Genomic DNA, 144,179 nt, shown 5'->3' with positions numbered 1-144,179 from the left:
CACGATATAAATACAACTAGAAATCTGTTTTGCCTTGGTAGTAAGAACACGTCCAAGCTACTGTGAAATACTAATTTCGTGATGGTTTAAATATTAGAAAATAATTAATATGCAATTTTCAAACGTCAAAATGGAAAATTACGACCCACTCATGATATATTTCGCCTCCAAAAAGCAATACTTATACAGTATTTTTGTGATCTGATTTTATGCGTATAAGTACGTGTACAAGGGATTTAAAATCTTAGTTCCCAAGGTTCATAGCGCATTGGTGATTTGAGGAATGATTAATACTTCTGAAAATAGTGACCATAAACCATCAGATGGTTATCTAAAATTATGATTATAAAGTATACTTCTTAAGAATAAATATTTTTCATCCCCATACATCGTATTTACGAAGATGACCGACGGCAAAGAGACGGTATATAACATAGAGCTGCTTTTACCAAATTATCAAAACGATTTTCTTATAAGTATATTCTTTTCAAAAGAAACAAAAATTAATAAGCTTACTCTGATAAACTAAAAACGATGAGGTTACATCTGCTCTGTATGATTCCATAAAACCAAAAGCTTAGTCGTAAATGACTTATTTATTTTCTGTCCCCAGTCGTACTTCTACAAACTCTTGCTCTCCTTAGAAACATCAGTGAAACTTATCAGTTTATATTATGATATAATACAATATGATTGTTTCCAAAGCTTGTTGTTACATAATATTTATTCTGAAGTAATAACCGACCTTTCGCATTAACAGAAGTGATGTAATTATATGCAAAAATATTGTTAAGTATGTCAAAACTTATGTGACAATCCGTAATAATGTCACAATTCCAGACAAATGCTAGCCTTATTTATATTACAATAAAAAAAAATACATGTAACACTTTTATATAAAATTAATTTAAGATGAAAACATAGATAACCGATACTTAATATTAACAAACGCCATCTATCGGCAGGCGCGATCAAAACTACCCAAGAAGCGGCGACGTGTGCTACCAGTTGAACAACCTCGTAGGAAACGCGACGCTAGCGCCTCCAACCGGAGAGTGAACGCAGTTAAACATCCCGTGGTTCTAAAGGAGTTACCCGGGAACAATAAGTTCGGTGAGTTTTCGTAGAGGTTTCTTTCAGTACCGACAGATGGCGCTATTAATGACATTGTTATCCGCTACAATGTAGGTTAATTTCGAAAACTATCATCAAATTTAGTTATGACTGTCATTCCAAAAATAAAGCTGTTTGAATAATAAATAACTTAGGAGTATAAACTGATGAGTACCTATATAATATTTTGCATTAATTCATTTATATATTTTTTTAGGTGTGAACGGTATGAACATGATAAGCCTAGCACTACAGGGCCCGTCAAACATGCTTCGTCCACCAGCCACCGCTCAACCTCTTCAAGCAAGAGCACCAATAGGTAAAACGCCTAACCAACCCGTGATCGTCATTTACGCTTCTCCTAAGCACAAACCCTTATTAGAGCCCACCCAGAGGCAAATAAATTTTTAATACTAACAATTAAATCACCTTCAAGTTATATTTATTTTTATGATGCAGAAGTAAAATATATATACATAAAAAAATGCATTATATATTTGTTTCAAATTTGCATTGTTAATAAAAACAAGTAAGATGCTAAAATTTCCTTACTTTTTTCCAGTCGAGAGCCCGATAATCAACACGCAGTGCGGTGCTATTTCATTGGCGTCTCTGCAACCACCTTTGATGACCGCCCCACCCCTGCAACCGAGACCTGCAACCACCGGTTCCTTAGATTTGATGTTACCTTTACAACCAAAATTGTTACCTGGTTACAATTTACAATCATCATTTTTATCCAGCACGCTATCAACTGTTCGTCCGCCAGATTTACCTAAAAATGACAAAAACGATTTTTACAGACCTAGTGTAGATGTTATAGTTGAAAAAAGAGAATCTATTACAGATTCAATAAGAGACAATATTATTAATTCTGGTGATAGTTGTGAAAATTTAGATAGGGATGTCATTGTAAATAATATAGAAGAAAATGATAATCATATTATTAATGAGGATTCAAATGAAGATAACATTACTGTAGATGCAAAAGATGAAATTAATTCTAATGTTATAGAAATGAATATGATTGATACAAGTTTGAATTGTAGTTCGAATGATAACAGTCCTAATAATAATTCCTATTAAATCAATTTCATTGTAAATAGTTTTATTGTGATTATATAATGTCTCAAATTAGATTAGACTTAAATTCAGAATAATAATTTATTTAAAATATAACATTAAAATTAAAAAAAAAAAAACGAATAAACATTAGTATCATATTGTTCAAAATTTTAAACATTAAATTGCAATTGAAGAAAATATTGAAAAACGGTAAAAATAAATTTTATTTTTACTTAAAAATATTAAAAAAATTTACTAAAATCAATTTTCATCTTGACCAAAATAATGTAGTTATTGTTAGTTTATAAAATTTTGTATATTTTGTAAAAATGAAAGACAGAACAGTGATCAAATTGTACAATGATGAACTTTTAAATAAATAAGTCATAATTCTCAAACTTAATATAGCTATAGAATTTGTGTCAAATTTTATTACTGTAATAAATTATTCTGGATATTAAAAAAAACCCTAGTTATGAGTTCTTCAAATTATAAATACAATGTAGAACATTAAGAATTATCAAATACATGTGATAAATCTATACGATTTGTTGATCATGAAATGACAATTTCAATTCATGTAATATTTTTAAATCTCAGTAATTAAGGTAAACGACCGAAAATTTAGAGGCAATATTCAGAAATCTGAAAGCTAAGGAAGTGCTCATACAAATTGTATTTGCTGCAATGCTAGTATTAAATTTCATCATAGCTTGTACTTTTTTTATAGTAATTAGAAAAAACCAAATTGATATGATATTTGGTATCAAAATCTTTAAATCATTAATTAATTCAAAATGTGTTCTGAGATCTGATTTTAGTAACATAAAGATAGCTTGTGTGCTCGTCACTTACATATTATAGCATACCTAAATCTCTTGACTTTGATAGATCATTTAATCTTCAGTCATATTTTATCTTTTAATTTGTATAAAAATCTTATTCACAACGCAAAATATTTTATTCAACAGTTCGTTATTGTTCTGAAATACGCTTTCTTTTTAGTATAAGCAATTCCTTAGCTGTAAGGAATATGCCCCTCGGGCATGGAAGCGAGAGAAATTGAATTTTCTTTACTTATAAAAAAATGTTTAAATATAAACAACCAAGAAAATGTGCCAAATTAAAGGTAAAAGTCTAGTCAGTATAACCTAAAGGATATAGAAAATCATGGCTGTTCATACGTTCGGCTGGGGAAATAAGTTGGACGTTGAATGTCATAAAATTATGACATTTATGTAGAGAAAATATATATAAATGTAAATAAGTATAAAGAAGGGACATACAAAACACGTAAAAAAATAAATATTACACTGTTGTATTGTAAAATTTTCTGTCTTTTCCTTAACAATTCTATTTGCAAATTGTAGAATAATTCTTTTGTTTAAGTTTTGGGAACGATGTTGTATCTACACAAAATCCTCTGGCGTACAATTAAATTTAATTTCACTAACATTTTCATCGAAATTTATTATATATGACTCTATGGCCTCATCAGAAATGATATTTCAGTTTATTATTATTCCATTTGGAAACCAAATAAGTAATTGACAAATCCACTCGCAATCGCAATCGTATAAAATTTTACAGATATCGATCGTAGTTTTTTTTTATGATATATGTAAGCGGACGGGCAAATTGAACACCTGACGATAAAAAGTCACCGCCACCCAAGGACATTGGCGCTGCAAGAAATATTAACCATTCCTTACACCGCCATTGCGCCACCAACCTTGGAAACCAAGATGTTATATCCCTTAATCGTGTTTGTAGTAGGTTCTCAGACAGGTTTGTCAAACCTACAACCAAGTAATTATTGACAATTAGTGACATTATCAAAAAAATATTTGTTGATGACGATTTCATCTGTCAGGACAAATACGATTATCGAGTTATTTTGGTAACATCAATTACCATTTGACATTGAAACGTTGTTGAGTCTCTTGTTACTGGTAATTTATATATCAATAGAAAAACGACGGATCAAAACATAATTTAGGTCAAGTCAATCAATAAGTCAAACAATCAATGCGTTATTGATAGCTTTTGTTTTGTAAACTGTAGTTTTCCCAGGTTTTTTGTAATTATCTCCCTCGTAATAAGTGTGTTGTTTTTTAGAATTCAGAAATATTTTTCTAATGTTATATTTATGTTTATAGTAACCGTCTCGAATTTGGGTCTTGGCGTCATAGCAAATATTTGTATTGAGATCGTATTACAATTCGACACGGTTTTAATTGCTGTTTTTACTGTAAAAAATGTTTTATTATTTAAATAAATCGAAAATTTTAAATGAATCTTGTCTTTCATTTTTATTTAAGTTTGCTAACAATTTAATAGATGATGACAGATTGTCTGTAGTTCTATTTTGAACAAGTAATTCTTCTTATACCGCGTTTGAATTATAATCCTGACAAATTGAGAATATTGATCAAATTGAATAAATTTTGTGAACAGAAACCACTTTAACTTGAAGAACAAGTCGGACTGGTAAAACATTAGAATACCCCGAACTGTTAAAATATCAAAAGACGACGATGAACTAACTTCACCCTTAATTGCTATTGTTTTTAAACACACGCGGTGTTCCCAGGCGGTCACCCAACCAAGTACTGAACGCGCCCGATGTTACTTAACTTTAGTGATCGGACGAGCACCGGTGTATTCAATATGATATGGACGTTATTACACGTTATCCTAAAAGTAGAAATACTAGAATACCCTTAACTGTTAAAAATATCAAAATACGACGACCAACTAATTGCACGAAAATAAGTTCGTACCTAGCTAACCGGACTTGCACAAAGCCCTACTACCAAGTGAAAGTTAAAGTGCCTAACACTCAGATGGCGTCATATTCTGCTGTTCTCCTTCTCGTCTCCTTGTCATCTCTTCCAGATTCTCGCCTGAGAGTTTCGATTTATGTCCATTGCTCATTTGTTGAAAATAATTTTTGCCCACCTAATCATTCCGAATCGGTTCTTTAACTCCACCTGGAAGCTTTTGCAATCGGCTTCGAACTGGTGCAGCGTCAGTTTAAGAGTTGGCTTCATTAACCGCGAAGGTACGATTTTAATGCGATGTGATGATATTCAGGGTGCCTCTTACGGTGATCACTTCCAGCGTTTATCCTATTGATCACGGAGATATCCCCGAATATTTAGCGCTTATTAGATAAAATGTAGTATTGTATGAATTTTTGTCATAAGTGTGTATTTACCTTAGTCACCACGCTAGGCCGGCGGGTTGGTGACCGCAGAAGCTAAATCTTTCGCTGATAACGCTGCTGTCCCCTACTAGGATTAGCATTTTTGGATTCCAGCATGTGTATGGTTATACCGCCAAGATTTCGATCGCCAGAGCTTCGTTCGTCTGGCTAGGTAGTACCCACTCATCCGATATTCTGCCGCCAAATAGCACTACTTAGTATTGTTGTGTTCCGGTTTGAAAGGTGAGTGAGCCAGTGTAACTACAGGCATAAGGGACATAACATCCTAGCTCCCAAGTTTGGTGGCGAATTGGTGTGATGTCATAAGTGGTTATTATTTCTTGCAGCGTCAATGTCTACGAGCAGTGACCACTAACCATTAGGCGGACCATTTGCCCGTCCCTATACCTATTACATAATATATATACATATATATTAAATAAGCAAAAGTAAAAGCTTATTTTAAGTTTTTGCAGCTTGATTGTTAACGTCGAGGTAATCAACACTTTAAAGCGACTCTAAATATTTATGCGCAACAATGAAATAGTATAGCATTGATATAATTATGAACTCATCCTTGATTTCCCCTGACAAAATTAGTGCTTTTGAGTGTTTGTGATAATTACGCCACACTGTTCTAATGCAACTAGTCGATAAACCTTCTGGTATATCCTCATTATAGCATAATTCATCCTTGTTAATGTATTAGTGTTGTAACTAACCTTTAAGGCTCTTTCGATTGTCTTCGATAAATAGCGTAAATAGCAAATGCCATTCTAAGATGGGACTTTGATATTAGTTAAGCGATAACGTTGACTTAAGAAGTGCTGTGTTAGGTATTGTGTGTTTATTAACTTGTATCGATCTCTTTGTAGTAAACGATTCAAAGTACAAAGCGGCCTCTGTGGCGCGTAATTAAATTTCAGAGGACAGGGTCTAATCAATCGCCTACTAGGGAGTAATGTAGACATAAGGCAAACAATAACAGAGATTTTATGAAAAGAGATCTGAAACATATGTTTTTGAAACAAAGTTATTTTACGCGGCCTTATAGTAGAGTGGATCGGCAGAAATTTATAACAATCGCCTTTTTTTTCTGTTTCTTTTGTAATTATCATTTAGTCATACTCAAATATTGTTATTTTGTTTTATTATTTCTTATATTTAATACATAATGTCAGAAACTTCGTTCTAACCGGTTGACCCACAACATTTCTCGTGTTTTTTTTTTTTTTTAAATTGGTGACATTCATTTTGGATTAATAACTACATATTTATTATTTATACCAGAAAAATAAATAAATATATATACAAAATATGTCAAAGAGAATTAAGTATTTAAGGCAAGCTTATCCCTTAAAGATATTTTTTCCATTTAACCAAAAAAAGGAAGAATAATTTCATAGATAGATAATTTAAGCACGTTCAGTATTAAAAAGATCTAAATAGCTATGAACTGCTATGATTGAATATATAGTCCAATATATACATTACACATAATAACACAAATACTATACAAAAATAATACCTACGGCTTAGTGAAATCTGAAACGTTAAACAACGTTAAACATATGGTAGATCCTTATGTCTGCATAAGGTCTGTCCGCTGCATATGTCTCCCTTTAAAGCAGAACACAGATGTTCATGGTTTGAAGTTTTTCGGTAGAATTTTTAATGTGTGGTAGGTGACCAGAAGAGAATGCTCATAACTGGACCATTACATAACTGGTCTTAGTTAAATAATATTTATAATTAACAGGTTTTTAAATTGACTAATTCTCAATTTTATTCATACTCATTTTAGTATCAACATTACAACTTTTTAAGAAGGTATCTCTGAGATCTAATAACTTGTTGAAATACAATGATACCTTATAAACTGATTCAAGATAAAATCTGTTTCATAAGTTTTTCATTTCCAAATTATAAAAGGTATATGTTACCTTCAACAAAGTACCTGAAATATTTCGAACTTTTGTATCATGAAGTACTCGTTTATACGTGCACTTTATAAAATTTGACTGACATACAACGGTTCGTTTCAGTGTAATATTTCCGACGGGATATCTCATCGTGTACACGGCTAGTTTCAAATACTTAGATAATTTAGGTTCACAGTAAGAATTCTTTTTGGCTGGGATGACGTCATCGTATTAGACAAGAGGACATGCTCTGTTGTTATACTATCTAATGAACATGCGGTATCTAGCCTACTCTAAATCTGTGCTCACGACAATCTTGTCTATCGTCTGCCGTGGCTATAATCAATTGCGCAGTAAATATTGACTGTAACAGGAAACTGACCCAATAAGGCTGGCTGGGAAATTATTGAGGAACAATATCCCTCGCCAATATTGACTCGAAGATAAATGACCAAAATCTTTCGACTTGATTTAGGATTTTTTCTTAGAAGACCTTCGAAAGTTAAATCAATATCACTCGCGACGACTTTCAGAAGTTTTCGTGTTCCACTTGAAAAGGCTATTTTTGTGCTAGTAAGCTGTAAGTTGTAGGTGTTACAAATCAAATTTTGGTCAAATTCTAAATTGTCGTTAAAATTGTATTTCGTAGAATTTTATTTCATTCAAATTTATGCAAATTTTTTCGTTATTATTTAATATCATTTTTTTATGATACCTAAAATCCGATTCAGTGTTTTTGAAGGATGTGTGTTCATGAACGTTTGCTCGTAAAACGTTCATGAATACGTTTTCTTGCATTATGTATTAAATAAAAAAATTGTCTAGTTAAATAATATTAAATAAAAATAAAAGCTGACAAAATTTTTGCTATTAGGTACTTAATTTAAGAATCCTAAATCTAATTGTAAACAAGAAAAAAGTTTATAGTATGAAAAGGCCTTATATTATACAAATATATATATAATGTTTACACTATTTAGATTATTGTGAATCAATCAGTTTGAATATCAATCGATTCATGGAATACTTCCTCTTTAAATTTTCATATGTCGATCTACGTGAAAACAAATAAAGTTTTCAGTTTTTCGGAACTCATTATTTTCAACTGCTTCCTAGGATTTCAATAATAATGTTGCTGGATGATTGCACTTTAATTTCCACGAATGATGAAATTGTAATGAAGCTGTATCTGAGCATGAATTCATCGGGAAGCTTAACAGACCCACAATTTTACCAACTAATTAAAAACAAAAAAAAAAACTGTTTAAGAAGTTGACGGTGTAACTTTTTCAATAAATAAAAATAAATAAATATAGACTAGTTTTACAGCGACAGTGACAGCTTGATGGAAATTTCCCACAAGTATCAAATCCCACATCGAGACAGCGTGGTGGAATAAACTCCAAAACTCAAAACAAAAGAGGAGGCCTTACCACACTAGTGAGACAGTCGTTTTTGAGTCAACTTATCAATCAGTTTTATCATAAGAGCCATTAAACACAACATTCTGTTTAATTTACTTTACTCCTAACAAATCCCAAGAATATTCGTGCACGTTATTTGAGAATAAACAAATCTTTGTAACATTTGATCACTTTTGATTTTGACTTCTGCACGATATTTTTATTATGACTTTTAACTTGATATTTTCCTCCTCCCTCAATAGCTCACTATTTCATTGGTTTTTTTTACATTGAAAGATGGCAAAGGAGCGCTGATATTACTTCGAACTTTAAGTATAATGATTTAGATTCAATGTCGTCCGTTGTTGTAATTGATGTTGATACTGCTCGATTACTCGATACGTTCGTTTACGCCCGATACTTTGGTTACTTTCACAATATTATGTTTTACGGCAATTTGCTTTTTGTTGTTTGATGTTTGATGTTTTTAATAAAGTGAGTATACTTACAGTTGCTTCACAATATGTTTACAACAATATTATTTATATTCGCAATATCGATATTTTTGAAAGAAACGGTGGCAATCATTTTATGGACACGAGGAGGAAAGGTAAACTAATAACATCTAGTTTCCGACTTCGCAGAGTTAATATATCCTCCCTGGGGCAAGGTATTCATTTCTAAGAAAAATTTAAAGCTCATGTAAAATCAATTCAATCAATCAATTCCAGATTTTATTAAAGATAAAAAGTGTGGACTTAGTTTTATTGATTTCTAGGAAAAATATATAAAAATGTATACACCCACTAATCGTACACAATAGCAGCCTTTTAGTTATAAATTATGTGATAAAATTCAATAATTAGATAAATAAATACCTTTAACGAGAGATGTAAGCAGTAATTTACCTTCTGACGGTTTAAAGTCCTGGTTACTTGAAATTACGATTTTAACTCCAGAGTAATATTTAAATGGGTCAAAAATCACTGTAAACCACAAATTTAATATGACTACGACTTTCTGAATTGCAAACCAACATTTGCATTTAAGCAAATATAAGAATTTAAGATTTACAATTTTTAGAGGTCAGTAGAAGCAGGTTGTATAAAGTTTTTATCGAACTTCAAAACTCCATTATTAATATATTCTGAAAAGATATATGCTGTTAAAGAACTGAAGTAATAATCAATAAACTCAATTATTAAGGTAACACACTGATAAAAACAGTATCTCGAATTTGAAGTTTGAATTCAGTATTAAACCGAAGATGTAAAAATACAAAAAGAACGAAAACGAAAGTTCTTGAAACCTTGGAAGGTTGCGGGAGTGTGGCCAGTATCACCATCAAAATCAAGTAGGAATTATATTCATATTTAAATAAAAAAAATAGTTATGGAATAATTATTTAATTTAATAAAAGCCAATTATAAGGCAAAATAAATCTTTCTGTTTATATTGGATGACAGCTAATTAATCGATCAGAAACGATGCAAAATGAATTTCAACAAATACAGCAAACGAATTAGATAATATAATCTAATTGTAATAATTATTTCACTGCACCGATAAAATAAATGCAATTTATTTTATTATTTAAATTATAAGAAAATGCCAAAATGAACTTTTGGGTTAGCAACACCAATATATGGGAAGTAGGAAATCTGTTAACGGCACGGAATTAGCGAATTGACACTTTTGTGACGTTTTATATAATTTTTAAAAAAAATTAAAATTATAAAAATATTTTTTAGTTTCATACCCAATTTCACTCTCTGAATTTTGAAAATGTTTTCCCACAAACAGAAGACTAAATACCGATATCGATGTTTCTAACTTCCAAAAATAAAAAACTTCCATAACTTTCATCTTAAGTTTCACCCTCTTCGATGACGAATTTTGATAAAAATCATTGGTAAAATGTCTGACTCGTAATTATAAGCCTAAATACCGATTTCCGTATTTTTTACATCAGTTTATGAATTTTCATACAAACTTTCATCCCGCCATTGGAGATGAATTTTGAAAAATCCTTTCTTCTAAGTAAGTACCGCTTATATTCCATAAATAATTTCTGTACAATCTTTCACCCTGTTAGAGTTTGTAAATCTCTAACAGGCTTAGGCTATGTGTTTTACGTCAGTCAGTAAGTTTAAAATTTTATTAAATAGAATTTTCTTTGTCATTATTAAATGTAGCTTTGAATAAATAACTTGGAAGAACACTTACTAGCTCTGTAATCGAGAAGACAGGAAAACTTTACTAATTAGGGGTTTTTGGTTCCCTAATTAGTAGTTTCTCTAGTTTATGATTCAAACTTAAGGCAAGTTACTAGGGAAAATAATTTAACTGACGACGTTTTTGTCGTACTCTTTCGTTGGGTAAAAACTGTATTTGGAAAATGTTAACGTAAATTCTTGAAGTATTTTCGAACAAATATATATTCATAATGATTTTTTATGATTTATTTTTCTGCCAATATGACAGAATAGGATTGCTCATCAACTTTGTAGCAAACGATTTTTTTTTCAAACGACATCGTGTCATTTACTATAATCTTACAAATTAGTCATTTTCTGGAAACGTTGATTTCCTTACATTACACTTAAATGTATGCAAATCTATATAATAAAAGTGATAGGAAATCTAAATCTAAATCTAAATCTGTTTTTTATGAGAATATCTAAAGATACTTGGTAAACAATATTCTGGACTGAATGCGGAAAGCGATCAACCGGGAGACACACATTGGGAGAGGCCGATAGCCAGCAGGGGAGCACGTGTATGATTTGAAAAGTTCACCCACATTCCTACCTCCATACAATAATACTGCAGTATCAACATTGACGCAAATCTATGAGAAAATCAAGACGGAATTAACAACTAACTCAATTTGCTGTTTATTATGTAAATTGTGAAACTTTCACGTTGTAATATTGATGCCATTGTTCGTCGTTTACAAACATCGTACAACGTGAACTCGTCCTTATATAACTTATTATGCATTGCATCGTCAAAACAAGGTTCTCAGTTAGGAGCTCTACGAATATGACAGAAATTGGGGAACTTTAGTTCGTAATATACTAGCAACAAACCCCGACTATTTATGACCCAGATACAGTATTTATAAGATTGATGGTAAGTGGTCCACACCATAAACATTATGTTTATATAAAATTATTGCCACCTCTTACACCAATTGCCCTTGCACCTCTAGTTACACTGGCTGACTCACCCTTCAAACGGGTACGCAGCAATGCCACATATAGCTATTTGAGAGGATGGTCCTCAAACAATGGATGGTCGAACATAGCCAGACAGAATTAAACAAAGCCTTTGGTGGGAAGGGGACCAAGTATCTTCATAAATCTAATTTTTAGATAAAAAAATGATAATATTACAATAAAACGAACAGACATAACATTCCTCGGTATTATATATGATAACTTAAAATTATAACAACTTTACGAGCATCGTACAGCGCTAGTTTCATGTTTTAATATAATTCTGTTTAATGGCATTCATTTTCTGCACTGTCGGAACGGATGAAACTCGTTCCGAACAACATTTGGGTGTGATAATTTCGGTTATTTTAACCTGATATTTTGTTTAAATTATATTTTGCCTATTATTTTACACGAAATACTAACGAATGTCCTCCGTGCTCAGCAGTGCCTCTTTAATTTTGTTTGTAAGCAATAAAATTATCCGATAAAACTCATTTTATCAGATATTGTACGTTAATTGATATGACTATAAAAGTAATGACTTTTGACGTGAAACATGTATTGACGCAATCGGGAAATGAGACCGACGCGTATGCCGTGACGATAAACGGTATGACATTTTTTTTTAGCTACGTGTAGCGTGTATCTTTACCAATATTATAAATGCGAGAATATCGACCGATTTAGATGTATTTGGTATGGAGATTGTTTGAGTAGAAGAGGCTTAGGATTTTTAAGGCGTAACTTCAAGGCAGCAAAATTAGGGGTGACAGTTTACGTTATATAGGTAAAGTTCAGCTAGTACTGTATATAATTCTAACGATAAGACAAAGACATTTATTTTTGTTTGTTTTAGTTAGTTATCGTTATTTCGATGTTTCGCCTTTGCTGGGCATCCCGTGTAGGCTACTTTTTTAGATTTTTAAACGCACGATAAAAAACGCCTGAATACGATTGTTTGCGTTCCGGCTTTTCTTATATAGTAAGCTTGTTGAAAACATAAATATACAGAGAATGATTCTGCTGAGTTTATTTCGCCAATTTTTCTCAGGTCTGAGATTCCGAGACCGAATTCAATTCGATCCTGACCTCCTGGATGGCTTCTACCATTATGAACCCAAAATTTCAAGGTAATGAATTCCTTTATTCCCTCGTCACGAAAATATTAAAAAAGTGTACTATTAAAGAATACGTATATATAAACTAAAATTAACAATTAAAACATAAATAACATGAATTGTCTTTTGATTCATGAAGGAGGTATCTAATACAAAAAAAGCACGAGACATTTTATCAATCCATAATCGATATTACATGAAAACGAAGTGTTCCCATTGTCATATCGACGAATCGTTAACGCCATCTTTTATTCATATAAGCCTTAAGAGCTCTAATGTCCTTTAAACATCCAGTCTTTAATACGAATAGCATAAGATTCATTTTATCGTAAATATGTTCACAATTCACCCGCTCCGAAAATGTACGAGAAGAATTTGATGGTGTCACAAAGATATGAAAACGGGTCAATGTATAAGAAGATTTTATGAGGAAATAATCTTGATATTTCGTTGAAAGTACAAACGGAAAATATAAAATAAATGTTGCTTAAAATTATAAATTAACATTAATAAATCTATGAAGTTCATTTCATTTAATACTTGGAATGGAATGGTTCCAAACGTACTAAAAAAATATAAGCTTAATTTTTTTTCTTTTTAGATATTTCCACCACACTACTCCAATTCGAATTGGTGGCACTAGTGACGTGATTTCATCCGACTGATGACGGTTTTTGACGACGTTTTCCTTCGCCACCGAACACGAGATGAATTATTTATAAATATAATTCGCTACATGTAAATTCAGTACTGCTTCCTCACTCGCAATTTTCGGATAAGATTTACGTGTCGTAGAGGGCCATCACAGATATATTTCTCTAATGAGCTGCTATTCCATTTCATTGGCCGAAAAATGCGATAGTCCTTTAAAAATCATAAATACTATTTTTGTTTTAATTAACTATTACGTGCAGATACTTATATATTAATATTATATACTAATACATTACATAAAAATGCGTTGCAACTTCTGGTATAAGTTTTATATATATTTAGTCATTTTTTTTCAGTTGGGCATTATTTTAAGTTACTCTGTTCTGGTTGGCCAGTTAGCCAGTTTATTTTTTTAAGAATTTAAGAATATGACCGAGTATATTATTTTATATATAAAGATTCTACAATAGATAATCCTTGAATCCCATGGTCAGTAGTACAATATTTTATACTTGCAATACCAGTGTTTATAAGAAATGATTAGGACTTCCAATCGGGTAACCAATATGGCTGTGATAAAATCATAAAAAAAAATTGTGAGTGTACTTTTGGAGTTATACTTCTTTGTAGTATGAGTTTGATAGTTATCTAATTGTAGTACTCTCAATTTTCGTCGAAATATATATGCTATCAGTCATTGATAACTAAATAAGTACATTTAACATCATTTTTTGTCGTCACATCTGTTCCATGTTCAAAATTTACTCTCAACGCGCCTAAAGATGTATACAAATTTAAATAAACAACTAGTAATTATGTCAATTAAAAAACATAAAATAATTTTATCGCCCAGATTATAATGGAATTATTTAACGAGCGCACATCACGCTATAAATGGCACTAGTTTCGTAGTTAGATCAGTTTTATACTTGAATCGTGTCCTAAATTATACAACATTTAGGAATATAATATCTGAATTAAATAGTTAGATATTATAGGCTTCAGAATTGTTATTTCCTAATAATAGGGAATGTGACAAAAATGGCATTGGCACCATTTGGACACAGTTTTTAATGTTATACATCAACATTTTTACATAATAATATTTATATAAAAACTAGCTATTTGCGAGACAATTTAGTACATTATAACTAGCGGCAAGATACGATGGCCGTTTTGACACATTAAAAAAGTGATGTGAAATGTAAATTTATTATCGATATAATATATTCAAATCTTTGTTTTTTTGCAAGTAATTTAATTCAAGTTTTTGTTGCAAGTAGTATCTGATTAAAAAGGTTTAATAAAAATAAATATAAAATAAGTTAAAGTAATATATTCGAATGAAATCAATTTAAATCAAAAATTGGAATTAGAATGAATAACTTTATAAACACATTACATACAAGAAATAGGTTACTCTAATGACCGGAAATCCTCTTTCGTCTTTCCCATGTAATGATGTAGGTACGTTCTGTTGCCTTTTCTGAATACTAATATTATTTCTATTATCATTTTCTACAATAAACATATATAAATAAAATAAAATGAAATAAATAATTTATAAAATAGATAAAATATTTACTGTCAACACAAATATAACACCGACTACGAGGTCGAGTGTGAGAGTGTGACGTACACGTTTACGCAAAAAAAAAAAAAAAGTTATCTTCGCGGTACCCTAATATTTGTAGTTTAGAAATCACATTCGATAAATTTTATGACTAACTGCACGTCACTATTGACAATAAAGAACAACAATTTGCTCCTTTGATGTAATTATTTATTAAATACGAAACTTCATGAGCGGGCAAACGTCAAAACGGCCATCATAGCGTGCCGCTACTATAATAGTCTCGTATTGGCATATTTCCGTATTACAAGACAGTGATTATGACCGAAAGATGTCACTTTTTGACAATTCTGTGTATTTCACTTTACCGCTAAGTCTGTGCAAATCAACATCTAGTCTACGTTTTTTTTTTAAAAAATAGCCATATTTACAGAGAACTGAAGGACAGGCAAAACTAAATAGGGTTCTAGAGTCAGAACCCTATTATCTTAGATTACCTATTGGCCCATTTTGCTCGTTTGACTAATAAAAATACTAAATATTAGCATTGTTTATTCATAATTGGAAACACATAAAAAAAACTCAGCAGTATGTGGTCACCACTGACAGAAAAGTATTAGACATAATCAAGGCAATATTTTCTTTAGGATTTGACGATCTCGTTACCAAGGCTAGCTTACAAAGCCGCAGATCCTGAAGTCCTGAGTTCAAACCTCTGAGCCGAGATTGTGTTCATCTGACGACAAAAACTCATTAGACGCCGGAGGTTACCGTTTTCCGTGACTTAAAAAGCAGAAGAAACCTTTGGTCCTAAGCTATTCCTTGTAGCGGTCCTTGTACTTTTGTACTATAATATGTAATCTCCAGTTAGCTAGACCCCTTATGGGTACTGTGGAAATCTGGCAGGTGAATATCGTCATCAATAGTTTCTTAGAACATTTACATGTGAAACCGAGCGTCAACGAGTTTTCATGACGTCATTAACTTGTAAATACAAGCTTAAGCTTAATTATATCTTAAAAGAAAATAAAGTCGATGATAACTCTCATTTATATATATATCGTTAATGACGTTATATCAATAAATAAAAAAAGAATAAGATTATAAAATAAATAATAAAAGAAGAATAAAGTCAGTTTAATCTATACTAATATTATAAAGAGGTAAAATTAGTTTGTATGTATACAGGGGGTAATCTCCGACATTAATGATCCAATTCTAAAAAAATATTAAACGCTAGAAAGTTACATTAATTCCGAGTGCTGCATGTATAAATTATATTTACATTTTTTTCTTTATTAAAATTTGCACTGGTACAAAGACAGGGTAGTTCGCTAGTCATCCAGTTACTCCATACAATATTCCTACTTAGACGTAGTGAAATTTTTTAACGTCCTCATTATCATCATTTAAATATCATATGTACCCATGCCAATTAACATTTGTAATTGTTTCTACACACATTCACAGTTATGAAGCGTATAATTACCTAAGCATGCAATTATCCACGGCTCCTCGGGGAAATTAGAGTTTCATAGCGTCAGACCGCGTGCCATACATTATGTGACGTTCTTGTAAGCAATCACAAGGACATATATTTTCAAATAATATGCATAAATTCAAAATGAAGTCGTGATAATAATTTTATACATCTATTGAGTCTGAAGAGATATGTCGAATTTGTATTTTATTTCGTGGTAGGGCTTTGAGCAAGACCGTCTGTCTAAGAACCACCCCGGATCATAAAATCTAACGCCAAGCAGCTGTACTAAGTATGTTCCAGTTTGAAGGCTGAGTGAGCTAGTGTAACTACAGGCACAAGGGACACAACGTTTTAGTTCCCAAGGTTAGTGGCGCATTGGTGATACAGGGTGGTAATATTTCTTACAACTCTAATGTCTATGGGCGGTGACCACTTATCATCAGGTAGCCCATTATCCTGTCCGCTAACTTATACAGTAAAAAAGTACTTTAAATTATGTATTTGTGAAAATAAAAAAATTCAGCATTTACAAGTCGGAAACAGTAAAATATTTTTAACTTTAGTCAGATTCAAAATTGTTATGTACAAATACATTCCGTTGTAAAATAATAATGTATTCGTGATCAATTTTGGTCACAGCAGCCGTCCCCAAAACTAGGAATAATATGCAAATTGCCAAGGAGATGATGATGTAAACACCAGTACTACACTTCCGGCACCCGTTAGTAAGAAAACTGCTGTCTATATTTTAAATTATTTTGATAATAATATTCACCGATAATCCTTAGTTCATCGATTATATTCTAATATCTATGAGATCAGTTAAACAATATCCGCCATTTTGATTTTTCTCTAACATAATTTTTTTGTAAAAGTCCACCAGTGTTACGTTTCCACAAAATTTTATGTTGGGTCATAAGTCCGTTAAGAAAATTAACGTTCGATGCCATGAGTCATAAATAATTATTGGTTCAGAATATGAAGTAATTAATAAATTAAATATTCTGAAAATTCTACTTCTTATTCTATAATTTCGCTTAGGTGCTGGTACGGCAAATGAGGCACGACTAATACTAAGAGGTTTACGTGCTTTCCGAACTTAACGTGACTTCCTGGCTGATATTTAGAATTTCTCGATAGAAAAAGTCAATTGCTTTTATTAGCCCGATTTCGATTCAGAATATTTATTAGATTTCTCATCTCGCTTCTCATGAGACTAAAAAGGTAGCGTCGTATAGATATTTTATTTTATTCAATATATTTGACAAAAAAAAAAATTAATTAAATTTAAGCTTATAACATAAAATTACAATACATATAAACGACTAAATTAATTAATATGATTCAATATTTCAAATTGATCAGGATCAGAGATCGGAAAATAACAATTCTTATTTTTCAAATAATAAAGTTAAGTTGAGAAACTTATTCCACTAAAAGCTAACAATATATGTTTCCGACGAGCCATTATTAAATTTTTTTTTATAATCTAAAGCCATGCCTTAATAAGACAAAAAAGTAACAGTAATACAGTAATTAATCTGATCAAATTTACTTAAAATTGTGTAACGTCAAAAAATATAATAATTATTATTTTTTAAGACCGTGGTCATTATAACAATCAGTTTAAGCTCACTTAGCTTCTATAGAGCGAGTTATACATATATTTCAAGAATGAAATGAGGCTATTCGAAGAAGAAACGGGGTTACAAGCAAAGTTTGCTTGAGCTGGTCACGTATATCGAAGAACCAATATAGATAGATAGAGCAGACGAGACATGAAGATCGGATAATACAGTGTAGAGCATTCTCCAGCTAGATAGAGCGACGACGTGAAAAAAGTCCCGCTAAACCCAACCGAATATGGAAGGAGATATATATCCACCGATGGATAGCAATAAAATTTGACAGCAACTAAATTTTTCAAATTGTCACAGCGCTATAAAATAAATAAATCCATCCAGGCAGATCACTTCGGTTCACTTGTACACGATTTTATTGTGAAAAAACAATATTGGTTCAATACAGAGATATTGATAGTCGTTGCATTAACTAATAAAACTTACTTTATTAATAAAAAGGGATATAAACCTTTTTGCTACATTTCTGAATCTTTCTAATCAAGCCGAGATGGCCCAGTGGCTATAACGCGTGCATCTTAACCGATGATTTCGGGTTCAAACCCAGGCAAGCACCACTGAATTTTCATGTGCTTAATTTGTGTTTATAATTCATCTCGTGCTCGGCGTTGAAGAAAAACATCGTAAGGAAACCTGCATGTGTCTAATTTCGACGAAATTCTGCCACATGTGTATTCCACCAACCCGTATTGAAGCAGCGTGGTGTATATACATAGGTGTGGGTATATGCTCCAAACCTTCTCCTCAAAAGGAGAGGAGGCCTTAGTCCAGCAGTAAGATATTTACAGGTACTGCTAATCCTAAAAAAAAAAAATGCTACATTTCTGACAAACATTAATTTGGTATCATGACTTGTAACCATTGGTTACGTTTTTATGAAAGTTTTATGGTGATTACGTTCTTAGAAATTATTGAATCTAATTTTAACATCTAATAACTATTTCACTACCAAGCTAGCTTATTATGTAAATATTAAATTACACTTTCCAGAAAATTGTCCAAGATTTATGTGAATAATCAAAAATGTATCAAACATTTCTATGATAAATAAATTTATAGGCAGAAGGATTTGAATCATTTGTAAATAATAACGGTGGGTGGAAATGTATACTTATATCTGAATTTTAAACCATACTGCTATCATTTTAAGGACTAAATATGCTTAAACGTTTTGGATAATAAAAAGATATTTCCGTACTAATTATTATTCCATCTTTCGTCATTTCAACGCCATTGAACCCCTTATTTACATTGCGGAAATTTTCTCATGGTATTAAATCTTGCTTTCAGTTTTATTTGGTAAATATTCAATTAATTTGATAATTGTAGATAACTAACAGCTTAATCAACCATATCCCCCGAGTAACATTTATTTGACCATTATTTGAAAACTTTCTGAACCCTAAAACAAAACTATCGAAGAATATGATTAAAGTTATTATTTTATTTGTCTAGTTGCTACTTTATAAGTCTGCTGATCATCTCAGGAGATAATCAGCTCGATTTCTGAGGCATTTTCTGCCTCGCACGACTATTCTGTGAAACCAGCTTTCACCGGCGGTTTTTCCGAACCGATACGATTTGGGAACCTTCAAGAAAATAGTATATACATTCCTTAAAGGTTGGCAACGCACCTACAAGCCCCTTGGTGTTGCAGATGTTCATGGGCGGTGGTGATCACTTTCCATCAGGTAAGAATGCTGCCCGTTTGCCACCATAAAAAAAAGACATAAAAAAAGCCTTATAAAATGTTACAGGTTGCTGTTTAAAATTGATTGTTTGATTTTAATATTCGAACTTGGTGAGATAGGCAAATGAGTCACCTGATGGTAAACGATTAGTACCACCCATGGCGCTATAAGAAAAAATAATCATCCCTTATATCGGCGATGTGCCACCAACCCTGGGAGCTAAGATGTGATGTTCCTCATGCTTGTAGACTCACTGACTCAGTCACTTTTCAAACCGGAACATAACAATATTATTTTTTTAAAATAGTATTGCCGTTTGGTTTAAAATATCTGATAACTTTTGTGCAAGCAATACTACCCGTACCTACCTAAATGGGCACGAAACCCTTCCACCAAGTTTAATGAGCAGTATTGTAAACAGTGCCAGTTAAACCCAAAAATATAACAAAACTGCAAAAATCTACGATCGTGTCGAAATGTCATCTTATCGGGCTATGAGATACATGACATAGAGAGTATACCTTATTCTCTTACGCCTATTATTATCTGTGCTGTCACGAATACACTTTTCTTCCTTTGTTTTTAATATCCAACTGTAAAAGAAAAAACTCTTGTGATGTAAACTCAACTTATATATAGTGGATAGATAAGAATCTTGAATTTCTTCCACACACGCAAGTTTTCCTTCACCGCAAAGTACAAGATAAATTGCAAACATAAATCAAGTACTTGTAAAATACGGAGTTGCTGGATTTTAACCTTTAGTTAGGATATAGTACTGTAATACCTGATTTACAGCCGTCACTTCGATTGTGCGATACTTGATCCTAAATAATGGTCATTCTAAAATGTACTACGTATTCCCGAAATTATAATAATGTTTTAACAAAGATTAAGCTTCAATGTTTGGCTGTTTTAGTTTAAGAAAGTGTTCGAAATTTGATTTAGTTATAATAGAAAATAGTAAATTTTTTTTCTTGATTTCTTTTTTTGTGTTATAATCATAATTACAACAAATTTTCAAAATAATACTCTACGTTAATACTTTTTATTGTAAGTATTCTTCAGTAACAAGGTATATTAGTGGAGAATGTGTAATGTGTGGGAAGGAAACCTGCCACATTCTCATACCCACTCTCGCTGAGAGGAGAGGAGATCTTTGCCCAACAGTGAGACATTTACTTTATTATGTTTCAAATAATTATACCAACTTATAAATAAATTAAATATAAATAAAACATTGCTAAATTTAAGCCCCGAAGACGTAAATATATTATAAATTGTTTAACGTTTAAATTTAATGAAATCAAGATATTGACTGTTTCTTTTCAATATATATTCTGTAATGTTCTGTATGTACGGAAAAATACTAACGATTTTATGAGAAAATGTGATACTCATAGCATTGGTACAAGGAACAAAAACAAACTTGTTACTCCTGTTACTCGACAGCATAGAGTCACTAACTCTTTTGTGGAGCAATCTATCAATACGGTTCTACAACAGGATCCCAGAAAGCATTCAAAAAGGCTGCGTTGCCAAATTTAAAAAAAATGTTAAGGAACGCTTGTGTGCGAAATGTTATTTTATACAATTAGTAAGTTTATGACTGATAGCACACCTTCGGAATGAGACGATCGCCTCCTGGCTATTTCTTTTGATATTGAATATATGTATGCAAATAATAAATTTGACAAAAAAAAAAAGCGCCGAGTTTCTTTCGCCGGTTCTTCTCAGGTCACAGTATTTTATTTTCCGAACCGGTGGTGGTGTTTAATTTGACTATCAATAAGTAAATGTAATGCATCTATATTGAATAAACTAATTTGAGTTTGAGTTTTGAGTTCGAGTTTGAGTTTATGAGCTTGTCGTTGTGAGTGGCTATTGGACGTAGCCTTGTTACTTTAAACATTTTCCCTAATCGATAAATAAGAAAGCCTTATTCTAATTTCTTGTCTGATTATGTTTCATCGTGAGACATTAAATATAAACTTTGTTACAATGTGCTTAGTGTTATATCGTAATGTTAAGTAAAACGCCTATAGCTGGACAAGGATTCTTTCTCTCTTCTCTAACACGTTTTAGAGTACATTTCATCAAGTTCACTGTCGCAGTAACTACACAACCGATAGAATTTCATTCAACACAAGAAGGTTCAATAAAAACCTTTTTCTTCGGAGCTGATAAATCATAAATCCAAATTAATAATAATAAAAACCGTTTAATTTATTGTGTTATCCGGTTTTGAATCCGCAATATTCTTTTAAATTTCACGCGTTCTATCCACGGATCTATCTCGACATTTTTTTATCAGTTGATCTAAAATATACTAACCCAGTTTTAAGCAGTTTGTAAAGTTTACGTTATAATTTTAATAATTATGATTGCTATAACCAACTAAAATGTTATTATTGATATTAATTTTACTCGTATTTATCGTAATACTTTAGTATATATGTATATTAATAACAGAAAACTATCTCGAAAAGTACAATAAGGTGTTATTAAAAAAAGTTTCGTTTGTCTGTTTATCACAACGAAATGTGGTATAAGGCATAAGCCATATGTTCACATAAGTGGACAAGAGTTATAGCTCATGCTATACAAGTTACGCGGTCTTGAAACTTCAGCGCGGTTCACATATGTATCCAAGGCGCTTAATCCACATTTATATTTTCTACGGTTCTGCTCAATTAAAATTCAAATGCATTGTAAAGACCTCAAGTGGGAGGGGGACAGAAAGTATTAACATTTTCGAACTTGAAACGTACCTTTTATCTCCTTTGTCACGGAATAATAGTCCCTATTGCGAATACGGAACGTTTCAGTGTAGTGTGAAGTTTCAGTTCATTACAAAATGAATGCCTAGGTATCGGCACACTTGTTAAGGCGCATGCGTAAGACGTTCCCTATACGTCAGTGACGCGACGGACGCCTGAAGGCGCGCGCGGTTGCCGCCAACCGGCCGCGTACTATTCAAATATGGAGTTCTGAAAGTGAACGTTATAACACAGATAAACTAAAGTTTGCGTTCGATTAAATGTAATTAGTGTATCGATGTTTAAGTGAATCGATATTCTTTTTTCTTTTTTTTTTTTAATAGCAGTGCGGTGGCGTGTTTCTGGATGTGAATGTGGGGCTCTTTAATTCTGATACAGGTTCGTAAATTAAATTACTTTATTGCGTGTGTATAAAAACTGTTCATGTTGACCGGAATAGTTAAACTTTAAATTCGGTCAGATTCTTATCGCTTTTAAAGTACTTATGAAATATTATTATTAATTTTTTTTGTTCGTTAATGTCTAGACGTAATATTTACTACTTCGTTAACGATAATAATTTAAATTACAGTTATAATAAATATAAAGACTAACTCGCAAAAGTTACTTAAAATACATCAAAGAATGTTTTAATTGAAAGAAAAAAAACATTACAAAAGCTTTTGAAACACTCTGTGTGTATAGTACGTTAATGATATAGTTCTGTTTAGTAATTAATAATAACCAACTTTTTATACGTTACAAAGGTTTGTATTTTCATATGTGCCTTTGTTCTCAAATAATATGTATATATTAAGGTAAGTACTAAAAAGTATTTTAAATAAACATTATTTAAACAACGCTAACCAGGTCTTAAAAAAGAAGGACTATGTAAATTAAACATTGATATTATATTAGTAATACCACCAATAAATGATATGGATGTATTTCGGAGTAGTATCAGTATGCCAGTGGAAAAATGGACGGAATATAACTTAGGTATCGCTGGCAGCGTATTGGCAAGGCTGATACAAGGATTGACTTGTCAACTACCATCTTGACATGCCTACTAATAAACTTAAATCATCTTTCAAATTAAATTATCAACATAAATAACAATATTTTATGACTTTTAAAAATATTGTGGAGTGAGTATTTTCGTTTTTTTTTTTTTCTAGGCAGAATATGTTGGACAAATGTAATTGTATTTAATTGATATATACTCTGTAAAAGTATTCACTGTGTTTCTTGTCGTTTCTTCTGTTTAACCAACTTTCCGAACTGAAGTTTTCAATTTAATTCAACATAACGATTAAAAGTACTTCTATGAATCTATTCAAATAAAGAATATTTCATTCATTGATTTTGATTTATATTTACAAGTATGTTTTGGTGTTAATATAAAATAACTTAGGCAGGTGATGAAAAGTCAACCCGTTTTTTTTTTGTTTTTCATTTCCTCTTTGGAACGTTCAATGTATAACATGCAATAAAGAATTATCTTAGTAATTTACTGTCATAATTTACAATTGTTAGAGGTTTCGGAAGAAGAAATACGAAACACTACAAAACACGAGCGTGAAATGTCGGAATGAGATATGCAACATTAGTAATACTAATTATAAAATCTATAGAGTACACCTTTAAAATCGTATCACCGTATAACCGTAAGTCGGTTGTTAATATTTCACGAGTGACATACGTTTATTATTTTACGATGGAGAATCAATAGTTATATTCATTACAGATTGATTTTTTATTTTGACAAAGGATTAAATCACTGAAATTAAACAGGTTGGAAAGTACTCTACGATTCCTGTTCGCTTATCTTTATGCGGTATAAAATACTATTTTTATGATGGATAGTTTTTTTTTTTTTAATATTTTTACCAAAAAATGTTGTCAAAGACTGTCAAATACGAGGCTTCCTAATGGTAAGCGGTCATCACCATATACATTAACACTGTATTTTGTTTGTATGTAATATGTTTATAATTTAGAAACTAAGACATTATATCCATAAAACCTACGATTACACTGGCTCACTCGCACTTAAAATCGGTACTACTAAGTATTGCTGTTTAGCAACAATTAGTAGATCGAATTTTAGAATTTAGAATATGTAATGAATGGGTACCAATCAAGACGGTCAAAATCCAATAAAATTGAATCAGTCAACTTGGCCAAGTTTTGTTTAAAACATATTTAATAAAATTAGTTCTAAATACCTAATTAATTTGTAAACCAACTAGGAATTTACATACCTAAGAACTATTTAGACTCAAATCCTGGTTCAAACTAATACACTCTCCTCGGTATGTCTCATTAGCAACCCTTTGGACTATGAGCACTTAAGAATACGCCCGAGCAAACACACACTCGTTTTTTTTTATGGCTTTTGGTTGGCGGACGACCATATGGGCCACCTGATGGTAACTGGTCACCATCGCCCATAGACAAAGGCGCTGTAAGAAATATTAACCATTAGTTACATCATCTATGCGCCACTAACCTTAGGAACTAAGATGTTATGTCCATTGTGCCTGTGATTAGACTTGCTCACTCACCCTTCTAACCGGAACACAACAATACAGAGTACTGTTATTTGGCGGTAGAATATCTGATGAGTGGGTGGTACCTACCCAGACGGGCTTGCACAAAGCCCTACCACCAAGTGGTAGATATTTGAGAATCAATTAGAAAGTAACGTTCTATATTGAGCCGAGTTGGCAAGCACCACTGAATTGTTTTTATAATTCATCAATTCTGTTTATAATTCATCTCAAGCTCGGCGGTGAAGGAAAACATCGTAAGGAAACCTACATGTACGAAATGTACGAAATTGTACCACACATGAATCCACTAACCCGCATTGGAGCAGCGTGGTGAATATGCTCCTAACCTTATGCCCAGCTGTGGGAAATTTACAGGCTGTACATGTGTTCTATATTGAAAGAGAGTTAATTCGAGTTAGACTTGACTTTGCACTGTAATGCATAGTAAGTTAGAGCTTGAGCTACTCGCTATGTAGCCTACATTCAGCTATTTAAAAATGTACATTAAACTTTACAAATTTTCGGGATGATCACATTTGATACCATGTTTCCGGGATGGTTTCTGATAGAATATAACTCAGGTTTTCACATTTCCGTTTAGCTGTAATTACAAAATATACAATAATTTTATCAGATTGGAGTCTGTTGTATGGTTATTATCATAAATATTTACAGCTTGTTGTTTTCGCATAATATTTTAATGAAATTTTTATTATAAATAAGATAAATTATAACGAACTTTATGAATAAAATAAAACTACATCCATATGCCTCAATGCAAGGCCGCTTCCCCTCTTGAGGATATTTGAAGTTAATTCACAAACATATAAGAAAAAATACTTGCTTTTTCCGAGTAGAAAAGTTGAAATTTTTGACTTTCATCTGTTATAATATTATGTATGTATTATTCTTATAAACTTTTCTCATAAACTCACTCTGTTTTTTGATGAAAACCGCATTAAAATTCGTTGTTTTCTTTAAAATATGTCAGCTTACCGACTTTCTATAGCGTTTTATACTATGTAGAGATACAGAACTTTTCTTTCTTTTCGGGCCTGTCGATAACAACCAGTCATCGAATTTGACCACGATACAATAGACCACAAATGTATGTATATAACACAGATGCACACTGGGACGGTAATCTGATACAACAGAAGAGGCTGACGGTTATAAGCGTTTCCGGAAATTCTGGAATGTTCGAATCCGATAACTTTTAATTCACTCAGAATCTGCTGCACCAGGACCTGAAGTATTGATAAAGAAAAATATCTAGACACAACGGATGTCACGCGCCATCACTAGACTGTATCGCAATGTTAAATGAACTTATAAAATATATATAAATATATAGGTATTATCATCGCTCCTCATGCACAATACTAACACGTAAAAGAAGTCATAGAAAGGAAATATTAAATTCACATTTCAATGAAAAATACTTGAAATAATCCAAAGCGTAACCCGAACTGGACATTAACGGTAATTAATAAATAAATTTTCGACTTGCAATTAATTTCGAACTCAACGTCTGACAGCGTCGGACCATCAATCAATACAATTATGTATTTTCAAAGAGCTGTTACGTGAAAAGATTAAGATCTAATCACTGAGATGTCGGACTTTTCGTGTAATGCAAACGAAAGTCATGCTTGTTTTAGTCGTTTAATATTTTTTTTTCGCATTGTACTTTTTGTCATTTTATTACAGGAACATTCCTTTGAAATTGTTTTAGTTGAATCTTTTTGCAATGTTAATGTTATGTTTTTTTTTTCAAATTACAAATAAATATTGTAAACAAATCGTGACCGCTTGAAACGGTGGCAAGAATACTAGCAACATTAATTACCCATTGAATTGCAGCTCCGAACTTGTGGGCAAAAATGAACCAGTCCTCGTGTCATCACTGGCGCCATTAAGATGAGGTGTTATATATATATAAATATATTATAAATAGACTTCAAATAATTAGTGCAACATTCATAAACGTGATATAAGAAATATGAATTAATTACACTCACCCACGCCTAGCCAATACACGATAATAATAATTAAATGGGGGTGCATAGCATTAAAATAAATCATATGAGTGTATTTAAAAATAGCATAAATCCATAACTTAAAAACTTTCATTGTTGCCCAATGGGAAAAGATTTATTTTGATTAACATTATAAAACCTGACGGCACATAAAATTGTTATCTATCTTCTACAGCGGAGTGCCTAGAGCTTCAAAGTCATACAAACCTCGGACTTTTGTTACAGTGGATGAAAAAAAATAAAAATTGAATGTTTAGCTAACACCATAATAAAAAACTTTACCTACAGAAAATTTATGATTTCGATTAAAAAAAAAAAATAGATGATACAAATCATATTTAGGCTGTAAAATAATATTTCATATTAAAATTAAGTTAATTTATATATAAGTGGTAAAATGGAGTAATTCAAAGGTAATCGAAAATAATAAAAAAGTAATATTTAAAATAAAATTTTGGTCTATTTAGGCATTTTAAGTAATTGATATGCATCTAATATTCTCCTCCACTTCTGTTATTACTGCTATATATACTTATAAAAGCAAAATACTACACAATCATTAATAATGAAATCACAGTTAATATAACACTTACAACAACTTGAAATTTGGCTCCCTTTAGGGTGTAAACATACGCTAAGAAAGGATTTTACGACACTCCACCCCTAAGGGGGTAAAACTTGGTTTTAAAGTTTCTGTTATATAAATTTCGCGCGGGTAAAGCCGCAGGTTTACCCAGTATAATATAAGTTAGTTTTGAAGTTTCTCGCATTAAGTGAACTCTGAAGTTCATACAAATTAATGCCTTAATCAATATAATCCAATATAAAGTACATTTACATACTTAAGCGTTCAAATAAAAAGTTTGACTAACGGCTAAGTAAAAATAATAAATAACGGCCTGATCGTCAATACTTTGCTGGTATAATTTTAAGGGTGTTTTGTAGAGTAATGATTATCACGTGATAAGTATTGCTTTCTAGACTCTTAGGAGACGGAGAATTTGTGATTTCCCTACGCCTCGTCATAAGTAGGAAGTATACTGTTTAAATAACTTTTCGATAATTTTTAGTTAATTAATTTAAGTATCATCTTATATTCGTCCACTGGACATAGGCCTCTCCAATAACACGCCATGCCATCTTTACATCTGAATTTTCATCCGCTGCGTATATCGTAAATTCCCGAGCTGTTCCGCCACGCTTGTCAAGGCGTGGTCTATACTTTAGAACACGCTTACTCCAAAGGTTGGTTCTGCGACATATGTGACCAACCCACTGCCACTTCAGCTTACTAATTTGGCTCTGTTAATGATTTATTTGAAGATTTTATGAAATTATAATCATATTCCGCATGTATATTTAAATTGGTCAAATATTATATATTATACGGTATTTTTTTTTAGACGATTCGATCTAGAATGAGAATAGAAATGAGATTTTTCATTTAATGATAAAAAAAATTGTGAAATATTTTGTGAATCGTTTTTTGTACTTTGTAAATTTCTCGGTATCTTTGCTGGTTGTACGCCGTTTTAAATATTGGTTTTAATATGTTAATTCTGCTTATTAATTGAAAGAAAATATATTACATTTAAGAGTCGAATATTAATGAAAAATAAGTAATTTTAATTACTCCTCTCCTCCTCTAACGGTAATCACATTTAAGCAGCACGATGAATGAGTTTAATTTTTTTTTTAAATATATATTTACAATATAAATATTTTAAATAGCAGATACAATATAAAAATCGATAAGTTAACAAAAAAGTTTTTAATAATGTCGAAGAAAAAAAATACTTGTAAGTTTCATTGTTGCCTTAAATAACTATAATTCTTTTAACTACTTTCGATAAATGTATGTATGTGTAATTATAATCTATTTACGTACGAACTTAATAGTTTTAAATACGTAATGGACGAAAACATTACACAGTTAAATGATAACTTTGATTAAAACATACTTTTTCATTCCGACAGCCTTTTGAAAGACGCTAGAACAAGTTGTGAATTATGAATTCACTCTACGTAACATAAGTGAAATGCATCATAATATGAAATTTTGAGAACCCGCCAGGTACCTGATTAACATTAGATGACGGCGTTGCTTTATGACGATGAATCAAATTATACGTTATGTCTTTGTAAAATTTTATTTCTAAATAAATATTGGTGAAATTTTAAATAAAATATAAAATACATAAACACTAATTCGGAACGAAAATTCAATGTCAAGTATATCGGACAAGTCGCAAGACAATTCAGTAATAAATCATTTTTTGACGCCATAGGCAGGCAATTGCTCAATGGTAAGTCACCACTGTAAATAGACATAGATACTGCAAGATTTTTTAATCTTAGCATAACACCTCCATGCTTTTTTACCACATAGCGTAATACTTATATATAATATAAAAATTGTACGCACGAGAGATAAGTGGACTGCATTAATATGAGTAAAAAGGGGAGTTATTACCTCGAAAGCCGACTTACTTTCGAAGACACTTTCTCCGGGAACGCTACCATGCACACTTGACAAACACAGTCAAGGGATGAGTGTTATTATTTGTTGGTTAGGAGAAGGATAATAGTTCGTTACACTAGATGACTTTTAAGCGCGGCGCACTAATGACACACTCGTTGCCGCGGCCCACGCGAGAAGGGAAATACGTTATACGTCAATATGATACCTCCATGGTATCATTATGACATTTCAACGTTTCAATATATGCATTATAGTATACGCAATACATACTCGTATAATCATATTATAATCGAGTAATTATTGCTGTGTATTAAAAACGAATAATGAAAATACTTGACGCTACGCTATATGAATACACTTCACTTATGTAAAGTGTATATCATTTTGTATATGTTTTATTTATTTGACCGTTGACATTATATGCGATTACCAGAGATTAGCTGGTAAAGTAAAAAGGAGGGACAAGTAACTGCATATTGTAATTTGTTACTAAGTTTAGTACCCATTTACGTTTTATTCGAATAAAATATAATCGATTAAAAACTTCATATTATGCTAATGTTCGCTCATATCCTTATCGATTTTGTGATAATCGGTTATCTGTTTTGGACTAATATAACTCGACACTTGATTGTCAAGAGTGAAATTTTACTAATGATCTGTATATTTTGTTTGTTGTTATATATCTGGTTAACAGTTGAAAATTTTAAATTATATGAATTATGTTTACATTTTCGTTACCATTATCCGATTTATGTTTTTAATCAAAATCAATTATGAATTCTGATGTCAATAGATAGCTATAGTCTAAAGATTTGAAACCTGAATGGGTACGCAAAGAAAATTGATAAAGTTTTTTTGACAAAAAAAATGACAGCTTCTGCCTGAAGTTTGGCAGCTTCCTTCTCTCTTCTGGTCATGTCAAATTGCCGTCCCATCTGTTTATAGTAAATAACTATCTAGACGTCCCAGTTTCGGATGCAATGCTGGTAGTAAAAAATAAATAAATAAATATTGGACAACATCACATACATTACTCTGATCCCAATGTAAGTAGCTAAAGCACTTGTGTTATGGAAAATCAGAAGTAACGATGGTACCGCAAAGACCCAGACCCGAGACAACATAGAAAACTAATGAACTTTTTCTACATCGACTCGGCCGGGAATTGAACCCGGGATCTCGGAGTGGCGTATCCATGAAAACTGTTCACAACTTTTTTTGTCGTACGCAGGGACAGATAGACAGCGGGAAGGAACTTTGTTTTATACTATGTAGTAATACATAACCAAGAGAAAAACTGTGTCCGCATACATCTGTGCACTGTGATTTGTTTTACACATGTTGCAGGGGTACATCGCATTAGTAGAGGTAATTAAAATAAAGTAACAGACTACAACTATCCCACTGTTGGACTTAGAGCTCTCTCTTTGATGAGAAAGATTAGATCTTATTCCATTGCACTGCTCCAAATCGGATTGGTTTCACATCTAGATTTCCTCACAATGTTTTCCTTCACCACCGATCTCGAGACGAACTATAAACAAGAATTAATTATACATGGAAATTCAGTACTACTTGAATCCTAGGACATCGCTCACTAGAAATCTGTTCGAAAAAGGACTGGATACTGTTATAATTCAGTGATCAACATCATCCTTAATTATCTTCGTTTATTTTAGGGCCATTGATCAATACTTTGTTTTGTTAAGTTTGAACTGTGAGTGAGTTGGCAGAGTCATAGGCTATTCTGATATTTACTATGATGTGATGAGTAATATATATTGATACAATAATACGATACGTGGGCACAGTTTATGATATTAACGATATATTAACGCTAAACACCGTTATGTATCGCCTACGTTAAATAATAAACACATAACTCATATTGACGGGTAGTTATTTAGGTTTCCGTTTCATATTATTTTTATGAAGTGTTTTATCGACTATTAGAGATAGGTCCCGTGCTTTGAAATATTAAAAAAAAAATAGTAGACAGGGTTTGACAGTAGATGTAGATCTCTGTTACTGATTACCCCGCACGCACACAAGGATAAAAAAATATTGATCATTAAACAAAAATAAATACAACGTTATATTTGTAAAAAATATTTAAAAAATATATTATAACAATATTTGAAAACAAATCCGTTTCAGAACTTTGTAATTTGATTGAATATATAATTGAATGATTCGACCCAGTTGCATAGACTAACTACTGCGATAAGGGTTGCAGTTTCAGTTTGTTCTTGACAAATATAAGGCCACACTTGTGTCTGTCTTGATTCTAGTATTTGCTTTATTTTCGAATTTTGGTGCCCCCATAAATCTTGATTTTTCACACTTGTCACTTCGTATCTCATTTACAGATACTATCGTCGCAAAACTGATAATATAGACCTCGAAAATATCGGTTAAATCTACATTCATTTAATGATAACAATAAATCCGGACTAGTGGTAGCTTTAAATAGAAATGACGAAGTAATACTTCAAGCGCTAGTAAAAGCCAATTCGAATAAAATATGATTAGGAATATTGAAGCCGGTTGTATAGATGTTCTATACTTGGATTTATTAAGATTTCGTTTTGAGTTAGAGGACTGATGTAAATGCAATTGCAATTCAATCGTATATAATTATGCTAGCTGAACCTGCGGATTTACCCGCGCGAAATTTACTATACTTCCAACCCCCTTTTTACCCCCTTATGGATGGAATTTTCTTAAATCCGTAATATCCGTAAATAAGTAATCTACCTGCCAAATTTCAAGTTTATAAGTGTTATAGTTTCTGAGAGTTCGTGATTAATCAGTGAGCGGTATTTCCCTTTTATATACATATAAAGATTTAATACAGTGTCTCGACTGACATAGACTGTCAATTAACAGCATAAACTATATAATATTGCATAAAATTTTGAATAGATTTCATTTTTCATCAGGAACAATTTTGCTGAATTGATTTTAATTGGGTCGTTGCACTGTTAATAATATCAACGTCATATGAGATTTCAAGATTTGATATAAATTAATAAAAATTATCTTCGATTTCAAGTGTTCGAGTTTAACATAAAAAATATGGTTATATAAAAATATATATAGATTATTGAAGCTTATTCCATCACAGGTTTACACTTATGGTGATGACCTTTAGCTAAAAAATTAAAAACATCAATTGAATACATTAATAATCATAAATGCTGGATTTAAAAACATCACAACACAAATATATATTACATTTGACATCAAATTGACTCGATATCATTGGTCGAGAGCTTGAACAATCTATGGTATTAATTATGGATTTGGGAAAAAATGGCGCCGGAAACTGTTAAATTAAATTAATGTAGATATATATTTACTACTTATAAATATCAGAGCTATTAGGACATCGGTTTGTTCCTCTTCTTCTTTGATTGGAAATAAAACAGTTGGAATATAACTTAAGTTTATCATATAGAATTTAAAATATAAAATTAATGCCGTATTCGTCCCATTTTCCGTTTCCTACATTTACAAAGAAAAAACTCATGAAGATTTAGAAAATAGTAAAAAGAAAGCGTTCAAAGACGTTTTTCTAGAAACAGCACAAAACAAGATTCTTCAGTTGCTCCTAAAACGTCTCAAGATGCCGAGGAGACAAAGACAACTCGTGCTGAAAATTCTCATTGTTTAACTATTTTCCTAACATAAACACGTATTTCCTACAATCGAATTCGATACATGACGTTCAATAGCAATCGTTATTATAATCACTTATATTAATATTAAAAAATATAAAATTTAAATTAAAAACTTATGACATAAACTCTTTTATCAATAAATAAAAATGTTTGTATATGGCAGAAATGCTAGCAGCATTTCTGTATTGAATCTCAATTCCGATTCTCTAAATGAAGAAATGACCAGGCGTGTCAAAAAGACGGTGTGTGTCAGACGGACGGTGACGGTGTCACCAAGGGCCGAGTTTTTAAACTGCGTCACAGAAATATAATTTTGAATTTGGAATTAGAGATGAATATTTCCGGCGTTTGTTTGCATGTTCAGTGGTAACTGAAGTCCTTGAAGGTCCTTAAACATTGTTTCTCTGCTATGAGACGGGAACTTATTAGCACTTTGGAATTTCTCTCGCGCAAACTATTCAGTTTAGAAAAAAATGATATTAGAAACCTCAATATCATTTTAGAAGACCTATCCATAGATACACCACTCGTATGAGTTTGATAAATATTTTTTAAAATTTCAGTTCTAGGTATGGGGAACCACCAAAATTTACTGTTTTTTTCAATTTTTGTATGAAAATCTTAACGCTGTTCACAGAATACATCTACTTACCAAGTTTCAACGGTGTAATTCTTATAGTTTCGGAAAAAAGTGGCTGTGATATACGGACGGCCAGACAGACAGACATGACGAATCTATAAGGGTTCTGTTGTTTGCCTTTTGGCTACGGAACCCTAAAAATTACACAGACTAACTTATTATTTAGGTATGTCGCCTTTATTCCACACCAGGCTGTAAAGCAACTGTTTTCTGCTATGTTAACTGTTGTATAACATTACACAGTTATGGAATTAAATGTTTTACCTTAAACGCTTCAGTTGAAAGTCTGGGACAAATAAAAATTTAACTTTTACATTTACGAATGTATTCTATGTTAACAGCTATTTCATAATCAACCCCAAATCAATATACGGTTACTAGGCAGCCTTGCATGTTGTTTGCACGTAAAGACGCTGATATATGTGGGGCAGCGCAAACATTAGACTTAACTGTCTGATCAATGCTGATGTACTACACTGATATACTATTCAGTGTTTTAAAATAGGTCAGCATGTATTAGAATCAGTTTTAATAATCTATACAGGTCTGAATACTAATTATGATGGGTAACTCTAGATATGTATTTGATAATCATTGTTTGTTTTTAAATTTGTATTCTTGATTACTGGTTGTTGTTATTCTTTTGTTCTTATCGTTATATCTCCTGTTATTACTAAAAGGTAATATATGCAGTACAATTAGTTTGTTGGTGGGGAGTTGTGCAAGCTCGTTGTGGTAGGTACCATCCACTCATCAGATTTTCTACTGTCAAACGGTAGTACTCAGTATTGTTGAGTTCCGGTTTGAAGGATGAGTGAGTCAGTGTAACTATAACCACAATAGACATAACATTTTAGTTTTCAAGGTTTGTGGTACTTTGGCGATTAAGGGACGGTTAATATTTCTTACAGCGCTATTGTCTATGGGCGGTGTTGACAAATTACTAACAGGTAATCTCCGCCTACTTATATCACAAAAAAATCCCAGAGAGTTCAGTTTGATTTGATTTGAGTGGTAACGAAATGGATGTAACAAGTAGGTAGCACTTGGAATAAATTAGATTTTAGTAATGTTATATTATTTAAATGAAAGTACTTGCTTTTTATCATAATATTTCGAATGTTATAAGCAAACGGCAAGACAAGATCAATTTCTTATCTCAGAAAATTTCTTATTTATATTATAACTCAAATAAAATATAGACAAGAAATATATCATCCAACTAGACGGGTCGAAATAAAGCTCTTAAGCCGCCGTTAAACAGATAAAGACAGTCTTTCACGAATCTATTTGTCGATCAATTTTCTTTTTTGTGTATTAATGTATATAATTTACTAGGTTTAGTGTTTGTATTAAACAAATTAATATACTATGTGTTACTAAAAATGTTAACAGTGATGGTGTTCGAATGAAGACTACTAGTAGTAATTTTTAATTAGCTGAGATGAACAATCCACTAAAGTCTATTTGTAATTTAAACCAATGACCTGATACATTATCAATTTATATAATAAAATATTTAAGTCTAGATAAAAATAGCACACGTCTTAAATAATATCACCTATGACAAGAATCGTTTCGTTTTATTACGGATTATTAGTATAACAATAACATACTCAGTGTCATTCAAAATGCATTACGTAAATATATTTTACTGGAAAATATTTTTTAATAACTTTCAATATTAATAAATAATTTTTCAATATTTTTTATTTTTATTTGTAATTTCGTCTCGTCTGCAGTCTGCGCTACTCCTAAGGGCTAAGTTTACGTGTCGGCTCACATTAAAGTTACCACAATGTGCCTCCAAGCTGTAACAGCGTTATGAAACTGATGCATAATCAAAATACTAATCTTACCATCTATTCCTAGTGTTAATGTTATGAAATCAGAAGGGTTTTAATTATAACTTAGTAAGTATATACAATACATTAATTAATTGTAATTATGATTGTTATCTATATCAAACACACGAAGGACCTTGTCAACTCCCTCAATTTATTTTCAGTTTCAAACAACAGGCTTTGGGTGCGATTTGTTCTGCCTATACACACACATACATACAAACACATCCAAACATACACAACAACATTATAGTTTACTTAAAGTCCGGAAAGTATTCTTAATTTAAATAACGATCCAGATGTTTTTTTCGTAAGAATATAAAACGTAACGGTACGATATTTTTGATAAATACGTACATACATATTCGATAACAAAGAGCTTTTAAAAGTAATGATAAATTACCAAATTCACCTGGCAGTAAGTAATACTCCCCACGGATGATTATAAGCTCAGCCTCAGCCTATTTTATAGTCCACTGGTTCGAAGAATTAAAATAACAAAAATTTAATGATATTATAATAGAATATGTTACTTTGTAGGTTCTCCCTTAATCCAACAATGGTGACGTTCTTATCCCAGATACTTCTTAAAAGTCAACTTTACTAAATTTTTTTTACTCGTCGATTTTCTTGTGGTGTCAAGTATCCGCCTCATTTTATATTCAATGCCCTACCGTCAAACCATTCCATTAGGACGAGGTTGGCGCGTATTTCGAAGTTTGCTGCCAAACTTTGAGACCGGTGTCACCAGTAATGTATGTCATATTGATGTCACCAGTGGCGGGTTATATAAAAAGGTAGATTTAGGTCACCTGCTAAGTGACCCTTTATACATAGACATCGTAAGGAATATTCTACACAACTTTGGTATCGGTACAGCAATTCAACCGATTTCTTGCCACCATTCCACGCCTACATAATTTGTACTGTAACTATTTTCAATGTAATTTTGTACTGTGGAAACTAATATCCTTGTTGAAAATTCTTCTTAAATATATTTGTCATTAACCCTTTAAAAATATTTGCTATTATTGCGGCGTAAAATTTTTGAAAAAAGTAAATTTTGTCATGCGCCGGCTCACTTGATTTAAACATGGCCATAAACTGTCAAAATACCCGCCAAGTCACCTTTATACAATAAGTATCTATTATATTTAATTCATAACATACTAAATAAAACTAAAAACCAGTTGAAACTATAATCTGGCTAGTAGAATTTATGCGCGGCACTGCACACTCACGCATCTGTTTACAGATTACGTGTACACAGACAAATATTTTACGACGCAATAACTTTTAATCTAAACACTATAAGGTGATTTTTTGTTACTTTATAGTCCCATAAACTCGACTAGACCGTGGATTGCGATCGTTACGAACTATTAGGCATGGTTTACGGTTCACCGCTAATTTAGTTGCAGTATAATATTATATTCGTATTTTTTCAGAATTTCAATGTAATAAAACACTGAAGAAGTTTTTTGATGATATATTTGGTGGCTAACGAGCCGGAGGCTCCCCTGATGAAAAGTGACTATCGCCGCTCATGGACATCTGCAGCACCAAGGAGCTTGCAGGTGCTTTGTCAGCCTTTAAGAAATGTGTACGCTCTTTTCTTGATGGTTCCCAAGTCGTATCGGTTCGGAAAAACCGACGGCGAAGAGTGGCCACAGAGTGGTTGTGAAAAGCAGAAATGCAGACGCGCTGTTGTGTATTTTCGGACATCTAGGTGGTGCAGGTGAAACTTTGACGTGATATCCGAATGTAAAATTCAATTTAAACAGCCGGGATTAATCCAAGGAATTCCTCAGAACTACCTCGTGAAACATACGGTAAAAGATGCCGAGTGATCCAACATCTCTACGCAATGATTTCCTTCCTGTAAAGTTAAGTAACAGTCTGGAATATATACACACCTGGTCTCTCTTGAGGAGAAAATTTGGTGTTTGTTCTGTTAATCTGCTCCAATTCGGATATTGCTATATTTTTTGCCTTCACGCTATGAATAATTCTTTTCGAGTTTGAGCCCACTTTGCCATCTCGGCTTACAACAACTGACAATAAAAGTATCGAATAATAATTTTAAACGCACGTAACATCTTAGTTTCCAAGGTTGGTGATGCATTGACCTTGTGAGAAATGGTTAATGTTTCTTACATTGTCAACGACTTTGGGCATTGGATAGCACTTACCATTAGGAGACCAATTGACCAATCCACTTAAAAAAATTAAATATTAATAATACCTGGCTGGTTAGTAACGTAGCTTACAAAACAAGATGAGATGAGAAGAATATAAAACTTAGATACAAATACTGGATCGCATTAATAATAATAAAATAATTGAATAGAAGTTAACAGTTATTTAGCAGTTTGAAGCTAGAAATTCGGAAAGCCCGTAATGATAGTGATCCTGTACCTGATCTCTCAGATCATATCGGATTATGCGAGTTAGGAAATAGATAGTGCAGCTGAATTTGAGCACAGACGTTCACACTACAATATATCATGATATTTGAACAGTCTGTAGTTATGTGGCATTATTGTATTCAAAATTTTATACGATTTTATGGTTATGTACAACATTTTAACTAGCTTTAAGAGAAATTTGTATTATTCAAATGTAATTATGGATTGAGGGTTTAACGGATGAAGGGTTTTGAACGAGTGCATTGAATTAAAAATATCGCTGGCTTGATTAAATACTTTTTTTTCTAAATCGCGTTCATTGATCTTTGTGTTGTTTGTTTTTTAATCGATATGTACGATTAAATTTGACGAGACGTTAGGATGTTGAATTTGGACTTTTTAAATTATTTTATCAACTGAGATATGAATTACCATCATTTTTTTTTTACAACGATATACTAATAAAACTCTTACATTTTCAAATTGACTATTATGGTAAGGTTAAACTTCCGATTAAAATATTTTTTGACTAAACTAGTGAATCAAACAGGATTAAATTTTGCATGTAATCCGTTATAGATCATAAGAGAGCAATTAGAGAGTATTTTTGAAAATTCATTCCCTGATGGTTTAAATTGGGTTTCAAATTTAGTATGGAAATTGTAATTTCAGATATTAGAAATATGGATGTATGTAAGTTTAATATAATAAGTTAAATACTAATCACCGAAGAGAGTGAAATTTAGTATGAAAATTTGTATGGAAGTTCACCAATAATTCTGATATTGTAGAAAATTCGGTGTGTTGTATTCATATTATGTTGTATGATATTTCCAATTGGATATCCTATCAGGTACTTTAAACTTGCTAAGCATCGTGTGCTTAGCAAGTTTAAAGTACAAAACAATGAAAATTAAATGTTTTATTTTTTTTTTTATGTTTGAGGTGGCAAACGAGCAGGAGGCTCACCTGATGGAAAGTGACTACCACCACCCATGGATATTTGCAACACCGGGGGGCTTGCAGGTGCGTTGCCGACCTTTCAGGAAAGAAATATATATAAATATATGTCACATAAATATTATTAAGTATGATTCTTTTAATTTTAGTTTTCGTTTTAAAAATAATAGTAGCAATGTCATAAGGAATCTTTAATATTCCAATTAAGCTTAAAGCTTGTGTTATGACTGGAGACGTCAATATACGATTTTTTATCGCTAGGCGGCCCTTAAACCATTGCGTCATTAACCCTTAAAATTTTCATTGATTATATTATTAAACAATAATAATCATCTTTATTAATAACGTAATCAAATAAAGAGCGTATTTTATTTAAAATACTACTTAACTAAACTTTAGTTTATCAATGAAATATAAAATAATGGAACAATCATTTCAATTTTATAACGACACTACAATCACACGGTACAACGCCCAAATATTAATTTGTATTTATAAGGGAAAAATAATACTGCGGACGTTAAACAGATAAAAAATAAACATAGTTACTGTACAAATCACGACCGCGTTGAATGGTGGCAAGAATGCTAGCATCATTTACTCGACCAGCCCATTTTATCGATCGACTTAAATTATTCTCTTTCCGTTAGATAGACCATTCGTAATGATTTTGATATAATCTAAAGCCTAGGTCGGACACGTATATATTACACGTATTCGTTTAACATATGTATACAGTTTCGGGGCAACGAAAATGCTTACAAATATTTAAAAAAGGTTGGGTCAGAAGCGAACGCGTAGAATATATATCCTGCTCATAACTTATCCCTTTATACAATAATTATGCAAAGTACACCTTTTATTCCGCTGTGAATTATTAGAGATTTCAAGGACGTTTTATTATTCCTCGGAATAAAATTCTTTGGATTGAATCCGTAGCAGATCCGAATATGAACTTAATATTAACGTACGGATAAAATTCTTACAAAGGTATTGCTTTATTACAATAATATATTATAAGAAAGAAACAAATTGTACATAAGTTCGTCTAATTTTAAATTTGAAATTGTATTTGGTTACAGTTACAATCGATTTTGATACGAGTGTGACTATTTTTATAACTTTCAAAATCAAATTTTATAAAAAATAAAATGCAATATTAATATTTCAAAATAAATTACGCAGTTCATGTTTGTCAATTTTTAAAAGCACTCGTTTCATAATTTGATCAAAATCTCAGTATGTTGCATTACCACAAGACGAGTTTCAACGACTATTGAAAACCGTAAAATTGACTCAGCGGCTATTGATTTACCGGTTTTTAGTGTAGGTTTACTTCCGTGCATATTTATGGTATCCGACGTCATTGTTCGTCTCTAAGCTCCAATAAAATAATCATATCAATCCATTACTCCGTGTATTCGTAGCAGCATTTTTTTTAATTACTAATTTTTATTACGTGTCGAGCTGCACCTAAGCGTAATACTTAAGAATAGTGATAGCTTAAGGGGTCAATATTAAATCTGTGACAATCACATAATCAAGCACAGCACGAATTCCGTCGAACTCAAAAATTAAAATATACATTAATCAAGTAGGTTCATAAAAGCATTTTTGAGTCATGTTACAATGTTACATTTGTTGTATCAAATTTAAAGCAACCGGTGGTTCGGAAAAAAGATTATATTGAGAAGAGTCGGCAAGAAGCTCAGTAGATGCTCTTTTCCATAATTTCAATTACAGTTATTTCAATAAATAAAATCAGATTTGTATTTATCTTGCCTTGAAATCAACAAATACTAAGTAATAATAATATGTAATCTTAGCTTCACATGAAACTTGAGCGTGTATTGGATTTATGAGTATTATATAACCATTAGGAATGACTGAATCTCACAACCTCGTTTAACCTCACCTATAGACCTAGACCTCACCTATAAACTATATAAATATACAACATTTAGATAGACGATTGAGATAGAACCAAGTCAGTTTAAGCGACAGCAGATAGTTTGACCCACATTTAACCATCGAGGTGTATTGGCTTTTCGATAAAAGTTGATTCTGCCTCTTCTATAAAGTACTAGGTGCTGTCGAAAATGTTATCAATAGTGATAAAGTGGATATAACTCTTTGTATCCAAGCGCACGCCAGACTAACAGGCTATTTTATCGCCAAAGCCTTTTCTATCGGGGAGGATACGGGTCTTAATCCGCTAAATTGGTATATGTAGATAAATATACCAAAAATAGTTTGTCATTGAGTTATACAGTCTCATGCTACAGTTCCATAACACGTTTAGGACTGGAAATCTGTTGAGATTTGTGATACAAATGCATTAATAAAATATAATTATACTTTTCGAAATTTTATATCGTTTTATTATTAAATATTAATCTTAAAATATAGATTTACTCTTAAAATAAAGATAGATAGATTTTCAATTATCCATTTAATTTTATATTAATTAGTCCATTAATATAAAATTAAAGTTTATATTAATTATCGAAACCACATTGCGAGGCGATAGTAATGAGTTGAGCATTTAATGTATTATATTTCCAAGTGTCGATTTCGTTCTTACAGAAAACCTCCACTGATGGAAATGAAATTATTTTTATGCGTTCGATCGTATTTATAGGAAAAAGGGCGATGTTTTAGGGACATTACGCGAACCATCACACATATTCCCTTTTGCGCAATTGATAAACAATTTATATCTTTACTCGAATCATCGACGTTGTATCAAATATACAATTGTAATAAACATTTTTTTATATTTGTTGAATATGTTCTCATCGTTAATTTTGTAAAATATGATGATGAGATCAAAATTATCCCACTTTTGGGAAAAAGAAGAAGATTATTATGGAGAATTTTGGGCATATACCGTAACATTTCTGGATACATATGCGAGTGATGTTTGAATGGATATTTTTTTTCAGCATCAATTACAGCAATTAAAAATTATAAAGGTATTATTCATAATATATTGATACTTGGTGGTAGGGCTTTGTGCAAGCCCGTCTGGGTAGGTACCACCCACTCATCAGATATTCTTCCGCCAAACAGCAGTACTCAGTATTGTTGTGTTCCGGTTTGAAGGGCGAGTGAGTCAGTGCAACTACAGGCACAAGGGACGTAACATCTTAGTTCCCAAGGTTGGTGGCGCATTGGTGATGTAAGGAATGGTTAATATTTCTTACAACGCCATTGTCTATGGGCGGTGGTGTCCACTTACCATCACGTGGCCCATTAGCTCGTCCGCCTACCGATATCATAAAAAAAGATTAAAAATAAATTGAATTACAAGCAGTTGATTAATAAAAGTTATCAAACGCTCATTATCATAATATAAATGATAGTCCGTCTACAATTCAATACTGAAATGAAACAATGTTTATTTAAACACGAGGGGATATGACAATTTAGCTGCAGTGGATTCGCGATATTCATACACAATTCCATTGTTCAAGCGTTGAAACTAACGTTGACTAACAAGAACCAATTAGTCCGTATATTTGAAATAATTGATTGGAAACGTAATAACAATGTCCCACGACCAGAAAATACTTATTTTCCTGTTAAGAAAATATCTTTGAACTTGTCTTTTAACTGTTTTCCTAAATTTTTTAAGCGAAGCTCATTTTGATTTGTCCTGTACTGTAACTAAATATGCCCAAAATAATTTTATCCATCGTTCGTGTAACATGTATAATAAAAAATTTAGTATTATAGATATATTTTCATGTTCCCTTTCAAATTTTATAAAGAACAACAATGAATTGTCAAATCAATGAATGTTAATTGTCTTATATTGTCAATGTTTTTTTTTTAATGTTTTAAATATTTATTCGATTTATAAATTGATTGTTCAAATTCAGATATTATCTATTCTTGTTTTTATTACTTCCTGCTTCTATTTTGTATTAAATATCGGTAGTAACTTGATTGGAATATGTGTTATTTTATTGTTTTATCGTATTACTGTTCCATTGTACTGTTGTTCCAGTGGAGGGGCAACCTGATGGTAAGTAGACATCATCGCCCATAGGCATTAGAGCTGTAAGCAGTACGTCTCCAAATTACCCCCAACCGTGGGAACTCATCACTCATCCTTCAAAACGGAACATAACAAAACAAGTTCCTGTCTGGCGATAGAAAAGATGATGTGACATTACCACGAAATAAACTACAGCTGAACAAATATGCATGGATAGTAGATATAGGTTTCACAATTTTGTCGGGCATTCGCAAGATTTATTTGAATACTCTTCACCGATGAGTTTAAAGTGAATTAAAGGAAAATCTACATATTTTAACTAATATATTATATATAATTATATATATAGCATCAATTTTTATAGTGTCAATTTATCGCAATCGAATCTGTTTTTCGTATTGTATTAATACAATAATTCAGTTGTATTTCCATCCAAGATGGATCGAAAAATAACCTTTAAAAAATAGTAGAACTAACCCCAGCAGTGATTCAGTTGATATTTTTGTGAGAATTAAAATCGCGAATTATTATCGGTATTTTAATTATTAATTAGTAGAATTACTTAATAATTATATATATATAATTATTTATAGAATATGTATTTCATTTTGAAAATACTATTGAGTTATTCTTGGTACAATCTATATTTAAACCTCGTTTGTGATAGTGCTTATAAGAGTTTACTTAAATTAAGAATATTGTTAGAATTTTCATTCAGATATTTGAACTATAGAAATGTACAATCGATTTAAATATCTGGTTACAACAGTATCTTAAAAATTTATTATATTTTTAATTTAATATCCTGCTAATTTTAGTTGTATATAAAATTATGTAATTATTTCTTATCTGTTCGGATCTTAATACGAACTCAAAATACTCAACTAGTTTAGCAAAATATCGAATAGGTGTTCTTGGATAAACCTCTTTATCTGGTCTGCGATAGATACGGGACTTTACGGCGTATCCTTTGAATATATTATATATCTTATAGGCCCAACTTAAGGGCTCTAGACCTTTCGATTATCTTTATGAAATGTGTGTAATACGCTCTATGTAAAGTAATCTCCATATTCGTGTATTGCCTCAGGTTCAAATCTTACATTCTCATAAGATTAAACTTATAAAAAAAACTAATGTATAAGATTTGTGGTGCACATAATTGTTTTAAATCTCCAAATCGCTATTATATTTTATATATTTAAATGAGTACACATTAAACAATAAAAAGCTAGGAAAATCCGGCGAAATTTGTATCCATCCAGCGGTGAGTTACAATGAAAAGATAAGAAATATTAGTAAAAATACAAACATATCCAAACTTTCATGTTAACCGGTTAAGGATCAAAGTATCAAAGACATCACGATATACACACCAAAAAGATGAGAATATCTTCGACTTTCTATTACTTGGTGGTAGAGTTTTGTGGCTGTAGTTGAGGCTACCACTCAGTCATCATATGGTCATAGTATTGTTGTGTGCTGGCTTGAAGAGCGACTGAGCCACTGATTACGGGCACAAGGGAAATGACATCTTAGCTCCTAAAGTTAGTGGCGCATTGGCGATGTAAGGAATGGTTAATTTATTTATGGACGATGGTTAACACTTTAAATCAGGTGCCTCATTTGCTCATCCGCTTACGTATTACATAAAAAAAAAAACAAAAATATTCTAAAATATATCGTATATTTTTTAATTTAAAAAAGTTTACTTTGATTATATTTTCGTATTTAGTCACACATAGATTTAAAAAAAAATTGATTTAAATTTCGAATACAAGGATAAAGCAGAACTTAAAAGATGTACATTTGCAACAACATTCCCAAACCCAAAAGCGGTCGATTTGTCTAACGGTCTACCTATATTAAAATCAATATATATATACTCGTATATATTGTCATTATGAGCCTCATAATTAACCACTAGACTAACGGAATTGTTGGTTTGTAATTACGTGACATAGTTTCGCACCTATTGCGAAATAAATTTTAAATTAGGAGTTCAATTCATTGAGATAACAAGTACTCCACTCAGTTGAACGATAATTATGTTAACAGATATACTATATATACAGTTTATGTAAACATACAGATCTGTGGTTACACGTTGAATCCTAAACAAGTCGGTCGAATCCAACAAACAACAGGGCTAATTCTACTAACAATTTAATTAGTAGTTCCTATTCTACTATTACAATAATCCAGTTGTATTTCCATCAAAGATGGATCGAAAAAGAACCTTTAAAAAAAATTTAGAATTAACCCCATCTGTGTATAATTAGCATTTAACAAAAAAAAAATAAAAAAAAAAAAAAAAATCACCATATACAGTATTTTTATATATTATATATTATCATATATTATTTATTATGGACTATTTATATATTATTTTAAATTGAAAAAAAAAAAATATGTCAGTGTGGGCCACGTCTTCCAAGAAGACGACAAGGTCGAAGTCCAGCGAAGATCTGCTGATGTTCAGTACAAATTTTAAATAACGCCACAATTTATAAAAATGAAATGTAAAAAAAGGCACGGGCAACTGTGAGCGCATGGATGTTGTAAAGTAAATAAAAAAAAAAAAAAAACCCATCTGTGATTCAGCTGATATTTTTGTGAGAATTAGAATCGCGAAGTTATGATAGCAATTATTAATTAGTAGAATTTCCCCGTTCTGATACTATTTTGGCGTGTCGGAAGCGGAACGGCATAGATACGTTGAAACTAGAACGTAAATTTATTCGTGTAGTTAATTACACTTTGTTGTTTATTACGGCTTTCCGTCAACAAAAGGGGAATTGTTTAACTACAAATGTGCCATCTGTGAGTATATGTTAAATTATACTAAAACATCATAACCTAGGTAACTAGAACTTTATACAAACGCGATAGATCTTAATATAAATCTAGACTGTACTGACTGACTTCGAAAGACCTTCGGCTCGAATAAAAATACATTCTACTAGTGTATTTTTTAATCTTGGTTCGCGTATGTAAAAATAAACTTGAAATATTAAACAATGAAAATAAAATATAACTATGTTTCAACTTTGTCTTTTTAATAATATTACCTGAAATGCTATAATAAAGAAAAGCAATAAATACATTGCGAAATATATAACAAGCCAAAAAAAAAAAAAAACTTAAAATACAAGTATCAAAACTAACTTATTGAAACGAGACACAGAGCAAAGGTATAATCTTAGATTATTATAAATTGATAGACTCTCAAAGCTGAAAACGCGTCGAAAAAAATAGTGCCCAACTTTTGGCCATTAAGGAACGAGTGCCAAGCGTTGATCTCACGCATACTTATATATCGTGTGAAATAGCGAAACATACAAACGCATACTTCTAACTATATAGACACAGATAGTCTTCGATCTCAGAATACGTTAATGAACAAACACGGCAGCTGACCAAACAGATAGTGGATGAGCTCACAGACTGGCGGAATACAAATAATTTAGATGCGAAACCGAGTCGATTGCCTTGAAATTCTAAATTAAAATCTCTATTTAGTAGATAGCTCGTATGTCAACGTTGTTTTATTTTGTAATTAATTTTCACGATGCAGTTTCAATATATCAGTGAATCTATGTTTATAAAATATCTATTTGTATCTACATAATATCAAAGTTTCAACAAAATATATATTTTTTTCAAATCGGTTAAACAATGATACAACCTATTAGAGAGGACTGTTAGGACCTCAAAATATAGGCATAACGTAAGTATGGTTCATAAAAATTATTATCTATGGTAATTTTATGTAAAATATTAACTATAATTTTAAAAGATGTCAACACTTGTCTTTAACAAATTTCTGGAAAGCTTGTACCTTTAGCTGAAGTGTCAGTAAAAAAAAGGCAGATTAACATTTGGTATTTTATACACATATACCCTAAATAATATTTATAAGCAAATAGTTTATGCAAGAATTAAATTAGGAACCTTCATTTATTTATCTTGGCTAATGTATATTAAATTGCTGGAACTGCTTGGTTTGTATCAATTCGCGGCAGTGTGCTAGCTTTTCTTATTCTAATTATAAATAAGGGAGATGCTAATGAAGTTACTTGTAATTTGAAGCCGAAGGAACTGAATTAACGCACAACAAACACAACTTAGTTCAAAGTAAGTTTAATTTTGATTTAGTTAAACGTAATAATTTTCCGTTCACTGTTCGAGTTTAGCGTTATATATTTAAAAAAAACACACAAGGCTAAAAGTACTTTGTAACAAATCACAATTAAAAAAAGGAAATAAAAAAGGTTGTATTAATATTTTTCTGGTACGTATAATAAAGTGCTAAATAAATAAATGTCTCAAGATGCAAAACCTTATAATAAATTAAAAAATCTACTAACCGAAATATGAATAAAACGAGACAAAAAAAAAATTAATATTGACCGAAATAAAAAAGGAACTTAGGTACGGAAAAACAGTTAGGAACTCATGACTCATGAATAAAGAGAAAAAAATTCAAAAGAGGAATCTGCGTCAGTCACACTATGTATTTCAAACGTCAGTTCAAATGGTTCGTTATTCAAAACAGAAAAAAGATCTGATATTACAAACAGGACACATATATTGAACTGTAGAATTAAACGAATTGAAAAGATACACAAAACATAAAATAAATTATCAGACCCAAACTTTTTATACTAATAGCTCAATTAATACTACTGCCAAATATTTCATCACTACGCTAAAAGTTTCACCTGTGTGTAGAAATTCGACGATGGATGACTTTGACTGACTGATATTTGATTTAGAGCTTTCCATTAGCGCTCATCGGGCCAGGAATGTGGAATCAATAAGATTTAACGTTACTGTAATCGTTATTTAACACGCTTCGTTCAACCAATTAAATATATGCCGTAACAAAAAAAAACAATTTAAGATCGTGCAAAATGAATGGATGACCAAAGTATACTCGAGATGTTTGCAAGTACTTTTTACACCGATCGAAATTTTACAATATTTAAACATAAAATGAGTTGAATTTATTCAATTTAATCGAACGTATAGATCAATTCGGTCACAAAGGCGCGCCCCTCCACGTTCAGTTTTTTGGTGTGCATTCGTGTGCGTGACGATCATTTACGAGATGACTTAGTGTGCGTGAGACGTCGTAAGAGTATCGACGGCAAAAACAAATTAGATTATATTTTTGTTTAGTTAAATTTATTAATTGGAACGAAGGTTCTTTCACTATTTCAAATAAATCATCAACGTTTGATAGTAATTAAATTACATATGAATAATTAAACAAAATTTTAATGAAAAATCCCGTTTTAATTAAAACAATAACAAAAAAATTATGGGGGGGCGGGCAGTATAACGTTTTTTTCGTTACGTGACGATTTCTGCCAATTCACTTTACTGTAAGCTGCGTAGAAGAACATCATTCCAATAACTAATTAATTTAACGCCGAAAGACGTATTCGTGAGTTAATATATCTATAAAACTATCACGGGTTCGGAAAGTGTGTGCAATAAATAAATCTCAGATCTACCTCTGAATAGTCAATAGAAAACAATACCAAATTAAAAACTTCCAGAATAAAAAAAAATGCAGAAAATAGCTCAGAAGTGAAGTGATTCCACTTAATACTATCGAACAAAGCACTTTCAATGGCTGGCAAGATTAAGAGCACTTCAGACGAGAGCTCCGTAGAGTGTAGATGTTAATTGAATACCAACAAAGCGTTTCTTAAATATAAAACTTCGTGTTATTTCTAACTAATTTATAGCTCAGTTAAACAGGGTTAGTTTGATTGATGAATGATGAATGATGATGAATGAATGATGTACACGAACGGATTAGTCATATTTGTGTAACGCAAATCTCGTAACTTCATTTCCCCTTTTGAACTTTGTAATTTTTAAACAAAAATTTAACATTTTATTTCGAAAATATCTCGGCTTAGAAGCCCCTGGAGGCTATGTGACGAGTTGGACGGACCTTGGTACGGAATGCCTTAAATGCCTTAGCCCAGCAGTGGGAAATTTACAGGCCGTACATGTTGTTGGTAGAGTATCTGATGAGTGGACTTATGTTTGTAAGTTTCTGACGTCCTTTGAACAACTGATTGATTATTTTCAAAACATTTTAAGCAAGGCTTTACATAGAAAATTGATATGCGGAAATAAATAAATATCTACTATACTATAAACTCATCTCGATGTGTAGACCTTATTTATTGTATTAGTAGACCAATAAATAACGTATTTATTTATTGGTTTACTTTGAACACAAATTATTTCAAAAACCATCAATTACTTTATCTAACTTCAATCCGACATCCTCTTACGCTAATATTTCTATGATATACCCTTCAAATTGCGTTTAATACACCAGAAATTTCTTCATTTCTTTTCATTGAAAAGGTACTAAATAAAATAAAGATAAATAGATACACATCTATTTAAGCTTTGGATATACTTTCGTTTCGCATAATACTGATTCAATAGAAGGGTTCAGATAGAGGCTTAGTATTGGCTTTATTTATCTATACGATACCAATAAGGCCTGCTCCGGTCGGAAACTAGCTGGAAAATCCGATTTTCATCAAATTTAATCGGCTACGGATTGATGTGAAATTATAAACTCTATCGCAGTATTATAAGGTTGTAATTCGCTTGCAGTGTACGATATAGAGCTAGTAACAATGGCTCGTTTAGTACGTGTAATTAGGTTTAAGAATACAAATTTTATTTGAACCAACAAACTGAATAGATATTTTTATTTGACTTGAAATTATAGTTTAGCATGTCAAAGCGCTTATATTAGAGAATATTTTGGTTCCTAGTAACTAGAACAATGATGTCCAGTAAAAATCTTAAAAAAAAATGTGGGATCGAACCCAAACGATCAGTACATTTCTATAAGAATTTAATTCGAAACTCGCGATATGTTGACAAACTTTTACAAACTATTTTGTTACGCGTACCCTAAAAATTTTACGAGTATAATGATTTTAGCAAACGATATTCACATTTTGATAATTCACGCTCGTGTTCTGTCGAGAGTTTCGAGTTTTTTTGTCTATTATAAAATAAGATAACTCATGAAGTTGTCTATTTTGAGCGACTTGGCACTATATTGGCGGTTTATCGAGCAACTTCATGCAGTTTTATTAACACACACACACAGACACACGCACACAGGGCGCGCAACATAAAAAAAAACACGTGTTCAATACAATAAGTAGAATTATTGATACAGTTTGGACACCAAAAAATAAAGGAAATAAGTATATTTAGTGAAGTAAAGTTACTTCGAGCAGCGCAGGAACTATAATGAAAATGATTTTTATATTGTTTTATATTGTAAGATAGCAAAGGCAAGGGTTTTTTATTTCCAGTGAAGAGGTAACATTCAATCCTTTGAAGCAAAGGTTACGTCATAATACGACGCATCCGGCATTCATAGTGAAATGCTAACAGAGATGTGTAAAACACTCTCCTCTGCCATTACAGAGGCTGCCTTCACATAAATCCCAGATGAGATCAAAGCGAAACCAACCAGCTGTAAACAGTTTATAAGATCTACACTTAATACGATTATCATATTGTATTTATAAATGCTCTCTGACATCTGGTTCAGTGGTTCTGCATTTGCTTTTAAAACTAAAAATTCAATTCTATTTTCAATTTAAATAAAAAAACTGGTTGCGCAAAATCTTTATTGGAAAATAGCTAACGAAAAATACATTAAAATGCTCGCAGAAGTAAATTCGTTGTTAAATTTTTCAATACTGTGCAACATTTTATTTATATAAGCTTTTACTTAATCCATTCCCTGAAAACAGAAACGAATAATATTTAGTTAAAATGCTAAATTTCAAATCAATCTATTTATATATAGTTATAACACAAATATATCTGTGGGTGGTTCGTACTGGTTTCAATATTAAAAACTTGCTCATTGAAAGGAGATAAATAGAAGTTGTTCAATAAGTAAATAAAGTATGTAATAATTAATAACGTAAAAAAAATAAGCAGCTCCATTTATGCTGCTGATTGTCAGGGGTCTTTGATAAAATTTATATGTAAAAAAAATACACGCACACTAGTAAAGCAGTATGACGTTTGACGAGTGTCAAGTGACGCACACTAAGATAATAAAGTTGCCTCGTTTGTTTTAGGTATTTTGTAGTGCTCTATCCGGATATATAAATAATCTTATACAACCATCTCACATTAATATAAAAATCACAATTCAGCTATCAGAATAAATATCCATAACCATTTTATAACAAGTCACTCGTGAAATTATGAAAAGCGACTATCGGTGACATGCTATTGTTATGCGTGTAACCTTAAGTTACACTTCTTATTCACAATGTTGCATATCTCTTTTTGACATTTCACAATCGTGTTTCGAAGTCATTCTTCCAGCTTTACAGATCCTTCTTGAGCAACTATACTCAAACTCCTTTTAAAAACCGAATGCTAAGATCATTTCAAATTATATGATATGATAACAATATATTTTAATGAAACATGTGGTTCATAAAGCAGATAAGGAGAACATAATAAAATTCTTTATAAATCGGAAACATTTTCAAACATTACAGTAACGGTGCGTGAAGAATTCGATTTCATTGCACTATAAATATTAAATGTACAATATCACGTAACAATTTTATTACATTGACAAGCCACTCTAAAAAGGTACTTATTAAATTAGTTAGAAATATTATACCCGTATCGTGATCCAAGCTATTGGATGACCGGGAAAGGGTTGACGCGGGTTGATTTAACTTAAGCAATAGTAGTCACTTCGAAGTATTGAAATTTTATGACATTTAGTTGATTGAATGTGAGTGATCTGCTATAGGAATATTTTTTAACTAGATCTATTCACTTTTTTGTTATTTCGAATACATCGGTGAACTGGCAAATAGGCGCCCTGATAGTAAGTGTTCAGCACAAAAAATCTGTTATATCGCTGATGCACCAACTGACTTTTTTTATTTCGCTTACGAAGGGTGAGTGAGCTAGTGTTGGGCTGGTGGCATTGGTGATGTAAGGAACTGTAAATATCTCCTGCAGCCCCAATATCCATAGGTAAACACTTACCATTAGATAACATTCGCTCATCGGCCTACCTAAATATAAAAAAAAAACAGAATATTTCGTTTATTTTTAAATTTAAAAAGTTTTTTTTTTTATATATTTAGTAACATAGATTATAAATGATAAAGTTATAAATAATAATTATATTAAAAGACTCACATTTAGAATACCCTTTCCAAACTAAAATTAATCAATCAAATTAGTTCGTCTTTAATAAGTCCACTTATGTAAATGGAACTTTTGTATATTTTGAAAGGAGGTATTATTTGTCGGTTTTATATCAAAATTGGCAGAATTACAACTCAGTAATGTATGTTGCAAATAATACAACATCATATTCCAAATATTACATGCATATATTTCCAACGTTATTATCCCTACGATGATCCAAGAAAGGTCCATAAGGGTTTTCAAAGTATATCAAATTTCGTACCCCATCATGTCAAATAAGAACTTTATCTATAATAATATAATAATAATTCTATTCGGCTACTGGTGTAACACTCGAGCATTTCATAAAAATTATCTTTCTTGGCTTTTAGCCAACCTTATTTGACGGTCGTTGGATTTTATGAGAATTACACGTTAAACGTTAATGGTATCGATTTATATGTGAACTCGACTTTAGTCGCGTGGACGCTTGATTTTGGTGATATATTTCATTTTATTACAAATTTATTTAATTCTCCCAAAATTTTATAAACTATCAAATAATTGGTCGTAGGGCTTTGTGCATGCCCGACTGGGTAGGCAATAAAAACATAGCCTGCCATTATTATTACGTGGTATTATCCTGACTTGGTATACGCTCACCTGGGCAGGTGCCACTCAGTCATCAGATATTCTTCTGTTTAACGGCAATACTGAGTATTTTGTGTTCCGGTTTGATGACACAATAATGATATAAATGATAGTTAATATTTGTATATAGAAAAGTTTTTTTATAAATAGTAAAAAGAAATACAAATTTTTAAATATTGAGACATATACAAAGGCGAACTCATCGTGCGATTATACAGATCTACATAGTTTTGCTCACTACTATTAAATATTTTTAATATGAACCATAAAAACAATGTACCTATATCAGCGTTGCAGAACTATCGATAATTGACCTCGAAAACTATTCAGGATATCGATAGTATTATCGATAGTATCGTATTGATCAATACTATCGATACTATCGATAGTATCGCTTATACCTTAACTATCGATAGTCTATCGATAGTCTATCGATATTGGACTATCGATATGCAACACTAACCTATATTAATATAAGCACGCATTGAAGTAAAATTATATGTATAAACGTAAATAAAACATAGATAAAAAAGTATACAAACTGAATATAAGTAACAAAAAAAGTTCTTAGAAGAAAAGCTTCGATCAACAATTAAGAAACTTTAAGAAAAAGGAGATAAATCTTTATTTAAAATTTCTCCGTAAACGCGATAATTTTTTATCGTGACTTCATTTCTGTGCGCGTGCTTTGACATTCTTGGTCTAAGATTTGTTTAAACAAATGTCTGATTTATGTAAAGATATTTCAATTTTTACCTTTATTGTTACCTCATTTCATTTCATCATTAACAGCCTGTAAATTTCCCACTGCTGGGCTAAGGCCTCCTCTTCCTCTGAGGAGCAGGTTTGGAGCATATTCTACCACGCTGCTCCAATGCGTTTTGGTGGAATACACATGTGGCAGAATTTCGTTGAAATTAGACACATGCAGGTTTCCTCACGATGTTTTCCTTCACCGCCGAGCATGAGATAAATTATAAACACAAATTAAGCACATGAAAATTCAGTGGTACCTGCCTGGGTTTGAAACCGAAATCATCGGTTAAGATGCACGCGATCTAACCACTGGGCCATCTCGGTGTTACCTACCAAGCCTATATTGCATAAAGCCCTACCACCAAACCAACATAAAAATATATTATATAAAAAAGTTTTTTTTCAACAATTGTAAAACAAACAACAGTATAGTTCGTTATTTCTTTGAAAATAATTTAAAAATATTTGCCTTTTAAATTTACACTGCCTACGCGAGAATACTCTGATCTAGGTTGTAAGCAAATGAAATAAAACCGGAGTGAATAAAGCGTGTTCTAACTTATCTTCGAAACTGGGGCGAAGACTGTTCAGCCGTGACTCTATTTCCGAGGGCGTGACAATCTGTCTCGCTGTAAAATGAAATACGATTCTGGATCGTGTGGGCCCTCGATATGTTTATTATACGTAAGCACAAACTGTTAACGTACGTGACATTTAAATGGAGAAGACCTTCTTGTGCTTCACTTAGTATAGTTTGTTAAATGACGGTTCGAAAGTGCTTGTAAAAGCCTACTTGAATAAAATACATTTTGATTTATGATTCTCCAATTGACCTGAGATTATTATTATTATTAATGATAAATTATGACGTAATTAAAAATGGCTGATTTTTTATGTTTAGCTTTTCTAGCTACTTGATATACATAGTTGTACTTTTTGATGTACTAAGATTTTTTTTTGACCTATTTAACCAATAGTTATCGGTGTTCATAGAAAATATCATTGCAGAATTGTAATTACATACGATAAAAAATTCATATAATGCGTAAACAAAAGATTTTAATGTATAATTTTAACTTTTGTCGATTTTTCTTGTAATTCAATATAAGCATTTTTATTATAGAGTAATTTAAAGGGGACCATCTCTTTTAAAGGGGAATGTTTAGAACTTTATCTACCGTGCTGCTCCAATGCAGATTGGTCCACTTGCATGTTCCCTCGTGTTGCAATAATAATAATGATAATTGATTGGTGCAAAAGTAAATATTACAAAAGAAGCTTATATATATGAGTTTACAAAATAAGTATGACTATTGTTAAATATTACTATTAAATAAGTACTGTATTTACATGTGGTTTGGCACTGAATAAAACACCACTCGTTCCCAAGACAAAGACAGTTTATTAACTTGTATTCCTAGTCTTATATAATTTCCTTTGACAAAGGATAGCGTAATTCAGAAACATGAATAAAATTAACCACGACATCTATTGATATATAATATAAACTCAATATATGTTTAAAAATTATACAGGCACTTTAAAAAGAGTAATACTTATTATTATGTTGTCTTTCACCGCTAAATACAAAACGAAATATAAACACACGAAAATTTGATTTGGTTGTTCGGGTTTGAACACGCGATCGATTAAGACTAATATGTTCCAATCACTGGGCTGTCTCAGCTCTTTAGTCTATATTCAAATATATATCAATTTGGGGTTGATCGCTGAGTACGATATCCATTTATAGATTTTTTTTTAGGCATACAAGTTACGTCATTTCTGTCTGTCTATAATCCCTAACAAGGGTTAAACCTCTATATATAAAACATAATATTTTCTTATCAGCTCGATGAGGATATCCAATACTCTTTTGCGCATATATATATGCAATCTAAATTGTTCCATATTCAAATTTCTTTGAAAGGAAGAGGTGATACGGCGACAGGGACTAAGCGGCTTTTTTTTTAAATAGATTAATAATACTTCATGACCAAGGTATGTTTTAAACAGTAACAGGACAATAGCTGATATATTGTACCCACGATGTCACCTATTCAAGTTGATTGATCAGAATAACTTCTAAAGTATGGTTTAATGATTTTTTTTTAAAACATCGTTCGTTCAGAATTTTATTTTTCCCTATTTTTAATTTAAATAACAAAAAGGAATTTGATATAAGACTATTCACCCACAGTCCTGCGATATTTCTTGGATAGACATTAGTAGTAGATTGTCCTGAGAAGATATAATTACAGCATATCGACTCCGCTCTGGACTCACGCTGTTAAATAAATTTGCATTTTTACTTGAAAAACTACCCTCCCCCAATTAACCTGACTGCCCGCGTTTTAAAGAAGATATGTATCATATATTAACGGAGTGTGTCCGAAGTCAGGTGCCAGACATGACAACATCGAAAATATCATTTTGACAAATCCAACATCCGCAGCAGCAAAAAGGTTGTATAAGATGGTGCGCATTAATATGAATCGTAGAATTAATTAGTTTTAAGTAGTCATACTTTAGTTTTTTTATTATATAAGGTAGCCTTACGAGAACTACATAGTCGTCTTATTGACTCAGTTCTTAAAATGAGAATTACAAAAAAAATCCTTTAATTAAAGATGAATTTTAAGGATTTCAAGGGGGTAAAATAAACACTCTACCCTGAGAAGATTCGTTTGAAGATTTTAATTAATTATTGTACAAAATCATCATTCAAGCTTATTTCAAATGATAAATGATATTCGTGAAATTATGAATCGTGTGATTGTAATTAAAACAATTAATTTCTCTTCCTTCATTTAAATTTTCCTGTTTATTGGTAAAATACTCGCTATTTTCACCGCCATTACGCGAAACAAATTAAAATACAAGTGTATGAGATCTCGATTCTGACTGTTACAATGAACGCTCTTTAATAAAAGTTAACAGTTTCGAGAATAATTATTTTAATGGAATGGCCTGGCTCTCGAGGGACACGGGTCTTTTAATAGCAAACACTTTATGTCAAAAGGTAATGAATTTCTGATGTGAAACATCAATCGATGGTAGGGCTTTGTGCAAGTCGGTCTAGATCCAGCACTCGATAGATATTCTACCGCTAAACAGCAAGTTGAGTCCCAGTATAAAGGATGAGTGAGCCAGTATATCTACAGGTATACACATGCCAAGGTTGGTATTGGTAATGTAAAGTTTTTTTTTTTTATGTTAGAGGTGGCAAACGAGCAGGAGGCTCACCTGATGGAAAGTGACTACCACCGTCCATGGACATCTGCTACACCGGGGGGCTTGCAGGTGCGTTGCCGGCCTTTTAGGAAAGAGTACGCTCTTTTCTTGAAGGTTCCCAAGTCGTATCGGTTCGGAAAAACCGATACGATAAATATGATTAATATTTCTTGCGATAATATCTTAAAACAGCAATACTTAGTATTATTGTGTTCCAGTTTAAGAGAGTATTTCTACAGTTACACAAGGGACATAACATCTTAGTTCTCAAAATGGTGATATGAGGAATGATTTTTTTTTCTTATAGTAGAATAGTTATGGGCCGTCATCTTAACATCAAGTGACCGATTTGCCAGCCCATTCACCTTAATGACTTAAAAAAATATATATTTCTAATTTGTATTTAAAATAAGAACACGGACGTTAATTCTATGAATACTTAATAATGCTTAATATATATATATAAATTTAGCAGAATTTTTAATTACAAAGTAACAGGAATACACTCGCTACAAACTGAAAATAATGAGATTCAAATTGAGTCGGATTGAGTTTCAAAGTTCTCTCGTTATTATAAAAATTGATGACCTACATTTTTCAAACTCAGTAACTTCTTGATAAGAATTGAATATAATTATACCAAATAAATATGTAGTTATTAAATAAATCGTTACATGCTTTTCATATTTAAAATTTAAAACTGTTAATTTGAGAAAGTTATGAACTAATTCCAACACACTCCTTCAGCGTGGATTAGTGAATAGACAATGGCAGATTTTCATACAACACATGTAAATTTAATTCACTTAATTTGGTGTTTATAATTAATCTCCGGCTTGATGAACTGAATGTGAGTGATGAGATTTCGTCACATGATTATCCGACACTCATTCGCATAGCGTTGTGGAATAAGCTCAGAACTTCTCCTCTCTAGCCCAACGTGATCCACGTTTGGGCTAGAGAGGTTGTTGAATTAACTTTATTTCATAAGTCAAAATCTGTAATTGATAATATCAATTTATCATTAATCAATTAACAGCCTATTATCCTAATAAGCTTAAAAACAGACTAAAACATCAATAATAAAAAGTATTTAATATTTTAGAGTATTTTTTTGCTTTTAACCCAATATGTAGCTAACTCAATTTCGGAGTAAAACGGGACCTCCAACGACGTGCCACGGCAACTGGAATCTAGTTAGGTTTTATTTAATTACAGCCGCTTTGAACAAACAGGTTTAAGTACACTTTTCTAAATAAAAAGTATTTTTTTTTTTTTAAATAATTTTACGTTACGATGATAATCATATTAGAATACCACAAAAGTAAATCCTACATGACTTGAAAATAAATTTGACAAAGTTGCTAGCGCTGTTTCGTTTTTATTTTAATTAGTCAGACTTCACCACAAATGCTGTGAGAATTCTTTTAATTTCGCCACAAACCGTATATTATAAGACGTTGAATAACTTGTACCAATAATAATACTTAATCACTCAACCTTAAAACCACAATAAAACAATACTGAGTGTGACCGTAGAATAACCAATGAATGCCTAATGCCTACCCAAGCAAAGTTGAACACTTTGATGCAAGTACATTACCTGATTGCATTCTAGTGGAAAAATCAATTACGAGGGATTAGCGTACATTGGCGATTTAAGGAATGGTTTATATTTCTTATATATTACATTACATTTACACTTTAGACAATTAGATCATCATTACATAGTATTAAACAAAGTCGCTTACCACTGTCTGTCCCTGTGTATGCTTTGATCTTTAAAATCACACAACGGATTTTGATGCGATTTTATTTTTTGATAGATAGATTCAAAAATAAGGTTTATATGTATACATGCACAATATGGTAGAGAAATACTGATTGTTTTAGAGGTTTCTAAAGTGATGTCGTAAATAAACACATTTTTTTTGCGCTTACATTGTAAAGGCTGGCTGAACCCTACGAGATAGATCAAAATAATGTACTACAGTATTGTACATCCAAAAATGTTAGAAGTAGATATCCGAAGGTGGAAACCTTAAATCTACAGACGATATTAATAAAGCCTTACTCAATTGTACATAAATAAGTAATACTTTAATAAATAAGGAAATGTGGGCATTTACATCCCACGTTTTTATCTCCTAGCCAGGTTTCATGTTTAATGTGCCCAAATATGTGCTCAAGCCCAAGCTCAAGTGTATTTTGATTGTCGAACGGACTTTTTACAACGTTAACTTATATCTGTTGGGATTTGACTTAAAATAAATAAATTTCTGACGATAAATTGAAAAAAATAAATTTGAATCGATTCGTCTGAACAGACTTTCAATAAACTTGTAGCAAGTAAAATCTATATAATACAGGCAAGAAATGAGCAACAAATGTTGATCAATTAAACTCGAATACCAGAAGCCAAAAGGAAAATAAATTTGAAGATACAATTCACACATATCATAGTACGCTTAAATCGACAATAATATGATGGGAACGAACTTAAATAAAATTCGAGTCAACAATTTGTGTTCTTTCATTGTTTTAAAACAAGAGTCTTGTGTCAGCAATCCTTTTGTGAGATATTCGTAATTAATTTCGACTTTAATGATGTACTTCATGTCGCTGTATTGAAATATCTTCTTGATTGGCTGTTGAATTGATGAAGGAAATGACGATCATGTCAACCAACAACCAATTTTGTAGCGCATCTGAATTGGTAATACTATTTTTGAATTCATTTATTTACGACTTTGAGAATCTTGTTTTTTTTTTCTTCTGCGTGTACGTAGTACCTTCTGCAAGCTCGTCACGGTATGTAACACTCACTCATCATATTATATCCTACCACCAAACAGCAATAGTGGGTATTGTTGGATAACAATAGCACAAGGAATTCACCATCTTAGTTCCTAAATGCGATGATGACGTCAATGTAGAGTTAATACTCGATATATAGAACTTATTCTATATAGTGAGTATATATACTCGCTGGTATGGCTTTGTGCAGCCCCGTCTGGGTAGGTACCACCCACTCATCAGATATTAAGGTTAGTGGCGCATTGGCGATGTAAGGAATGGTTAATATTGTTTGCAGTGCTATCGTCTATGGGCGGTGGTGACCACTTACCATCAGGTGGCCCATTTGCTAGTCCGCGTTCTTATTACATAAAAGAGGTAATTTGATTAGTAAATAATGTTGCTATGTAAACATCTGAATTTCTCTGATTTTCTTTTTTTGTTGATTTATAATAAATATTGCATATAGTTTTAATATTGCAATTATACAAGACTAAAAGTTAGTCTAGAATGTTTAATATTGTAAATAGTTACTAATTAATTAAAGATGAAAATTACAACCGAATTTAGTATAAAAAATACAGAGAATTCAAATATGTTTGTTTGGGAAACCAGCATCGACGGTTCTGTACATAAGCCTAGAACGGTATACAAATAATCGGTTTCTAGATAAAATAGCTCGTTTCCAGTTTAATTAAGATAATGGCGGTATAAGTGGCTATTTACTTTGAATTAAATTAATTAGACTTCAAAAACGTTGAAATTACGATTGGAATCGAAAAATAGGTTTAATGTTTAGTGTTCATTTCATGGATTTTTTTTATTATTATTTTATTTCTTAATATTCGAATTCTGTTCGATTTTTAAAAGTCTATGTATCGATATGTTTCTTTTGAAGTGAGGGACAATTTTGTAAATGTTGCCCGTAACTCCGTCCCCCTATGTCTGTTTGAGTACATATGTGCTAATATATGTATGTATATACGTAAGTTATTTTCCTTATTACATTTAATGTATTATATCAAATAGAAATATCTTTTACAATGTAGGAACATTTTTCGTGAAACCATTTGAGGCTAATTCTTGAAACAGCTACAACAACTTTCAATATTTTATTGTGTTGAAGCATTAAGACAATAAAACGATGCGCGTTTTTATTTAGTATTTTTCATTAATTTGAGTCCTACGTTTATTTATGGACAATATCTCATTATAATAATTGTTATACGAGTAAAATTTGAAGTAAATAATTATATGTATATTAATTTTTTTTACATACATTTTTACATTAGCTGCCTGTAAATTTCCTAGTGCTGAGCTAAGGCCTCCTCTCCCTTGAGGAGAAGGTTTGGAGCATATTCCACCACGCTGCCTCAGTGCTAGTTGGTGGAATATATATTGCACGGATGTATATTACACGGAGACAAAAATAATATATTTAATTTTAAAAGCGGAGATGTTCCAGTAGTGTTTACCGATTCAGACTCAGGCTAGCATCACTAATGTGCTTTTAGTTCAGTTGGAAATACTACGTGTTGACTTCCAGGCAGAATATATTATAATTAATTTGAATCAACATAAATTTGTATTTTAAATATTAGAAAAGAATACCTACTGAGACTTGCCGGTGTCTTTTAACGCAATTCTGTAAAATCACGATTCGAAAGTGATTGTAAAAGCGTATTTGAATAAAGAATCATTTGATTTACTCGGTGACGGAAATAATTTTCAGAAGCCAACACGTATCAAATGATTTTTAATGTCATGTGTATCTCAAAACCCGCATCTGACCGTCAAGAGAAGTGGAGCATGCTTTAATTTATATTTGAGATATATCTGAATAATTTCCGTTTCACAATAATACCATATAATATGACCGCACAAAGGTCATCTCGTAATAACGCTCGCTTTGATCAGTGATATTTTTGCTATTCGATTACATTTCATCGTTTTGTTTATATAAAATCTTAATATAAATTATTTTCTTTGAGAATTTTGAATTCGAATTACCCACGCGACCTTACATAAGGCGGTAAACAATTTCGAACATAAATCAAAAGTTAAGAATTATTACATTGAGTATAGGTAAATCTGTATGTCTATGTTCAAAGATAATTTATTAATTCACTTGGTGGTAGAGGTTTCTGCAAGACCTCCTGGGTAGGTACCACCCTTCACCCACTCATCACATATTCTACCTTAGTATTTGGGTTGCGACTCGAATGGAAAATATGTCAGTGAATATCTTGTTTCTTAGGGTTGGCGACGCGTTAGCGACGTAAGGAATGGTTAATATTTCTTATGACGCCAATGTCAATGGGCGGATGTGACCATATGCCGTCAGGTGTCGTATTTATCCGTCCGCCTTTCGTTCCGAGTTTTTTTAATAATGTAGAATAGAAACGGTGAAATATATGTATATATAATTATGATGAGATGTTAGCATTAATTTAATTAAATACTGTAATATGATGATTAAAAAAGTTCTAATTTATTAAAAAATATCTTGTTTTTTTTTTAAATAGATATTTAATAAAGAGTTTCTTTTAATAAAATAGTTATAAAGAAGTAACGCTTAGATTGAGTGATTGGTGATTGTATAAGCGCCGATAAATCAATTAATCCCCATCTCCTATACTGATTAGGGTTGTCAACTTAGTCGAATAAAAAAAATTATCAATATGTAAAAAATAATTACAATTTAAAAAATACCTAGCAGAAACAGCCAACAGTTATTTAAGCAAACATTACATGTGTAGCTGAAAATTTAAGTTTTAACGAAAACAAAGTCAATTCTGAATTCAAAAATGACGTTACAAAAAAACGTCATTGAATTTTTTTTTTTAATTACTTATGTGAATTATTATTAATATTCCAAGGTGACGTTTAGTATTTGTGTCTTCAAAATCACATAGCAACTTGAAATTTACTCAAGTATAATTTACCACTACAACATCATAAAATGTTTTTATTTTTTTATGTTAAAATAGTAACGTACTTATAAAATTCCATACAAGATGATACAGATGACAAAATAATTTCATGTTACAATTGCGTTTTTCTACATAAAATATATTTAAATCTAATTGTAGATGATTATTATATTTATATAAGTTACAGAATTTCTTACCGGTTCTAACCGGATTGATACTACCGAGAAGAACCGTCCTTTTTTTTCTAGATGAACATCAATAGCACTTGTAAAAATCGTACTTAATTAAAAATATTTTTAGATTGGATTAAATAAATATTTCTTGATATTTTTAAGTGTTTCGGTAGCAACCCTATTTGTGATTCATGACGTCAAATTAGCAGTCTCATCAACAGGTCAAAGGCCGACATTGACGCGATCGAGCCTGTATTTGTCACTGCCCATTTTAATTGTTGATCATTTGTTTTTGGTCCAAGAGACATTTGGTTATTTATTCGATGTAAAAGATTAAAGTCTTCACGTTCATTCATATTTACCGAAATTATCAGAAAAAATATTAGTTAAGATAATGTTTTTATATGGTTCCACGGTAATGATTGAAAAATAGAAATAACATTACCGGAAATGTAAGGGCACCCTTTTAGATTTCATAAATCAATAGAAAAATTGCCAAAAGAATGTCGACCCGGAAACAATTAGCAGCTAACAATTAGTCATGCCGATTCCTCTGTAGATCCTAATAATGGTAGCTCCCTAATATATTTTAATTCGAATTTAACTGATTGTATTAAACACTATAGCTCTTTCAAAACAATAGTATAATATTTCAGTAAGTGTTTTTTTTAATAGCGATAATACTCCATGGCCTTACGTTCGATGTATAAAATCAAATAACAAAAAACAAATAATCCAAAAGGTTCCATCAATATTAATAGCGAAGACAAAGGTAAGCTTATTTAAATTTATTGAAACAGTTTTTCCTTTAATACTGTTAGCTTTAAAATAGGTACATACATTTTTTTTATGGCATTGGTTGGCGGACGAGCATATGTGCCACCTGATGGTAAGTGGTCACCACCGCCCATAGACAAAGGCGCTGTAAGAAATATTAACCATTCCTTACATCACCTATGCGCCACCAACCTTGGGGACTAAGATGTTATGTCCCTTGGGCCAGTGATTACACTGGCTCACTCACCCTTCTAACCGGAACACAATATAACAGAGTACTGTTATTTGGCGGTAGAATATCTGATGAGTGGGTGGTACCTACCCAGACGGGCTTGCACAAAGCCCTACCACCAAGTATATACACAAACTTACATATACACACATACATACTACTGACTTTAGTCTATACATACATACATACATACATATAATAAAATTGGAGTGTCTGTTTGTAACCGCTTTTTAACAAATGCATATGTATGTATACACGGTACATATACCAAAATAACATTTTTTACAATTTTTGTCCGTTTGTTCTAGTTTGCTAATCTCTCGAATGACTGGACCGATTTTCACGGGACTTTCACTGGCAGATAGCTGATGTAATATGGAGTAACTTAGGCTGTTATAATTTTAGAATTATAAATAAAATAATAATAAAGTCACGCTGCAATGTCAATTTTATTATATGCACAGATAGTAAAATCTGCAAACGAAACAATAACTTTTTGTTAAATTCGCACGCGCACGAAGTCGCGTTCACAGGTAGTTATTAAATAAATTTCAGTCTTAGTACTTGTACCGTATACTAAAATACAGTTCACAGGACGTGATATGTTTCAAATCGGAAGCAACAAATCCTATAACTCATGAAAACGAATTAAAAATGGCGTCGTATATTATGCTGTCTCGCTCGCACGTAGAATGTTCGAGCGAAATAATATATGCTAATATTAAAAATGCGAATGTGAGGTTTTTCCTCTATTTATGGGCCAACTGTTGAGACTGTGAACTGGTTTTTGCTAACACGGCTCACGATGTTTTGAGACATGAAGCATAAGTAATGTTTTATGCCAAAAAATATATGCCAGCAAAGGGCAATAGTATTTTATCATAAAATGTAATACCATGTTGTAATATTAGCTTACTATATTTCAGTGCCTCGTTAGACTAGACTAACTAACCTGATCTGCAGTGACGATTTTTAGGCCTCCTGTCAAGAAACAGGATCTTTCATTACATATTGATAGAATTATGAGTGACCCCGTGTCTCGAACGTCTACAGGCACTTGTGCACGAAATAAATGTCAAAAGTATTGGTAAATGGTGACTTTACTACAGTATTTAGTACGATATTGATATTGTCAAATACATTTAATTACTTACTCGATACACAAAATGCTCATTTATTAAAATTAACCTTTCAATAAAATCTAACTGCTTGAAAAAAAACTGTTATTCAATATACCGTAACCGTATTCCCAAGGGTTATATTTTTTTATTATTTAGTCCAACATTTGCCAAGCTCTCCAAAGTCATAAAGGAAAAGGGATCCACTCATTCAAAATGGCTTATTTATTGCCAATTCCCCTCAGAAACGTTAAGATTATGAATGTAATTTTTACCAAACAAAATGGTAATGTGATTACAAGAAAATCGTTATCATAAAAGCTCGGGTGGGCTTTTGTTTGTTTATCTGTTTAACGCCATTGTATTATTTCTCCCTTCCATTTATTTATGGCTTAGAGGAATATCCCTAGCGTTCCTCTAAATTTAGTTCACTTACTTTTATTATTCTTTATTGAAATTGTTCGCAGTATATGTATGTACGTATTGGTATAGCTTGTCCAGGCTTGGATCCAGGGTTGGGCCAAGAAATGTCATTGGCCCAACCCGGCTTTATCAAATCTCTTTAGTAAGAAGCCGCGATGGCGTCGTGATTATAATTCATCCCATGCTCGACGGCGAATGAAAGCATCGTGAGGAATTCTGCATGTGTCTGCAATATATCACAGTAGTATAAGCTCCAAATCTTCTTCTGAACAGACTTTGGGAGATTTACTTTACTTTATATTTAATGAGTTACGGAGTTGGCTATGTTACACTCCCCATGTCTCGAAAGTACTTTCATCCAGTCGTGTCGCATTGCCTTCCAAAAAATATGATAATGAGGGGATGACGAGAACACCTATGTACGTAACGAGTATATAATTATATGTATATGTGTAAGTATTGGAAGGTAGATGTATATATACTAATATTATATATATAACTCTGTCTGTTACCTCTACGCTTAAACCACAGAACCGATTTAGATACAATTTGTCATGGAGATAGTTTAAGTTACTAGGAGAGGCATAGGCTACTTTTTAATTCAACCCTTGAAGGGGTAGAATTGGGGGATGATGGTTTCCCTGATGAGTAAAGTATCATAAATTTTGTGCGTGTAAAGCCGCAGGTTCAGCTAGTGTGTATGGAACGAGAACACGTAAGAACTAACTATATATTCCATGTAGTTAGCAAGCTCTTGATATTGGACACTGTGAGATATTTCGGCTAGCAAGCCTTTATTCACTTACATAGGTATTTGCTTTCAATTATACTAATAGGTTGGAATCGATATGTTCTGTATGTGTAGGTTTATTTATTTCGTTAGTCTGCTACTACATAAGGCTGTAGATTCCAAGGGTCCAAGTTCAAGTCTCAGTTTGGGTCAGTGTGAAATTGTTGGGTTTTTCTGTCAAAAAAAAACTCAACAGTTTGGAGTTTGGAAGTTACTAGTGCGCCACCATGGAAATCACGTAAAGCTGTTGCAAATGTATTCCACCTGAACTCTCCGCAATCGTGTTGAGTTGCCATCCCATAGGTTTACTAGAGTGAGTGTATAGAGTGCTCTTTTATTTGCGCACACACTTGAGACATGTTACATCTCCAGCTCATTTGCCGTGATGTGTGGACTTGATCGCTGATCGGATGTATTCTAATACATTTACATTAATCATTTTGATACTCTCCGTTGAGACTACTCAGACTGATTCCAATTGTTTTGATATGTGTACACAACTTTAATAGTTAAAACATAAACGTCTAACAGGTTTAAATTCCTGAAATTAAATACCTGTGTTTTGTTTAACTGATAAGATGAAACCTAATTAAACATTAGTTTAAAGATGAAATAGATATTTATCCTTAAAGAAAAAAAGGAAAAAAAACTATTTTGTGCTATTTCCTAGTCGAAATAAAAAGATTTTTATAGGAAATTTTACAGAGACTTGAAACAATCGGATGTATAATATTTTAACAGCCCATTTCCTAAACTTTATCATTAACTACAATAGAGTCAGAGCAATAAATCTCTCAAAATAAGAATAGGTGTGTATGTATTATCTGCTATAAATAAATAATTAAATGAATTTAGTCATATACATCTTTTATTTTACATAATATAATGACCATATAAAACGTTATATACAGCACCTTAATGGTCTTAAGTAGATTTAGTTTAATTTACCATATAAACCGTTATATACAGCACCTTAATGGTCTTAAGTAGATTTAGTTTAATTATCATATAAACCGTTATATACCTACAGCACCTTAATGGTCTTAAGTAGATTTAGTTTAATTTACAAAGGTTTTACTAAATTTTTTTTTTACAAAAAATATGCCATCTTGGCTCTGCGTGTGTTACTTGGAATAAAAGAACGGAACGTTAAGACGTAAATATTATGAAATATTTATAAATGTACTTCACAACACATATGTGTTCAAAATCTTATAGAGTATTTATTTTTAAGAATCGTAGCAACGCCCCCTTTTAAGAAATTACTAATAACCTCACCCCTCCAATTAAGCCTAAAACCTTACCTTCTTACTCCTAGTATAGACCTTACATTGAATTTAACTCTGTAACACGACGAATCAAACGTAGTTATACGAGGAAACTTGTAAGACTTTTTGTTATTTTGTATATCTTGGTATTGCCAGATATATTGTGAAATCATTACGCTTTATATTGTGTTCTAAAATACAAACGAAAGACATTGAAGGTAATTAACCCAATGCAAATTACAAGAGGCATATAGCGCCGATTCAATCATCGGTAGTGTGTACCACCCACCATAACAGAGATAGAGCTTTGAACCCCCCTGGGTAGGTATCACCCGCTCGCTTGTTATTTTACCGACAATAATTTTTCGTATTATTGGACTCTGGGTTGATTCTTTCAAAATCGGTAAAGGATCAATGTTCTATATTTAAGACCACTTTTAGGGTTGTTTGTTTGACTGCGTTGCTAAAATAAATCAATTAAAAAAAAAAGAACTTGTACCTCAAACCACTTACGCGTCTTGTTCCAGCAAAAAGTCATCTTAAGTGTAATAAATCACTTGAAAAGAAACTCGCTAATCATTGTATCACGGTAAAGGAACGAAACGTTTTCTCAGCCAAAACACAATTCAAACACCATCTGGCCGAAGATCAGACGGAGAATACATAATAATGAACATTCACGAAAACGAATGTGTTGTAGGCATTTAGTTTATTAGTGAGTAGTTTTTCCTCTCCCGACCCCTTTTTTGGTTACTCTATAGTGATAATGAACTTTAATATGATGTAGCAAGGTTTGATTTTGACTGGCAAGATTTCAAGGTTGCGTTAGTTGGGAAAAAGTTACGTATTTGGACCAGATTGGTTGTTAGGATGTTTTTTTTCTTTCATAAAGCGACGCAAACATCTGGCTTTCAATATGCGTTTACGTATTTTATGAATAATTGTATTGTGAATTACGAGTATTTTATATTACAAATCAAAGTTAATTCTATTTACATAGAAGTTTCACTTCTATTTTGGGTTAAAATTGCTTACAGAATGAAGTTTTGAAGTTTCAAATTTAGAACAAAGCTCATGTTCTATAATATGTATGTTTATGATATTCTAGGCCTAACATCCTCACTAGTTAGACGTTTAAAATGCTACAGAGCAAAACTTTGTAGCGTTGTTTTTCGATTTGGATGTTTTTTTATTGTATAGATAAGTGGACGAGCAGATGGGCCACCTGATGGTAAGTGGCCACCACCACCCATAAAAAATGGCACTGTAAGAAATATTAACCATTCTTTAAACCGCTTAAGTTAAGCCATACGTTTGGCGGTAGAATATCTGATAAGTGGGTGATACCTGAGTACGTACGGGTTGCACAAAGCCTTACCACCAAGTAAAGTGGTAAGTGAACTAGTGTAATTACAAACAAACAAATTAAATAATTGACGATCTGCGTATGACATAGCCAGTCGATTTTATTGCCAGTATTGCCTGGTCAAATTTCAGGCTTAAACTGCCAAAAACTAAGAGCCATTTGAAAGTACCAGAAGTGTTTCATCTCACAACAAGTAAGTAAAGTGGACTCCTCAACATCAGGTGGTAAATTTATTCTGTCTGTTGCAAATATATAAAGAACAAACAATTTTATTACGCAAGCAATATAATTATATTTATAGCTCTAAAACTATTATTTATAACATCGTTATATAGAAAACCGTCTGGTACAATTTCTGAAGATTCAATCTTTCTATTCAGAAAGAATTGTTAGTCAGAAAAAAAATATTTTAACTCGACTTACTGTTCTTTTTATATCGAAGTTAGATAACAAAGAAAAATGGAGTCTCCTATTGTCTGGATGTTTTTTATCAAAATCGTTTTATACGATATTTATTATACTGACTGACGTTTTAAAAAGTTGGAAGCACTTTAAGATAAAGAAATTCGTACAGAAGAGCCATAAGCTTGATTGTAGATAAGAATTACGTCCAAATATTGTGAGAGATACAAAATAAACGAATGTATTTCGATCTTGTAAAAATAGTCATTAATCAAATCGATTTCATAGAATGCTTTAAAGGAATTCGTTTGTTATTTCATCTGTGAAATTATATAAAGCTTGAAAATAAATAAAAATTAACTGTAGATCTTGTTACCAGATTGTTCTGATAGGCTTTTGTTGTAATTTCATTTGTTTGTCTGAATGATGACTTTATTTTTTTTACAAATTGAATACAATATGTTTTATTTTTTTATGATAGCGGTAGGCGGACCAAATGAGTCACCTGGTGGTTTGTGGTCACCACCACACATAGACAATGGCGTTGTTAGAAATATTAATCATTCCTTACATCACCAACGCGCCACCAATCTTGAGAACTAAGATATTACGTCCCTTGTGCCTGTAGTTACACTGGCTATACTGACAATACTGAGTACTGCTGTTTGGCGGTAGAATATCTGTGTATTCGATTGTCATTCGGTTTCTGCTCCGATCCGATCGTTTTTTTTATTTTCAAACGATCCATTAGCTTCACTGTCAGTTTAAACGTTATACTAGTGGGTCGCCCACGAAACTTCGCGTTTATAAAACAGATTTTTTATTAATTTCGATACCAATGACGGGTTTTGTTTTGATTTCACTTCATTGTTAACTGTAAGTCACTCATCTATATTTGGCGCCAAGAACTCTCGTCGTGTTAATACATCTTCATTGATTACAAATTATTTAAAGTTATTAAATATTTTTTATTAAAATACAAAACAAAGAACAACGTATGTCGTAGTAGGTTTGTATGAATTTCATTTCATTTTTTTAATAACATAAGCCGCTCTAACCGGCCAGTATATTTTTTCCGCTCGCTTAAATTAATTATTTGTTACATCGGAAGAAATTATTAAATTGCAATCAAGAATCCCCTTTAATTTTCTACACATTTACGGTTGGAGCTCTTCAAAATGAGACTAAAACCGTTTTTTTTCTGTGCAGCTATCGTCCCATAATCACTGGGACAAAAATGGGCTTACGATATTAATATACAAGATTATGACGTAAATAGTGACCACTATTAAATACACAAGATGTATGGGAATGTGAGATCCTCTTAAAACATTCGTTAAAAATACCATTGTGCAATACATTGAAATAAAAACACGTTGTTTGTTAAAAAAAAATTGTTTAACTTTATGAAATCAATAGAATAATAGTATAAATTATTGGTGATAATTTTTTTCGTTAATGTATTTTTTTATAATCGATGTGCATTGATATCAATGAGCCACGATCATGCTTATAAGAGGTCATAGTCAGCATGAGACGCCTAAGAGTAAAGATAGAAAAAAGATATAAATTAGATTATTTTGGTTACGTTTGGTTTTTTAATAGAATAGATAATATAAAATATCGATTTATTGGATGGAATAAATCATATTTTTTATTTGTACCTTTGTCTTTAAATATAAATTCCATCCACATCACCTCAATGTCGAGAAATCCACAAGAGTGCGATTTTTACACAACCACTCTCTGGAAACAACTTCCGTCGGCTGTTTTTCCAAACCGATATGACTTAGAAGCCTTCAAGTAAAGAACCTGCTTATTTCTAAAAGTGCACCTGCCAGCTCGCTCGTATTGCAGATGTCCATAGGCGGGTTAATAGTCACTTTCCATCAGCTGAGCCTCCTGCCCATTTGCCCCCAATTACATAAGAAATACCCTTATTCTACTTGGTAACTTGTGTTAACTAAAAAAGGATAAGTCTAAGCAATGTTTATACAAGTCACTTTACAAATGGCACATATTTTATGAAGTTCACCTTCGCCCGCGGTGAAGTCTTATGAAATATTCGTTAACATGAATATATCTTCGTCGGCAACGCCTCCCGAACTCACTAATATTTTATACAAATTATATTTAGACTTCTATCATTTACATTTTGTCTGTTGCATAAATTTTCGTATAAAATTACGTTTGAAAATTTTACTTGGGCTTTTATGTTTATGTATTGAAATGATTCGGGTACACTGTGACTGCTATTACTGGATTACATAGGGTCAATAACTCTTTTGTGGGACAATGTATACAACACGATACCAGAAAACGTTCAAAAATATTCAATTATAAAATGAATCAAAAACGTTTGTGTATACGATTACACACCTTGGGATTAAACGATCACCCCAGGCTATTCATCAAATAAAAAAAATCTTACTGTAAAGGAATCTAAAAATTTTAGATTAAAAATTCTCCCAATTAAAGGTGTTTATTTCCGAACGGGGGAAGATTTTTTTTTTTTTAAACATGAATTAAACATAACGCTTCTATATTGAATAAAGATTTTGAACTGAGTTGACTAGACACTAAACAATATTTAACAACTATAACAATGTACTTGTTTTCTTTGGACACCTAAAAATAAAAAAAACTTATTTAAGACACAAAAATATATTTCTGGAAATCTGAAATAAATGAGAAAATGCTTCTGAAAAGATAGACAAATGTAAAGTTCAGTACATTCTCGTTTAATAACATAATATGCTATCAAGCGACTCAACAAGTGTATCAACATTTTTGATAATAGACATATATTTAATTAAACAAAGAACATTAAAAAAAGAAAACTCTTATTATTTTTTATATAAAAGTTTGTTGGACAATAATATAAAGAGATCTAACCGGTATAATAGATTTTTGTTGACGTCATGATATCGAACGAATACTCTCCACGGGTAAGCGTGTTAGCATTCTTATGCTTAAAACATTTCTCTCGTAAGCCATGCGTATAAACTACTGGCATTTGTATTCATATTATAAAGGCAGACGAGCAAATGGACCAGCTGATAGTAAGTGGTCACATCTGCCCACACACATTTGCGTGGTAAAAAGCATTACACGTGCCTGATAAGTATTTCCAATTCCAATGAAAGATTGAACTTAAAATGGAAATTATAAATAATAATCATAAAAACTTTTGGACCTTGTAGTAGTAACAAAAATCTTCATTTAAAGTAACACTTCATCACACTCATCACCTCGCCTTATCGCATCCACTGGTGGAGGGCTGGTTAATCTTTGCCCAGAGGATGACGGGATGCTGCTTTCAGTCTTAGTACCCCTCCACGCGGTCATGATTTATACAGTAACTATTTTTATTTTTTTATTCGTATATAGTTGAAGACTTAATGTTAATAATTCTTATTTTTATGTAAATAAATATTTATTGAAAAAATAAACATAAAAAGTAACAAAGTTGAAACAAGTCTCAGTCACCACGTGATACATCAAAATTGTTATATCCATTCTTCTGTATTTCCAATACTATTTTGTGGAGCTTTATAGAGGCTTCTTCTGTATTACAGTTTTCCAGATCGGAAGATAAGTAAGGCGCTACAATTACAGACACAGGAGACACAACATATCGGATGTTTTGCGGCGTATTGGCATTGTAAATAGTAGTTTTTATTATTTCAGTACAATGTCTTTTATCTAGGTGCCCATTCAATACCAGCTTATTTGCTCGTTAACTTTCTTTTATAAATTAAAAAGGTCTTCCTTATATCTTCAAACAACAAACTCCATTCTTAGTCCACTAGAAACAGCGTTTGTGTCTATAACTGTTGTATTTCCATGAGTAAAATAAAGTTTATTCGACATTACATGTAGGTTTAATAGGTCATTTGACAATTCGAAAAATATAATAAATGTTTAAAAATCCATAAATAAAAATGTATTATTTTAAACGTTTGTCACGTGACACAAACGCTCCCGATTGGTCGGGCTTATGATGACGTCACTTGCTTATTAACCTTGTTTGCCTACTGTATGTGAATTATATGTGCCACAGATTACAATACAGGCAAGTGACGTCACCGACCCCATTGCAGCGCCATATTGTCAAAGTAGCGTTTTCGCGGGCTATTTAAATATGGAATTTTTATTTTGATATTTTTCAGCAAATATGTACTAGAATTAAAAAAGACAACTTTTACTGGGTTCCTTAACCTCTACTAAATAATATAAAATGCATTTAAAAACCAGTCAAATAGCCTATTCAAACAATGAAATAAATGCTCAATTAACTGATCTCGCCTTCGCTTTATTGCCGTTTGTAAGTTGATGATTCTCTTTAGCTCCTTCTACTATACCTTATGTTTAAGTGAGGATTTTGTATGTTTCGTTACAGTCTACGGATTGAAATTAATCGTCTTAGACAAATATTTTTTAACACCAATTTCATTTTGAGTGAATGATTTTATAAATACGAATATAGAGTGCTCCTTTGCCCTTATATTCAATTTGCGCCAAAGAGCATTCAGCTATAGCTGTCTGTAATATGTAAATCATAACTTAGTTGAAAGTTTGTATTTGGCAAAAGACATGATGTATGCCAAAATGTCAAATGCCATTTCCAATATACTTCATGTTCAATGACAACAAAAATAAAACACACCCGTTGTTGTATATACCAGATTTTATGGTCTTCCTACACAGCTTCATAAATTATCGCAATACACGAAGAATGATTTATGTTATCTGTTTCACATCTTCGCTGTATTATTAGGTATTACTTCGCGGTTATGATGTAATGATTATTTTAATTCAATTTCGACTATATTTTCTCCGAATTGAACTAGATTTTTAACTTTAACTTTAGCTTTGCCGTTTCATAGATTCAAGTCATTCGTAAGAAATACATTTATAAAGAAGGTGTATTATTCGATACAAGATTATATAACTACTGAGTTTCTTGCCGGTTCTTCTCGGTAGAATCTACATTCCGAATCGGTGGTTGCTTTACTTTAAATGACAATTTGTACTTGGTTCACCAAAATTTATAAACAATTTCAGAACTGAAATGCCTTTGGACAGTAACAGTTTTTCAAGGTCGCATTTATGGGTTACTTTCTGGCAACGTCTCTCACATGATGGAGTTTCACTTCCGTCACGAGTACTTAATGTCATTTTCACTTTTATATTTACAAGCCCTTCCAATTCAGTATCAGGAGTGTGACGCTACTCATTTTCAAAACTTCAGGCAGCTATCAAATTAAATCAAAATATACTTTATTCAAGTAGACTTTAGGGAGCATTTTTGATTCGTCATTTAATATACTATTAAATTATACTAAAGCTACCACCGGTACGGTATGTGAATTCTGCTGGGAGAAAATTTTATTATACGCAATTTAAAACCACTTGCCCAATTGCAGATATCATTCCTATGGGTTAGTTTACAAGCTACTTCTATTGGCAAATGAGACATAACCTGGCGCTTATATAAGAGCAATGCAAGGACAAAATATACATTGATATTATAATATAATTTGATATATGTACATCAGTGAAAACACAATATAAAATGTAAACAAAAAGTGTATTAACTAAAAAATACACTTTTCTCAAATTCAAAAAGGACCAAACGGGAAGTATACTCTACCAAATAAAAAAGTCGTCCTAAATTGGTTCATATATGACGGGAGTTGGACAAACACAGAAGCACAATCAAATTTATGATAACTTTTAGGTATATAACTTATTTTTTTAAATCAGTTAAAAATTCGAAAGGTTGCTCTTGTAACTTGTTATATTCAATAAACTGGGGGGAATTGTAGATGAAGAAAAAAGTTTTGTTTTATATAACTATTATATAATTATATAAGTAACAAACTATAATGGAGTTGTTATACATATTGTTATTAGAAATGCAGATCCTAATATAGTTTTACATTAACTTAAATGGTTAAAGTTTTTTTATTCTATAACTAAAAATTATGCCAGCTAGACTCAACGTGGGTCACTTTGGATAAAAGAACGTTTGAAAAAAGAATGTATTATAATTTGGAATAATTCATTTTATTTAAAATTAAATTTTTATATTTATTAATTTATACCACCGTTCGCCAGGCCGATCACCAAATTTCCAGTCACCCATGGATGATGCTAATATTAAAGGGTACAGGCATGCCATCCTTTGAGTAGCACCAGCAGGTCTCTGTCCACGTTTAATATTTCAGCTTAAAATTTCTAATACATGTGGTGATTAAAAAAAACCTCTTGCTGGAGGTTTAAAGTCCTGCTTTCTTTAAATGACTATTTCAGCTCCGGAGAATCATTCCAATGGGTCAAGAATCAAATTTTTAAAGGTCGGTAGAAACATGTTGTAAAAAGTTTTATCAAACATCACAACTCCATTATTAATATATCCGATATATTCAGTGTTTCAAATTTGAAGTTTGATTTCGGTGCTAAACCAATGATATAAATATGCAAAAAGAATGAAATCGAAAGGTCTCAAGGCTTTGAAAGGTATAGGGAATGAGACCAGTATCACTACCAAAAATACCATAACTTAAATAGGAATTTTATCCATATTTGCAAAAGAAATATGTCTTAACAAATCTCCGACATTTTCATACAAATACTAACCTTTATATTGGATAAAAGCTTATAAATTAATTTGAAACGATGCGAAATGATTTTGAAACAATTACAGTAAACGAATTAGATAATAAAATCTAATTGTAATAATTATTTCATAAAAGTCTTAGAATAAATGTAATTTATTTTATTATTGAAATTTTAAGGAAATTGCAAATGGAAGTATTGGGTTAGCAACACTAATATATGGGAAGTAGGAAATGGGTTAACGACACGGATACTTTTGTGACGTTTTCGATAATTATTAAAAAAGTTAAAATTATAAAAATATTTTTTAATAAACTTTAATTTCAAATATTTTTTTTTTTATTGTTTATAAATTTCACGGCTGATATACTGACCAGCAATATAATAATAAAAAAAATGTAATATTTACGCCGTTTTTACTGCAACGAGTAAAATTCTTATCGCTACGTAACTGTCATAAATGTCTACTTTCACAGCAGTGACGTCTGTATAACTGTCCTCCCGAAGCTCTCGCCTTGATATTGAACGTCAGGGCGTAGAAATTTCAAGCATTCGCGGGACGTTACTGTCCGTGAACGAGTTAAAATGTGTCAATTTTCTTTTTATATCGCTCGTGAAGAATATTTACGTTTGCAACATTATATTTTATAGTCTCTGCTCTGTATGTTGAATTGAGAGTATTGTTGAAAAAGTTTTTATGTTTTACATCGGTATTCTTCATTTCATTTCATAATAACGCTTCATACTTGACATAAATTTTCCAGTCAGTTAATTGACTGACTGAAAAATCTCAAGCAAATCTCATCAAAAGTTAGTTAAACTTATTCTCGACCTTGCATACATTGATATGATAGTAGCATTATATTTTCATATTAGATATTTATAAACGCACACAAGAAACAAAAAGTTAATTATACCGTTATCATTTTTTAAATTAATTAAATTGAAGATACACCATGGTATATTTAGAACAACAAACACAAAAATAATTTGACCTTGAATTCAAAATAACTAGTTAGTAGTTATTTGGGAAATATTATGTTATATATCTTAAGCTGTTGCTCTCTCTTGAAAACCTAAATGCAACAATACTAAGTAATTTCTGTTTGACGTTACTACTTGTTTTGGGAGGGGGGAGGTTCTAAGTCTGATGCTACCAATTAAATCTAAAAATGTACCTTAGAACGTTTATCTATAGACTAAAGTTGCGAAGACAAGGCTTGAATTATAAAATTTAGGAGAAAGAACAAAGAAAATTCGAAAACCCGATCATCCTTTACAAACTCTTGGAACCTCAAGCAACTTTTCGGGGCATTTTATATAATTAATTAAAAATCTTATTTCTCGTTACATTAATATTTAATTAGGAAGCTTCAATTTTTCTCTTTATCATCATGACTTTTTTAGATAATAGGCTTAAAGCATATGGTCAATAATTTCTGTTTTTCTTAACAAAAAATATGAATTGGTGAATAACTCAAATTGTGTGAGAAGATTAAATTCAAATAAATCAATAAATTGTTCTGATTAAACATTTGATTTAATTTTTTATAATTTGTCAACCCACGAATTTAAAAAGGCAGTGCCCATATTATTCTTAATTTAAAATTAATTTTACTGATAATTTTTGGTAGGCTGAAAATAAAAAAAATTTTTTGTTTGTTTTTATTTTAATTATTCTAACATGACACGATTACATAATGTCTATTAAATTCAAATTAAAAATACATTTATTTAAATCGACTATTGTAGTAATTAGAATAGGCTGATTTATTTGTCAAACGTTACCATTAACATTTTACCAGTTTCTGTATTATAGTATACATGTCTGAATATATGCTAATAACATGATTAATAACTGAGAAGTTATGTGGAAACCGGCTGTCATGGTATGGGCATGTTATGCGCAGGAATGAGGACCATGTTGTATGGAAGGTCTTGAGCATGGATATGGATGGATAGGTAGAGGACAACCAAAGAAACGATGGATGGAATGTGTGAAAGACGATATGGTTAGAAATAATGTTACTTGTGAGATGACGTCAAATATAGAAGTATGGAAGAAGACATGCTACACCGACCCCAAATAAAATTTGGGATAAGGGCAGGAGGATGATGATGTCTGAGTGATGACATGTTCCTCTCCTTGAAATAGTATTTTCTATTTTGTTTGTCATATTTCCTGGAAACGTAGTTTTTTGGTATCCAATAATATTTAACTATTAAAACTCACCTCAACTCGAGATAAATCAAATAAATCGTGAACAAATTTAAACTCAGATGAACTCCCGTCTGAAACTCCCTCAACCTCAAACGAGTGCACATTAATGCTGTTAGTAAAGCAAGTTCCTGACTTCCGTCTTACTTTGATTGACTCTTTAATTGAAGCCTTGTTAATTTCGTTTGAAATTCAAGTTAACTTAAATTTGAATCCATTTATCTTTAACGATTAGAGAGATTAACTTTTAATTGATATAATAGTGACACTTTGGGCTTTGTAAGGTAAAACTTTTAAATTGGAAATTTCTAATTCTGCATATTTAATTACTTAGTGCTATTACTCAAAAACCAAACCAATATTACTCATTGAAATAATATATTGTATGAATAGAAATCAAATTCGAATAAAATATCATAATATGTTAATTTATTATAACAGGTCGGAGGAAAAGTCTTTTCGTATTTTATAAGTAAAAAGTTGCAATTAAATCGATTTGGTTGTATTGGCTGTTTTTGATACCATCCAATAGAATATATGTTAAAAACAGGAAAATAAACTGCTTTTCGCCAATTTTATATTGTTTTTCCTTTCACCAACATTTGTTAATCTAACGAAGAAATTCGTGACATTTTGAAGTTTTATTACAAAAAACGCCCATAAAATTTTGTACTTATGGAATCTATGCTCCAAGTGGGTTCAAATGTTTGTATTCGGTCCGGGAATTTTGATGCAATTCTTGAAAAAGATGAAGTAGAATAGGTATATGAGTAGGTCCGACATAGCTGAAGAGTTAGGAGTTGAACACAAAACAGTTTTGACGTACTCGAAAAAGTTTGTATACACGAAAACGCTCGAAATTTGGGTGCTACACGAGTGTGTACATCTTACAACTTAAATGAAATTTAGGCCATCACAAATACCGTCTGTATCACCGTCCATATTGCCGAAGTGAAGATGCTGAAGTGGATTTGCATGACTTGGAAAAAAGATGCCACTTAAGTACACCGGCAATGTAACACCTTAGCATACTAGCAATGAAGAGGAGGCCAAAGTGACGATGGTTCAATGAAGAAATTCTAGATAGAGCAAAATGAAAAATAAAGAACAAGAAAGCGGACCGCGTCATGAGACTAGATAAACGTTAAGATGAATAAAGAGATACCATATACCTATATGCCTCTCTATTTTTGGCAACAGCATTGCCGAAAATACGGAAGGCAATCTTGACTAAGTTTATCAAGCACAAAATATATTATATTGCACATTCGTCTACCTTCTAGTTCTCATAGTCTGATGATAATGATGGATCAATAACTTCCTAACTCCAGCTCCATAATATCTGAACATTTCAAACTTTGATTATATTTCAGATTTTGATTTAATTAATACAACTTAAAATATTGCTAGTACTTGTTACAAATTGGGGCGATCTTAAATAACTAAAGGGTATTTGGAACTCCATATTGATCGATACTCCTCAATTATACTCGGTTAGTCTTCTGTTATCAACAGTTAGTATTACCATTTTCGAAAATGATGATACAATAAGAGTAAAAGCCCAGATAGGTAAGACACGAATCTGAATCGAAACTTGCTGACACAAGTGCCACTAATTTTTCACATGCTTACATTAGCAGCCTGTAAATTTCCCACTACTGGGCTAAGGCCTCCTTTCCCTTTGAGGAGAAGGTTTGAAGCATTTTCAACCACGCTGCTCCAATGCGGGTTTATGGAATACATATGTGGCAGATTTTCGTTGAAATTAGACACATGCAGGTTTCCTCACGATGTTTTCCTTCACCGCCGAGCATGAGATGAATTATAAACACAAATTAAGCACATGAAATTCAGTGGTGCTTACCTGGGTTTGAACCATCAATTCGACATCGAAATCATCGATTAAGATGCACGCGTTCTAACCACTGGGCCATCTCGTTAACCTCATTCACATGCTTAAATATATTTTATATAATTCGCCTCGTGCTCGTCGTTCAAAGAATACATCATGAGAAAACCTGAACGCGTCGGGCAAAAATATGCCATATGTGTTTCCACCATCCCATATTAGAGCAGAAGGTCGAATAACCTTCTCTCCAAGAGGAGATATGGTCGTTGGACTAAGCCAACGGTGGCTGTTCCTTTTTATTTTAAGTGCTGACTTTTAGAAGGTTCATTATTAGTCAGTATTAGTATTATTATTCGTATGTATAAATCAATTACGTTTATTTATTTTTCTACTTCATTTATAAATTCAAATGATTTTATTTGATAACAAAAAATGATAAACCGATTTTCTGATTTGCATATTTAAATTCAAAGTCCTAATGAATGAAATACAAAAAAATATTCGGTGGTACAATTTACATTTTAAAAACGTAAAATTTATGCACAGGTGTGTTGAAGAGCAAAGCGAATACGTCATTCGCATACAAATTCGTGAGAAAGAATAATTCTTATAAACGCTCCTGTTTTATAAAATGTATTTGGAATTGGGGCGATCTCGCGATAGGTTTAACCATTTTTTTTTCATGTTAGTAAATACAGAAAAGATTTATGCGGTGTTTGGCTTATAGTAGTAATATTACGTATGCCTAGATTCGTTTTAAAATATATATATATATATTGTTTTGTATAAAACTATTAGTCCCCTGCGGCTTCGCTCTCCTTTTAAAAATATGCCTATGGAGTCATTAGTTTGAGTTGAAGTTTGCTTTATATCAAATTTCATCAAATCGGTTCCGTGATTTGGCTGCAACAGACAGACAGAGTTTCTTTCGAATTTATTATATTGATACACGACCTCACGCATCCTTCAAGAAGCAAACATAACTAATACCTAACTTAAGGCCTACAGCCCAGACGAACTAACAGAAAGCTCTACCACCAAATAGTACCTGTCTGAATTTAGTAAATATTTACAGACCCAAATACTTCTTTAAATAATGTTAAATTCAGGCTAAGACTGTCCGCAATAAGTGTAAACTCAGGGACACTCTGCGGCCTCGTGAAGTTGATGGTCCTGAACTCATTCCGATCGTGTAGGATTTGCTGTCCAATCGATTTATATAATGAGGGTGACAGAACAGATAATATATTTACTTTCTCTCACGATTTCTAAAAGTAATTTTGATCACTATTACATAGAACAGACGTTGCCATATCCAGTAAAACATTACGTTAATTCAAAAATATTGCACGTGACGCCATCAAAGCCATCACTTATCATTTACTGCCGTTGCCTGTTCATTTAACATTTTTATGTTGTTGTTAATACACGTTATGTTACTTTTATGCATTCGTTGCCTAGAAATGAATTATTTAGTGACATGAGTCACGATCGAATGTGTTTTGTGAATTTTGATGGATGCCGGCAGAATCAAATTCCCTCTTTAAGATTGCGAGGCCTGAGTCCAGTGGTGACATTTATTTAAGAAATTGACGGTATTTTATATGTATTGATATATTTATATTTATTTATTACTTTTAGTAATAGATTCATGTTATTTTATTTATTATAACAACACCACCCACCTCATATTCTATGAGCTATCCCAATCTACACCGTTGGTAGCCTGGAAGAGATCGCTATGTAGCGACAAGGTCGCCAAAATTGTACGACTCTTTTATTAGGCTGGATCCATATTGTATTTCTTCATTTTCTATTTGTAGTGTACAATAAAGTATAAAGTAAAGTATAGTTTTTTTTTTATATTATAGATGCGTACCTACGTACGGGCAATTGCGCCACCTGATGGTAATAACCGCCCATAGACAATGGTGCTGTAAGAAATATTAACCATTCCTTACATCGCTAATACGTCACTAACCTCGAGAACTAATATGCTATGTCCCTTGTGCCTGTCGTTACACTGACTGACTGCAGAATATCTGATAAGAGGAAGTGGACGGTTTGCACAAAGACCCAACAAAAAAATGCAAAATATGGTTTGTTTTATATAAACATAATGTTGTATATAGACTGATATCAATAGTCTGATCAATAGTCTATTATTGACCAGACTAGCTACAAGCGGGTGAAACTGGTGAAAAAGGGGTGTAATTTTATAAAGAGATGACACTGTCTCAAGAGATTATCGTGCATACATGTATACCCTTCAGAGGTCGCGCTAACGTTAGAGGTTTTTAAGACCAATGTTTGAGAACCATAAAAATGTTTGTCGACTAATACAAAAGTATACACCTAGACGGACTTTTAGTTTCTGACAACATTTTGAACATTTCAATATGCTTTCACTTTATTAATTGATTTCATTGGCGTCTTAACAAATTGTTAATCACTATACAAACTACCAGAAACTCGCATTCGTTTTGAATTTTGTATTCGCTGAAATAATGAATTACAAGTATTTACTTCAGATTTCGCCGGCTTCATTTAATCCTAATTAATATTATAAACGTGAAAGTGAATTTGTTACTATTTCATGTTTTGACTACTCAAACCATCATCATAATTTTGCACACACGTTATCGGTACTAAAAGAGACATAGGGTACCTAACACTTACCCCTCCCTCCCCGCTCACGCGGGCGAAGACGCGGCTAAAAACGACTGTAATAACGAAATACAGTAAGCACTACCATAAGTACAAATTCCACGTTAAAATTCTCCGTAAATATCATCATTACCTTATTGCGAGTTTTTTTTTTAATATCCATATAAACGAAATGTAGGAGCTCCGTGGAAAAAATGTAGACATCTCGTTAGTAAAATGTGCTTCCCAAAGGATCTAGAATAAAAATGCTAGAACCAGACAATATACTTTACATTGTTTGTTATTCCGAGCTTCAAGAATTTTTTCTTGTTTATTTGTTTTTCTTACGATTAACGGGTAAACTTTATTCTACGGTGTCATTTATCTTTGAGAAGATTTACATACCAACAAAAATAAAAACAAACAAGATCTTATTGTATTATATATAAAAATACTTGGTGGTAGGGCTTTGTGCAAGCCCGTCTGGGTAGGCACCACCCACTCATCAGATATTCTACCGCCAAACAGCAGTACTCAGTATTGTTGTGTTCCGGTTTGAAGGCTGAGCCAGTGTAACTACAGGCACAAGGGACATAAAATCTTAGTTCCCGAGGTTGGTGGCGCATTGGCGATGTAAGGAATGGTTAATATTTCTTACAGCGCCATTGTCTATGGGCGGTAGTGACCACTTACCATCAGGTGACCTATTTGCTCGTCCGCCTACCGATATCACAAAAAAAATACATTGTCATAAAGTGATTAGAAAGAAAGGGCGAGAAAATTTCGATTAACCAAAAAAAGTTTGTATCGAATCAGGAAGTACATTACTTTCGTTTTTGCTCCACATATACGCAAACAGCTCACAAAATGCTTAGCCTAGCCAGACACAGTGCCATAGCAAGAACGGAGGATGAAATTAATAATTAGATTGGGGATGTTTACTCAATAATTCAGATTTCCCAAGCGAAGCGAAACTTTCAGCTGGGTTTCGCTTATTAAGCAAACTCGAAAACACGGATTAGCGGAGGCATACAAATATTTGAAGTACAGTGTAGCGAAGTACTGCGAGGAGTTCGATTTTTAAAAAAATGTACGATATTCCATTTCATATTGTGTTTGTTCTTTCCTTTATCAGCTCTTCCATACGGGTCCAGACAAAGTTACACACCGACTGTTGAAGCCGTCTGTAACAAAGAACAAAATGTATGAAAATGAATGAAACACGAAACAGACTTATGCGCAGCGTGATCAAACATGAACACATTGAAAATATATAATTAATTAGGAGTTTAATTTGTCCGATATTATTAAAGCATTTTTAAAACACAGCTATTCGGTAAGAACAAACTCAAAAATTACCGTAGAAAACGATGAACGTGAATTTTAGAAAGTGATACGTGACATCGAGTTTCATAATGAGAACAATTAACGGAATTTTTACATTACATTACCAGCCTGTAAATTTCCCACTGCTGGGCTAAGGCCTCTTCTCCATTTGAGGAGAAGGTATGCGGATAAGTAATGCGGGTTGGTGGAATACACGTGTGGCATAATTTCGTTGAAATTAGACACGTGCAGGTTTCCTCACGATGTTTTCCTTCACCGCCGAGCACGAGATGAATTATAAACACAAACACGAAAATTCAGTGGTGCTTGCCTGGGTTTGAACCCGAAATCATCGGTTAAGATGCACGCGGTCTAACCACGGGGCCATCTTGGCTCAATTAAAAGAATAAGTACGTCGAAATATTGTATCGTCGTAAATTGGTTTTATTGTATTGTATTGTTTCGAGTGAGTTCTTACAAACTAGCTCAGCAAACTAATTCTAGAGAAATAACTAATTAGATTAGCGTCTTTCTATTACATATTAACGCCTATCTAAGCACACAGATCGATTCCCGTACGTCACGTTATTGTTGTCGCAAATTGTGCCATAACTTAATACGGACGTGATTTTGACGTAACGCAGATTACTCACTAATGTTGTCACTTAAGGTTGGAGACAATTATTAGTTCGGAATTATACTTAACGGAACGGAACATCAGATTTTTAATAAATAACTTTAAAAAAATAAGACGTGCGTATTTAGGTCACCTTTTGTTAAAAGGCTATGCAAAAACTATTATCTATTCTTGAACCATTGTATCTAAGCCAAAAGTTATATGTTGTGATATTCCTTGAGCGTCGACTGTTAAATCGCATTTTAATTCAGGATAAAGGCTAGTGAGCAAATGCTATGACCCGAGATGTTAGTCCGTTATTAAAACAGTTTAATACACCTTGTTAAAGTGTTTTAACAGCCTGATCGGTCTAGTTACTAGTTTATAAGTTTGCAGTCTCCTTCTAAGTTGGGTCGGACTATTAAAAATAAATTGTGTTTTTCTGTCAAGAAATTCTCAAATTTCAATAGTGTTTACATTCTTTACATTTACATCACGTAAAGCCTGTTGATCCCACGCTTGAACTCATTGATCGTTTCGGATTTTCCGTCCCATTGGTTTAAAGCGAAAGAATGAAAAGTTCTCTAATGTCAGCGCACGCACTGGTATATTGTTTTGTATCCTTCGTAGATGGCTAATGTCCAAAATAAATCACCGTAACAGATATCGATCAGGAGGATATCATCACACTGCTTAGCTCCATATCTAATTTATTTCTTCTTGTATTCTTATACCTGAACAAATAACTTAATCAGCTGAATGCTGATTAATGTAACCACACATATAAGGCAATAAATCTTACTCGTTTAAGATTTGATATGGCTGTTACCAATTTTCTGACATATTTTATAAAATAGAGAGAAATTCTATCACATATAAACAAATTGGTCATAGTTCCCTCTATATCACAATAGTGCTTACTTACGTTCTCAAAACGAATAGTACCTATGTATGTTTTCAAAGCTGAAACTTATTTTAGTATTCATTCTATCCAGAATATCCACTTTTGCAATTTCAAATTTTAAAATCGTACAGTAAAGCATTCTCTGGACATAAGAGCCTAGATGCATATTGGATAAGCCGTTCAGTGACTATGTAACGAGCACGGTAATAAGACATCAATGCATCTCTTTCTAACATTCTGCTTCAGGATTACCATCTCTGTTGCTCTTTGAATGCAGCGTCGTAAGCCTGAATTAACGCTGTTGATTGGTTATTATACCAACCCCTTTATAATGGAATTACGTGTATTGGACATGTGACGTGATTTCAAGAAATGAGGTATATTAATTGGAAGGACAAGAGAACAAATCTGTTTGACACAAATAATAATTTGTCAATATTTTCTGTCTTTCTATTTCTCTCTCACTCTGTTTTTGGTGTTGGTTCAGATGGTAACGTTGTATCTAGAATATGTAACAGCAAATTTGTTACCCGCGTCGTAAAATCAAAATATGATTTTTCTTAAAAGCACTTTTCAATTGTCGTGATATGGAATTAAATGGAATGTAATAAATAAAAGAGTTAATTTGATCATCTTAGTACCTAAGGGGAACGAAAGAAAATGTGTGTTTCCTGGTTTTCTATTGGCTGGAAGCTCCTTTCGAAAACAATGATATTTACGATTTAAAAACGTTTGATTGTAAAATTTGCTTGAATAAAATATTATAATGGTCGAAATGGCAAGGTTAGTGGTGCATTGTCGGTGTAAGGAATTGATAATGTCTGTGGTGCCAATGTCTATGGCATCCACTAACTAGTAAATGGTGGTCATGACTTACTAAAATGTAAACGTTTTGCCAACCCATTTAAAAGTAAAAAAAATATCTATGATCATAAAAAACATAATAAAAATCTTATAACAGTAGCCACAATAAGAAACGAAACCAGCAAAAAAGGGCGAAATATAAGCGAAAACATACGAGTAACTTTAAAACATAGTATATTACATATAAATCTCGAATTTGTATATGTTATCAAATCTATAGACATAAATATATGTACAATAGAACGTATGGCCGGTCATGGCACAGTTCAATGTAGGTCACAAGCCGGTATTCTGAAGACCTTCAAAGCACATATTGATTGACACTTGGATAAGGTGCCTATTGTATTTACGAATATACAAAACTTAATCCACTCAAGCTTTACAATGTACGTTTATGAAACCGTTTCACATTAATATAACCTTACATCATATATTTCAGACGACGAATGGCACATAGATTTAGGACCAAATAACATTAAACATAAACCTCATCTATCAAATTAAAGAGTTACAATTATTTTAATTATACGCCAATTTCATGTTACATAAATTAAAACAAAAACAGTTAATTCGCATTCTATTTGATGTTTTCATAATATTCGAACTAAATTCTAAATATATTTAGTTCCAAAAGTATCCAATATGTAAAAGTGTCACGAATCTTTATTATATTTAACGTCAATGTCATTTTTTCCAATAATATATTTCGTTTAGATTCATTATCATACCTTCATGATATTTAATCGTATCGTGTATCGTATAGATAAAATCGACATAATCACTAATCGCTGCGGCAAAACTATCGGGGAGTCTATAAATACCTTGCTTTGACGTAAAACCTGGCCAAATACAATAAATCGTCAAATCCCACTCATCTTTCGATTGTCACGAAGTTTCAAATTTCGACAGATATCTCGTTAGCATAAAGAAAATCGTAGCCACCCCGAAACCCAATAGCCTGATACATCTAATGTGACACGCACGATAGTGTCAGGCAGCTTGTGTTACGGTTGCTATGGCAACAGGGTAAAAACAATGGTTTTGTTCAAGGTAAAGCATATTACGCGTTCGATAGTAGATACTCATTGACGGAAAGAAAAAAATCCTTATATCTAGATGCATAAAGGTTAGATTGAAACGAAGTATTTTTTTCTATCACAGTGTTGCAAGCAAATTTCGCTTTTATATCTGAATATTAGTAACGTATTTAACTTCAAAATTGAATGAAAACCAAAACTGCCTACAGTGGTAAGCATTATATATATGTCAAAAGATTAATAGATTAACGTACATATTATGTGAGATTAAGCATGGTCTTATCAAATCAAAAGTTGGTAAGTAATACCACTATTTTTCATTTCGTCATTGGTTTTTTCCTCGCGAATTCTATCGTTAATGGCTCTAATTTCACAAGGTTTGCTGAAATAAATCCCTACGGAATCGACTTGGCCGTCTTACGTTTTATTGAAGCTTAAATAGATGTTATTTTTATACAGTTTGAAAAGCAATTAAAGTTAGTGTTATTAAACTTTTTTGAATATTTTATTTTGTAATTTACCTATGTAGTTTTGTGTCTAGAACCTCTATTTTTGTACTAAATAAGGATTATATTTCAATTTGTAATCTTTTTCATTATAATTATTCTTTATCAATTTAAATTGCATATTATTTAAATCTTTATCTTTAGATAAGACTAATTCATCATTACTGTAGTCTGAGATCATATTAATATGTATCAACATATAAGTTTCCACTATTTCTTAAGTTGGTACATATGATTGCAAATAACAGACACTCATACTGAGTACTGTGTCTCAATGATCTCGCATTGTAGAATCTTAAATATTAAACTCGAATTTTAAATCTTTAATAAGTGGATCCCAAGCTTTAGACTTCATTCATCCATCTTCCATCATCTTCTTCTTCAGATATTTTTAATTTCAAATAGCTTCGTATAGTTCGATAGTTATACCCAATATTATAGTAGAGAAAACATTTGCTACAATTATTTTTAAATAATTATCCATCTTCGTTCTTGACTTATGTTAGGTTTGATTCGAGTCTGATAAAGATTTTTCTTCCTATTTTAAAATACGAGTTTATTTTTTAATATATCATCATTTGTCTTATAAAAAGCAGGAACAATCATATGATTACATATTTTAATTATTTAAATCTCAAAATACAGTTCGGACAATATTACCACAAACATTTATTCGACCTTGAAGTATTACAATATTGTGGCATATTTTTGTTTGAAAAAATTTAGATGTTCTACAAACGTTTATTTTTGACAATGCTCACTAAACATTTTTAGTTACTACAGTTTTCACCTAAAGCTTATGTACCATTATATAGTAACTTACGTGTATCGTTCCAGTAAATACGCATTTAAATAGCATCGGAAATGGGCCGTAACAACACATTACGGAGCTAAGAGCCCAATGAAGTACTGACTTCAACTGAATCGGCACGTAATGTTTTTATTGTTATCTTGAATTGCTTTAGATACGTCGGAAACTTCCAAATAATTGTCGATGAAATTGTTAAATATCGTGCCTAATAAAAATTATTGTTCTTGTATCAGGTAAAAGGCCAACTCAGCTAAGCGTAGGGATTATAAGATATTTCATATTTCTAACATAAAAGAACAAAGACTCAGCAAAAGATTTCATACCCTTACTACTTGAAGGTATAACTTGCAAATATCCTTTTTCTAGCGGATGCTTATAATACAAAATAAATCTATAGTCCGAATATTAACTATTTAGACTCAGTAGTTACTACAGAATGATTTATTATATCAATGTTTGTTATTTACGTATACATCTGAATTTAGACGCATAATATGCCCAACACCACAGTGACTTCGTCGTAGAGCTATTTACAAACCCGTCTGGTAGTCATCGCTTACTTATCAAATATTCTATTGCCAAGTAGTATTGTTTTGCTCCATTTTGAAGGGTAACTGAGCCTATGAGCTGCTGATTTTTTAGTAGTCTACCTACATTTATTAAATAAAAGACTAAAATAGGCGCAGGCAAAATTTTCATCCATACGTCGTTGACATACCCAAAAGGCGAACTAAACGGTTTGACAGCTCGTTTTTGGTGAGAGTCGTCAAGATTTGGTACGACCTGCCTGGGTCTATTTTTCCTGATAAGTTGAACTCTGGAGCCTTTTAAAGTAGAGTGAACAGATTTATTTTGGATGGGCGTGTACCACCTTCGTCTTCATCTACACTTTCCATCATCAAGGTGAGATGGAAGACAAACGCCTATTCCATTATAAATACATTAAAAAAAAACAGTATAATTATCATTAATTATAAGTCAATAAGTTACTGATTGTGTCTACTATACATTACCCAAGGAAATTTGAATTATTATTTGAATTAAAGTTAATATAAAATAATAGCATATATTGACATTTATTTCGAAGGCTTAATAGATAAAGGCTTGAAAGCTGATGATTAAAATCAAATATTTACATTTTATTTAGTAGCAGCGGGGCGGGGGGATTTTATTTTTTCTCATGGATTCCTATTCCTTCATTAGACAATGAATGTAAACTATGTTACTCGTTAAAATATTAGCTATCTATCATTAGTGAAAGTCTCGTCAAAGTCGCTTTAGCCGTTTCAGAGACCAAAATTTTCAAAACTGTGTTTTTATTTAGTGTATCATGTAAACAAACATACTAGTATCTTCATTTTATAAAATTTTTATATTAAAAACAGATACTTCAATTGTATTATTCAGGTTTAGCTTTAAATTTTAAGAGTTCCAATAGCCTGCAGTGCTCGGCAGATTTCCGGAATAATTATCACTATTGCAACTATAATAGTGGCATTACTATATATGGAACCAATATTTCAGTAACACCTCTCATTAACAGGGTTGAGACTAGATATCACAAATAAAGGTAAATTCTCACCTATAACGATATCAAATTCCACGTCGTTATCAATTTCAGGTAAAACCTCAATAGTTTTAAGATTGGCAATAGTATCAGAGTTTATTTTCTTTATTTTGGTTTTATTTTTGTTATTTATTTCAATTTTTATTAATTTATGTTGAAATTTGTGTACTATATTGTGGTGTTCCTTTAATGGTGTATCAAACTATACTATCTGAATTTTTATGTTTACTTTATGATCACGCCTGTAGTGTTTCTTATATAAATAAATTATTAAATACTTTTATCGTAAAGTGTATATATTATTGTATATAGTAAATAGTATATTTCATAATTTACATTTTCGTTGTTAAAAATGTTCATTTTTAAAAAAACCTCTACATAATTTTTGTTTTAAATTTAAGTATCTTTGAAGTCATTATAATTTTTCTTGGATCTCTCATTCATTACGAATGAAATTTCTTTGTTTATTTCTAAGTGATAGTGTATTTATTTTCAAGGCTGATTATTATTTTATTTCTGTCTATCTGTCATATATCAAATGTGTATATAATTATGGCTACTATCGCCTGCGACTCTGCAATACAATTGTAATTTCACCAAAGATACTTGACCTTAGAACTGCTTAGTGTACACATTGATACGATTATGATATATTGATATGCCCTAATCCTTACTAATTAGGTAATTTCAGACTGATCATTGATGTAAGGTTTGTGTGGCAGTCATATGATAGAAGATTCGAATATTGATACTACAAATATACTGGTATTTCCAGTCACGTATACAAAGTGACCTATTGTGATAATGGCCATAAACTACCATACATAGTAGGTACCAGTTACTGCGGTGTAATTAAAAGTACCATCAATACACATGTACATTATGTTAATAGCAGCGCGTTAATGGTTTTAGGAGTCGTTAAACTGTGGAAGTATTTATAATCTTATAAGTGTTCACAATCAAGAATCCTGTCTTCTGATTAAAGCTGAAATTAACTCAGCACATTATAATAAATTCTGGTTTATGAATATTTATTCTTATAACACAAAGTACATACTACATATGGTAGTACAGTACAGTACAGTACTTACATATGGATGGTATTAAAATAAAAATTTTAAAAAGAATTATTACATTCGTGTATCTTTTCACTTAAACGTTATATTTTTTTTTACACAGCCAGATGACCCATTGGTTAGAACGCGTGCATCTTAATCGATGATTGCGGGTTCAAACCCAGGCAAGCACCACTGAATTTTCATGTGCTTAATTTGTGTTTATAATTCATCTCGTGCTCGGTGGTGGTGAAATGTGTCTAATTTAAACCACATTTCTATCCACCAACCCACATTGGAGCAACGTGGTGGAATATGCTTCAAACCTTCTCCTCAAAGGGAGAGGAGGCCTTAGCCCAGCCATGAGAAATTTACATGCAGTTAACGTTATATTAATTTTTTTTTATTTCACGACAAACTTTTGAATACATTGTTTATAATGTAAGATCATTAATCATTTAACAAGTAGCGGTCGATAATTACCGTTTGATGTCATTGATTTTACTTAAGTAGTTGTTTGAGATAATATGATTGATCGTTCTAGTAATCAATTGTCGACTCCGAGTTTAAATATAGAGGGAAATAACTTTGTAAGTTATAGATTAATATCAAAAGAAGTAGACAGCGTGACAGCTTCAGAAACCCTTAAAGTAGATTTAGTACATAAAAATGTCGAAAAAGAGAATACTATCAATTTTAATTAATTACGAATAAAAATGATTTTATATTATGCAAATATAAAATTATATTAATTGATAACAATAAATATCCTTAAGGATATTTTCAAAGGAATATATTTAATTTTAATAATTTGTATGATTTTTATAAGTCAAAGTCAATGTCAAAAATCTTTATTCAATATAGAAGTGTTTACACTTGCTTATTGATAGTCAAAAATCTACCACCGGTTTGGAATTTAACACCTCGGACCTGAGAAGAACTGGCGAAAGAAACTCAGCGGGGTATATATATATTTTTTTTTTCATTTTGCATGTACAATAATAATTATATTTTAACTATTTGAAACAGCCTAGAGGCGATCATTTAATTCCCAAGGTGTGCAGTCAACTAAAAAGTCATTAGTGTTGTAATATCCTTTAGCACACAAATGCTCTATAACGATTCTTTTGAATTTTATAATTGAATAATTTTGAACGTTTTCTGGGATCCTGTTGTAAAAACGTATACATTGCCCCAAAAAAGAGCTACTAACCCTGTGTAATCGGGTACTTGGAATAACAAGTTTATTCTTGTTCCTAGTGTTAATAGAATGTACGTCACAATTTCTGGGAAAATCATTTATGTTTTTGCGTACATACATAACATTATCAAAAACAAATTGAGAAGCGACAGTAATTATTTTAATTACTTTAAATTTACCTCTTAACGAATCTTATGGGCCCAGGCTATAAATTGCACGAATAGCCCTCTTCTCCAGTACAAAAATGGTATTAATGTCAGCTGCAGTACCCCAGAGTAGGATGCCATACGACATTATACTGTGGAAATAACTGAAGTACACAAGGCGAGCCCTTAGAATTAAAGTTATATTAAATAGTTCTTTTTGTGGTCACTTTTTATCCTCTTATCAGTTTTTCGTATGTATTATAACAGTGCATTATAACACAACTGTATTTATAATACTTAGTATTGTTGTGTTCTGGTTTTGAAGGTGAGTGAGCCAGTTTAACTACAAGCACAGGGGACATAACATCTTATTTCCCAAGGTTAGTATTTAATCAAAACAGAAAGATTGCTTCTGGTAATGATGAATAGATATATTATTAAGACGATGCCTTATGAAAACTACTTTTTATTCAAATGAAGGATTCGTTCCAATATGAATCGCAATTGGACCGAATGCCATTAGCATAAAATACTTTTATATATTACTATGAATTCCTTCAAGAAGCACTTTAAATTTGAAATTTAAATTATTCCTTGCATAATTTAATTTATACTAATATTATAAATGCGAAAGAAACTCTGTCTCTCTATCTGTTACGGTTTCACAGCCAAACCACTGAAACGTACATACGTGATGAAATTTGGGTTGAAGCACGCTTGAATACCAGGAAGATATTCAAGCTTGGTTACTATTTCAAACCTACGACTGCCCCTGGTAACTCTGCCAAAACCGCGGGCGTAGACCAGTCAATTATATGTCTATTTTAAAAAAACTCGCTCGGCACGATTTATATGTACGTGCTAGTGTAGAACAGGTCGTTACTACCCCGAGATAAATAGCTACGCCGCACGTCGTAGCCTTATTGCTACGGCGTAGCTCATAATATATTTCCATGAAATTTTGTTTATTAAATTCACTAAAATACTTGTTTAAGGTAAGAAAAAAGATACTGATTAGTAATAATTATTACTATTAGTCATACATTGGATTTATTTCATTAGACATTCAAACGTTTGAAAAAATATAAACCAATTTTAAAATTGATCTAATCATCGAAATTAATTTATAATTATCAACCAACTATATTTAATTTACTTACACGCATAAATTATAAACGTTACTTTTTTATACATATATTAGTAAACCACGTCTCGAAAGCCATTACGCGTGCCACCCTTGCCATTAAGCGTGCGAGAATGTAACAATAATAATAATAACTCGACTACTATCGGATCCGAGCATAACTATGAACTATTGTCTCAAAAAAAAAAACAATTTAACTGTATAAAGTTAAACGATACTTTTACTTATATTATTAAAATTAAGAGTTTGTTTGAAAGCAAGTCCTCGTGTTTAATAGCGAATGGGCTACCTTGGCGCTATCAGAACTTTTTAAGCCATTCTTTAGATCGCCGATACGCCAACCTTGCGAACTGAGATGTTATATGTCTTTAACTGTTATTACACTAGTACTTAAATAAAATAGTTCAGTTACTGAGAAAGAATATGGACTATAAGTGCCGTTCAACGCAATCGAAAACGTTCAGAGCAGTTAGTACGTAGTCGTGTATAAAATTTCATAAACTATATTTACATAAGAATTATTTATATTAAGGTCTTAACTGTATACATACAATAATAAAATATTGGTTAGAATGCTAGCAGCATTTCTTCGTGAAATCGCAATCGCGATCCTCTGAACGAAAATGGGTTTCATAATGAACTAAAGACATCCACGCATGTTCATGTTGATATACAAGAATATCTATTAAGAATTTCGATCATCGTACCAATATAAGTATATTAACATCCGCTCTTCTTCAAAACGTCAGATAATTTCGGTCTTTGTAAAGCCACGACACCTATTTGCCGACTCAAAAGCCCGTGGAAAACGAAACTGGCGCATTTTTAGCTAAAAATACCCTCCAAAATGACGGGCAACCTTCAGTAAACATAAATAACGTTACAAATCACAATATACAACATAGCATGTAACCATATATTCATTTTTATTTATATTAGTTTTACTTGATTATATTGTAAATAATTTTAAAACATCTATTTATAACCGAATTTACGTCTGATTAAATAATGATTATGTTTTGATTAATACCAAAATATTTTAAAATAAATTCGTGATTTCCTTTTTATTGAACATATTGTAAGTAAAAGTAAGTGTCTCTACTATTTTCTTAAGGCTTGAAGCATATTACGCAAAGCTGCTCCACTCCTTGATATTATTCAATACATACACGTTTTCTCATAATAATTTCCCTCGCCACCTAGTATGTGATAAAATAAAACCACAAAAAAACTTAGTCATGCCTGAATTTCGTCGATTCAAATCTCTATTTGTAACTAAATAAATAGTTATTTGGAGTTAGGGCTTGGTGAGCAAGTTGTGCCGTGTGGTGCCGGCTACGAATAGCACCACCCCGTCTCTTCCCGCGGGTGTCGTAAAAAGCGACCAAGGGACTTTATACCAGAGGATGGGCAGCAGCATTCATCTGAGTACTGTAACATCATACTGCGATCGCCAACTCGCTTGCCTAGCGTGGCGATTATGGCAGATATTCAATGATGTCTCTGTGATCAACGCCGTTAAAACTGGAAATGATCACCGGATGGTAAGAGGCACATTGAATCTTAATATCAAGCTCTAGAGGTCCCGACTGATGAAGTCAACGCTCCGTCCCGCACCCATCAACATCCAAAACCCCGATAGCTTTCAGTTGGAACTCCACAATCGCTTTGAATGCCTGGAAAACTGCGTTGACGTGGATGAACTCAATCACAGATTCGTGGAAACTGTCCATACGGTCGGATCTAAGTGTTTCAAGACCCGTCGTACAAACGGAACCAAAAAGCTCTCGGACCTTACTCTCAAGCTGATAGCGGACAGACGCGATATGATTCTGCAGTCTTCAGACGATACGTCCAAATACCGGTAGCTAAATAGGCAGATCTCAAAGACTCTGACTCGTGACCTACGCCAATTTAATACAAACCGTATCAAAGAGGCTATAGAGCGGAACAAGGGCTCTAAGGTGTTCGCAAGAGATCTGTCTATCGGGCAAAGCCAGCTGACGAAACTGAAGACCGACGATGGCAGGGTTGTATCGTCCAGGCCTGAGCTTTTGAGAGAGGTTGAGAAGTTCTACGGACAGTTATACACGTCGACACGAAAATCTGTCACAAATCTGGAGAAAGACCCCAGAGACAGATCAACCCCACACTATACCGAAGATATCCCGGACGTCAGTCTGTGCGAGATTAGTATGGCTCTCAAGCAGCTTAAGAATAACAAGGCGACGGGATGGAATTACGGCTGAGCTGCTGAAGGCAGGCGGAAAGCCGGTTTTAAAAGCCCTTCAGAAACTTTTTAATTCCGTCATACTCGAGGGCAAAACGCCATAAGCGTGGAGCAGAAGTGTGGTGGTGCTTTTCTTCAAAAAGGGCAATAACACCCTACTGAAGAATTACAGACCCATCTCACTTCTGAGTCACGTTTATGTAGTTTTCGAGAGACATTACAAATCGTCTCGCACGCAGGTTTGACAACTTTCAGGCTCCCGAACAAGCCGGTTTCCGTAAAGGCTTCAGCACCATAGACCACATACATACGCTGCGGCAGGTTATACAGAATACTGAAGAGTATAACATGCCATTATGCTTAGCGTTTGTGGACTATGAGAAAACTTTCGATTCAATCGAGACTTGGGCTGCTCTACAGTCTCTCCAGAGGTGCCAAATTGACGATCAGTACATCGAAGTGCTGAAATGCTTGTACGAAAACGACATTATGTCAGTCCGACTACAGGACCAGAACTCGAAACCTATTCAACTGCAGCGAGGAGTGAGACAGGGAGACGTTATTTCTCCGAAACTGTTCACCGCTGCTTTGGAAGATGTTTTCAAGCTTCTGGACTGGAAAGGATCTGGCATCAACGGTATTAATGGCTAGTACATCAGTCACCTTCGGTTTGCTGAGTCATGGCTGAAAACATGGAAGACCTAACCACAATGCACGATGACCTCGGTAAAGCCTACGAACGAGTGGGTCTTAAAATGAACATGGATAAGACGAAGATTATGTCGAACATCCTGGTGAAGGTCGCGGGAAGCCGCTGGTTGCGGACTGCACAAGACCGGTCGTTGTGGCGATCTTTGGGGGAGGCCTATGTCCAGCAGTGGACGTCCTTCGGCTGACATGAATTAATAAATGAATGAGCAAGCCCATCTGCCCGACAAACAAAAATAGGTACTCAGTATTGTTGTGTGCCAGTTTGAAGTATCAGTGAGCCAGTACAGGCACAAGGGACTTTACATCTCAGTTCCCCATGTTGGTGGTGCATTGGTGTTTCAAGAATTGTTTAATATTTCTTATAGTATGAATGTCTATGGGCAGTGGTGGCTACTTCCCATCATACATGACATAAAAAAAATCCTTAAAACGCACAAATACACAAGAATTCAAATGTAATCGTTATCTACAAAACATCTACAAAACACAAGTTCGTAAGTGAAATAGATATAGAGACATACGCATATATTCATTGATTCCATTAAAAAAACACAACGTAGATCGCAACCCTAGCTATAAACAGAGTAATTTCACTCTGCCTGAAAACGCTAGCAGACGGGTTGTCCCAAAGATGTCAAATGAATAGATACGGCTAAAATTAAATAATATTCTCTGTTGGTATATATATGTCACCGTAAGATTACAAAAATCGTTAGATTACAATCTGACGAGACAGATTGTAATCTGTCGATATATTGTGAACTGTGAAATATGATTGCAATTTAACGCATTATTTTTCACTATATTGTAATCTGTCGAAATCAAACTGTTAGATTGCAATCTGTCCCCTGATTGGCCGGTCTTATTGTAAGAGCGATCAATCATAAGTCACCGTTATTATTCGGTAGCTTACAATCTATCGAAGTAAATTTCAGTTAAATTATAAAAACTGTAACCTAACCTAACCGAAATATTATGAACTATCGAAATTCATAATATTTCGGATTTTTATTGAAAATTGAATAAACGTTCACAATCTATTACAATTGCGCGAAATAGATTATAATCTAACGGTATTTGCAATTTTACGGTGAAATAATATGGCGAATGCCGGGGAGGCGGGGGGCACATAACGTTCAACCAATCAGCGCGCAAGATGCATTCCGTTCTACACCAGTTCACATTTTCCCCGCTTCCCATCGATAGATTAAGATTACAATATAGCGAAAAATAATACGTTAAATTACAACCATATTTCACGGTTCACGATATTTCACAGTTTACAATCTGACGAGATAGATTGTAATCTAATGATGTTTGTAATCTTACGGTGACATATTATATATCTATAAATTAATTAATTTGTTCAGAATTTGAAAGAATGCGAATGTAAGGCTTTTTTTTAAGTTTTATTTTATGATGTTAAGACAGTTTAGTTCAGATGGCGAACTTCTAATGTTAAATATTTGAATCTGCCCAACATCGACTTTGTAAGTTGTAATATCAATCCTATTTGACATGCAATATTACACGTGACACTGATTACAAGGTGTTTTGTGTTAAATCAACATTAAGTATTTATAGTCGATATAAGTATTATAATATTTAGATATAACATTTTAACTGTCTTGTATCATCCTAATCCAAAAGACAAATAAAAAACAACTTATTTTTTTTAAGATTGTTGATAACTTAAAAATCCTCTTTGTTACAATTGAGACTCTTCCAGTATAATATATCTCTGTGTCAGCTCCATAGAGCTCGCACAATTTGCTCGGGTCAAGGGCGCGCGTATTGTGTATTTTATCACCAACGACTTTACTGTTGAACCTTATACCCTAACGTTGCGGCTCTACACGCTCTATTTGCGAGTGTTGACCCAAATACTAATATACTTTGGACAACCTCTAATGTTTTGTTTTAGTGGAATAAATTAGACGACCATTGCTATTATCCGACTTATATAAATGTTACATTTTTGCTATGTTTATATTTATATGTTTATATTTATATTTATGTTTATATGTTTATATTTCCTCAACATATTCAAAAGATGAAAAGATTTGTTACAGAAATGAAATATGAGGTAGAGACTCTGTTACTAAGACATCGCTGTCTGTCCGTCCATCTGTCTGTCACCAGGCTGTATATCAAGAACCGCGGTAAATAGAAAGTTAAATTTTTTTACAAATAACGTATTTCTGTTGCCGCTATAAAGTAAAAATAATAAATATTTAATCCCATTCAACCAAACGCCATTTTTTGCTAATTTTTGCTCGATATCAAAAAATATCCTTAAAAAGTATGCACGCGTTGAATTATATTCTGCCTCATGTGTATCTACTAGCCCGTAATGGGGAACGTTAAATAAGGCCTAAATAACCTTTTCCTTATGAAAAGAGTTCTTCACCGACAATATGAGTGTACAATGTATAGGCTACATTTTTATGCCTTAAAATATAGCACAAAAAAAACACAAGATAAATTTTATAAAACTCAGCTTCATTTATAAAATAATTAGTAACTTTCGTTGTATAATAAAAACCGGTATTACTATAAACAAGGTGAACGCGGGCACAGCGTAATTAATATTCTTGAATAAAGAATAAAAACAGCTAAGAATTAAAACATCTTATTAAAAACTCTAAGGTGGAGTCACTTCAGAGCTGCAACTCCATACATTTTTCATAAGTTTTAGCTGTGAAGCGGATAACTCTCTAAACTAACTCGACTTGCTTAAGCTCCACACTACCTCGTATTAAATCACGTAAAGAGAAAGTTCGCTTAAAACCATCTACATTTATAACTTCAACTAAACTTAGAAATGTAAAAAAGTTCAGCCAAAGTTAAATAATAGTATAGATTAGACTGATATTGGGTTTCTGCAGAACAAGGACTCGTATAAAAATAGTTAAGAACAACCCGATACTGGGCTACTTCAGAACAGTGGCTCATATAATAATAGAACAGATCAGCCCAGTAGAGGTCTTTAATTGAAAATCTTACATAATATATTAGTACTTACATTTTTTTTTTTTTTTCAATTAAGAACTAAGATGTGAATCATAAATGCTTAGTATTGCTTATCTTTTGTTTCGGATTAACCTTTTATTAATACTACAATAAATCTCTAAGGACTTTAAGATACTAAATCCGTTTAAAATAAAAACTCAACGATCAGCCGTTGTGCATGTATATTTCAATTTCTTACACCTTTATCATTGCTACCGTGGAAAAAAAATTTCGAACAATTTTGTTTTATTTTTTATCTGTACAATTTTCAGTCTGTGGCACGTTCTTTGTTCTTCTCGTAGCTATATTTCATATCATTCCCAACGGCGAAAAAAATATTTTGCTAGTACCTTTGAAAAATACATCGTAAGTCTGAGTTATAAAGCTTATTTTACAATGACGTATCTGATATACAATCCTTCGTACAGATCGCGAAATTGTAGTACTTTAATAAGGACAAACTCGTGAATATGCTTCCTTTGTAAAAATATGTATGATTGTATTAATATTGAGGTACATGATATACAATAAATTTTAAGCAAAGATTATTAAAAAATACTAAAGCTTTTTCGCATGGTTTTTACAACAATTGAAGAATACTAGTGGCCGCCCATTGGTCGAAATTCAACCGTAATTCATTGCTAATAAAACATTAGCTACGTTGATACCAAAGATACGTAAGAAAAATTAGGCTCTATTGGACGATACTTTGTCACTACAACAATTAAAAAATTCAAGTGTTAAAAAAAATGTCATTGATTTTCATCTTTGACATGACGTGTGTTGTCATTGGCAGTATGAACGTAAACTAGGAATGTTTCATATTAAATTTTATGTCGATAAACGTGTATGTGTCAAACGTGTCCCACAACCGGGCAAAGGCCTTCTCTACCTTTTGAGGGAGGCTTCGAGCTTAATCTAATACGCTGCTTTAATGCGGCTTGTTAGATACTCTTGGCAGATTCTCATCCATCACGCGCAGGTTTCCTTACGATATTTTTCTTCACTGCCGAGCACGAGATGAATTATTAATATAAATTAAGCACATGAAACCAGTGGTGCTTGTCCCCCCCGGTTTAAACTCAGAACCATTCTCTCACAACTACAAGTATACTCTCAGGGAAAAGCAAATTAGCATCCCCGACAACACTCCAATAACTATTAAGCCATAGGGCTTAATTCTAGCATCTCGAATTAGCCTTCTACGAAGATGAAATATTAATACGGTTTTGATTCATTATTATGCATGCCTCGTTGGTTTTTAACGAGTGACATCTTTCCTCTCGCTTTTCTGCAATCGTTGGGATTAATTTCGCGAAAAGGGACGGAAGTGTGTAACAGGAAGCCATGGAAGCGCGCGCTATTTGAATTGACCAATGAGCGCGTGCGGTGCTAGAGTTCAGAAGGTACCTATTTTCCAAGTTATAATGTTAATGTTGTTTATTACCAAAGTGAGATGTCAGATGTTATATATAGTTATTTAGTCTCTTATAAAATATCAACCATGGCTAGAATAGGTCACGATAATATCATCGATAGTTTTATTACGCTTGTTTAAATAATTGCAAATAACATTATTTACGCACACATAAACACAATAAGGTCAATTGTGAAAATAAATTTTTCGCACGCCATTGATGCCCAAACGAGCAAGACGCTTGATAGACATAAACTACGATTGAAGATAAATGATTCACAATTTCTTGGTATAAAATATTCATATCGAAGAGCTGGATTGGCCCTGTGGTCAAAACACGTGAACCTTAACCGAAGTTTGCGGGTTCTTTGTTTGAAAGATTATATTACAAAACAATTTATAAGCGGGTTTTAAGAAAGTTTAAGGTCGTTATTTAATGTTAATTCGCAGAAATCTGCGAAAATGTTAATGAGAAGCCATTATGAAATTCTTGATTTAATCAAATAAGATAAGTAAATTGTAAACGACTATCATTATTTATTGTAAACTAGACTCCGCCCGCAGCTTCACTTGCGGAGTGTTGTTAGTAAACACCTAATACGGAGGGTAATATTCATTGAAATTGAGTTGCTTGCATTGCATTGCTTTATTTAAATTACATTATATTTTTAATAACTTATGAGTTACATTTTATATGTAAAATAATTGTTATATGTATTTATTGTAATTATTAGGACTAAGCTAAGTTGTTAATGGGTTAAATAAATAATGACTTCTAAACATTTTTGTAGTGTTTACATGTTGCGAACATTAATGTATAAAAAAATAAATCTTTAAAATTATTAATTCGAAAAGGTGTTTTGTGTGAGGAAAACGTATTTTTTTAATAATATCAGGCTCGCCTCAGACTTTTATTAAAAATGACAGTGGAATGACAGTACACAAGAGACGAGGATTCATGGCAAATAATTAGATATCTATCTTTTCTAAATGACGTCACGATACACGGTATAAGACAAAGTGGCACAAGTTAGTTATTTTTGTATTTTGGAATGTAAATATTTTTATATACTATACTAGCTGTGCCCGCGACTTCGTGCGCGTTTGAATTTAATAAAAAGGCGTGACTTTATTATTATTTTACATATAATTCTAAAATAAAAGTAACCTAAGTTACTCCTTATTACATCAGCTATCTGCCAGTGAAAGTCCCTACAAAATCGGTCCAGCCGTTCCAGAGATTAGCCGGAACAAACATACAGACAAAAATTGTAAAAAATGTTATTTAGGTATATGTACCGTGTATACATACATATGCATTTAGTAAAACGCTATTTTAACATTACAAAAAGACACTCCAATTTTATTATATGTATAGATTAGTACGCCAAACATTGGTACTAAGAAATGTTTAATAATTCTGCCCTTACATTCAAACATTACTCCGACGCCTCAGATCGGATATAGGTATCGGATATAAACATAGCACCTTTCTCAATAGATAGAGAATAACACTAAAAATATTTTTCAAATGAATCCAGTCCCATTAGATGTATAGTGTATTCAGTGCCTACTTAACCCGTTTAAATAAACAACTCCATATATTAGATATAATTTAATATTCAACACACAATTCAATGTACATTTTTATTTACAATTTAAGGAAATTTTCGTACCAACGTGTGTCAGTACAGATGTTAAATGAGGACAATTTTGCTTTCATGGAGATGCTGCTTTATAATTTATACTAAGAGAAGTGTAAATTCTAATTCTACCACCTTTACTAAAGGAACATGCCTTTTTTACATAAAATCTTTTTAATTATAAAATACGGCAATGGAATTATGCTTTGTTCTCTTTATGCCAAGGTCTAATTAAAAAAAAAAAAGGAAATTAGAATAATCTTTCTATGTTTATGCTTAGGAAATATATTTAGAATAGGAAAAAGTTTATCAATTTGATTTCGCATGTTAAGATATGCCATACAGCATGTCATATTATGTTATGTCATCAGAATTATGTTAATCTAATATTATATTTTTAATAATATTATTAACAAACATAGTTACAGTTCCATTAAACATTACACACACAATTAAGATTATTTAATTTTTTCGTGATTCGTTTGTCTTAAAGCCATGACAAAAGAGGGGGATCATAGACGTCATGACCCTCCACACTCCAAAATCATATAGGTCAAATTACATATATTGACTTTTTAAAATTAAAAATTGTTGAGAGCAAACATATTATCCAGATAGATAGAACATGTAATCTACAGAAGTATTTGTCCCGTGTAGTCGATGGATATTATTTATATAAGCAGCTCATAAGCAGCTTAAACACCGATCTCGTTTTTTACTATCCAAAAAAAAGACGCACCTCAACTCAATATTTGATTCCCGATTATACAAAGTTTAATAGTAATTTTACAATTGAATAATTGATATGTATCTATTTCAGGTTTCACCGCCGTATCAGCAATGTCATCACACGCAAGGTTCAGCCGGTTGGAAGATGACTATATTCAGATCATGTCGCGTCGCGGCCAAAGCCGATCACCGTAGCGGTATATAGTTGAAGTTGTGTTGAGTTGAGGAGATACAGTGAGTTTATACGTCACACTAGAATTTAATCTTACTTTTCAAACATGTGTAATTTCTGTGCCTTGACCGAATTTTGGTCAGACTCAGCAAAAATTTAACGAATGGCCGAAAGTGATTGTAAATGGTAACCACCAGTCATAGGCATTGGCGCTGTGAGAGATATTAAGTATTCCTTGCATAGCCAATGAATGATGAGCGATCCAGTATACTTACAGCCTCCAGCTCCTGGCTTTGTTGATCTAGAGCCTAGATTTAAAGCCACAGATGCCGAGCTTCTGGTTTCTAGCCCCAGGTCGAGCAAATAAAGTTATTGAGTTTTTCAGTCGAAAAATTCTTAGTAACAGCCCGGAGTCTAGAAGTTGGATGAGTAGAATCCTATACCTCGGAAAGCGCGTAAAGCCGTTGGTCCTTCGCCTGAACACTTTCCATTCGAATCGGATTTGCCCTCTAGAATTATAAGATTGAGGGAATAAAAAGTACACCATACTTGTGTTTCTGCACACACTTGTGCATTTATATACCTCAGTACATTATTAGCTCTGTTATGTCTTAATTTAAATTATTATGTAGTTATTAAAATTTAATTTTATATAGGTTAGTTTGATTTATATTTTTTAAGGTCAATGTCGTTCACACCTTTAAAGACGCATCGCTTTGAACGTTACCCACATCAGATATTAATTTTAAGTTGATTATGTAACTTTTTCAATAAATAAATAAAATAATAATGTGACCCGCATTAGAAGCTGGTCTTCCTTAAGATTGAGCGCTGTGACTGAATCGGACTGTAGGAAATCATGCTCACATATACAACAAATAAAACTGCCGTATATAGGTAGGTATTAAAAAGTGACACTTTTGATGTTGATTTAAATACATATTATATAAAAGTTGTACATAGTCGACATGTATTTCATTTGAAATGTGAGTAATAATAAATAATATAGTCACACCCACTCATACGAATATAACGTGACATATAACTGTAACGCGTAATTAATTTTATTTCAATCTTGCTCAAAGATGTTTCAATTCAAATTGTTATGTTACATATAAACACAAATATATATATATATATATATATATATATATATATATATATATATATATATATGTGTTTATAATTCATCTCGTGCTCGGTGGTGAAGGAAAACATCGTGAGGAAACCTGCATATGTCTAATTTCAACGAAATTCTGCCACATGTGTATTCCACCAACCCGCATTGGAGCAGCGTGGTGGAATATGCTCCATACCTTCTCATCAACGGGTGAGGAGGCCTTAGCCCAGCAGTGGGAAATTTACAGGCTGATTATGTTATAGAATAATTGAGTTTAATTACAGAATATATACAAAGATACGCTCACCTGGTTTAATCACCAAAAAACAGTTCAGAGCACCGATTGTGCCGTGTCCGACACTGAACCAATTCTGATCTGTTGACATCTGTCGAGACTTTTTATAGCAACTTGTCCTTTTGAGTCAATAGCACAACCGTATTATAAGATCGGAACTTGATTAAAAATTATTATCTCCCACATATATTACGGTATATTTTCGTTACATTCATATCATATTGATATATTGTCACTTTTTGTTAAAAAGGTCTCTAAATGTCCTACTATTAAGCTAAGGATCTATGTCATAGGAAATCGTTAGGAGCTCATTCCATTAGGCTGATCCAATGCGGATTAATGGATACACATATGGAAGATTTTCATCAAACTCAATCCTGAACGCATCGCGACAAAACTTTTTTCTTGTCCGGGTTTGAATCCATAATCTTCAGCCATGAGTCAGCAAGCCAGCATATAAAAATTTCTATTATTGACAACCTCCGTGGTCGAGTAGTGTGTACACCGGTTTTCATGGGTACACCACTCCGAGGTCCCGGGTTCGATTCCCGGCCGAGTCGATGTAGAAAAAGTTCATAAGTTTTCTATATTGTCTTGGGTCTGGGTGTTTGTGGTACCGTCGTTACTTCCGATTTTCCATAACACAAGTGCTTTAGCTACTTACATTGGAATCGGAGTAATGTATGTGATGTTGTCCAATATTTATTATTTATTATTATTTATTTATTAAAAATAGGTTTGATTGTATAAATTAAAATTGTTTATTATAAGCGACTAAACTAATTTTTGATTCAAAAGTTTTCCTAATTCTCCATAATAACAGCAAGCTCGTTCCGTTTTCGACTATTGTAGTTATTTCCACAATAATTACGGTGCCCTTCGTAGGGATCCCAATTACATCGTTATCTTCTTCGCAAAATAATTCACTTGAAAACGGTTTGAAATTCATTCACTCGAATTGTTTAGGCTTGTTTATGTAATTCTGTAACGACGAAATATTTTTCATAAACAGTTATTGCAAATAAAGTGTTGTTTTTTTTTTCATTTATTGCCTCCCACGACATAACATACATAAACATAATCAGCCTGTAAATTTCCCACTGCTGGGCTAAGGCCTCCTCTCCCGTTGAGGAGAAGGTATGGAGCATATTCCACCACGCTGCTCCAATGCGGGTTGGTGGAATACACATGTGGCAGAATTTCGTTGAAATTAGACACATGCAGGTTTCCTCACGATGTTTTCCTTCACCGCCGAGCACGAGATGAATTATAAACAAATTAAGCACATGTAAATTCAGTGGTGCCTGCCTGGGTTTGAACCCGAAATCATCGGTTAGGATGCACGCGTTCTAACCACTGGGCCATCTCGGCTCCCACGACATACGTTGTTTTAAAAATATTTTTCGGCCGATTTTGACCAAAGCAGCTTCAAATGAGTCTAGCCAACTGTGCAAATTATATTATTGTACACAGCTGTGCCTAGCACACATGCAATTTGTATTCTCTTGATCTCTTAACAAAAAAATAATATGAAATTCTTACAATCTTTACAAAAAAATAATCTAACATTATTTAAGACTAAAAGAGCATCATATTACATAATGATTTATAATGTGCTCTGTAGTTGAAAATCATAAGTTTTGTAATGTTTATTTTAGTTGCTTTAAAGTAGTATAACAATGGACTGACCGCGGTCTTACAAAATATTCATATAATCATTAGACGTAACTTAAATTATTCACTTGGAGACCGCTGTCAGTACCGTTTTGTATAATCACTTGATGAAATCCAAATTCCTACAAAAACAGGCAAACCTTTAACCCTTAGCTGTATCTGAAATGCAGTTACGGCCCGGAAACGTCCTATTGGAAAGTTATTCTTGAATGAATAAGTATTTAATGAGACACGCTGCTAATAATTTACCCAAAAACAAAAGTAATTACAGCCACACGAAAACACATGAATAGGTTACTTTTTAACTGCACGTCATTATAATGATACAAACAGCACGGCCTCATCTTCTAGTATTTGATTGATAAAATTGTGTTTTATTTTACAGAAATGAATCTCCTCAACATGGACGCGGAGAACCGCGTAGTTTTGAACGTGGGTGGTATCAGACATGAGACCTATAAGGCTACGTTGAAGAAGATCCCGGCGACGCGGCTGTCCCGTTTGACGGAGGCGCTCGCCAATTACGACCCCGTGCTCAACGAGTACTTCTTCGACAGACATCCTGGCGTCTTCGCGCAGGTCCTTAACTATTACAGGTAAGGTTTCAATGATCTCGAAACTTCTAAACAGCTCTAGCATCTGAGGTGATATTCGTGTTATAATTTCGTTTACGCCTAATAGGTTTCTCTTTGGTGATGTCGTAATATATTTTATTATTTTGCTTTGCTAGTATGTTTAATTAGTAGTTAATTCAATTTCGTACAATAAAAATAAAAATATATATCTAGCAGTTAATGGTTCTTTAGTAAAATTTAGTATTTCTAATATTACCAACTCTTGACATATTTGTTCCATGTTTTTTTTTATTTGTGATATTGTTTCAACCTATAAATGTCGTCCAATCTTCCAATTTTTTCGGAACAGTAATTCGTTTATTACTCTTAAATTATTTCATTATCATCAATACATTTCATCTTAATGATGGTTAGCGTACATATCCGAATGAAATTTATATTTGATAATATTTGATTATTGAAAATTGTCGGACAATTCACAGTAAAGAAGAGTTATAATAAAAGTACTACTGACTTTCATTCCTATGATAGTCTTTGGATTCCATACACGATGGAATACATTTAAAGTAATCTTGTAAATTGGATGGTTTAAGCTTAGTTGAATATTATATTTATTTATGTGGTACCGTCGTTACTTCTGATTTTCCATAACACAAGTGCTTTAGCTACTTACATTGGGATCAGAGTAATGTGTGTGATGTTGTCCAATATATATATATATTTTTTTTTATTATAGAATAGTTGGCGGTTGCCCCACCCGTTGTAGGAGATTTAAGTAATATTAAAGATATGTTATGTCCCCGTGTCTGTAGTTATAGTTCAAACCGGCACAAAACAATATTAAGTACAGCTGTAACAGTAAAATATATATTAAGACGGGCTTGCAATAAGCCTTACCACAAAGTGAGATATATTAAAAAATTAACTCATGTCTCAAAACAAGAATATCTGCAACATATTAAAAATATCTCACCCATAATTACATAAGATACACATTCCATGAATAAAAATTCAATATCTGCTATGTCGCGAACAAAGCATAATGTTATCTTAAAAAAAATATATTTTTCATAAATTACATTATGATCGCTTATTAAAAATTCTTTTCAATTCGTTTTATTACATTTTTCTTTTTATCTTTATGAAGTAGTTTATTTTTGTAATAATCTTTTGTTATGAAAATCTTTATTATAAATTATATTTTAGTAGACTTTTTAATACATTTAATACTGCTTTTATATGTAACAATTAAAAATTATGATGTGTTCTTGACTTCTATGACGTTCACCACGAAAACCATTCTCAAGTAAGATTACCATGCTGCGCGTGATATATTGTCCAGTTAATTGTGTGTGCACACGACACGTTGTGAAGTTAAACAAAAAGCTAAGGTAAAATTTTATGGCCATTTTCATTTAAAAAAATAATTACAAAAAAAAAATCGTGGCTTTAATGTGGCTCTATCAATTCACTTCACGTTTATTCCACCACTGAATTTGGCTCAGTGTCTTCATTGGAGTAGGCTTTGGAAGTGTGATTTGTTTGTCAGGAGTCATCTCCAAAGAGCTTATCAAAAAGAGCTATAATAATGCTAAATATGATTTTCACAACGAAAATTTTGAATACAATTTATAATTAATACAAACACAGCTATATTCAATGAATCTCTTATCAGATCTCGATTCAAATTCGATTTAAGACATCATCATTGATTTAGTTTCAAAAGAAGATCCGACATTTAAACAAAATTCCGTAGACATTTTTAACTTTGTCGTTTCATAAATTCAAATAATTTGTAAAAAATACATTGGTAAAGAAGGCATATTATTCAATACGAGATTATACAGATGATAAAAAAGCGTGGAGTCAATACTTGTTGACTTCCATGCAATATAATTTACATACATATATTATTGTATTTAACTAACATGACTATATTTTTAGATGTCGAAAAATAGTAACTACCGAGTTTCTTACCGGCTCTTCTCGGTGGAATCTACATTCCGAACCGCTACCACAGCTTTACTTATTATAGTTTGTTAAATGACAATTCAAAAGTGTTTGTAAAAGCCTACTTGAATAAAGTATATTTTATTTTCATTTTTTTGAAAACCATTAAAGGTACTCTTTCTAAGACCTCAAATAAATATATTTTCTGCCATTACAAGGCTTGACAAAAAGTCTTGAGAGATTTAATAATGTGACATTCAATAATTTAAGTATTACGTCTCCAATTTTGAATAAATGATGAAATCTTGACGTTTTACACTGAAAAGCACTTCAGCTTAAATTTTTCTGATACGTTCGATACTGCGACCTAGATAGCTATTTTTGGGTTCCGTAACAAATGAACGTCGAAAATGCTACCTTAAACCTTACCCGCGAGAAGTCTGCATAAAATAATAAATATATACACATTTATAACAATTTCGTTTCTGTATGAGAAATACGTACCTAATCATTGTTGGATTTAATTATTTATAAAACTATTATTAACTAACTCACAATGAAAGTTATTAGATAAAGTTTACATTTCAGAAAACTATTGTAATCCCGGAATACAAAATGTACAATAAGATTACTATATTTCTTAACATATACACGTAGAAAGTTGCAGATCCTTCAACAGCTCTATTTTGAAAATTTCGAGACTGCAATATAAAGAAAAAAGCGTAGCTAAAAATATTCCGTCCCTTTTCGTTTATTTTTTTGTAACATTTGTCCAGCATTTGGACCTTTCACTCAGTCCATCAATCAATAGGATACAAAACGAATGTATATTCAGCACAAACGTTTTTCATATTTTTTTTCTCTACCGATATCTGCCAATATATTTCGACACGCTCATTTCTTATGGTATGTGTTGATGGGCAAATGGACCATCTCATGGTTATATCTATAGCCCAAAAACATTGGCGCTGTAAGAAATATAAACCAATCCTTAAGCCGCCAGCGCCACCACCACCTTGGAAATTATGATGTTAAGCCCCTTGTGTCTGTGTAGTTACATTTGCTTTTTGTTACACAACAATAATGAATTCTATTGTTTGGTGGTACCATATCTGATGAGTGAGTGGTACCTGCCCGAACGAGGCTTACACAAAGCCCTATCGCCAAGTAAATACTATGTTGATCAATTAAGTGAACGTTTAAATAAATATTAGAGTAAATTGGATATTTTAGGAGAAAAATGGTCAGGAACGGTACGTTTCTTTCATTTTCACTTTTACGTTTATTCAGTTATTGTTGGCCCGGCTTCATATCGTGACTCTTTATCCATAATATATGTTTTATAAATAAATATATTTATAATTATATACGAATGGGCGTTATATTCATGTTATTATTAGAAAGACAATGTGCTTGAAAAAATATAAATCATTCATTTTATTTCTAGGTATACTATATACTACTTTTTGAGTTTCTGATAAGGCGGTGTTACCGACCCAGGTAAAAATTACTTGAAAAGCAGATTAATTAATAGTAGTTGACTGAAATTGGTGCTTTAACGGCGTCATCTTCATTTATTAGCATTATAAGATGATGATTGGATTTTCATATACTTCTTAGACGAATGCTGTGATTCAATTCATTTTCATTCTATTGAATCTCCTACCCAAAAGGAGTACACAAGTTACGTTTTCAGTAGATGGTCTTCATTATAAAACCTTGGAACATTTCTATCGGTTCTACGAGCAATAACATCACATAACTTACGCGTATCTGCACTTTAGCTCCGCTCCATACAGCTATTTTGTATTTCTAGTTATTTTATGAATACCCTCTCTAATGTCTCCTGGGTGACTTTGATTTTATGTAGCCATAGCTTAAATGTTTTCGATTGAGTGAGAGAACTATGACTAGCAACACAGGTTGAACGAACACTTTCATCTTTTAAGGTGTAACTTGTTACTAACATTATTTCTTCATTATTCGTCACGAAATTTTTGGCAACAACTTTTGGAACATTACAAATATATTAAATTCTGATATTACCTTCCAACTTTACCAATGTATTTCTTTCAGTAATATATTTTCACATTCATCAGAAAGTTTTTCCTCTTTAAGTCTATTGTATAAAATCATAACTTCAAAGGTAAATAAATCATTGATTTCATAACAAATCAACTGGAAAACCTCAAGGCATATATTGATACAAGTTATTTTCAAAGTCAGAACCAACATTTTATTTTCTTTCACCCTTCATTTGTTTACTTAGGGCATTTTTGGAGTCGACCCTTTTTCATTTATGGTAACAACATACCGAAATTATTCAACCTTATGAACTCCGAAAATATTATTCATGCGAATTGTCCCTGCTATTTTATTCGTTTGAACGCTTAATTTGATCCCAACGTTATAACAATACAAGTTTATAATCAAATGTTAAAAAATATGTACGTTATAGTATGCCTGAGCTGGAATAAATAAATAAATATTGGACAACATCACATACATTACTCTGATCCCAATGTAAGTAGCTAAAGCACTTGTGTTATGGAAAATCAGAAGTAACGACGGTACCACATACACCAGACCCAAGACAACATAGAAAACTAATGAACTTTTTCTACATCGACTCGGCCGGGAATCCAACCCGGGACCTTGGAGTGGCGTACCCATGAAAACTGGTGTACACCCTACTCGACCACGGTGGTCATCAAAACTTTGATATTAAGGGAATTCATTAAATCAAAAAATACTTTACTTCTTACAAGTTCTTCATAATTTAAGATTATTTAAATCTATCAGATTTATACGATTGTAGATTTTACCGAGATGATAATCTTTATGTATTATATATATATCTCTCCTGTGCCTGTAATTGTCACGGAACTCCACCTGAACGACTAGGGCTGATTCTTTGATGTTTTTTTTTTTATGTACACTTGACTGAATTTTTATGTGGTTTTGGTTGCATCTGGTAGGTAGCGCAGCGATCAGGTTCTTAAAGATATTCGGGAAAATTAATCATGTAAAAATTTTAACCATCAATTTTCGATGAACATTGAAGTAATAACTGGACTCTCTCGAGTAACATTATTTATTCAAACAGTAATTTCAATCCTTTGCAATGAGATGCAAAAATAATAGCCTCGAATAACATTGAACGGACAACCGATAAATTTTTATATAATATATTCGAACTATATTACCTCAATACTTAATTTGATTGATCAACAAAGTTAACTGGACCGGAAAACGAATCAGACGATTCGATGGTACCATCATCAATATCAATTGCACCGTCTGCCTCGTATACCTAGTAGCTAGGTATAAGGCCAAAGTCCTGGGTTCATCCCAGATTGAGCCGATAGAATGTTATTGAGTTTATCTGTCGAATAATTATATTATCAGTTACGGAGTCAGGAACTGTGCAAACTCCCTCGAAAAGCACGTAAAGCCGTTCCTGCGTCTGAACTTTATCTTTATTTGTCATATCGGATTTACCGTACCATTAGTTAATGAGATTGAGGGAATACAGAGTGCATATGTTTTGCACACACTTGAGCATGTGCACAGTTATAAGTAATATGTTCGCGTAGTTGCCAGCTCTTCCTTGAAATTGGCATCCGTAACCGAAATCAGTCAATACTACATCATTTTCATCATCAATTACAATAAACTATTTGGAAAGTTTTCCAACAATATTATTAATGTACTTTCAAAATGTTTTTAAAATCAAATCAAAGGAATTTCCAGTTTCAAACATCTGGCATTTGCATTAAGCATTATTAATTTTAACCAATGCGATCCGTGGCTACGATTTATTATCTCAAGTGTCTGGTTGAGGGCAAATTAATTTAATTGATAAAGGCAAGACAGTTTGGTTATTTGGGGCCAAATTTAGTTTTGGGGTCTACTTAGCCCTTTCGGAATCGTTATTTTTGCTACAAAGTTTATCGTTAACTAACTGATCATTAGTTCGTCTGTATTGGCAATATTATAATTAATTTATTTTACTGATGAATAGTACAGATTTTCTTATAGTAAATAATATTATAAAAAAATCTTTCTCTTCGATAACTCAGTGAACTGAATTATTTTTATGCGAAATATTCGGAGATTTTTTAAGAGATTTACAAATTTACAATTGTATGAGGGCCATCGCAAAGTTTACAAAAACGAAATATTTAATTTAGACCCAAGAATTTTAATTAAATATAAAATTATAATCATAATACGATTATATTTAAAAAGTTATTACTTATATATCTTTTTTTTTTTTTTAAATATATTTATAAAAGAAAAAAGACCACGCTTGCACACTCTATTAAAACTATTCTATTCTTTTAACTTAAATTAAATAATACGACTCAGGAGTCAAGTCAGGAGATGGGAAGATTATTTGAAACAGACAGCGGGACCATTCTGGATGAGAGTAGCAAGGGATAGGACCCATTTGAAGGAATTGGAGGACTATGCCAAAAAACACACCGAACTTAGAAGCCTCTTGTAACCCTATGTTTAGGAATAAAAGGATATTATTATAATGGATACGATTAATACAAGAAATCTGTTTTCATGACGATTTCCGTGGTCGCGTAGTGTGTACACCAGTTTTCATGGGTACGCCACTCCGAGGTCCCGGGTTCGATTCCAGGCCGAGTCGATGTTGAAAAAGTTCATTGATGTCCTATGTTGTCTTGGGTCTGGATATTTGTGGTACCGTCGTTACTTCTGATTATTTATCATTCCATAACAAAATTCTTTAGCTACTTACATTGGGATCAGAGTAATGCATGTGATGTTGTCAATATTAACTTTTATTTTTTTAACGATCTCGTTTTAAATGTAAACTAAGATCACAGGCATTATCTATAGTAAGTTAAGACAAGCCAAGCCGTGGAAATAAGCTATACTATACTAGTAATGAAACATTTAAGTTGTTAAAGCGCTTTCTGGTCGAACAACATGTTTAATCTCCTGTATCAAAGGCGTTATTGATTTATGAACACGGGCTTTTAAAGTTCAACGGGAGATTCTGTACTGACAAATTTATTATTGACGACTGTTTAAGCTTCAAATAACTCCCGATGTCAATATTGATACACTATTTTTATTTATTTATATATAAATTTCGAACATAATTCTGTGTTTGAAATTTTATGAATTTCCATTGAAATTACGAATATGACTTTTTTAAAACAAAACGCTTATGGAGATAATGAAATCACTAACGTTGTTTTTAATTTTTTTTTTACTTTTTAACCAAATTCTTGAAATGTTTATTCAGTAGTTAGAACGCGTACATCTTAACCGATGAATTCGGTTTCAAACCCAGGCAGGCACCACTGAATTTTCATGTGCTTAATTTGTGTTTATAATTCATCTCGTGCTCGGCGGTGAAGGAAAACATCGTGAGGAAACTTGCATGTGTCTAATTTCAACGAAATTCTGCCACATGTGTATTCCACCAACCCGCATTGGAGCGGCGTGGTGAAATATGCTCAAAACCTTCTCCTCAAAGGGAGAGGAAGCCTTAGCCCAGCAGTGGGAAATTAACAGGCTGCTAATGTAAAATGTAAATTCGTATTGATTATCAAAAATATACTTATATCCCAAACAAGCTTAATAATTTTAAGTGATGGTAGAGTTTTATTATTTTATGCAACCCACGCATCAGGTAAAATCAACCGCGACACAGCAATACTTGGTATTGTTTTGTTTTTATTTGAAGAGGAAAGAAGCCTGTGTAACTAGAGGCACAAGGGTCATCACATCATAGTTCTCAAGGTTGGGGGCACATTGGCAATATCGGAAACGGTTAATATTTCTTACAACGCCAGTCTCCTTTTTTTCTACTAATAAATCGTAATTCATGACAAATAATCTATTCTAATATTAACAATACCAAAAAAAACGTCTGTCTGTCGATCTTTAGGAATGAAGTGAATGAAATATTCTATGAAACAAGCTTGCACTCCAAAGAAGGACGCGACACTGGCGAACTGCGGACGACCCCTAGTATTATATATATACTTTCATAATAAATTAAATAGCAATTTAGTTACTTGTGTGTCTCCAGTTCTTATATGTAAATGATTTACATTATTTTGTAAATAAGACTTGCGACATTGTACTGTTTGCAGATGATACATCCCTTGTTTTTAAACTCGACAGAAACATAAACAACTATGACGTTGTAAGCTGTGCTCTGTCGCGGGTTCTTGGTTGGTTTGACATAAATACTGTGGTACTAAAAGCAATGCCAAGTCAAATTCTTCTGCGGTTATTTTGAACAATGAAATACTTAAATTTGTTGAGTCGACGTTCTTTTTAGAGATAACCCTTGACTCTTAAACTTCAGTGGGGCACCCATTTGTATGCCCTAGCAGGAAAACTAAGTAGTGCCATTTATGCAATAAAAACAATTAGAAAACTCACGGGCATAAGTACTGCTAGACTGGTTTATTTTAGTAATTTTCAGTCTTATGTCATACGGAATATTGTTATGTAGTAATGCAGGAGATATTGAAATAGTTTATTTATTCAGCAGAAAAGAGCTATCGGAACTATTTACAATATTAGCCCTAGGACATCTTTACGCGAAAAATTTAAAGAAATATATAATACAGGGTTATTGGTAATTCGACGTATTCCCGTTAGGAGGTGATAGGGGGGGATATATATATTTAATACAAATTTCCACCAGCGTCCTTTGTGGTCATTTTATTTCGGTTATTTTGAAATAAGTTCCTAGTTGTTATACGTTTTTAAAATCGGCAAAAAAGTAAATTAAAAATTATACTAGTAGAATTATAACATAGTTCATGAATTTAGAATTATATCGACTGCCATTTACAAAACCTAAGAAAATACTAGGGTCAGCAAAAAAATTCTAACTTCTACGTTTTTTTCAATATGTGATTCTCATATTGTAAGTCTATGGAGAAACTAACTTAAGCCAAAGTACTGTATACAAGATATATTTAAAAAGAGCTACACGATTTCATAAATAACAATACAAACTGGTGCTTGTATGACCATCTAATTTAACCGACCACAAGTGAATGTTGGTTTTTAATATCTCTTTTAAATAAAATACTCGACAATGTTTTCAAGTTACATTACAAGAATCTTTTGTTGTCAAGAAAACTACAACATTTTTCTAACAAACGCAAGAGAATACTTTTTTATAATGATACAAGATGTTGAATATGATATTGTTTCTTGGAATATTCTAGAGTTTTCATAAAACTCTTTTATATTAAAAAGTTTGTTATATTTACTTGGTGGTAGGTCTTTGTAAAAACATTTCTGAATAGGTACCACCAACTCGTCATATACTCCACCGCCAGCAATACTTAGTATTGTTGGGTTCCGGTTTAGAAGGTGAGTGAGCCAGTGTAACTACAGGTACAAGGGACATAACATCTTAATTCCCTATGATGATGCATTGGTTATATAAGGAATTATTAAAAATTCATACGGTGCCAATGTCTATGAACAGTAGTGACAACTAATCATCGGGCAACCGATTTGCTCGTCCGTCAATCTATCTTATAAAAAAAAAGTTATTAATGATACTTTTATAACTTGTCAGTATATATACATACTAAAAAGTAACAAAGTATTGTTTGTTAGATTTGTATTCAGCTAAGACCTAACGTATTTCTAATCAGAAAACGAAGTTGACCATTAATTTTTTTATCAACTAACTCCCTCGAGAATATTTTGTCTATAAGGACTGTTCTGAGAACCCAGCATTTCAAAAGTATACTTGATAAAGATGCAACGCTATGTAAAGTAATATCAACTTTATTACGATGACTAGAAAGCGAATATTTGTATACGTCTTGGTAATACGATGGCCAAAAAGCGAATATTCGGACACATATCGGTGGTCAATATGGTTAAAGCAGGCGTTGATTACCGATTACTAAAAGGTACTATGGATATCATTGTACCCAATCCGTCGTAGAGTCTTAAACTTAAATCTCAACAAGGCTAGTTCTAAATATAAAATTTTACTAACAGCTAGCTTTAATAACGCTTGTTTTACCAAAAATATATAGTTGAGTTTCGGCCGATTTCTTGGCTGTACTACATATACGGAAACATGTAGTAGTTATTAAAATAATTACTTACAGACACAAAAAAATATTAGATGTTCATAAAATTATTTCAACTGGATTAATAATAAGAATGTTACGGTCATATCAGATCAATATGAAAGGAAACTCAAAAAGGCATAAACACAAAATACTGTTAAGAAAGAAAAAAATCTTTAGTATGGATATATGAGAAAACCAAAATCTATCGGTTATCTTCGGATTCAAATATTATTTTAATTTCAGAACGGGAAAACTTCACTACCCGACGGATGTATGCGGGCCGCTGTTCGAGGAAGAGCTGGAGTTCTGGGGACTAGACGCGAACCAGGTGGAGCCGTGCTGCTGGATGACGTACACGCAGGTTAGTAATTATTAACTAGTTTTCAATAGTTTCAAGATTCATGATTTTATGTAAGGTCTGTATTAGTACAGCCCTCTCTTTATTCGAACACCAAACAACATTACTATTTAGTCCGGTTTGAAAGGTGAGTGAGTCAGTATAATTATACCAACGAGAAACATCAAGTGTTAATCTTCGCCTTCGGCAACACAAAGGCGGTGCATGGAACAGGTCATATTTTTGAGTGTACCAATTTCTGTTATATTGGTCAGCATGCCAACACTTTTTAAAATCAAATACCCGAATTTGGTACACAATTTGCTTATAATATCCTGTATCCTGTATCCCTATTTAAAAATAGGGTGACGTCGTCGATTTTGGAAATAAATGTACGACTATTTGGGGTATAAAAGTAGGACATATAAACAGGTTTGTGGTAACAGCTATAACAGTAGTATTGATTAATATTTAAACCTGATTGCACAATAATATCAATCATAATCATATCATAATAACATATTATAATAATCTATGATACCATAACCTTATATGAATTTTGACGACCTCCGTGGTCGAGTAGTGTGTACACCGGTTTTCATGGGTCCGCTACTTTAAGGTCCCGGGTTCGATTCCCGGCCGAGTCGATGTAGAAAATGTTCATTAATTTTCTATGTTGTCTTGGGTCTGGGTGTTTGTGGTACCGTCGTTACTTCTGATTTTCCATAACACAAGTGCTTTAGCTACTTACATTGGGATCAGAGTAATGTGTGTGATGTTGTCCAATATTTATTTATATTTATATTTATGAATGATATATGTGAAGCGCACTGGCCCAGTAGATAAGCCGCTTATATCTGAAGTCATCGGTTTCAGTGACGAAACAAAAATAAGTTTACGAGCTGAATAGTTTACAACACAGTTTTTCCGCTAATGTTCTGTTTTTTTTCTTTAATCTGGTGCACTGACTCTAAAACAATGGCATTTAGTTTGGATTTTTCTTCTGATCCATCGTATATAGTACATCTTAAAGGACTACCTTTGATAGAATATTCATTATAATATCCGTAATGTTATAATACTTCAGCTTGGCTCAGTGTCCGCTTTTATTATACGAATTAATATTCACTTGCCAAGTAATTCATAGTTACAGTTTGAAATTGATACGTTAGGAAATCTACAATCCCATGCTTTGGTGAATGTTTCGATTAAATCAGGTGAAGTTTTGCGCCTATGTTTAAGCTCATGTTAGATTCCCCTGTGACTTTGAGTGAGGTTATAAACTCGCTCGCTTACATTTTTAATTAATAAAACTTCTAGAATATGCGGCCAATGAAATAACCGTGATGTCATCGGTCAGAAGATTTCAAGAATTTGCTGACTATAGTAATTCAATTGTATTTTATTACGTTTGTATCTTGATTGCTCGAAAAGAGTAACTATCGAGCTTCTTCCCGGTTCCTCTAAGTGTAATATGTATTCTGAGCCTTTAAATTTAATTAAATCTTGTGGACTGTCTGTTGTATAAATGAAGATTCCAAGATACTCGCAAGAGTCTACTCTAATAAAGTACCTATATTTTGATTTTGATTTTGAATCGAGGTTATATTACGCATGCAAACATAATGGCTTTAAATCGATACAACTCGTAAGCAAAATCTAGTTATTATAAACTGCACACTTTGTGAACTTCAACCATTACTGAATAATAAGTTGCATCGTTGGAACTGAATACAACTCATTTGAAATTTTTATTCAAATTCCATTCAAATCGTTATACGAAGCGATATTATTACAGTTACAATACAAAAAAATATATACACTATTATAAAGGAATATGTTTTTAATAGAACCTCGCGGTTCATTTATGCGATATTTTAAATAAAACTTGTTATTATTATAATTGGTGCAAAACACAGAAGTCAATATTCAGTCCTGTAGATAAAACAACTGGATTTATAGATACACAGTTTTGCAACCAGAAAATGCAAAAAGGTTTTTAAGAGCTATATTTTAAAATATATTCTTAACTAGCTAAGTCAGAGGCTTTTATCATACAAACTGTCAATTCAATAAAGGGCCTATGTCCTGACTGACTGCCTGACTCTAGCCCAAATTTCATCTAATCAATTCAGCCGTTTAATCGTGAGAGATAAAAGACAAACCTTTGAATTTGATAAAGTTAGGTATGAAGCAAGGACCTGGCGACCAACCCTTAAACGCGAGCGAAGCCGTAGGCGACAACTAGTATATGAAAGTGAAAATAGATTTTGAAATCAAATACTTGGGAACTTGCTTCGACACTTACTTTGCTCAACGAGAAGTGTTAGATTACATGTTTACAAATTTAAGAATTTGTTGCAACAAATCAAAGTTTAAATTTGTATATAACTCTCTGATATTTCACGATCGTGTTCTATCGTGAGTTTCGACTTTGTTTTTATGACATAGCTCATCTCAAGAAAATTTATACAGTGTAACTACATTTTTTGTTTTCTTTTTTAACATTATAACCATATGTAGTATGTTTATAATGGTTATGTGTTTTCATTTATGTACGATATTTTTGTAAGCGATGTATGTGTAATTGAAAACATTTCGGTACATAGTTTAAAGATCTACAAATCTTTTATGATACTTTGACACAAAGTTTTTATGAACCGCTTATAATTTCGTCGGCGTTCTTGGAAGTCGTCCAGACTGACAATTTAACGTCCGATTACGTTGACATAATAAGCTACGTCTCAAAACATATAAACATACTGTCAAGTCTATCGTCTAAAACTTCATTAAGGTATAAAAGGTCCAAGGTCCATGGTTCAGTGGTAACTTAAACTAAAAATGTTGTATCAAAACCAAGAAACGACCGCTGGATTTTAATGTTCTCTTTGTGTAAGTAGCCTGAATATGTATCCCTCACTGATCATAAATTCTGCCACAAAAATTTGGTTGTGTTCCGGTTTGGAGAATCCATCAGGTGGATAATTTTCCAGTTCTTATTTTATAAAAAAAACTGTACTCTGCGGTGAAGGAGAATATTTTGAATTAACCTGTTTGTGTCAAATAAAATAAATTCATTCAACACATGCAGCTTTCTACGTGATATTACTCTTTACAGTCGAGCACAAAATAAACAATAAACACTAAGTAAACAAATGAATTATTGTCATGAGTTCAAACCAACAAATATATTAACGTTTTCTAACTGGGAAATCCCGACTCACTAATCATAGTGTATATTTATAAAAAGTTTCATGTGACATAAAACACTATCTCAAGCAGGAGACAGACGAAGAAACAAAAACTGACACTCAAATTCGATTTAGAGATTTGAACATCACCTAAGATGAAAAATTTATTTTATTAAAGTAGGTTCAAACACTTTTGAATCGTCATTTTACATATTTAAATTAAATTAAAACTAACACCAATTCGGAATGTTAATTCAATGGAGAAGAATCAGCAAGTTACTATATTTAAGCGAACTTCGATAACTCGGAGCGGAAAATTTCCTTCCAAATGTTATCAACAACAAAAGTGATCATATCATCTCTTAGAACTTGCAAAACGTAATAAAAAAAGAAAATCTAACGGAAATAAACGAGTAATCATTTCGGTCGAGAAGTTTTAACGTCACGATACTTTTCTCGTTTGTAACATATCGTCCGTTTTTTATGACGTATAAGACGCATTTCAATACATTTCATTTATACGCGTGATATCGTCGCGTTATCACTGGCTATTATCAACAGCTGTTTCATAACAATATGTTATGTAGCTTTATAAAATTTATCAGCGATATATCGATATAAAATTGCAATTACAAATAATGTGGATATTATGAGGACGTCCCGATTCTCCATATCATTATGGGAGTATTAAATAGAGGGGGGTTACTGCAACTGGTAGAACAATCTTAATGATTTGAAGATTATGCGAGTACTATTTTTTTGGCACATAAGCAAATTTTTCCCTGATGGTACGTTCACGTTCGCCCAAGATTAACCATTAGTTATTACAGCGATGCTTCGAGAATAATAGCATTCTGGATGTTACATAATGTGCTTAAGTTTAAACTGACTTACTCACTCGTGATACAAGTGAAAAAAAAATGTAGAATCGGATTAATAGTCCCGGATATTACCCCTTACATCATGGACACCCGGTTCGAGCGTTGGACTTACTGCCGTTGGACTTACATGGAACAACACGGTTGGAGCGTTTTTTTTTCTAAATTAATATAAATGTTTATATCGTAGAATGGAATAAATTGATAACTCTTTAAATTACTAGAAATATAATAGTTATCATAAATCTCGTTTGCATTAAGTAACATTAACAAAAAATAAGTTTTAATGGTGATATATAAAACCGTTCATTATCAAGCCGAAAGAGACAGGGAATAAAAGAAGGAGAGGAAAGGTCGCCTGGGAGCACAATGCATTTACCATACATGACGTTTTCTGTCAGTTCACTCCACTGAAAACCGCGTAAAAAAACTGCATTCCCAAAAATAGTTTAAATAACTTTATATAAAACCGTATACAATAGAAATAAAACGGGGTGTGGGGAAGTGTGGAGCGGACATAACATTTTTGCCTATAGATTTCTGCCAGTTCACATACTGTAAGCAACGTAAAAAAAACTTCGTTCCAAAAATAAAAAAATATCGAAATAATAGGCACACGGTCAAACACTACGATGATTTTGGTATAATGTGAGTGCGGTTCTGCGAGAATTCACTTTGTATTTCACTCGTGAAATGTTGACAACTGACTTACGGTGATAGGCCATTTTGATACGTGTAATTTTCATAGTCAATGTTGCTTATCACATTCTGACATTTCACGCTCTTGTTCAGCAGTGAATTTCGAGTGTTTTCTTACAGAATACGTCTACTGATTCCATTTTTATATTATAAAATATGACAGAGATGTTATAATAGTTGATTTATGTTAAACCATTGAATGAATCGCAACAAAATATTCACATTAAAATACTGCGGCCATTACGCGTCATTGGTTTCGACGCTTAACATTTTATATAATTGTGTTGCCATTATAATAATTTATATTAACATTTATTGATTTCATTGTTATTTAATTTTATATGCTCATTAATATTTTACACCTTTGTTCTGTTTTCGAAAATTCAATTATTTTATAATACGACGATATATTTCGATATGTATTCTTGAATTTCGCGAATTTTATCGTCAAAATATCACTGAGTTTTTTCAGTGGTCGTTTCATAACCGTTTCGTATTATTAGTGTTTGTTTGTGTGCTTTAATAATAATTGATTTAGTTATAAATTACTTTACTTCAATTCGTATATTATATTTTGTTCATGTTTAGTATTGAAATTGAAATTTTATTTCATTAATTACTATTTATTAATTTTATCTATTTGTTAACAAGCTGATCTGTGTAGGCCTATTAGACTAGAATCTATCTTTTTTTTTCTTTTTTTTTATGGCATTGATTGGCGGACGAGCATATGGGCCACCTGATGTTAAGTGTTCACCACCGCCCATAGACAAAGGCGCTGTAAGAAATATCAACCATTCCTTACATCACCTATGCGCCACCAACCTTGGGAACTAAGATGTTATGTCCCTTGTGCCTGTGATTACACTGGCTAAATCTTAAATAAATCTTAGTTCCCAAGCTAAATTTGATAGATTTTATTCTCATTCTGAAATTAAATGTGCATCACGTTTGGTCATGGCGGGCTGAGGATGAATCAAAGGCGTTAATAGAAAATGAATTCGGTGGTAGGAATATTATATCTTAATCTGCCCTGTCGGTATTCTCTGATCTTTACAATACTATGATCGAATATATTTTCAATAGAAATGTAGTAACAATTTATACTGCTTTGTAATTTCTGAATCCTACGTGACATTGGCAAATTAATCTGGGCCCTGTTGACACACATAAATGCCATAAATTAAATATTTAATTTAATTTAATATCTTTATAGTTAGAAGAACTGAACTGAACTCTTTCATAAAATAAAATTACTAACAGTACGTTTTTATTCAAATAAAAGCATTTCTTCATTAAATATAATTAATAATACTCAAAAAAATACTTACAATATTAGAGATTATTAAAATCATTGAATAGCAATAATATTAAGTGTTAACTGAACAGTAAATTTACAGCCTAACGATTTCATCTTTGCATATTCGATCTTGATGAATTAAAGTCGAGCCGAGATGGCCCAGTGGTTAGAACGCGTGCATCTTAACCGATGATTGAAATTTACAGGCTGTTAATGTTATAATATAAGAAATGTTGAATTAAAGTCCGTCTTGACATCTACCAAACTTCTACCAAAAATATGTAGTTTTATATTATATAAAAATCTACCCATTTATGAATAATGTCTTAATGATTCGCTAGATAAGTAAATATCATAATAGATAACCATTTCTATATAAATATAGTTCAGATAACATCATAATCGTTTAAGGAAATCTGAATAAAAAGGTTCTATATTTCTAAATATTTCCAACAAAACATCAGTATGAATACGCTAACGACGCTGACGTCATTTAGTATTAAGCGCTTTAAAGCAGATTAATTATAGGTAGAGTCGTCGAAATTGCGTATGCTCCACGAATTAACATAATATATTTCAAGGCGTAATAGCGATCTGTCTGATGTGAGTAATTACAAGTTAATCAAATCAAATCAAATTGATTGTTCCTCTAAGATTAAGATTACAATACAATAATTCACTGTTCAAAATATTTCTTATAATTAAGAATGTTTACGTTGAAGTAGGCCTTTGTGCAAACCGTTTTGGGTAGGTACCCCCTCATCGTATAATTTAATTTCATTTTAATTTTATAAAATGATAAACTAATGAGTATATACCAAACTAATGACTTACACTCAATTGAATCCTGAAACATGATGACACAAATGATGATGAGATGGCTCGTAAGAGCCTTAATGAACAAAGTATAATTTAGATATTGATTTTAATCTGATATTTATATTCTAAATTCAAAAACTTAGTCTTTGTATTTTCGGAACTTAGTATTTTTATACATTTTAGCGTTTCTTCGGGTGGCTTATATATTAGTTCTAACGTAATATTGAACTTGGTTTTTTTTAAATACTACCTAGCAATAAACAATAATCATCCTCTTGCTCTTATGTCAATTTTACTTGGGGTCGGCGCAGCATGTCCTCTTCTTCCATACTTCTCTGTCGGACGTCATCTCACAAGTAACATTCTTTCTAACCATATAATCTTTCACACAAACCATCCATCGCAATAAACAACAAGTAAAACTTAATATAGTTAGCAGTAAAATAAATAAGGATATCGTTATATGAAATGGTGAATTAATTTAACGTAGTGAAATTATAACTGATTCTTTATTACAGCATAGGGACACTCAAGAGACCTTAGCTGTCCTAGATCGCTTAGATCTAGACACAGAGAAGCCATCTGACGAAGAAGTGGCTCGCAAGTTTGGTTTCGAAGAAGATTACTACAATGGGACGGTGTCCTGGTGGCAACAGCTCAAACCTCAAATGTGGTCTCTGTTCGATGAGCCATATAGTTCTAATGCGGCAAAGGTTTGTGACACTTCTACTTGATTAAAACATAATATCTTAAAGAACGATATATATTTTTTTAATATCATAGGTTTTAACACACATACAGAGTATGAAAAAATTATATAACCAGCACGACATTCTGAATTAAAATATTGAGATAATTATGAAGGAATAAATTTACAAAGGGTTAATATTCATTAATCGTTATATTTTATTAAGATCGTAAAATTTTAGGGCTATTTACGGTAGAAGCTATTTGATATAGTATAAAGGCTTTTAAAACTGTTTATAGTGCAAAGCCATAAGAATGGTAGCATGTATTTGTAAATCACCTGTAATAGTTCTCCAATTTTTTTAACAGTGGAGTGAACAGTAATATTCTTGCTTTTTAACAGGAATAACCAAACCATTGAATCATATCCGAAATGGAAATGTACTCAATACAGTAACCGAATCCTATACAGTTTATAATAATACATAATTTCGTTTTTGCATAGGGTTTTATTTATTTAAAGGGAGTAACTATATTAAACTCTTTTAAATAAAATTGGAACCTTGTAATATTATTCATCTTTTTCTTTTGCCTTTACCTTATCTGAAACCGATTAAATATTAATTATATATTAGTATTCATTTGTAACTTAGTAATCAAATATAAATTATAGCTAAAATCGACAATTAGGCTAAAATTTACCGGCGACCTTCTTTTGTTTCGTTAAACTTTCAAGGTAACATTTAAATCTAATTTATTCTTGACGGAAAGATTCCAACTCCGTATTAGCAATGCAATATTGATAATACTGGAAAGTCGTAGATTCCAGAAGATTTTTGAGCCTTTTTGGAAAATATAAACACTTTAAAATAAGATCTGATTTTACACGTAAAAAAATAAATATATTAGATAGAGAATATTTAAGACCAAAGCAATGTAATCCTTTAAAATTGTAAAGAGATTATCAGCAACGCAGGAGTTTTACAGGTTCACGCTTCTGATTCAAATTTATGTAAATGGTATTAATTTAACGAGGTACTACGGTCCTCTCTGTTTTGATACGTAATTATATAACTTTGGGCTACTCTTCCAATCGAATAATTTTAATCTCTTTGTACAAAACAACATATGCGACGTTATGCAGTATATTCTTGTTTGTTAATTTGTAATTACACACATTCACACACATATTACTTACTGTGATAATACGTGTGAGTGTGTGATGTTATCGACAACCTAAATGATAGTTTTATTTTATTTTGTGTAAAAAAAAAATTGTAAAAAATTAACAGCATATTTTTCTTTTCAGATAATCGGGGTGATATCAGTGTTTTTTATTTGTGTTTCTATAATATCGTTCTGTCTGAAAACGCACCCGGACATGAGAGTGCCTGTGATCAGAAACTATACAGTGACTACCGCGAATCAGACCCAGGGCTGGGCGTTGGACAAAGTGCAAACAAACGCCCACGTAGCCTTTTTCTATATCGAATGTGTGTGCAACGCTTGGTTCACCCTCGAGATACTTGTTAGGTTTATATCCTCGCCCAATAAGTGCGAGTTCGTCAAATCTTCCGTCAACATCATCGATTACATCGCAACCATGAGTTTCTACATCGACTTAATCCTTCAAAAATACGCATCCCATGTCGAGAATGCGGACATTCTTGAATTTTTCTCTATCATACGTATCATGAGACTGTTTAAGTTGACAAGACATTCGTCTGGCCTTAAAATCCTCATTCAGACTTTTAGAGCGTCAGCCAAGGAATTGACGCTCTTAGTATTTTTCTTGGTGCTCGGTATTGTGATTTTCGCGAGCCTGGTGTACTATGCAGAGAGAATACAAACAAACCCACACAACGATTTCAACAGCATTCCATTGGGCTTGTGGTGGGCACTGGTTACCATGACCACAGTGGGATACGGTGACATGGCTCCGAAGACCTACGTTGGTATGTTCGTGGGCGCACTTTGTGCTCTGGCTGGTGTGAGTATTTAATGCATTACTTAAACTTATACCTCTTATTCTTCTATGGCCACTAGACAAGTTTTTTATATACTAAATATCGAATATTAATGTTAACAGTGAAATTAAGAGAAGGTTTGGCGAGAAATTAAATACTAAATAATAACTTTCGGTCGTGCAGGTGCTAACGATAGCTCTGCCCGTGCCAGTCATTGTATCAAACTTCGCAATGTACTACTCACATACGCAAGCCCGTGCGAAGCTACCAAAGAAAAGGCGAAGAGTCATCAACGTAGAGCCGACCAGGCCACCACTTCGTGAGTTAACATTTTGCCAATATTAACTTATTTTTTATTTTTCTTGTAGTTTTATATATATATATATATATATATGTACCTAAGGTTATAGCTTAATTGTTATTCAATATATACGAGTATACTTATATATATGTGGGTATGTGCGTGTCCAAAATTGAATCAAAATCGACTCTGTTAACTCTGACTCTCTATGGTCTTGACAGTCTTAACTCTAAAGTATTTTGTAAGGAACCGAAGGCGTGAAATAACCTAATTTTAATTTGAAGGTGCCTTTGGCAAAGTTAACATTGTTTAAATAACCGAGTTATCGCGAATATCCCGAGGGTTTTCATGAAATTGGAATTATATTACCCTTCGTGATATAAACCTATATCATTGAATACTGATAAAGTCGTAATTTAGTACCTTTAAATAAAAGTCATAGGTTCTATCAAATATATCCTGCATAGCTGGTTAGTTTTCGTTGAGAATGACCGAAGCCGAAATAAAAAGGCAGAACAAAATGGTCAGGACGACATCACGTAATACATTATTTTAGATGTTAATGCAATGCAATAATTTCATATCAATCAAATTATAAAATATATCAAGATTCTGAATATTATTAGTAATCCGTTAATGTCAATAGGTGCACCAGGGGTTCCAGGCGGTCCCGCGGGACCTTTAGCACCAGGTATGGGACCGCAAGCTGTGAACAGAAGAATGAATGCCATTAAAACAAACCATCCTAAAGATATGATGGGACCTAATATGGGTAAGAATATCGACAGAACTGATGGCGACAAATATATAAATATTTTCAATAAAAATCATATATAAACTGAATTAATTAAAACTATTACATTCAACATTAACCTCGATAATAATACATATAAACTTAAAGCTCATAATTAATTATTCATAGAAGTAAACATTGGCAGAATTGGCATACAACAATATTTACAAACAAAACATTATTAATATCATAACAAAACTGTAACTCAACTAAACCACCAGTCAGTTACGAATATTAACTTAATTAACTACTTAGTCGCTACAGGGCATTTTCAGTAAATTTACAATGTAAATCTATTAAGAGAATATTTTAAATAGTAGTTGGATCTTTTTAAGTGAATTAACTGATAATGTCCTCTTATTATATTATGATTGTATAGAATTAATTAGTTATCACGCTAAATGAGAGAAAAAATTTAATGAGGGGACTTTATTAGTCACTGGATTGGCTAATTATGTTGACTATTTTGATCAGACACTTCATTGAAAGGTATTGTAGGTACCCTTTTCAAAAGTTTAAAAATAAACCAAACGAGCAATTTAACAAAATGTGTGATATTTTTTTCTTATTTTTCAGACATATTAAGCTTTTAAACTGGAAGCGGAACAATGTAGACTTCCCAACTTTCAGTCTGTCAGATTGGCTTCTGGTACAATTTAATTTATATTGAGTTTCAGCAAAAATAGATAACATCCGCTCTATTTTAACATCACGTTGTAAAGTCGCTGAGACTTTAGCAGCTGAAAATCAATTCTAAGCTTTTTTAACTACCTATAAAAATATACACATCAAAATTTTTGCTAATAACGTCCTTTCAAATGTATTATATATTTAGGAACTCACCTAACTAACTGCTTATGCGGTGTAATCCTCCACAGATGGTGATCGTAGCGAGCTTGAGGCTATGATCCAAACAACACCAAACAACTGCAAAAGAAAAAATTTAAATATGCTTTAAAAAGCGACACACTGGCTGGCTCCGGGAACGGGCTTACTATGTCGCCTGCACAAACGGAATTAGTTTATGGGAATGTTATACAATACTAACACACTAATATGATCATTATTCATCACAATTGCACAAACCAAGGCATCTTCAAGCAGCACACGGATCCAGCATAGGTCCCATTGCCTCGTCGATGAGAGCGGAAGGTTGGATTTTAAATGTTGTGTGGGGCCTCCGTTAGTTTAGATGCTTTGCCGCCTGTACTTTTAACGTTGTAGAAATCCTTAGATAGTATATTACCATTATCATCATCACTACTAACTACTCGATAATCGATACATCGATAACTTATGTCTCACTAAAAAACTAGTTAAGTTCAATCAATTTTAAAAATTACAAATCACAAACACAAATCATTTATTGTTTTCATAGGTCGATCCAACGAGATAATATGTATTTGATTTTATTCTAATTAAACTATTGTAGATGAGGTAGATATTTATACTATAGTATACTTTCAGGCAACCACCTCAAAACATCAACTATTAGTAACTCAACTCAAGAAACCAAGGCAGAACTCAACACGGCGGTACAAGTTTAAACAGTCGCTAAATGGTACTTACTATAGGAACTGTTGAATGATAATTCACGTATGCTATTAACGTTGTTAATGTAAGAAAACAATGTATATAAAATTAATAATTAAACAGTTCATAGAGTGAGTACTGAACATAACACTCACCAATATGTTATATATACTAACAAATAATTTACTTTTATGAATACTATCGCAATCTTATATACCAAGATTAAAATTAAAGAGCTTTACAAAGAACACAAAAGATCTAGCTTTGTTTTACATTTCTAAAGATTTATCTCAATTTAGATAATGACGCAGCCCGAAATATTTTACTGTTTCTTTAAGAATCTCACTAAGGAGCTGTATGTATGAAAATAATAAAAAACTTAACTTTAATAATTTAAGACGGATTTGATACTTTAATATTGCAGCTTGTTAAAAATTTTACAATAAATAAACGTAATTTTCTAATATTGATATTTATTATCTTCGCAAGCGATAGTTTTCATAGATGTAAATTACACACGTTTAGTTTTTGTTTGTTCGTAAAATGCTGTACTTTATGTGCGATACGTGTATATTTGTCCTCGTTGTTGAGTGGAAGTGTCAACGTTTCGTTGTCTTTGTGATGTCATGGTAAAATGGGTATGGTGTAGAAATATTCATTACGCTTGTTTCATTTGTAAAAAAATGTATGCGTTTTGTGTACGGAATCTTCATTATTCTAAAAATATTTTTCAATATCATAAAGTTTTTGCTATGCTATACGTTTGCTGCATGCAAACTTTTAAATGTGTGAATTACTTTTAATATATTATTGATAAAAAATGTTTTTCATTATCTAAAAAACAAATCCATATTCTAGTTACATTATTTTAATATTATTCTTTCCAACAGTCGCAAGCTTGATGCCGGGAATGGATCTAACCGTAGCCACCCGTCTAACCCCAAGTCCCCGAGACATGAGTCCAGCCCTCGCTATAGCACTACCAATGATGAAATCAGTGAATTTAGTCCCGGCACAATGCTTTGACAACATGGCGTACCATACTGAAAAAACAGAAGATAATAAAGAAAGTAAATCCAGGCAAGACTCTGTTGAAAGTGATAATACTGTCAAAGCTAATAATTTTAATAATGAATATATTGATAAAATTGAAGAAAAGATAGACGCCAGGACTCCACTACTTCGAGGTCATAAAATAGAATCGCTTGATGAAACAAAATTGCGGGATAATAAAATAGAAAAACGAAAATCGTCAGCATCTACATAATGGATAATAAGTACCGTTAAAGATCAATAAATTGTAATAAACGAATTTTGATGATAAGTTAGTGGAAGAGACCAATTGAGCTAAGAATAATTTGAGAATAGCACGTTCGTTTAGATTCGGTTAGAATTGAATTTTTTGGTAAAATGATTATAAATAAGCTTGATTATCAAAAATCATAAAAATTGTATTGAGAAATTGTAAAATATACAGCTCCTAAGAATTTGTTCTTATTTACCGATCACTAGCAGTTACGGTTACTTTAAAAGAAAATAAAAACTTATTAAATTAAGCATAAAAGGCCGTGATAGTCTTAAGTTTAGTTAAGGAAGAATTTAAAATATTTTTTAAATACAAAAGGTATATCAATCACAAAATACCTATCAATTTAAAAAATAACGACATTAATCTTTCACTTCTTAAGTATATTTATTTGCATTAGCTTACTTTTTAATGTCATTTGATAAACGTCTACTGCTTTTAAGGGTGGACGATCATCTGACGTATCAAGGATCAGACGCTGCTTGCTGCACACTAACGTAACATCGTTAATCTGTGTAAGATAAAACGTTTTACTATCAATATGACTGTTCTAGTATAGCGAACGACAATGCTCAGCGTATCTTCCAACAGATGTGGATCCACCCTAAAGGCAAAAAAAGCATGTTTACTAATGTCCACATGTTAACATTCTTAAAACGAAACATTATATTCTAAATGTTCTTTAAAACTGAATACTAAAAATTCCAAAGAATTTACATTAAGTCGCCCGTACCCGCGAGCCGCGACCGCTGTCTCTTGAATCTATATCAACTATGCTTACAGGTACTATGTAGAACGATATAATCATTGACTAACCTGTTTGTGTGTATATAAAAACTATATCGAAAGGCGAAGTTTGTAGTGCTTTAAATTTATTCAGCTTTTGTCTACATAATATTATCCAGAGGAAGTTTTACCGTTCGTGTCATCGATGATATGTATATTTCTTTGTTACAATTAGTCAAAGTTTAATCAATTTGTAAATAAGTAGATGTCTATACGTTACCTGTGAATATTGATTAACGGGTGTTTAGTTAAACACGGCTCACTCTTTCATTTATCATTGAACTGCCATTCGATAGAAGAAGACAGCGTAGTTTATCTAAGCACCTCCTGATCAAAATTTATTTCGGTAATATTTTACTTAGAATGATTGAAATTGTAACTTTCAAAAATGTCCTTTTATATAACAATAAAATTGAGATTGTTGTTTTTCCGGTGAACCATCATATACACATATAAGTAATATACATATACAAGTTGAAATCGTGATGAATTATACGTGTAATATGTATGTTTAAGATAGACGACCACGCGGACGAACACTAGTCAAGATTTTATTCGTAACATAACAAAATACATACTAGAATAGAAAAAAGTCCAAGAGACGGTTCTGAAAAACGCTTGCTTAGTGATTTTATGTTTTTGATTATCAATTGTGTATCAATGTGTTTAATTTTCTGACGAATATGCCCATAATTTAGACAAATATCACATATTTATGGCTAAAATGTCACTTACAGTAACGACTATATATTAAATGCATGTAGCTCACTTACGTCAACCGCAAATGAAGCCAGTATTATATGCCTACAAACATTTAGACATGCCACACACGCAATACTTACTAAATGTATTAAGGAAGATTTATAAAGATCAATTTACTATTCAAGCGTTTTTCTCTCCAATAATTAATAAGTTGGTTAGTTATAATGATGTAAATAAAAAGTTTAGCGTTAATAATTTTATATTTCAACAGTTACTAAAATCACTAGGAACACATATCATCAGCACTTTCCTTCATTCTTGGTGTTATATTATGTTACGTGTATAATAGCGAATATAATATCATGTTATTATAAGTACTAGATAGTTATCAATGAAATGTTTTAAAATTATAGAATTATTCCACTAAACCGTTTCTCGATATTACCTGTCCATTTACAAAAGTCTATAACTATATTATAAAGATATTAGAGATTGTTGTCTAATATAATTTAGTCGTGTAAATTATTTTCTGTTCGGATAAACATTTATAGCTTCCACTCTTGTATCCTGTATAATCTATATTAAGAAATGTATCCTGTGTTTATCATTACAGAAATATTATCAAATGTTAAATGAGCTTTTTCTTACCCAATATAAAAATAGTATGTATCCGTATTGAATTCAATAAGAAATCACAAAAAATATTATTCATTATAATGGTATATCACTAATACCATTTTAATCAATATTTTAATATTGATTCATTTTACATTTGATAAATATAAACTTATAAAATAATTGACGTCAAATTTATTTAAATTTTGTGTTCAATTAAATAATTATTAAAAAAATATAATATATTAAAACATAATACATTTCTCTTATAATGTTAAGACGTCGCATAAAATGCAACAATTTTAAACGTATAGCACAAATATGATTTATCATAAATATAAAATAATGATAATTATCATAAAACTTGTCATTCTAAATCCATTGTACCAATTAGTGAGATAAATTAAAAAGTTGTAACATCAAATATTATTTCGCCTAGAGCTGTGTCTTCTTAAATTTAAAGCTTATTTTGCTAAATTTCTATAACGAAGTTAATGCTATTTTCTTGTAAATATATAAATTAAGCGGACCATTGTTATAAATTAACATATCTCTCTTTATTTATCATGTAATATCGAAATCTGTAATAAATATTGTACGAAAATTTATAATAAATATTGTACTAAAATGGTATTCAAAATCGTTATAATAAATACATGTCACGCTGAATAGATCACGTCGTTCCGTACAATTCAAAATGTCAGAAGCCAGAACTACAACGATAAATTATTTGAATATAGAAACGATTACAACAACACAAATATTTATAGTTAATTAAAAAAAAAAAATGTTGCAATTCGAAATTTAAATTCTTGTGTTTAAGAAATTACTTTGCAAAATTTAATATGTTCACTAAATTTGTACGATATAGAAAAATGTAATCACTCGAAGTAGAATTAACTTCATATTTAAAATTAAAAACATGCGTTATTAAAAGCAATAATTATCGAACGAGTTTTTCTTAGTTGTTTTGTATCCGTCAGTTCTAACAGTTATGTTATCTATACGACAATTTTATTCAAATTTCCTTTGGTCATCGCACAACTATGCGTAGGTTAAGGCTTACAGAGAATAAACAGGGCTTGTATCTTAATGTATAGCATTCTATATACATTATATTATATTATACAATTTTGAACAATACGAAAAAATATTTGAAATATTGTTCATTAAATATTTTAAAATCATATGAGTGTTTCAATTACCTTTTCCTTATTAATGTTGCACTGAAGTATTTGGATTGATAGTTGGACGACGTTGGACGTTTAACGACCTCCAATTGATATTGGCGTCGTAAACATTTTTAACATCGCCAATGCACCGCCAACCTTGGACATATATTCATCATGTTGTGTCTCTTGTGCCTGCAGTACACTGGCTCACATACTTTTCAAACCAGAACACAATTTTTCTAATTGAAGTTATTTGACGGAAGAAGTCATTTAAAGGCTGTTCAAAATATATTGTAAGTATTAGTACTCTACTACATTTTAAAGGAACATGAAATATGTTTCTCTTTTTTTTAAATTCTGTGACAACTTATTTCATCTAGACTAATCGAGATGTTTTTTTCTAATAAATCTAGTAATTCTATAAGCATATCCATTGTCCAACGAAGAGTAGGTACACTCGTATGTTGTACCAAAGAAAAAAGCTGGATAGTATTTTACCCATTTTTTTTAAACTCAGACATATGCCTTCTGGGGATGTCTACATTAGTCAGTTGAAATTTTAAATTGAATTTATGTACATCCAGTATCCACCAATGTAAAATCATGGAACAGCCTGTTCGAGAAAACTGCAAACCTCCTCATCAATGTTATGTCGTAAGTCACTCACATCATTAAAATCCATTTGAACTCTTAATTTTTATTTCATCTGTGTAAATGAATATAATATTCTTAATGCCTAATGCATAAATTCCCTGTAACGTAATATATTAAAAAAAAAAAAAAACGCTTTCGCCTGTCACAGAGGCGTTAAGTTTACTTTTAGGCGCGAATAATGGATGCATATTACAGACATACTATTTCTGAGTCTGAAATTTTGTCGTTATAGTTGGTTTTTGTTATTAATAGAGCGAGACAACCTATCCTTTACGCGCCTGTCAGTGCTACTTCTAATCTAAGTTTTCTAGTTGGATATTTATTTTATATTTTTATTTTCTCGTACTCTTATTGGTTGATTTCAATTTTTGTTTATATACTAGTCACTTTTTTGCTACATACTGCAAAGGATAAGTTTCACTAAACTCCTAAACATTAAAAGTAATTAATGTTACTAGTGAGTCGCACGATTTTTACAGATTTCGAAACTTATGGCAGGGTTTTATACAGCCATAGCGCCGCTCTCTACGTGGCCAGTAGCTTTATTCCGCTCAAAAGGGCAGTGTGCAGCTCTGTGCAGCTATCGTCCCATAATCACTGGGACAAAAATCGGCTTACGCTATTAATATAATATTGTTGATCTTTATTTGTATAAAGTGAGATAATTTTAAGTCTACTCTTTTTAAAAAAAAAAGATTGGTATTAATTTTTACTTCTGGTCCGTAAGAATATTTTACAGTAAAATATTAAATTTGAATTTGGAATGTTTATTTAATACGTGTATATTTCACTCCAGAGTCGGTCGTTAATAACTGCAACACGAAAAACGAATGTGAGTTATTATTGATATAATTGTTTTCATCATGTTTTCCCGATATTATTAAAATAAATATTCAATATTACCAAAATGTTTTCGTGATATTAATAATACACCAAAATCATATTTTTCTTCATAATGGCCTCACATATGACCTTTACCATTGGATTACTTTTCATCCGATTAAATTAATAGCTTTTATAAAATATTGTTCCAAGAATATTTCTTCGCAAAGGATTATTTTGGCTATTGTCGATTAAAAACATATGACACTACTTTATCTCCTAACTTTGCTTCGTATGTATATATGTTTTACTTCAAATTAAATCATACTAATATATGTTACTAGTGGTTGGCCGCGGCTTCGCTCACGTTTAAAGGGTTGGTTAAAGAACGACAGACAGACGGACAGAGTTACTTTCACGTTTATGATATTAAGTATAGATTTAAATAATAAGTAGAAAGTTTTGTTTGCCTTTCCTGATGATGATAATATACTGAAGAATATACTTATAATAAACTCGCCCTTCAAACCAAAACACAACAATACAATATTGTTGTTTGGCGGCCGAATATGTAATGAGTGATTGCTACCAGACAGGCTTGCACAAAGCCTACCAAACAAAAGTAGTACGTTATATATTATATACCATTTCATAATTATTACATTACAAGAGCCGAGATGGCCTAGTGGTTAGAACGCGTGCATCTTAACCGATGATTTCGGGTTCAAACCCAGGCAAGCACCACTGAATCTTCATGTGCTTAATTTATGTTTATAATTCATCTCGTGCTCGGCGGTGAATGAAAACATGATGAGGAAACCTGCATGTGTCTAATTTCAACGAAATTCTGCCACATGTGTATTCCACCAACCCGCATTGGAGCAGCGTTGTTACCTTTTTCTGCGGGTATGGATTTGAAGATAACGGTTTTGTTATATAACTATTTAATTGTAGAAATCAAAAGTTATAAATCTTACAATAAGTTTAGTTACAGCTTTTGTACTATAGATAATTTAAAAAAATATGCCAGCTAGACTCAGCGTGGGTCACTCGGGATAAAAGGAATGTTTGAAAATTTAATGCATTATAATTTCTCTTATTAAATATTAAAATTTAGGCGCCACTGACGATTTAAAGATTATATACTTAATTATTTAATACACCGTTCGCCAGGCCGGTGTAACTAAGTTTGTATAAAAAATTAAAGTGGGTACATCACCAAATTTCCAGCTACATGTGGATATTGTTTATATCTAAGGGAACAGGCATGCCATCCTTGGAGTTGCACCATCAGCTATCTGGACACTTAATATTTCAAATCCATGTGATGGGTAAAAAAAAAACCTCCTTTTGGAGGTTCAAAGTCCTGCTTACTTTAAATGACGATTTCAACTCCGGAGAATCATTCCAATAGGTCAAAAATCACTGTAAATCACAAATTAAACATGACTACGACTTTCTAAATCGCAAACCAACGCATTTAAGCAAAAACAAGAATTAAAGACTTACAATTTTTTAAGGTCGGTAGAAATATGTTGTATAAAGTTTTTATCAAACTTCAAAACTCCATATTCTGAAAAGATATGCTGTTAAAGCACTGTAGTAATAATCAATCACAAATTAAGAAACTCAACTATTAAAGTAACTCACCGATATATTCAGTATATCGAATTTGAAGTTTGAATTCGGTGTTAAACCGAAGATGTAAAAATGCAAAAAGAACGAAATCGAAAGTTCTTGAAACTTTGAAAGATTGCGGGAGTGTGGCCAGCATCACCACCAAAATTAAATAGGAATTATATCCATATTTAAATCAAAGAAATAATTATGGAATAATTATTTTATTTAATAAAAGCCTATTATAAGGCAAAATAAATCTGTCATAATACATTTCCGACATTTCCATACAAATACTAGCACTTTATTGGATGACAGCTAATAAATTAATCTGAAACGATGCGAAATGACTTCTAGACAAATATAGCAAACGAATTAGATAATAAAATCCAATTGTACTAATTATTTCACTGCACTGATAAAATAAATTGTAATTAATTTTATTATTTAAATTCAAAGAAAATGCCAAAATGACGTATTGGGCTAGCAATACCGATATATAGGAAGTGGGAAATGGGTTAACGGCACGGATTTTAGCGAATTGACACTTTTGAGACGTTTTATATAATTTTAAAAAAGGTTATAATTATAAAAAAATTTTTTAATGTAACAGCGTGGTGGAATATGCTCCAAACCTTCTCCGCTAAGGGAGAGGAGGCCTTAGCCCAGCAGTGGGAAATTTAAAGGCTGCTAATGTAATGTAAAAATGTAAATTATTACATAATGTTTTAAGTAAACTAAGCTAATATTTCCTTTATATTTTACCTATTTTCTTGATCACTAAATATAACTCAGTCGTTAAAGGACACATAATGTGCTATTGAAGAATTCCTTATAGGTACTTCAACGATCTTCAAATATTTCACGATATAGCGTTTGATTTGGGGGGCTTGCAGGTGCCTTGCCGGCCTTTCAGGAAAGAGTACGCTCTTTTCTTGAAGGTTCCCAAGTCGTATCGTTCGATCTATATGCTACGCACACATACGTATATAAATAGTATAACTTACACGTTACAGTAATCCAAGTCATTTTATAAAGAATTCATCATTGTAATATAATTTCAGTTTTTTTATAAACACTCGTTAATTGTTCGTAGACATGCTAGGTTAGACAATTACACAACATAAATGATATTTAAAGGCAAAAAGTGACCGCTTAGTAATGTTTTATAGAAAAGGTCAACCGCTGGAATAGTTAAACGTTTTTCTAATAAGTTGAGTGCTTTATTTATTATTCATTGCTCGGCAATGGACGCAGTCCGAGAGCCGAAAGCAAATTCTTAATGAATAAAGTGGAGAGTAATTTTGTAACTTAATGTTTGTAATGTTTGAACTTCTTTATGTGGAGGCTAAATACGTCACTTCACCGACTCCTTTTGACATTATCAATTTAAGTATTATTATTACAATTTAAAGTCGCTATCAATCTTGAGATCTTATGTTTTGTAACAAACGTGTTAAATTTTTTTGCTTTCAATAATTCATATTAAAATTAGTATCTAAATACAGCTATTTTTAAAAAGTGTTTTCAATGGTGTTTTTGGTAAAGTATGGCGATTTGATGGGACAGCTATAGAGATACCATTACTGTAAGTACTTTTGCCCGTAGTCAGTTATACTTTAAGAAGTATTGATTTCATACGAAGATTTTTTTTCCGTATTATTATAATGGCTCACTCACCCTTTCAGATGGACACAACAGTGTATGAAGTACCAAAAGCATAAATTACATTAACTCGATTTATTAAAATAATTAATTGAAAAGGTTTGATGAAAAGTCATCGTGCTTTGATTAATGTTTTGAAAATTCAGTTTTTAACACATACTATAGAAATAGATGTTTATTAAGATTTGTATATAATAAGTGACGTTCATAAAGTAAAATGACAAATAATATTTGATCAAGTTAAGGCCCCGAACAGTCTTTCTAATTAAATTAAAAACTCACCGATCATCTGAAATTCAACTAGCAAACTCAAAAATCTATTTGATAACAATACCATCAAAACAGTATATTGCTATGCTTTGATTTAATGGGAGGAATATCTTTTGATGGAATGTTCAGGCGCAGAACTAAAAAAGCTTTACTCGCTTTTCCGAAACGCGGTTCTGTCTTAACTACTATCTTCCAAACTTGGCACTGAAGATACTGGGAATTTATTTTGAGAAAAGGAAAACAAACGAATGAAGAAAAAAAAGTAATGGAAAGTACTGATTTACTTAAACTAATTCGAGCAAAGTCTTTTCCAAACATTAAAAACTCAAAAGTAAAAAATAATATTTTATTCATTTAATATAACACCCGCTCTTGATTTTGTGACAATAATTAAAAATCCAATTGTAAAACTCAAATGATGCCTATTATATTTATTTTGTTTTTACTTCATCGCCTAATTTGGTTTTATGCCAGCCAACACTGAAAATCTGTAATATTCTATAAAAATACGGTCGGAATTATCTTGATATAATTATTTATATTGTATGAGGAGTAATTGTTTTATTTATGTTTAAAAAAATTGGAACTACTATTTTTTGTCGGCTGAATCAAAATCAATAGTACTTGTGAAAGTCTATCTCAATTTAATATCAATTTTAGTAGAATTTTTACATAGGAATATACAGGGATAAAAAACATTACTGTAGAATACTATTATGTAGGGCTGGATTACCCCTTTCTAACTTGTCACATAGAAAAAATATTTAGGTATAACAATTTCCCATTTTAGCACACCTGACCCCTAACCCATGTGCTCCCTCGATAGTTGTCCAATGGATACTGGGGCTCTACTAATATGGTTATAATTTGATACGAGTTTTGGTATTCCGAAAACACATACGTTTTGGGCGGTTTCTTCGTCGTCTGGAAGATCATTAATCTTGGGAACCGCTTGACACAATGACATAAATGAATTTCTGAAATGAACCCAACTTAACTCAGTATCACACCATTAAATAAAGTAACAATTTAAATTAAACATAAAACCATCTATGTATTTTATGTACGGCTACTACCCGTATATTCGTTTTCTTATTTCTGTATTATTTTTCTTCAAACATACTAGAGCTCCAACGGAGCTGAAAATATTTTCGAATAAAATTATTATTAACTGTTATGTAAAACTTTTGAATTGGAAGAACGAAATGAAATGAAAAATGATACAGTGTTAAAAATAATCACAGAAAAAATATGTTTTGTACGTTGTATTTTGATATTATTTTTTTTCAGTGCTATTTTATAATAACCCACTAAAACATAAGTAAATGTATGTAACTGTATTCGTGAAATGCTGTAAACCGACTAACGGTAACACGCTTTTTGATGCATGTATCCCTAAAATGTTACAATTAAAGATTCTGCCCAGTACTCCGTCTCATACCATTACCGAACTATGAACACATTAGCAACGGAAACCAGCATGACAGGGACTACTACCTATGTGCTAGACTAATATGTACTGAAACGTATCAACAGCATATCTTGTCCGTGCATAACAGTTTTGGCGACCGTAGCATCCGCTTATCATCCGCGTCTCGTGTATTTTTGTGTGAGGCGAATGCGTTAGGTAGGCCGAGGGAATATTTTTGTTGACGAAGTCCTATATGTTATTAGAAAACTATCAACTAAATAATTAGCAATGACAGCTGGGTTCAACTGTTTTAAAAGATAATCGAGGGAGAATACTAGACGTTATTTAGGCACTTAGCTGATATATATATATATTTATATTTAATGAGAAATATTGAGAAAGATTGAAAATATTATCACTAAAAGAAACGCCGCACTTAGAGAAAGTCTCACACCAAGTGAAAAACTAGGAATATTGACATTTTGACATACGTCAACGGCAAGAGAAATACAAACATGTTTATATTCATTTATTTTACTTAGGCGTATTAAATTTATGGAAAAAATGTTGCGTTTCATCATTCCAATTCTCAGGACTTGTCGGCATTGGCTTAACGCTACTACTTGCTGATTCTGGGGATGGATTGAAGGCGTATGGAGATGAACTAGATGGGGCAAGTAGTTGTAATTCCATTTCAGACACCAGAGAAAATATCTTATTTTTCGCCAGTGCTTGTTCATACGGTGAGAACTTCTTAACAGTATCAGAAATGTTTAAAAAAAAGCGATCTAACTCGTCATATCCTCGGGGTGGCTCAAGTTTGTTTTGGTCATCGAGCAATTTTGCCATTAATATAGCAGATGCTGCTAACTCTGCTTTTGAGTTCTTGGTATATATTATTTGCTGTGATTCATTTTGAGGGGGTTCGTTTGATATTTTAGTACTGTTAGCATCACTAACATTGGCAAGAGTGTCGTCGATTTCAGTGTCAGTGTTGGGGTTTTCCGAAACATTGGATTCTATCTCATGAATTTCATCGGCATTGTCAAATAGTTCATCGTCGCTTGTAATTTCGATGGAATCGTGAGTTTTTCTTGTAATTAAAAATGGAGCCACAAATGCCATTTCTTTTTCATATTTCCATTGTTTTATATTTTTGGCAGCTTGTTTGCTTTTTCCTTTTTTTTTATTCAAAGCCCTCCTGTATGCATCTCTAAGACATTGCCACCTTTGTTTACAAGCAACAGCTGTAAAATCAAATTTCAAACTAATTAATGGAATTAAAATATTACATTGGACTTGTGCAATATGGGTGATAAAAAATAAAATTGGATAAAGTATCTTAAATATTAACAAACATTTTACAAAATCTAGCGGTCATATTTACAGTTTTACATAAAATTATTTCCACGCCCACAACTGGATAAATGAAAAAAAAGATTTGTAATAAGCAGAATTGTCTAATTGCTACGGTATATATGGATAACTGTTAATAGTTCTAGCACCTCCAAATCGAGTTTTCCTGTATCTTATAAACTGAGCAATTTACAACGTATTTTTATGTTAAATAATCCTGATCATTGATTTTTATGATCAACGGTAAACATGCCAAGATTATATTAGCAGCTTTCCCTTTAATAATAATCTTGTGAGATCTTATTCATCACGGCCATCAATAACAATAAAAAATTTTGTATTTTACTGACAAATTTCTAATTTATAATATACGAATTTAAAACTAAAGTCTCTAGATAAGATAGTTTTAACAACTTTTATTTTGTATAATTTTATCAGACGCGGAGAATCTGTATCCTTTTGGGAGGCGACTTGGATTAGTTGTGTAGTGCAGTTCAACAAACTGATAGGTAAAAGGGGTAATGTAGTTTCTTACGCTTTTGATTCACACACTCGCAGATCACTTACAAACGTTAGAGGGATTGGCTTTGTTATTAAAAATACTATGAAAGTCACTTAAGTAAAGAAAGGGATTATAAATGGCGGTATATTTGCCTCTCACTCACACTTTATTACCGTAAAGGTAGGTACTCCGCTATAATTGTATCTATGTATAGATAGAAAACATACATACAAGCAAACCAATTATTTTTCACATTTGTACCTATATATTATACAGGTACAAATGTGTTCTAACACATTGAAAATAATAGTATTTTCAATATTTCTATTTGATCATCATGTACTATGTTTGTATACAGTAATAATACTTGATAAAACCTACATACACATTGCTAAATACACGAAAATAGATAATAAAAAAACTTACGGGATTGTTTTAGTTGCTCCCCAATTTCCTTCCAGGCAATTTGTTTCTTAACATTATCCATATATTTAGGATGTTTTAAATTATATATAAATTCGTATTTGCGAACAAATTCAATTAGTTTTTCCTCCTCCATATTACGTAAACATTGAATACGTAAATGCGTCTTGTTGAACGGGTGGAAACGAAGTGAGAAGACGAGCGGCAACACGTTAACGGGCTTGGAATTATATTACGCGGTTATAGCCCGTATGCTCACCGTTTCACCGTCTGCATGCGGTTTGGCAACGTCGCGTGCCACGCACGGAGCGTATCGACAATATATTCTCGCCGACATTTGTTGAAGGTCCGTGCATGAAACGCGACGGTGTTAGTCTGTGTTTAATAATATAGAGCATAGTTTAATACTTCTCAATCGTTCCCAGCACGGTATTATATTTAATATTCACATTTTTCGATCGTGTTCTGCGGTAAGAATCAAATATGAATATATACTAGTGGTTCTCCCGCGAAACTTTATTCAAAAGATTTTTTAGGAAGTTTGGCGCCAAAATTATGAAACCTCTTTAAAATGAAATTTTTAATATAAAATAG

The 144,179-nt window shown here is 32.1% G+C and overlaps 3 protein-coding genes across 6 annotated transcripts in view; 2 read left to right on the top strand and 1 right to left on the bottom strand.

Moving 5' to 3' along the window:
• LOC113394794 (potassium voltage-gated channel protein Shaw-like) overlaps nt 1-2,309 on the top strand; it is a 262,752-nt gene extending 260,443 nt beyond the window's left edge. Inside the window, exons 8-10 of the mRNA XM_026632216.2 lie at nt 966-1,113; nt 1,331-1,432; nt 1,676-2,309. Coding sequence (XP_026488001.1) covers nt 966-1,113; nt 1,331-1,432; nt 1,676-2,199 — 774 coding nt within the window. The 3' untranslated portion in view covers nt 2,200-2,309. The remainder of the gene's footprint in view (nt 1-965; nt 1,114-1,330; nt 1,433-1,675) is intronic.
• Nucleotides 2,310-23,024: 20,715 nt separating this feature from the next.
• Nucleotides 23,025-132,063, top strand: LOC113394795 (potassium voltage-gated channel protein Shaw). Of its 4 annotated transcripts, none has more exons than XM_026632217.2 (9): nt 23,025-23,252; nt 103,977-104,119; nt 107,532-107,742; nt 118,023-118,140; nt 125,522-125,716; nt 127,000-127,680; nt 127,841-127,976; nt 128,605-128,730; nt 131,175-132,063. In XM_026632217.2, the coding sequence occupies exons 3-9, from the start codon at nt 107,534-107,536 to the stop codon at nt 131,549-131,551; spliced, it is 1,842 nt and encodes a 613-aa protein (XP_026488002.1). In that variant the 5' UTR covers nt 23,025-23,252; nt 103,977-104,119; nt 107,532-107,533; the 3' UTR covers nt 131,552-132,063. The 4 variants fall into 4 exon arrangements, with proteins under 4 accessions (XP_026488002.1, XP_064073555.1, XP_026488005.1 ...); XM_064217485.1 differs by lacking the exon at nt 131,175-132,063 and adding an exon at nt 130,219-131,088 and having other exon boundaries at nt 128,605-128,649; XM_026632220.2 differs by lacking the exon at nt 131,175-132,063 and adding an exon at nt 130,219-131,088.
• Nucleotides 132,064-141,820: 9,757 nt separating this feature from the next.
• Nucleotides 141,821-143,752, bottom strand: LOC113394802 (uncharacterized). The gene is made up of 2 exons (XM_026632230.2): nt 143,589-143,752; nt 141,821-142,551 (listed from the first exon to the last, which is right to left on the bottom strand). Exons 1-2 carry the CDS (start codon nt 143,719-143,721, stop codon nt 141,839-141,841), a joined length of 846 nt encoding a protein of 281 aa, XP_026488015.2. The 5' UTR covers nt 143,722-143,752; the 3' UTR covers nt 141,821-141,838.
• Nucleotides 143,753-144,179: the final 427 nt, after the last annotated feature.

This window comes from Vanessa tameamea, chromosome 17 (genome assembly GCF_037043105.1).
Source record: "Vanessa tameamea isolate UH-Manoa-2023 chromosome 17, ilVanTame1 primary haplotype, whole genome shotgun sequence".
In the NCBI taxonomy this organism is placed as follows: Eukaryota; Metazoa; Arthropoda; class Insecta; order Lepidoptera; family Nymphalidae; genus Vanessa; species Vanessa tameamea.
This window is presented reverse-complemented; position numbering and strand designations above follow the sequence as displayed.

Bases quoted from the DNA above. Each gene is read 5' to 3' on its own strand.
- LOC113394795 (XM_026632217.2), top strand. From the start codon at position 107,534: ATGAATCTCCTCAACATGGACGCGGAGAACCGCGTAGTTTTGAACGTG. The intron at 118,141-125,521 runs GTTAGTAATTAT...TCTTTATTACAG, and splicing joins GCTGGATGACGTACACGCAG to CATAGGGACACTCAAGAGAC. The intron at 127,681-127,840 runs GTGAGTATTTAA...TCGGTCGTGCAG, and splicing joins CACTTTGTGCTCTGGCTGGT to GTGCTAACGATAGCTCTGCC.
- LOC113394802 (XM_026632230.2), bottom strand. From the start codon at position 143,721: ATGGAGGAGGAAAAACTAATTGAATTTGTTCGCAAATACGAATTTATA. The intron at 142,552-143,588 runs GTAAGTTTTTTT...TTGATTTTACAG, and splicing joins GGAGCAACTAAAACAATCCC to CTGTTGCTTGTAAACAAAGG.